The sequence below is a fragment of the Aulostomus chinensis genome, chromosome 4 (assembly GCF_037954235.1).
Source record: "Aulostomus chinensis isolate RoL2024-O1b breed Wild chromosome 4, RoL_Achi_v1.0, whole genome shotgun sequence".
Classification (NCBI taxonomy): domain Eukaryota; kingdom Metazoa; phylum Chordata; class Actinopteri; order Syngnathiformes; family Aulostomidae; genus Aulostomus; species Aulostomus chinensis.
The window spans coordinates 17,985,305-18,129,483 of NC_141323.1; the positions used below are offsets into that span (position 1 = coordinate 17,985,305).

The following is a 144,179-nucleotide window of genomic DNA, read 5'->3' on the forward strand; positions in this document are numbered from 1 at the left end:
CCCATGTTGCATTATTGTGTGGCCTGGATAGAAGCATGTATCATCCAGCGTAACAGGATTACCAACCAGTCGAAGGGTCAGAAGTGGGTACGCTGAAGCCCCCCCCCCCCCAGGAATATTGGAGTGTTGACAACCCAGGCTGAGAGGAAATTGAAATGATGATCTCAGACAGGCTAAGCTGTTGATAGCTCAGCGGAATGAACAATTATACAGACTCTTTGAGACTGCCGATCCTATCATCATGTTCATCTTGAACCTTTTTCCCCCCCCCCCCTTCAGAAAACAGCATCCAGTGAGAAAACTACACCGAGTGTGAATTTAGAAGCTGCTCTAAGAGGTATCTTGGTATCTTGTTGCAGTTCGCAGAGAGAAGACGTAGTTGCTTTGATAACTCACTTTACGTTTAGTCATGGCGAGCCAGTATCCAGAGAGAAAATTTGGAAAGTACACATGGGGTAAGATGTGAATCAGTTACTGACACATTTATAGTACATAAACATCCCAGCGCTTCAACAGGGCACAAATGTTACTCACTAGCTTCGACTCATTTCAAAACCAGGGTTCAATCAGGGTTATACCGATGTTGATTTAGTGTTTGAAAAGGCCAACCCACACTGTCTGACTTGGGTTCATTTAAATATGAATAGCACCACCAGGGCTTCCAGCAACTGGGGTGAGACAAATTAATCTCTGGTGCAATGTGGAAGCGCAGTCGTGGCGTAATTATCACAGGTTGCTGTTGCCCATAAAGAAAAGCTTTGCAATGCCGGCAGGAATCTTTCAAATAATCTGGTGGTGAATGATGACTGTATCATTATTGTAATCTGACAACATGTGCTGAAAATTGCTCGCAATAAATTGAGTTGGGCTAGTGGTAACACTGACATCAAGTGCTTTCATATATAAGCAAAAGGGTAGTTTGTAGGCACAGGGTGGTGCAGTGGTTAGCACTGTCGCCTCACAGCAAGAAGGTTCCGGTGTTTGAGCGTTCGAGTCCCGTCTTGGGCACGGGATCTTTCTGTGTGGAGTTTCCCCCCACAGTCCAAAGACATCAAGAGGGGACGAGGCTGATTGATACTCTAAATTGACCGTAGGTGTGACTGTGGGTGTGAATGGTTGTCTGTCTGTCTGTCTGTATGTGTTGGCCCTGCGATGGACTGGCGACCCGTCAAGGGTGAACCCCGCCTCTCCCCTGAAGGTTGCTGGGATAGGCTCCCACCCCCCACAACCCTTAACAGGATAAGCAGTAGAAAATGGACGAACGGATGGATGGATGGATGGTAGTTTATTCCTCAAATGTGATTCAAGTGGTGTTTATTTGAACTGTATTGTACAAAAACTACCTGTCCAGGGTGAACCCCGCCTCTCGCCCGTTGACGCTGGGATAGGCTCCAGCCCCCCCCGCGACCCTTAATATGTAGGAATAAGCGGAAGATGACGATGGATGGATGGATGTACAAAAACTGATTGTTAAATCAACATTATGATGCCTGTTTAATAGAAGCTTTGGTTTGCTAAGAATTCTCTCTCGGGAGCTTTGAAAGCCCTCCACTACGCAATGTAGCCACTCATCCATGAAACTCATGTTAGCTTGAAGGTACTAAAAGTTAGCAAAGAACAGAGCAAAACAAGATCCTTGCCGACTGCTAGTTACCCAGTTTAATGCTAGCAACTAGCATCTGCTGTGGTTTAAGATTGTCGGTCATATAAGCATGAAGGACGTTACATTAAAACTTTTTCAACTCGTGTTAATGCATGGATACGTTCCTCTCAACCGTGTGGTACGCCGCTAATCCTTTTGAGTGAGTCACAACACAGGTTTAATGACATAGCTAGTTTTTTTTTAAGAAATGTATGCCCGAATTCCAGTTATATAGTATAAAACCAAACCAAAACAAAACCATGATAGTACTTGCGGGTCAGTAGTAGGAATATATACAGAATATCCCATGCAGTATTTACATGAACAGTAGCAACATCTGGCATAATGATGTCAGCAGCGTGATAATTTCACATTGAGTGGTCCTTTATTGAAAATCCATACTGCTGTTCTAGCTTTGCGATGCACAACGTGGACTTGAGTGTACATTTTGCAGTTTCAGTGAGTATTTTATTTTTGGATTTGTGTATGTGTGTGCAGGAAGTATATGTTGCCTATTCATGAAATATGAGATATAACTCACTAGCCCATTTTGCGGACAGCTAATTATCGAGGACCGGTACTACGGAGTGACACAGGTCCTGTTTGAATTAACCTGTAATTAACCTGTGTATACCGACTTGACAAAAAAAATTGTTGACCATTGGTTAAATAGCCCAAGTCTGCCCCAGGTCATTGGCTCGTAGAAAATATTGGGACATGTAAGGATTCCGAGGCTTGTCATCCTATTTATAGGAGTGTTCATCCAAGTAAGAGCACTCAAATTGGCTCCTCTAACATACCTTAGAATTTCTTAGTTACTTGTCAAAAACAAGCTCCGTGATTCACAAAGACAGAACTTTAGACCCCGAGTTCATCAAAAATCATCTCATCCTAATTTTTGTTTTTTTTTCAGAATAATGGATGCATGATGCCGACATCGGTCTGCCATCAAAGGAGCATGTTGAATACCCCGCACATGTTGTGCGGAGCGCTACATGTCCTAACCTTAACCATGAGTTTCGACGCTCAATATGCACCCATTTTACAACAGACTTTAATATTTTCCCTTTCCTCATCAACACTCCTTTATTTTCACCGGTTACGCAAAGTTGCTGGAAACAGCCAAGACGTCTTCATCGCCTCATCACCCAACTGACTTAAATTTGAAAAGTAGGTCAAACACAATTATGGATACAGGAGAAACAGAACTCGTTTCACGAAAGTTCATTGATCTTTCCCGTACTTTAGTAGCATCTGAAAGTATTAGCTCATTTCTGTGTGAACATAAAAAGTCATCTGTACCAAGACAAAGTGCCAAGCGTCTCTTTTAATTAACGCAGCCTGTATGAAACATTCACCTCTCTCTCATCTCACTCGTTATGAACTTTATGACTCATCCCACCGCTCGTCCTGTACTCTGTTAAAAAAAAAAAAAAAAAAAAAAGGCCATTATTCTTATTAGGAACATTTTTATTTTGAGAAAAATTCAGGTATTAGCAGCCTTCAACTAACTTCCTTTTTAACCTATTTTTGTCTATATCACACAAACTCGCATCAAGGTAGATGACTGGTTGACGGTTAAGGTGGTTCAAAACACTTTCTGCAGAACATTGAGATTTTTTTTTTTTTTATGAATGATTAATGTTATAAGTAGCTAGAAATATAAGCAAAAGCTTGATTGCTATTTAAGTATCATTTACGCCAGGGAAACACAGCCTGAAATTTCATAATATTTCACTTAAATACATTTTTAATACTAAAATTCTGCATATATATATATATATATATACATATACAAAATTGAACTGGAGCACCTGACGACATGAACAATTTCACCCGCATGAGGGATTATAAATACGTAAGTCCTTCTATCCCGATAATGATCATGACTTACTGAGACAGTTCTAGAAATGAACAAATTCATGAACGTATCACACGTGTTGCTTTTTCCTGCTTTAAAAAAAACAAACAGCCGATTTGCTTCTTATGACGTCAGCGGTGCACTTTTCCCCGCCGTCAGTGTTAGTTAGGACTCTTGAGCATGAAAGTCGTGCCTGTCAACTCCGCCTGCGGTAGAACGCCACACTTCACGCAAGATTAGATTTGCTGTATTGAAATAAGGCCTCCAGTTATTATCGTGGAATAACGGCATTTCATCAAACGAGAGAAAGGGGGTTGCCATCACGAAAATAATTCCCTCCCTAGTTTTTTTTTTTTTTTTCCCTTTCTCAAAGGACAACACAGGAAATTTGATCTATAGAGCAGATATGTATGCTGCTGTGACCTTGACAGAAACAAAATGCAGCTAATTTCGCTCGGACTTTCATATTTAGCTTCTCTCTCATTTCTGCACACTGTTCTTTGACAATATGAGTCAAAATTAAAGAGGTTGAGTCAGTTTGTAAGTCAGAGCGGCAGTGGTCAGCACACTTCACTCATTTGTGATATTTCCTGCCTTGTGTTACACCTCATTTGAGGCAGTCAAACACCTGAAAATAGCTTCTTTCAAGCCAAGAAAATCCTTTAACCTCAAAGATATGTGTGTTCGCCCGCTTGCTGTGAATTTGCCATTTGATATACGCTGATTTTCTCAGAGATAAACACGGACAGGTTGTTGCCTCTTCTTTTGAAGGCTCCAACAACTGTATTTCCAGATTTATAAAGAGAAACGTTTTGAATCTATTCTTGGAGTGAAATAGAATTTGACTACATTTTTATCAAGGTACAGACTTACTGTCTTTAAAGTAAAATTGTGCAAACAATAGCTGGTATGAACACACTTTCTTTCTTTACACTGTCTCTCTGTCCAGTTGCATCGTATCAGTTATTGTCCCCCCCCCCCCCCCATGTCCCTATCCGCAAATAAACCTCCTGACCAAGTAAGACCTGAACAGTCATAGCTCTGCTCCCACTAGAGAAGCTGAGGAACAGCTACCCTGCTGCCTATTCTGTGTGTGTGTGTGTGTGTGTGTGTGTGTGTGTGTGAGGAGAATACATCAGAGCATGTGCACCGCGAGCCTTCAGTTTGTGTATGGCAAAAAAAAAAAAAAAAAGGTCTCTTTAGTTGGTGTGAGTCGGCGATTTTGTCTCCTCCTCCGCTTTTCTGTCGAACTTTTATCTGGCCTACGTTCTCTGCGAGATAGCCCCACTGTGATTAATGATATCTGGGTTAGATTGAGTATCAGACCGAAAACTTTGACGTCCTAATTTCCCTCCAAGACTGAACTCTCTTTTGCGGCACTATTTGTTACTCAATCTCTTACACTTCTCCTGTAAATCCGCCGTCAAATTTTCTTTTATTTTGAGGTTTTTCTGTCCAACGTTTTGGACCAGCGTTTTTTTTCTTTCTCATTATTTTGGACACGTGACATCGTAACTATCTTTGTTATCTCCCTGTCCTTCCTTCCCATCTTGTTCTCTCTCAACATCCACATTTGTCTTTTTCATCTTTATCTAGCGGCTGAGCATTTCTTCTCCTTCTGCCCATTTCTCCTCTCCTCCCTTTTCTAATTGACCAAACTGAAGAAAAATCCATTAAACCGTGAGAGACTTTGGGAAAGATGAACAGCTTTGAAAATGTCAAACTCAGTCTTCTATATAATTTTCATCACACCATCCTACATACCACTACAGGCTGACTCATGTTCAATTTCTTCAGCTGTTTAAAAGTAACTTAGCACCCATTAATGACCTTGAAAGAAGGAGTGTCGTTTACGACGGCGTGCTCTGCTCTCTTCTGCTGCTTTTGATTCAAAATAAGGTCTATTAAGTCTACATAAACTATATTAATATGCACGTTTTCTCCTTATTTTACCATTCCATGGTTTTGCATGAAGGTATTTTGATTTGCGGATAAGGGGGGGGGGGGGGAATCTCTCAATATGTTTAGGATTTATATTTAGTGAACCTCCTGTTAAGCTCAACACAGAATCTCTCAATCTGTTCGAGAAAAACATTCAGAGTAGCAAAGAGACAACATCCTGTGCTAAAGCAAACAACAGAAGATTTGAGAGGTTAAAAAAAAGGTGTTCTAGCGACAGCACTTTCTTTGATGCTCCCGCTCACATTAATCGTACGGACAAATATCATATGTGTGATTGTGGATGTGTGATTTTGTGGTGAAACTAAGAGTCATCCATGTCACGTCAGATTCTATATTCATAAATTTGATCAAGAATTTAGATTCAAGTAATGTGGGAGAGCAATATTACTGTCATCGTCAGAATTCAGTGTATTTATTGGTGTATATTTCAATATTCTTTAAGTTAATCAGTAGTACAGGAGATTTAAAAAAAAAAGGGGGAAGGGCACGGCAGGAAAAGTTTTTAAGCCCTTATCGGAGCATGAAATACTTTTCCAGCCACTGGAAGTAAATATTTCCAGATAATTTAGGTTGTTAGAGTCATTTTCTTGCATTTTTTTGGTGTTTTTTTGGGGGGGGGGGGGGGGGGGGACATGTTGGAAAACAATTGACATGAGATTTTTGGCGGGATTCAGTAGGGTTTACTGACAAATGCGTTGCAGTTTTAAGCATCTTCCATGTTACTTCCCTGGTTCCCTATTAAAACACGACAGTCTATTTCAGAGAGCACATTTGGTTGGGGTGGGGTGACCGGAATTTGCAACGAGGTATTTGATTCCAATTTAAGTCCCATTTACAACACTGCATTATAAAAATCATAACCCAGCTAAAATTTCTTTCGGTGCCGAAACCGAGCCAGATTTTACAGTAACACATCATGAAAAATAATTTTTGAACAGTGACAGTAAATAACGTTTAAATACAGTTATGTAAATTACAAAAAACACCAACCCCCCCCATCCATAGCCTTATGCCAAGCTTTGAGGTCCCATCTTTAGCATGGTCCAAGCTAGCACTTGGTCAAGTGCAAGCGTCATTGCTAGTTTCAAGCCAGCGCAAATCACGTTTTCAGACCAAGCGCCCTTGGAAATGAACTTGTACTCCATCTGTGCTGGCACGTGCTTAAGTATGTTAATGAGACTGGCTTGGCGCAACCACGATGCATTGCTACTTTGGGACAGCAGAAAATGTTTGCGCCATATGTGAATTGCTATTTAGAGGGTGCATCAATTAGACAAGCAGATGCACAGCATTGCAATGTGGTTTTATTAATGCCTGAAAATGAGGAAACACTGGCTGCCGCCTCCTCCCGGGCCTGCTTCACCTCTGATGGGTTCGGTGGATGCCTGCTGCTCCCTTACATAAAAATAAGATGTGCTCCCGCGCCTTCATCTGGCTCACTAGGAGGTCTGTTTTTCCAGATTGAGAAGCATTCACTTCTCATGAGTTGAAATGCATGCACCACCGGAATAACAACGTAGCAACTCCATGCGCAACTTGGGTTTTCAAGGGAATGACATAAGGTTCTCTGACTGATGTCCTGTTTGAAACATCCATCCATTTTCTTCTGCTTATCCTGTTAAGGGTGCGGGGGGCTGGAGCCTATCCCAGCGGCCTTCAGGTGAGAGGCGGGGTTCACCCTGGACAGGTCACCAGTCCATCACAGGACCAACACATAGAGACAGACAACCATTCACTCTCACAGTCACACCTACGGTCAATTTAGAGTATCAATCAGCCTCGTCCCCTCTTGATGTCTTTGGACTGTGGGAGGAAGCTGGAGTACCAGAGAGAACCCACACAGGAACAGGGAGAACATGGAGACTCACACAGAAAGATCCTGTACTCAAGCCGGGGCTCGAACCCGCAAACCTTCTTGCTGTGAGGTGACAGTGCTGACCACTGCAGCACTGTGCCGCCCTGTTTGAAACATATTTTTGAATAATTAGGTGTGTAATGACTGCTCGTTTGAGCCATGGTTTTGCGTTCTCTATAAACCAAAATGAAGCTTGAACTTGCACGGTGCAGACAGCCCCATCAGCCAAATGCCTGGTGCCATGGATGTCTTAAATAAGGCCCTTTCTGGCTAAACCACGACAAAAGAAGTCTAATTGAATGTCTATGAACATTTCCATGATCCTGGCTGGTAATTTTAACAGATGTCACGTCAACGCCACATAATGTGGTGTTTAGAGGTCATTTTCATGGTAATTTCTTATATTTCCATCGATATGGGGTCGTAATTAAAACAGACACTTAGGTAATGTATGTATGGAGAAGAACGGGCTACACACACACACACATTCAGAGTGTGTAATGTTCATAAACCTCATGCATGGAACCTTTGAATATTACCGGGCTATTTTGTGGCATCCGTTATTTTGAGCGGTTAATCTAGCGTGTGTCCTGCATGCCAGATCGCATCAATGAACCACCCACACTGCAGGCAGAGTGAGCTTGGAGTATGAGACCATGCTTCGCTTCCAACACATTTATAATTCAACACACTGTCACCGCTGCTCTCTTGCTCTGTCTCTCTCTCCCACTCCCATACTCCCCCCTTTTTCCCTCCTCACCCTCTCTCACCTGTATCTCCGTCTCCGCATCTTTTTCTTTTCCTTCAAAACCCTCCCCTCTTTCCAACAACCATACTTCTCACCCCTCACAGCAGCCGCTCTCATTCCCTTCCCTTTTTTTTCCCCATTCGCCCTGCCAGCCCTTTTCTTATCTCAACCTTTCTCTTATTTTCTTCTGCCCCCCTTCACCCACCCTTTTCTCTCGATAATATTATTTCCCGGAGCAAGGGATGGCATTAGCAGTCCATATGCTTCAGCACCAACATGCAATATGTTGGCACATGACAAGATTGTGTCCCCCTCTGCAGGCTGCAGAGTGTGAGAGGAGGCGAGCATCAATACCATTCACCAGCCAACCGTGACGTGCAGCCATCCAACACATAATAACACAGTAACTTTCTCCTGCTTTTTTAATCTTGATCCCCACCACCACCACCATCTGCAAATGCACAAACTGAACGTGCATGATTAGCTCTGTTCTCAAGGGATTATGTTTTCTCTATCCTTGTTTTTCAATAAATTGTCCTCCTCAGTCGAACTCTCGCTCGTACTCTCTCCTTTTTCAGCCTCGATGTATCATTTTCCTCCTCATTGTTCTTATTTTATTGTTTGATCTTCCTTCAATATTTTTGGTGTCATTCTGATTTTAATTTGCGTTCTTTTTTTTTTTTCTTTGTTGGCGGTTTGCGTTGCTGTTTCTCTTCCACGTCTTTGATCCTCCTCTGCAATATCCTATCACTTGTTCCGTCACCAGCTCACTTTTGGCTGTTGCATTTGATGTTCTCTCAGCCCTTTGGTGTCATTGTATATTTTCTATACTTTGGTTTGACCGGCAAAGAAGTTTCAATGCTGCTTAGGTATTGCAGAAATCCTAACATTCTGGAGAACTTTTTACATGAATATAAAAATGACAGAGGTCACAATCTGTGCATGTGTACTCAGGACATATACCAGGAAGTGCAAAACCCTGTATTTGTTACACCTGTGCCTGTGGAAATATCTAATCGGCCAATCACATGGGAGCGACTCAATGAACCCAGGCATGGAGACGTGGTCAAGACAATCTGCTCTTGAAACTGAGCATTAGAATATGGAAGAAGGTTATTTAAGTTGCTTTGAATGTGGCATGATTGGCATTTCATTAAGTGCTGATCTACTAGGATTTTCACTCTCAACCATCTCTGGGATTTACAGAAATGGTCCGAAAAGAAAAGAAAAAAAAATCCAGCAAGCCAAAAATGTCTTGTTGGCAACAAAGGTTGGAGGAAAATGGCTGGATTTGTTGGAGCTGACAGAAAGGCAACAGTAACTCTTAAAACGTGTTTATACCAAAGCGAGGAAAAAAAATTAACCATGATAATTGCATGAATATGAGGCTCGATTAATTCTTTACCTTTCTTTCTTTTCCTTTCTAGGTCTCGACGAGAGAGGGGCAAGGGTTGTCTTCTCAATACTGAGAGACGGTTGTTTCAGTCTGTTTTCAGTCCGCCATGGTTGTTACCTCAAATGCTGCCCTGTACCTGCTTACAAGATCCCGAGACACAGGAAGGCCAAACATCCAACATTCTGGGTGCACAACATCCTTACCCTGGCCATGGATGATAAGCATTTCCAGTGCTACCTGAGGCTGACCCGTTTGATGGCCTGCTGTCAAGGATCAATGCTTGGATTAGTAGAATGGAGACCAACTGCAGACATTCTGTCCCACCTGTGGAGGGCCCGTCTATCTGTCACCAGTAAGTACCGTCCTGTTCTCTCTGCATGTCTTTCTCTACACTGTTGTGAATCAAATTTATTGCTGAAGTTACAGCTGGCACGACTTGGAGGTCGAGCGGCCATCTAGCAGCCAAAGGCTCGCTGGTTCAATACTCACTTCCCCCAGGTGACCATGTTGAACTGTCCTTGAGCAAGATACTGAGCCCCATTGCTCCTGATGAGTAGGGTGGCACAGTGGTTAGCACTGTTGCCTCACAGCAAGAAGGTTCCGGATCTTTCTGTGTGGAGTTTATATGTTCTCCCTGTGCCTGTGTGGGTTCTCGACGGGTACTCCAGCTTCCTGGAAGCTGACCGTGTGATGGACTGGCAACCTGTCCAGGATGAACCCCGCCTGTTTCCTGAAAGCCACTGGGATAGGCTCCAGCCCCCCCCGCCCCCCCGCAACCCTTAACAGGATAAGCAGCAGAAAATGGATGGATGGATGGTGTAGCGTGGGACCATGCATGGCAGCCTCCAACATCAGTGTGAGTGTGTGTGTGTGTGTGTGTGTGTGTGTGTGTGTGTGTGTGCGTATGGGTAAATGAGATCACACTGTAAAGTGCTTTGAGTGCCGCTAAGGCAGAAAGGCCCGATATAAAAATGAGTCTAAGTTGAACAATTTGAACCTGCGCAAAGACTCAAAATTTTACATTATCCAATAGATTTTGTATGTAATATCTATTTTTTCAGGCCACAAAGAAATTGCTTGCGGTGTGGACAGTACTTAATAATCACCGATTACAACTGAGGGTTGATGAAGAGCGTCTCTGAACGCACACCACGCATGTGGAACCTTGAAGCAAATGGGCTGCAACAGCACATGACAACATCTGGTATCACTCCTGTCAGCTAAGAACAGGAAACTGAGGCTACAATTTGCAGAGTCTTGGATAATAGAAGATTGGGTCTTCATTAGTCCTGCGGCACTCAGATGGTAGGATCCAAATTGGGTGTAAACAAAATGAGAACATGGATCTGAAATGCCTTGTAACAACGGTTAAGGCTGCTGGTGCACAGACACTGTGTGATGCTATTGTACAGATACGCGCAAAACCTCCGAGGGGTGTTTCCAGTATGTGTTTTAATCCCTGCCATGAAAATTAAGGCAGTTCTGAGGGCAAAAAGAGGTGCAACCCAGTACCATCAAAGTGTACCTAATAAAGTGGCTGAGTGAGTGCATATGCAAAAAAGATGAAAATATTATAAATGTATTTCCCCAAGTTAAATATTCATGTTACAGAAAAGTGTAGAAACACAAGTGTGCTGACTAACACTTTGAGCAGTATAATCCAATTTAGAGCAGAGCCATAATAAAACAAATTGAATCACATATGTAGGAGTATGAATAGAAGTGCTCTTCAATGACGTTACTACCAGAGAACATCTTCCTGAGTATGTTGGAATTGACAGTAAATTCATTTTAATTTCGAAGTGTATGATATTAGGAGAAGGCACTTTAGATGTTGGAAACGTCTTGTGTATATGGATCTTGGAGCAATTTAAAATTTAGATCGTATACAAGCAGACTTTTACTCACCCTTTACTGGGTTTCCCTAATTTTTTCTTCTTTTTTTTTTTTTTTTTTTAAACACAAATGTGGCATAGTCTTGTGCTGGTGAATGGTTTGTGGTATTGATATTTAACAAAGATTGACGTGAAATGCTGAACCTGAAAGACGTCCTGTCTCGGTGCAGTTTGCCGCAAGTACAAACTTGCCTTTTGGTGATTATTCCAGTCAGCATTCTCCAACTCACCGGCTTTCTGTGCGCTGCCATTTTCAAAGTCCCTGTTCCTGTTTGACACAACAAAAGCTGCTGATTATGGAAAAAGTGTCTGAGCGTGACATTCACTTGCGAGTGTACCTGGGCTTAGCGACGCCCATAACGGTTATGACCGTCTTAGGGAAAAACCAAAAACACTGTGCATTTTTCTAAAATAGCTTTATCATAATGGTTTTAATGTTGCCTTCTTTGCTTGGAAAATGAAAGGATTCATTATTGAGTTTGTGAGTGTGTTCTTCCCACATTGCCACTCCAACAAACACGCACAGGCTTGGACACACCTGAGACTAAGGGCCCACCAGAATTAAAAAAAAAAAATATATATATATATATATATATATATATATATATATATATATATATAAATATCTACATATATTTTGATTCATTTTTTTCCTTGTGTGTTTTTTTGCTAGCAGTTTCAGCAGGGATGGTGGCCAAAATGCAGAGTCAATCCATCACAAAGGCAGCAAAAACTCATATTTTGGCCGTTTGTAGTTTAATTTTACTGGGTTTTTGTAATCTCCTTTATTCCTACACATCTGCATCCTCCCTCTCTTTCAGAAACTAAAGTGTATTTGGCATTTCAAAATATTTGCATGGAAACTAACACGTCATATCTGATGCTGCAGTGCTTTTGTTTCACATTGACAAACAGCTAATACTGCACGGGGACCATTTACAGGTTCATCCTTTTCTTCAGCCGAGACCTTTTTTTTTCCTGGACCTTTTGTCTAAGTGGGTGATGGGTATGATGATTTTTCCAAATCACTCCAGTATTGAGCAATGGCACGGCTACCTGCAGCCCTGGGGCATATTGTCATGCAATCCAGTTGGGCAACTGGCGACTATCAAATTATGCCGACGACAAGTCCTATATGTTTTTTAACTGAGAGGTCCAGATTGCTCTTATAACTTTTGAAAGGAGACATTAATGTCTAAATCAGGTTTCTCTCATCTTTGGAATGACATTTTGCTTGAGGGAAAAATGATTTGCTCTCGTCTTTGATGGGCAGTACTCAAACCGCAGATGTGAGGGGCGGCATGGCGCAGTGAAGTAGCATCCGTATGTAACGCAACTGCCCACAACATCAGTCTGTCTGCACCAACAACTCAACTCTAGGGAGATTTCAGACTTCCCTCTGAGTAGAGTTGCACAACAACAAACATGACAGCATCAAACTGAAGGTACAGGGAGACGTTCACGTCTCCTTTCCTGTATGTTCTCTGACAATTACAATGACAATACGAGCATGTCAGCGTGAAGAAATGCACTTTTAGTGGGTGTGCCTTGATGGTAACCAGTTGCCCCATTGGATTACCTGCTCTGGGGCTGAGGGGAGCTTTGTCATTTCTTTCTACCAGAGAAATATCAAAAATAGTTATGACTCCCTTCGATAAAATGTCAGAAAAATAATGTCCATGTTGAAAAAAGAAACCTGTAATTTTCCCTTTAAAGAAGACACTTGCTGTATAACTCCAAATTGAGTGTATTTGCCCTGCACAAAGGTGAAATATTGATATCCCTACCAGTATTTAATCATTCCATCATGAAGCCTGAAGTCAAGTATTATCCATGATCTCTCCTCTTCAGTGGAAAAAAAAAACTTCTAAAAGCTACTCTTTTCTGCTAATGTGAAGTTGGAATCTGTCTCAAGGTCATTTATCAGTGAGGATGAAGGGTCACTTGATGACGATGAGATATTCAATGAGCAAAACAATCACGGGCAACTACTGAAAACCGCTGTCACAGGCAGAGTTTCAGGAAGTCTCAATTGTGTATGTGACAGAGCAAGAGAGACATAGCTGGTGTTTCACACACACACACACACACACACACACACACGCACACACACACACACACACACACACACACACACACACGCGACGGAATTCGGAAAGGAAAAATAAATTCTTCTTTACAACCCTCAGAGCTCAGAAGCAAGAGGGACATGACTGACCTTTGCTCACAAACACACAGGCATCGAAAGCCATTGGCTACTGGAATCTACAGCCATTTCCTCTCCAAGCTTCAGAAGAGCAAGTACAGAGGGAGCACTACCGAGAGGGCAGGAGGGAGGGAGGGAGAGAGAGAGAACGGCCTGTTAACGGGGAGGAAAAGAAAGAAAGAGAAAGAGGAGAGTAAACTGACTAGAAGGGCACTCTGTAGAGCACGTGCCCTGCCAAGAATAAAGTAAAAACGAGAAGGAAAAAAAAAAATCACTGTGTCAAACAGAACTGCCAAAAAAATGGAATGGCTTCCTGCTTGGCCCATACGACACCCATTCACCAAGTTTTGCCAGAATAGGCGTGTTATTTTCACGTTACTCTACAACCAACATGAGAGTGGGTGGGGGGAAAATTTTAAGCTGATGAGAAAAGACCCAAGAACAGTAAGGGGAAGACGGACGAGGAAAGTAAAAACCCGTAATGAATAATGATCCAATTTGATGAGTGACTTGGAGTGAATTCAAATGTAAAAATGTAACGTAGAGCTCATTTACACACACGCCGGTGTGCCGCACCTGTCAACCTGTGTCCCTGATTGCACACTTACTGTATGTATCGAACACGTACAAAGTGTGCAAAGAGTGTTCACACTCAGAAGAAGGTGAAAACGCAGTGTACTACCGTTGTACTCCATTTAACGTTGAACCGTTATGGAAACTATCCACCCTGAACCAACGCCATATTGTTGATGTGGTGAAAGCTACATCACATTCCTTTCAGCTTTCGAAATGGCTAGTATATAGTAGCAACCTGGCTGAGCTGAACGTCTCTGGGTTGTACGGATGTATGTTATGTAAGATTCTGTTTCAAGCACCGCTATGTATGTTATGTATATGCTGTTCTCACACATCCATCGTCAGTAACGTTTGTTAGGTCTGTAAAATAATTGTAAGTATGAGCATGCCAGCTAATGTTAGCATCTGTTAGCTCGCCAGTGCGCTTGCTGCGGCGGAACATCTTAACTGAGCTGTCAAAGTCCGTGACAGTGACAGTTGCCTAGTGTCCGTTTGCAATTTGACACAGAAGTTTGACATTTGACAAAAAAATAGAAGAAGTAAAAAGGATAAGCGGTAGGAAATGGATGGATGGATGGATGGATGGATGTTTCCTACTGGGTCGCAAAGAGACACATTGAAAAAAATATAAAACTGGTATTATATGCCCAGTTTTGCTCAAGTCTCTTAGTCTTCGCTCATCTGTCGATGATACAAAATTTGTGGACTTTCCCAAATGTGTTTTGAAATCAAGACTATTTTTAACAGTTAAATTGTTTACCCCCCCCCCCCCCCCCAACTTGTATTTACACAGATATTTACATCAGTAAAATTTGGCTACTAGGGCGCACTGGGGTACCTTTGGTAGCGGTGCCGCATTGTGCTTTTGTCGCATTAAATAAATCTCTCGACTGCTCGGCTCCGTGGCTGTATATAAGAGTAATTGTGTTCAAACACAGCAACAGCAAGCAAGCAATAACAAATGCGCGTAATGTTGATAAAACAGTCTTTAATGTAATCTGTTGCATTCTCAGCATTTCTTTTCTTTCTTTTCTTTTTACCCACGAACATAATAACACAAATAGATTTAATTTGTAGACTAAACACACACTTAAGCACACATCAGTGCGCTGTGTTGCCATGGAGTCACTAAGGGAAATTCATTGTCCCTGACAGAAAGTGTGAACAGGCTTGGCCAGACAATGACAGATTTGATTAATTGAACTTTGCCTCCATTTTGCCTCTGTAACAGCAGAGACAATGGTGATTGTCAAAAATTAAACAAATCAGTAGTGGGAGGCCTGGCGTTTGTCACATTTGTCACGCTGATATTTAAAATTGATTAAACCAATATTTTTTACATCCTGTCATCTGAATTTATAGATAATATGTACCAGAGACAGTTGCGATTGACACATAAAATGACTTGTATAGCCGTGTATGCTGATGACTATAAAACAAGCTTAATGAGTGTTTTGTCTCCAGAGAGGCATATTTGGAGACTAAAATTGGAGAATATACAAAACCAAATCCATTAAAAAAACAATTAGTCAGAGCAATACAAAAAAGGGGCAGCCTCCCCTGATATCACATACAACAGTTTTAATATCTCTTGGAAAAGGTGCAGGGAGAAAGGACAGACAAAGTTAAGGAATAAGAGAGGGTGGCCTTGGGAGAAGGAAAATAAATTGCCCTCAGGTCACCCGGAGGTTGGAAACTGTCCTCTCTCGTGCACTTTCCATTTATCAGAGCATCAGTCTGACACACACACTGAGAGGCACATGCACGGGCGACGCTAAGCGCAGAAAGCACACTGTCCATTTCAGGCATCATTACTCGGCAGAATGTTCCAAATTTGTTGCAGATACAATTTGCCACGCTTCAGCCGGAGAAACAAGCCGAGCGGAAATAAACAAAACTTGCGTATGCAGCCACAAGATGTTGTGCATTTACAGCAGAAGGCAGTCTGAGGAAGGTTGTTAACTCTGATTACAACATGCTTCCTTGTGTTTTCAGCTCAACTCTGGTGGCTGAACTGCAGTGATTGTGAAGTAAAACGTCACAATTGTGCAAAAAAGGAACCTGATTAAAGATGACAAGACATCGTGTAGTTTAAATGCCTATTGCTTGTGTCTCTGGCATAACCAGAGTTATTAGCCATGTTTCTGACACATGCTTTTGCTGGAGAAAAGGAAAGGGGGGCAGAGCTCCAATGTCATTTGGGGTTTCTAGTGAATGTTTGTAGAATTGCTCCTGCAAATTAGCATCTGTTCTCCTTAAGTTATGTTTTCAACAGTACTGAAAGGTAGCTAGTGTTGTGTATGTACTCCAAGGTTGGGACCAGGGCCAGATGACCCCGGTGTAAGACTACTCAGTCTGTCACTGATTAATCTCGATTTAACCCCTGGGGACAAGGGCCAGTAATTTGGTATTTCCGGTGCAGCCGGCGGATATTTTGGTCCAAGACTTCCTCGTTCTGTCCACTGCTCATTATTTACGGTCCGTATAGCAACTTGAGACGTTTTCATGGAGTTGAAATACAACGAATATCAGCAGAGGGTGTCAAAAGAAGCCAGTTTAGGCACAGTTAACATTTTAGAACTTCTAAAATGCCTTTGTTAAATCACCAGACTACAGCCATTTTCCCAACCTTCCATTTCAGCCAATACGTTTCGTCTTTTTTGTTCTCCACCTCCGACTGTTTACGTGGATGCAACCAAGGCCTGCTCGAACATGATGATTCACTGAGTGACTCACCCAGGGGTTGTTGCAGCGATGTATAGTTCCAGACGTGGATCACATTGTGTTTGGATGGAATCCTCAGGAGTCCGATTTCTGGTGCCAGTGAAGCCGATAACCGCCTGTCAGCACACCTGAGGTGTGAGAAAAACGCAATCAGTTTCCGTGGGTTTACTACTGAGTTTGAAGGTTAGGGTTCAGAGCTAGGGGGCTGATAACCATCAGCACCGGCACTTTTACGTGTAACTTTTTCGCAAACCATGACTTTTTTTCTTGCCTAATGGCTCTTCTCACAAGCTGCCATAAACTTCATTACCCAGGAGGTGCCGATCACGACATCATGCAGCTTCAGCTACAACATTGACTTCGTATTAATTGCTACACTCTGCTGCTTACTGCTAAGTTGCTCCGTCCCCCCAACACGTACAGACGCATCCTCTGCTGTGTCTCTCTGTCGCTGGACGCACTGAGCTAATTGTAAAGGAAATCAATTAAGTTAGACCATTCACATTTCTGTGTTTTGCTGTTGATGCTGATGGATATCAACAGGCTTCTTCTCTTCTATTTCTTATTCTGTTCTATTCCAAATTGACAAGATTGGCGTTGCTTTATTGTAGCCCAGTGTTATCACTGGCCGTGTGCCACTGGATGCTGTTTACATGCTAGCATTTGATTACTTCTTTTGATTAATTTGTACATCATGGAGATAAAACTGAAAAGACATCTCTCTTTTTTTTTTTAATGGAGATTGATCATATCCGTATGAATAAAAAAAAAAATCCGTATGAAAAACTACTCCATCATATCTGTTTAAGTGTTGCTACCAGCTTACAATTTATAAAACAAAGAAGGAAGCTGTTGTTTTCTATGGTTTTAAACCAAGTTTGCTCTGTCATAGTAGTTTTAATGACTTATTCATAAACTGTTGGAGGTTCTATTAGAGCAGTATGACAGTTCTTGCATTTGGCCTCACTGAATTTTTCATAACAACAGATAAAACGAAGTGGAGAGCAAGTCAGGACTTCAGAACACAGAACGGGAGTGACAACACATGAAACTCGGCACACAAATACGGAGAAACCGCCTCGACTATCTGATAAAAAACAAGATGCAGAGCTTCACAAGGAGGCCCGATACGGAGTTTGCTGCGATCTGATGAGCCTGTGTCCTGCTTATTGTTTGGTATATTTGTTTTGGGGTTTTTTTTGCAACGTTTTCATCATGTAGAGTCACGAGACCAGCCTCTTGTCACGATTAATCATAGCTTTCTGTCCAGTTTGTGTCCGTCTGTCTTTGCTTCTTCGTCGGATTTTTATTCCATGCATAATTATTCAGAAAATAGGATGACTTTTATCAGTTTAGAAAACTTCCTTTACTTTTGCTTCTCATATCCCCCCCCCCCCCGTTTTTATTTCGTCTTTCTCTTTTTCCTTTTTCCCCCTCACCATCTGAGATCCTTCACTCGTACGCATCATCCCGGACCGAGTCATTTGATTTGACTTTGCTTCTCAGCCAATCTATTTGAATCCTTCCCGAAGCACCTCCATTTCCCGCAGACAAAATTGGAAAAGTGTCATTTCTGTCACGAGATGAACTTTAAGTCATTTATTGTTGACCCAAACAGGAAACAGCCAGACTTGTGTGTTTTTGTACATTGCATTGTTTGGCCTGTCAAGCTGCTCTTCTCTTTATTTCCTTTCTAGTTAGATGAGATTGATGCCACTTGTTCATGCTTGTGTGGTATGGGACACGTGGCGTTTGAGTCTAAATAGAACCGACTGATTCAGTCCAAAAACAAACCATGTTCTTTCAGGGGTTAGCCTGCATACTCATCTTATTTAACAGCAAATACGGGTAAATCTGTCAATCTGAAGAGATGTATATAACACACAGTATATGATGATTTTCCAACTTTATCAACTTCATTAAAAACTATTTTCTTTAAAATCACACTTCCCAGCTGTTACTTCCTTTCAACTTTTGCCAACTTCTTTATTAACAAGCAATTATTTTTTGAATAAAAAAAAGCAAGGCAATTATCTAGAGATGGCCTTGTCATTTACTATCAAATTTTAGTATCAAAGGAGTAAATCTCTAAATTGCAATGAATTTCTTTTTACGGTGTAAAACTGGTTAAAGTGAAAAATTTTGATCATGTTGAAACATAAAACTAAAGAAATGGAACAGAAAAACTAAGATAAACTCGGTTGAATTGGTTTCTACTTTCACATCATGAAACTGTTTCCAAAAATGCAAAGAAGTTTAGGACGAAAAAGCGGACATTTGTATGGTAGTGTGCTGTACATCTACAATTACTACATTTAAATATACATCTGGCATTAAAATGTGTGTATTTGTGTGTGTGTGTTTGGATTGCTATCAGATAGTACCTGACCACCACATACATTTACACCTTGTGTTAAAAATGCATTTCACGCATGAGATCCAGTTGCATTTTGTCCCACTCGACCAAAAGTCACGTCGTTCTCATTTTTGTGGTGAACGTCTGCAGGAGCATTTCCAGGCGCGGGCCATACCATGGCTTTGTTTGCGCGCGAGTAAAACAAAAAAACATTAAAAAAAAAAAAAAAGCGATTCGTTGGAGTTGTGCTGTTCCATTGACTTCTGCTCCTTTCTGGAAGTAGGAGAAGAAGCTGTTTTTAACAACTGGAATATCAGCGAAATCAGAGGGGGCGGCGGTGTTATGCAGCTGCTTTTTTTTTTTTTTTTTTTAAACACCCTTGATATTCGCTTTTATCGTAGCCATGCTTGGGTCACCGCTGTCCACGGGAAAATGTCTAGAGGGAGCGGCTGACCATAGGATTGTTACACATACATATGTACGGTTAATTTTTCTTTGTTTTCTTACTGTTAATGTTTGCTTCAAAAACACCACTCCTGCCACCTGTACTTTCGGTACGACCCGACTGAAGTCTGGTCAAAAACACCTGAAACGTTTTAATACTAAGTGTGACTGAAGATAAATCCAAAGGACTGAATATTTTTGAACGACAACTCTCTTCATCTTCATTTAGTTTTACTACAGGAGTCAAAGCAGATTATTTGTTGCATTTTTACATCTATCACTCAAGACACGCACATCGTCTTTTGTTGTATAAGCTGTAGCTACAGCAAAATACCTACACAATTTCATAGTTTTAGTCGTACCATGTAACTGCGTTACTGCTGTCTATCATGTGACAGGAAAATATATGGAATAAAGTTGGAATGGAAGGTCCAAACAATTTCATGAACTCACTAATAAAGCTACTACATGAAAAGTGATATTTGACTTGAGAACAAGGTGATGATCTCTCTGTTTAATGTAATATTAGTTAATATCCAGGTCCTGCAGACAGGATGCTTGACACCTACTGATCCAGTTGGGGAAATGCACTCTGCCAACGATCACACACACTGTATATTCAGCAAGATGAGAGGCACTTTACACCTGCAGAACACAATACAAAGAGCTGTCACCTCGCCCTACACTTAGTATGATCCTACCCACGTACGGTACTTGGGCGGAGGTTTTGGGAGTCATAACATCATGTAGGGTTTGTGTATGCAGACAAAGTTCTACAAGTACTACAACATGGCGAGGGAGTAGTTTGTTTGATGTCGTGACTGACCTGAAAGTGTTTTGTCTGCTGGAGTGCTTTTTATTTCTGCTTTTAAGGGACACCTGCCCCGCCATCCAACCGTGCTTGAGTCTTCTGCGGCTGTGTTTTGTATGCGGCATCAGCCACTCTCCTTAAAAAGGTCTTTTCCCTCCAGTAAAAGCAGGAGGAAAGCACAAGAAGGACGGACGGAGCAAACAAGTGAAAAGGAAAAGAAACATCGGCAAGAACAATAAAGCCAGAAAGACGAAGAGAGGAGGGAAAACGGGGTAAATAAAGCTGAGCGTAGCTCGGCAAAGCAGCTTCTATTAGCCCATAAGACAGAACGGCCCTTTTGCCCTACTTTAAAATGTCATTTGGCTGGGATTGCAGGGGAACTGTGGGACTGCATTATAGTGTACCCTTGCACTTCCACTAAAAGTGCCGGTTCAGTGTTGGTCATAAAATAAAAGTAATAATTACAGATTATTACGAGGAGTATCGAGGAACTGAACTTAACTATAGGTAGTTAGGATGCGTTAAATCAAGACATACTCATAAAACTTAATTTGGTGCATACTCTGCAAAAATGGAGGGACGCTTTATGTTCCAAACATGCGACAGTCAGACATACAACAGGATTATCGTCGTGTATTTTGGTGCGAAAAGAAAGGAAGACAATGTAACGTATGGAATAACTGAGTATCTCTCGATTACTACCTACACAATAGAATATGTAAAAAAAAAAAAAAACAGTTTTCAATTATTAATGGGAAAATGTGTTAGTCACCCTCCGTATCCTGCAGTCCAACAGAATACTTCTACTGATACCACTAATATCCTCTACAGGAAAACAATGCACTTGATGACTTTTCACGACTGTTCTCTGTGACTGCAACTCCACTTTCTTTTATAGATACAACAACATCATTGTATGGCTCACAAATAATTAGAATACTTCAAATGTGTCAGCTGATTGGCAGTTTGAAATGTACAGCTTGCAGCGATCATTTTCGAGCGTAGTTAAAAGAATCCTTGGGACTTGGAATTCAAGTAAAAATAGAATGGTGATATTTACCTCATTGAAAAACTAAAACGTTTTTCCCAGTTTAAAGTAGCAGTAGATAAACCATGCTGCTGGTGTAAGTAAATATAGAACGCTCTGTGTGTGTGTGTGTGTATATCTTTGTTTGGTCATCAGAAGAGAATGTGTGCTAATCCGACATGAATACATTAAATATAGAGGTGTTATGAGGAATCTTGCCTTAACTGAACAGCTCTAATCCTTTATAAAGGGTGTCAAAAGGAAAACAACCCCTGCACTTCCTTGTTTTTTTTTGTTTGTTTTTTTTAATCGGAAATGAATTTTGTTAATTCTGGGTTGGGTTTTTTTCCCAGCTTCCGCAGTGCAGCCAAACATGTGTGAAATCAGTTCAGACTCTAATATTTTGATTAATTTTAGATAAGCTCACCAACTAGCACGGTCTAGCTGGCTCTTGGAAAGTAAATGGGTTTTGGCCACCCACCAAGACAACTTGTTCCCTTTTACCACTCAAAAAAAACCCAGTCATACCGCTCATCCTGCAGAGGCTGAAAGAGTGAACAGAGTGACTTTTGCGTGTTTATGTGGAGGAATGTGTTTCTAAATTGCTCCAGTGTGATCTCATCACTTGACTTGAGAGAGATCTGTAAGGGCGTGCGTGTATTTTAAACTCATGGGTCGTCCGGGAAAACTGTATTTCTTTGATTTTATCAGAAATCGAAAGAAATCGTAAAATGTATTATATTTCATCTGCATACCTGTATTTTGGAGTAGCCTAGTATGCAAATGAGAAAACCTCACTACCCATATGGAGGTTTGACAGATACTATAAAGCGACATCGTAATAATCAGAAGAAAGAAGGAAATCTGATTGTGTTAAGAACTGGAAAATCCATAAAAAGGCAGGTTGGGGTGGTGGGTGGACTAAACGAATGCTGATCCGCGTTGCCAATTGCAAGTCAGTTTGACTGGTGTGTTTTTGACAGCAATACCAACAGGAGATCGCCGTCAGTTTCCAGTTTCCAACCATGAGACGGTGTTATAAGAATCCTGATTGTTCTCTCAACTTTACAGAAGTGCCTATTTGAACCCAAACCCATCATTATTTTTATTCATCTGTGCCAGCAACAGCTGTGGCCTCAGGCATTATGTTTTTTTTCGAATGCCCATCTGTCTCTTTCTACGGAGTATCTCAGGAACGCCTCAAGAGAATTTCCTCAACTTTGATCACTTGGAATGAAAGATGAGCATGTAAATTCCAGGTTGAATACTTGCACTGCCCTGAGCTGAAACAAGGGAACAAGATGAGTCTATTAATTTAAGTTACATGATTGTATGGGACATTTAGAGCACACAGATAAGCCACAGAATTATGGCCACCCACCTCAGGTTGAATCTGCCCCCTTTTGCCACCAGCACAGATTTGGTTTGTCGAAGCCTGAACTCCGCAAAACCGATGAAGACACTAAGTCAACAAACTGAACTTGCTGTTGCGTTCTTCAAATTATTCCTGAAGCGTTTTTGCAGTGTGGCTGGTAAAAAAAAAAAAAAAAAGGCAAAAGGCCACTCGGGAATGTCGTTTCCATGAAGGGGGGTACTTGGTCCGCAACAATGTTTAGGTATGAGATCAAAAGTATCACGCTGCCTTCCCCGCTTCCCATAGTTCATCCTGGTGCCATCAATTCCCAAAGTAAGCCACACCCACACACTCGCCCATCCAAATGATGCCAATACAAATTTTCATCTTCCCACTTTCGGGCCACACCCAACACAACATCTAACAAGGGCCGCAGGTTTGGAGGTGCCCCGGCTCGGTCAGTGCACTTGAGCCGTTGTAAAATTTGCTGGGATCCTTACACTCTCACATTTGTTTTCTTTTCAAACACGCTGACTTCAGGGATAAAATGATCACTTGCTGTAGGATGAATACCAGTAAGGTATTGGTTGCGGTTTGGGAAAGGTCCTGGTCTTGTGCGAGATCCTACTTACCCCTCCCCATTTCTACCAAGACACTGGATGACATGGAGCGTACCGTTACATATCAAGACTTCAGATAGGATTGCTTATAGATGTTCCTGAATATATCAATGTTCAGTATCTAGGTGGAACATGGACTCTGGGTTCTAGCAGTACATGATCCCATTTCTGGAACTGATATAGTCCAAACATGAAATCTATGTACTGTGTATTCAGAGATTATCCACCATAGATATCCTGGGTTGTATCTGAGAATGTCTAGGTAAGAATATCTGTGGTTTCTTGGGGGGAGGTGTTTGCGCAGTGGGGTTTGCATAAATAAACTGCAAAGTGTAAATATTGGTACATTGTAAAATATGGACATAAATCCAAAGAAGACTGTACTCTAAGTGCAGTCCCCTGATGTTAGAGATTTAGCATCGCTTCCCTGTGTGTCAGCTCGAGCTGTACAATGAACAACAAACCAGCAGCTGCCTGCAGTAACAAGTCATGTTTTTTTCTTTTACCCACATATTAAGTAGAAACATCCGCTCGCTTTATCAGCATTCAACAAATCACCTCCGCCACTTCCTATCAGCTGTCATGCTGCTATTTCACCACCACCCAGCCGTGCTCGAATTTCCGAGGAGGTAAACAGTCTACCTTGGATTAATTCTACTTCAAATCTGCTGCTTTTTTTTTTCTTTTGGGGGGGGGGGGGGGTAAAGCTCTATGCTCACACTTTTTAGTATGATGCAGAAGTTTTTAAGTACTAAGATTATTGTTAAGTAGACTACTCAAGATGAATCGCAATCATTCTAGAGGTCCCGGCTGAGCTCCCTTCTTCTACTCACCGAAGATGAAGTTCGAGATACAATTTTCAGAATCCTAAGAGATTAGAAGAGAAAAGACTGGGCGTTTACCAACCAACTTACTTCAGGAGGTTGTTTTTTTTGTTTTTTTTCCGCCTACAAAATCAGATACTTAACCACTGCACCGGTCTGGCTAAAGCTAACTGGCGTAAATTAAAAAAAAAAAAAAAAACTCCACGGAAACCATAGTGAGAATGAGAATTTGCGGTGTGGAGAAACATGGAAGGGGGAGAAGCACTGTTCCAAAAAAAGTAAGAAAAAAGGGGAAAAAGTGGATTTGGGACGGGGACGAAAGATGTCAACTTTTCTTCAAAAGTTGCCGTGTTCCTTTAACTGCCATGAGCAGCAGCCGACGATTCACAGATCTGTTGAACAGAAATCCCCTCTCAAATGCAATCACTGGTACATTTGTCCACGTTACTGATCAGTAGCTGTGTCTGAACTCAATTGCGTTGACGGTCAGAAAGCCAGTGTTCTTAACTTGACCTTCGTTTTTAATTTCGCTCAAATTCTCTGAACTAAAATCTTACTGTTGTTTTCACTGTGTTAAAAAAAAAAAAAAAAGGCTGAATATGGTCACGCAGATGAATCATTGAAGTGTTTTTCACTTTTCCAGCAACTTTCTTCCTGCTAGTTCTGCATATAAAGTTGCTTCAAATTAATCCCCCTTAGTGCTCTTAATTAAGCGAAAAATGTTAAGTCTGGATGGTGGGGGGTGGGGGGTGTTGTCACGACCCGAGAACATTATTCACACTCTGGTCACGGCTGGAATGTGATAAAGAAAGATGTGACTCAACTGTTAGTTGGGACACGAGCAACGAAGAATGCAGGACAAAATCCTATGGAGGCAGGGTGGTGATGTCAGGAGTGAGAAAGGAATGAAATAGGAGTTAAAGGGTAGAAATAAAAAAAAGTTCAAGAGAAGAGAATTAAGGGTTGTGGGGGGTGGGGGGGTGGAGCCTTTCCCAGCTGCTTTCAGGTGAGAGGCAGGGTTCACCCTGGACAGGTCACCAGTCCATCACAGGGCCAACACACAGAGACAGACAACCATTCACACTCACAGCCACACCTACGGTCAATTTAGAGTATCAATCAGCCTCGTCCCCTCTTGATGTCTTTGGACTGTGGGAGGAAGCTGGAGTACCAGAGAGAACCCACGCAGGAACAGGGAGAACATGGAGACTCCACACAGAAAGATCCTGTACTCAAGCCGGGGCTCAAACCCGGAACCTTCTTGCTGTGAGGCCACAGTGCTGACCACTGCACCACCGTGCTGCCCAAGTTCTAACATGACAATAGTAAATAAATACATATTCTTCTTCCTCTAGAGTTTGTAAATTTGAACACCTTGTTATTTTCTCTAAGTTCACAGTACAATCCAGTAAAATTTAGACTGAATTTTGTATTCAGTTGTAATTTCCCAAATCGAATCAGTAACTTTCTGATAAATTCAATTTCATATTTATCAGCTTAGAAGCGTGGGTTTGAAGAGGCAGGAAGGGAGGAGGAACGGAGGAGTGGAAGGCAGGTGAAGAGGAACGAGAGACGGCAAGATGTTGAGGAGAAGAGAAGGGAGGCCGAGGAGGACAGGAGAGCGGAGGGGACAGAAGCAGATGTGAGAGAATAAGAGATGCATCTCATCTGTTTTGCATCTTCAATTCATGATGAAAAAAAACTCGATCCTTAAACCGGGAATGAAAAAGATACTGGGATTGATCAGAAAGCACTTGGAACTGTTCCATACTTATCTTTCCCCTGAAGACGTCTCACTTCATTTGAATACATGTTCTTCTGTCAGAGCAGTTCTCAATATTAAAATATTGACTTGTTATTGTCTGGTTTATGTTCGAACAGCTTGGGGTGGATTTACAAAGTCCAACGAAGACAGAGTTTAGTATCGATACTGCTATTCATTCCATTTGTGATGCTCAGGTTAAACTGAATCGTCCTCATTTAATGCCTTTAAGTATAATTACACAACTGCATGCAGAAATGCACGAAAACTCGACAGGACGACTTTTCTCTTTTTCCCTGAATAAATCAACCCCACCTCGTGCAGATTTTTACACGCCGTATCACCTCTACTGGCTTCGCCGTAAATGAGGGCCAAATCTCGCCGATCTCCACTGAGCTTGGCTTGAATCCAGAATGATGGATGAACATATGTTAGATCATTCTGATCCGGAAGAAACCCCCGTAATGGTCTGTTAATTTCATCCTTTTAATATCTAACCGCCGGATGTAACGGCCATGGAGCTGGTGTTCTCTGTCCAAGGACAAATTTAACTGAATGTAAAATGAAGCGGTTGTGCCTACCGTGCAGATTATTGCACTTGTGGAGAGAAAACGGCGTCAGATTAGTGTTATTGGTATTTCGGGGTGCAGCTCAACAGTTGCTGTGTTGTTTCGGCTGGAATGCACCATCTACGCTCGCTTAATCAGGATCTGAAAAAAGGCAAGAGTCGCAAGAAATGCAGAGGGGAGGAAAAAAACGCTGCAGGAGGGGTTTCCTCTCGCAGGCTGTCCTCTTTAATGTTCTCTATGTTCAAGCTTATCCTGAGGAATTTAGTTCTCAAGTTTCCCTGCCGGAAACGGCACACGGAGAAGGAATAATAAATGCATGAGGACAGAGCTTGTAGAGGAATATTCTCCGGTCTCTACCTTTCAGCGACTTCCTTTATATAGGGTCCTCTGATCCAGAACAACTCCGCCATCTTTCTCGTCCAGTGTCACCCGTGTGTACAGACATGCACAGGCCTGAAGGAGATCTATGACCGAGACAGACAAACCACTATATTTGCCGGAGGATGACAGAGAAATGTGCGGTGATCTACGAGGCCAATTTCCTATTTTGAGAAGCGCATTAAACATGCTTTTAAAGAGCTGGTGGTAAAATGTGGGGCTGGGGGATTGGAGAGATGAATTCTACTCGACAGACCTTTGCTTGGCCTCTCTAGCTTTAATTTACCGGGGTTGGAGCAAAAAAGTTGATTCATTTCGCTGTAAAATAACGCAGATGTGATTTTTGGGGGGCAAAATAATAAAAAAAAAAAAACAAACTCACAAACTGGGAACAACTTGAAATAATCTGAATAAGCAAGCAATCGGGCAAAATGTGGAGAAAAAATATGAGGGATGAAAAGGAATTTGGGTTGTTTTAACACAAGTTGCTCACCTGCATTTAGGTTGCATCTTTTATGAATCATAAATGAAGAAACTGCCATAACGACACGTGAATTAATTTTCTCTCATGAGGGTACAAAACCCATTCATTTTTCATGAATTTATTTATTGCACTCTTGCTTGTTGTGTCACTCCAAGTAGACAACTAGTACATGTGTAGCATGTTTCAGGGAACTGTTGGGTTTGGGGTTTTGGTTTTTTTTTTCTTATTAAATTCATTGCAACGACTGTAAAAGTTCCAATTTAATCACACGAACGCGTTCAAACAGCTTTCCCATAACGAACGTGAATATTGCGCAAATAAACTGCGGCGTTTGTCCTGTTTCCCCGCCATACCCTTCCACCAAGTTCGGTTAAGTTTGACTTCAAACAATTTCAGAAATACATAAATAAAACTATTTATTTCATGCCGAACAGTGAGTCACCTGATTGCCTTTGCATTTGAAGTCGATGGAACCTAAGGAGACGAACTGACGTAATTTTACATGAAAAGTTGACTTGCTTTGAATCATGACAAAATTACAGCCACCTGTCCTCTCACGTTCCAACAAAACTGACTTCTTAAATTAAAAAGAAAGAGACAAACAATCTCAAAGGAAAACATACCACGTTCAATCTTAAAAATACCGAGATAATTGTCAAATCAACCGAATTTGTACATGAAATGAATCAAATTTTGTGCAAGATCAAGTATTGCCGCTTGTTACTTGACTTATAAATAGAAATTACACAAACATAAAAAAAAATCAAGTAGTTGTGACAAGGAAGGCCTTCCTTAAACTGCTTCAGATGCATTCTTGAGAATACGTATCGTTCAATTATATAACTTTGACTTTCAAAAAAAAGATTAATAGGACAACAACATGAACCGTCTCGAGTTCTGGACTTATTTTCTTTTCCGTATATTTACATTAATCCAAAAACTGTAGTATCAGCATGTCACTCTTATCCTTTCATTCAATTTCAACTATTGACCTTACTTTTCCTGATAGGTGTGTCTTAGAGAAGGTTCATTCCTGCTCGAGGTACCCAGAATGCATTGCAGGGAACTAAGTTACTCGGGAATGGTACAGAACAAATAAAAGATCATAATTTGTTGTGTGGGTGTATTTAAGGAGATTTACTGGGATTATGTAAATAAAACTTGTTAGGTGGGAAAAATGTCTTGTGTCTTCAACAAATTCACGTCAGCCTCAAAACTACATGGATTCATGTGAAGACAGAAACTTAATTTGTTCTTGTTAAAATGGCAGATTTAACTCGCCGTCATTTACATCCAAACGGATTTATTGTTATCAGTGAACACGGGGGGGGATCACAAACCATCTCTTGTATTTCTAATAACAATAGAAGTCTTGCTGTTCCTTTCGTGCTGTCCTTTTTTTTTTTTTCTTTTTCCCCCACTGCCCTTTTTGACTGCATTCATTACAGACAACCCCTCAGAGGGGGAAACAAAAGCTATGAATGGACACTGATTGGGGGGAGTAGAGTCCGCAGGAAAGTTTATGCCTCATTTGTCGGAATTTTCATTGCGTGTTTCCATCACGTTCTGGAGAAAGATCGATGACATTCACACTCAGATCAACTCAACAAAACACACCGCTCCGGCAGCACACTTTGTGTTGAAATAGGTGTGATTAGTGCCAGGGATCAAACGTCAGTCATTTCCATGTCAAATGTAATTGACAGAAGAATTCAACACCATTAGAGTATATTATTATAACGCGGGTGTATCTCAGTCAACCGAGCTTTTAAAATGGCCACAAAGGCCTGAATTGAGGGGCTGCATATGGTGCCAGCCTGGAGGGTGGCGGGAGTTAAAAGATCAGCCACACAGAGACAAAAGGCCATGTGTGCGCTGCTGCGAACATAAAGAGTGAATGGCAGAAAAGAGCACATACACGGGAACGCAAATATGTCTGGCGATTTGATATTTCTGACTCTCCATGCAGCCTATTGTCACTGCGGACTGTAATACTCGGAAAATATTTACATTCTTCTATATTCTCGCATGCACAGTTGCTTAAAATGACAATATATTGCCCAGAAAGAATTTGCCATCTATGAGCAGGGATATACAACATTTGAGCCTTTTTAACAAAACACTGAGAAATGTAGCCGTCGCCTCCTTTATGCAGGTCAACAACCCGAACGAGCACATCGCCTCAATGAGTACGCAGTACCAACTTAGTTTTGGTAAGCCATCGAAAGACGAATGCAATGTATTAAATGACAACATCCTGTATGGACAAAGGTAGCAAAAGTACACACATTCATTGCTCAAGTAGAAGTACAGACATTAAAAAAAGGAAGTACTGATTCAGCTTATTTACTCGAGTACAGACATATAGAAGAAGCACAGGCTCTTATGTACTCAAAAGTATAAAGCAAAATGTCTTTTTTTCTGCAAAGCCTGCAGTGTTTGCTGGTTCACTTTTTGTCATCGCTGATGTTGAAACTACTACGACTACTCCAACTCTCCTGACACAGCACAGACATCATGTTCTTCATTAAACTAGACAGGATTTCTCTGGGCTTTAGAGTCTTTAACTCGTCTTTCCGTTTTTAGAAGAAGTTATTCTTCGAACTTGTTAACTTTTGGTGGATGTCTTCTCCTCTGATGTGGCAACCGAAGGGCGTTATGGGTAATGTGGGCAGTGGTAGCCTCAAGGTTACATAAGCAAACCGGCAGTTAAATTCCAAGTACCAATAGCATACATCTAGGTGGGGTAGGTGAAGCAGCAGCCCTCATTACCTCCACTGAGGTACCCTTGAGCAAGATTGCGACTGCTCATTGGCCTGAAAATTAGACTATAGTTGTGTGAATGTGTCAGTGAGTAACCCCTGAATAAATAATGTGAACCAAAAAAGAGTGAGTCTACACTCTTCTTTTTTTCTGTCATGCATAAAAGATGTAGGACACATCCTGCATGGCTAGCCGTTGTGCTAAGACCGAGTTAGCACTCTCTACTTAGTGCCCTGACTGACTAAGAGGTCTCCAATCCCTCCACATGATCTTACATTCTTCCCTTAATGAGACATCTCTTGTTCTCCGCCTCTCCCAGGAGGCTGAACTACTCTGAGGACCTTCTGTACTATACGTAGTGGTGAAGAATCAACAGTGGGCTGTTGTTCTGCCCTACAAACTGACATTTTACCCACACACACACACACGTGCACACGTACAAACAGACACACAAAGAGATATACACTTAACCACCCACACACGCCAGCCTCTGACTCTATAAGGACTACAAAAGAAAGTGGTTCGCATGGCCGCTGCATTGTCAGCCTCCACAATAGGCCTGATGAGAGGGAAACCACACAAACAGCAACCCACACAATCAGACACCGCATACCATCGTAGACAAGAGACCTGATGAGTTATGAAAAATGCTAATTGACCCACAGGTAGAGTGAAGCTGCTCTGGCATCCATTAGTCCTTGACAGCGCTCTATTGTAACAAGTATCTACTGCAACCAGCAGGGAGGAGAGAAAGAGACCAAAGACAGGATGATGGAAAAGGAAAAGGGAGGACAAAAAAAAAGAGCTGAGAAATTGCTAGAAAAATAAGCGTAGGAGAGGAGATAGTGCAAAACAGAAAAGTCTTTTAAAAAGTAGACGTGGCGAGGATGACTAAAGATGTTTGCTAATAAGTGAAATTCTTAAATTAACAAAATCCAAGCCCTCCCACTACAAAGTAGAAGTTGAGCAGCTGGGGTTTTTCAGTTACTGTAGGCGAGCAGAGAACCTTAAACATTTAAGATAAAAATCTGTCCCAAATGAATCTGATACATTTGACATAAAACCTGTGAGTGATCCCACATTGATGTCAGCAACAAGACTTTTCAATCTGCGCCGTGAATGAAATTACACAAGCACCATACACATGTAACATAGAAAATATTCCCACGTTTTCATGTAAAAGTTTAAAAATTCGATTTGTTTCCAGCATCAGATTTAATATTGATAGGCATCTGTACCGTAAGTCAAATTTAAGACAAAATGGGCTTTTGGCTTGTCCTTGTATTTCATTTTATATTTTTTCTTGGTATTTTCTATAACATTTTTTAAAGAGCTGCCATTGGAAATTTATTGTGCCGTTGTTCGGCTGAGATGATAACCTCCGATTATAAATCGTACAAATGTCCACAAAAAAAAACCCAACAACAACAATAAAAGCTGGCTCAAGTTGGATTTATCGTGCCGTCCTGTGTATTTGAGAGGCGCTTCCTCAGAGTTGAAGTGAAACTGGAAATGAGCGCAGCACCCTGAAACATTCAGGCTACACCAAAACAACAGAGCGACAATGTGAGGGGGGAAAAAAAAGTAAAAGGTAGCAAGAGAAAGCGAGATGGAGACGAGGGAGCAGAAGAGGGTACAAGACAGCTTTTATTACACAACATGTGCTGTGGACAGATGGTGGTGAATTATGTATTAAGGCCTTTTACGCAGCTCCTGTACTTTTGCACTGAAGTAGAAAATGAGCCCGTATGTGGAGCAAAATGTTTAGCTAAGTTTTCACATTTGAACCTGGAGGGGTTTTTTTTTTCCTTCCTTTTTTTCTTTCCGTCAAACATTAATACAACAAGACGCACAATTGAAAAGCTGTGAAACCCGGGAGCTGAAGAAGACACATTTTCAAGAATGTTTTATTATAAAAGGTTGTTTAACATAGAGTTTGTTTGCATGATTTTATTTTATCAATGAGAAAATGGATTTTAGTAATAACATTGTTATTACACACACACACAAAACCTAACAATGTCAGTCGACTTAAATATTTGCTAACTTCCTGTCAGTGGCAGTTTTCTTTTTCTTTTTTTTTAAACTGGGTGTTACATAACTTTTTTGAACAGGAAGCAAATACTACATTTGCTGGGGGGTTATTTTTAGTCGACAATAAATACATGGTGCTGATACAAGTTCTGAATCAAAATAGGGACTGACGGGTGGCTACAAGAATATTTAATATCATTTAAGTAAAAGTTTTACGACAATCTGCTTAATTTTAGGCACAGGAAGTTTGAGAGATGTAGAAAAACATCAAGGTCAGTTTCAGAATCAAACAGCTGGATCCCACGGCAGCGACACCGTTACCTGTCCAAATATCACATCAAAACTACTTTCTCCACTTCGTAATGTCCAACGTGAGTCCCTGCCACTGCACTTGCCAATCCGTCCACGCTTCCTTCACTTTCATATTCCTATTTTTCTCCCCTTGTATTGAAGCCACCCAACTTCCTACTTTCCTGTGGTCATTACCCGCTGGATGGCATCAGTCACATTTACACTTATCTGTCTGTTCTTCTTCCACTGATTCACACACCTTCAGCCACAGAGGTGTGTTAATCAGTGGAATCACCTGTTAAAGTGTTTGGTTGGAAGGAAAACCTGCATACACACGGCCCTCCATGGCACATGGTTGCCCACCCCTGTTCTAGGGTGTATCGGCAGGATTTCATCACAACCTTACAAGACGGTTTAATGTAAAATACAAACACTCAAGAGTCATAAACTGCTGTCCTTCCTTCCGTACGCATCTCAATTCTTGCCAACCAGTGCCACATTGGATTTATTCTGGGCAAATCATCTTTCCAGAAAGGTTTGAAAGCGGATTGCTTAATTTTGCAGTTCCTCAAATGGCCACTGTGTGCTCTTAAATGTGAGTCAACCCCCTCTACCCCCCCCAAAAAAGCTTTCGTCACGGTTATTTTCCCCTTTTGTGACAACTATGACAGGGTTGACTTTATGTTCCCCATTCTTCTCCGGCTCCTCCATTTCATCCAAATATGGTTCCAAAATATTCCGAAACCAAGATGGCCACAGCTAAAAAAGCTGTGTTCAAGGCTCGTGAGGTCACAAACAAATCTATGATGTCACACCTCTTATACAGCCTATGGGTTTGACATAACAAGTTGTTTTTTTCTGGAGCTGAATCTAACTTCTAAGAACTCGGACAAAGTGTCAAAATACACTGCAAGCATTTGAAAGACACACAGATGGGAGGAAAAATAAAAAGAGCTAGAATGACATTTGCTTCACACCCAAGTGAATTTGCAGTCATATGGTTGATTCTATTTGCCCCACCTCCCAACAAGTGATGGAGCTGCCCACCCAGCCTGCTGCCAGTCACACTGGCACGGCAGTCCGTCAGAGGTCCTGCCAAGGCTGAGGACAGACTAGTCCTCGGGCCAAGGGGACACATGCTAGTGAGGGAATTTTGGCAGTACTGGATTGCAAGGAGAGACCGAGAAGAATGCAGAGTACTGAATGCAACAGAGGACAGAATGGGGATGAATGTAAAACAAAAAGAAGACCCAGAGAGACAGGATTTATAAAAAGGAACCCCCACAAAAATCCTGCCCTTTTAATTAAAATTAAATGATTGGTAGTCAGCCTCTGTCTCTTTCCAACTTCTGTGCATAGACAACGCTATTCATGAGACACACTCAGTGAGCAGGCAGCACGTGGACATGAACACAGTCCCTCTCGTAACTGAAGGATATACATGTGTGTGCACTTTGAGGGATGGCCAGTGTTTTTTTATCGCTCCAGTTCTGCTCAAGTCTTTTCATCTTTGCTGGTCATCTGTTAGATATGATGAACGGTGCTGTGGTTTCATATTCCGAATACTGATGAATAAAGAAGTTGACAAAAAAAAAAAGATATTTAACATTTAAAATGTTTAAATGTGGTTTTAAATATATAAATATCATAAATCAAATGAATAAAATGTGACTGTAGGTTATAGGACTGCATAAATATATAATATATATATATATATATATATGTCAGATGTGATCGTATATTTCCGTCAGATGTGTTTCAACTCTAAATAATATTAATTGTAACATAATTTACATCTCAGGCGTTTTTGAATAACATAAATCTCATATCATGCGGTTAGGCAGCCACCATGATTGGAATTACACAAGCAATTTGAAGTTCCTGCTGTTTTCAATCATGTAAAATGCTCATGTAGACTATTTCAGAAATTGCATCAATTACTTTGAACCCATTCAGTGATGAAGTCAGAAATGTCTTTAAGTAAATTTATGTTGAGAGAAATTTTCTAAGTGTTTTTTTTTTGGGGGGGGGGGGGGGGATGTCATGAGAAAGCTCTGACCAGACCTCGGCATCAAATCTGCAATTCAGCATCTATGTACTATAATATGACATCATAGTTGTCTTTTTTCCCTCCAATCAAGATTGAAATGACTTCTAGAGTTGAAGCTCACAATGCAAACGTATGGAAATGGTTCTTGTGAGTCAAGAGAAATCATTTACCCACTAAATAGAGTTTGTAAACTCAACCTGAGGCTCGCAACATGGCTGTGTGCTTTATTGCTGTCGATCACACACACGATCAAAGTGCCATATAGTAATCCACATTATTTAGTTTTTTTTTCTCTGATTCGGAAATGAGCATTAAAACTTTTTCCAACCCCTTTTGGGCCATTCCATCTCCAAAGTAAACAACAGTCTGTTTGTTCAGAGATTCAATGAAAGTTTGGACCAAATCCCAGCAGCTGGACTTTCACATCTACTTCTGGGATGAGAGGCAATCAATTATTGATCATTACTATTCATTTTTATTTAGTTTGTATTGGTATCAGATTGTGAAATGGCTGTTCAAAATTCAGCGGCCTTGAAAAGGCCATAAAATGTCTTACATGTAACCTGCAAGAATCCTGCACAGTTATGTGCCCTTCATTGAAGTAGCACGCTAGCTTGTGGCTATAACAAAGTACAGTGAATGAGACGGCGCTCTGGGATGCCGACTGGAGCTGTCAGCGCGCTTTTGTCCCCACCTACAGTTGTGGAAAGATGTGAAATTGACGAATTATTCTAACCTTTTTTCCAATTAACTAATTATTCATGAAGCACCGTCTCACAAACAGACACACGCTGCTCCATTAATAGTTTGCCTACCGACCCAAAATCATATGCCCTGCGAGGCTGCGGGCCAACCCTTCTATCGCGAGTAGACAGCAAGTTTAGCATGAACAATTAACCCCCAAGAACTAAAATCCTGCCAAAAATCCACTCAAATATGCACGAGTGGACCCAATTCCACCGCTGAGTGCTGGTTATTGAAACATTCTGTTGATGTCCTTTACATGTATACTGTATGAATAATGAATATTTCAGTATGGGGGTGTATTAACTTTCATACATGCCTGCAACAAAGCAGAATATGTTAATAGTTAGGTTTTGAGATATTCATGAAATGAGGAGCTCCATTCAGCTTCCTTGGAATCTTGTATGTGTGTTACACTGTTGTTGTTGTGCGTTTGCCCGGTGTGTGCTATTTTTTTGTTTTGTTTTTTTGGCCAGCCCGTTCTTAAAGCAACTCTGTAAAAAAGGATTGAAAAATGAAACGCATTTTTATTGGCTTCTCTTTTTGAGTTCAAGGTTAAACGTTTTGTGAGTTGTGCCAAATTTCCTCGGCGAGGTTTTGCTCTTTTTAAACGCACAACGGCTCGTGCCACCGTGCCACAACAGAAAAGGGAGGGGGAAGAGAGGCGTTTAATGCCTGATGGATGCCATCATCATATTCAACTTTGAAAACAAAGTAGGTATTAATTAATACTAAATGAAGCTTGTTTGATTATGCAGATCAGGAATGGTGGGCGGTCTAACACATGCAAACAACCTCACAATAATACTTAGATTCCCAGTTGTGTCTGTGTATATGTGCATAAATGTGGGTATATCTCTCATCAGCTAATTTGTTTGTGCTTGTTTTGTGTGTGTAAAGAGAATCACTGGTTGTGTCAACAAGTGGATAATTAGTCACTGACATTTGCATGCCTGCCTGTGTTTCTTTGGAGCCAAAGTTATTGTAATTCTGGTCTTAATGTGACTTTGAGAATGTTTAAGGGAGTCCAAACAAGGGAGAAGGTAAAATTAAAGCTGCAAGCAGCGTTGGTAGGGCCTGAGCCCCCGCGCGGTTGACGGCGGCCAGAATCCAACGGTGTATTGGTCAAGTTTGTAGGCCTTGTAGTTTAGGAGTTCGAAGCCTGAGTCTGATCAGAGAGTGAGAGCAGAGCTGAGAGCTGGCCCTTTAAGAACCCCTCCCCCACTGCTCTGTCTTTGATCTGTGCGAGAGTGAGAGCAGAGCTGAGAGCTGGCCCTTTAAGAACCCCTCCCCCACTGCTCTGTCTTTGATCTGTGCGAGAGTGAGAGCAGAGCTGAGAGCTGGCCCTTTAAGAACCCCTCCCCCACTGCTCTGTCTTTGATCTGTGCTAGAGTGGAGAGAGAGGAGGATCAACAGAATTGGAGTGTGGAAAAGTGAAATAAGTCGGCATGCGTTGGTGAAGAGTGACACATCATACCATATTTTTGTAGGGATTTTTGTCAGGAATGCAGTGGTGTGTTTGTAAAAGCTGTGGGATGTATGGTGTAGATGTGAGAAGCGTTTGTTTGACAGTATGTACCCTGAGAGGACACGGTCTCCCCATAGGCTTCCATTGTAAGCGTGAGACGTGTCTCCCCCACTGTGAGGGCTTGTAAAATCCAAACCGAGTGAGTCATATAAAAACTTTTAAAGATTTTTGAAGAGCAGAGTTGTTCAGATTTTGTTCAGGGAGTAAAAAAAAGTCCTCATTTTGACAGTTTTGTCCAAATTGTGGACATTCTGTTGTAGATAGGGGAGGGGTCAGAGTGTATGAATTTTACGTCTTCATGAGACGAGTCCAACGGCGTTGGTCCCATGTTTGTGGGACATTCGTGGGAGGAGTTATCGCGCTGCAAATTATCAAAAATTATCTTGTAGTTGTGTGGCTCCCTAGGTGGCGCTATTGACTTTTGTGGTGTTTTTTTTTTTTTATTAGTGAATGTTTAGCCAGACCGAACAAGTGTGCCGAATTTCATGCATGTTCAGGGGGTGAAATTAGATTATGCGTGTTGTGCGTGTTATGCGCATATTGTGTGCGCTCATTGACAGCAAGAACAGTCTAGTACCAGGTTTTGAATGGGTGTGTATGTGAACACCGGCTCCAGGTCGTCTGGCCAAGCTGCCTCATGAGTGTTGGGCAGGGGGCTGGGACACTGTTTAGTGTGTGTTTTTAGTGCTGCTAATGTGTTGCTCTGCCGAGCAAACATAATAGGGTCTTCGCCTGAAGTACCTTCCGGCTCAGGCCCTAATAAATTACTTTTAAAAAGCAGGACTCAGTTTAGAATGAGGTCTCCTGACAGCTGAGTTGGCTTTTTTTTTTCCCCCTGGTTGCCAAGAGTTGAAAAATGCTCCATTTTGAGTAAAACACTGTACTCGTCACTTTTTTTCCCACTTATCCAATAACAAAGAAGAAAGGCGGGACGAACAGAGGGTCAGACTGGACAAAATGCTTCCTCGGCCATAAAATCTCATGAACCCAAACAAAAAGGCGGGTTTGTCTTCTATCCTTGTGTGGTTCAGTCTTTATTTTATCGAAACAAAGACCAAAGGAATTACAGTACTCTCCTTTGTGCTGACCTTTTAACTTCTGCTAAAATCACAGCAAACAAAGTATCTCAGCTGAAAAACGCTGCACCTCAAAATTGCTGTCCAAGCTGGTCATTTAATGAAGAGCACCTGCAATTTTCAGACATAATAAAAAAGCCCTCTGGTGGAAACGGCCTCTTCTACGGTGACATACGACAGTTGTGTATGAAACTTTGAGGTACAGCTGTAAATGAGGCTTCGGCTTTTTTCATTCAAGGCATCGGAAAGTCTCTTTTGCAAGGCAATGTTCACCTCTCTTAAAACACTGCAAAAAAAACATAGACACAACTGCAAGAAGACTTTGGGACCAGGCGGCAGGTGTGAGCAATAACGTTGCGTTTTGATGAGTTTGAGGTCAGGGACGGGAAATTTCAAAATGGTGTCGTCAAAATAAAAGAGGAGACGGTTTTTTTCCCCTAACCGATCCTCATTTCACGAGTCCAAAAATCCCAAAAGGAGCTGCCATTGTTGAACAACTGTCTAGATAAATCAGTTTTGCTCTATTTAGGCCGCGCCGAATCACAAAAGTTATCGAATAATCCTCAACATTTTGAAATACAAGTCAGCCAACTTCCTTTTAACAGGCAGAAATGTCGAGCAGACCTGGGCTCTATTGGACGGCGGCCATCTGCCTTGATCAGTTTGGGTGAAAGAGATCAGGGAAGAGATCGATGGGGACAGGCAGATGAGGAAATAGAGGGAGGGGGCGAAAGAGGGAGAGGGACACAGAAAGGGAGAGAGATTACACCCTCGTTCAGACAGATTCTCAGCCGGTCTGTTATTCCTTCACGTCAATTACCTCAATTCTCAATCAACCCGTATATACTTACAATCTAGAAATTAAGTTGAGTCAAGGTAATACACACAAACTGAGGAACTACCTCTTGGAAACACACCTCTACATCTATATTCAATTTGAACTTGTTCCAGCAAAATTTGCAATTTAAATACCAACTATTTTAGAGAGCGCTGAGGCATCTGAATCTGGCCGTCCGATCATGTTTGATGAGGCTTTAAACACTCCTCCCAGGTTGATTATTAAAAAATCAGAAAGCCAACACCATAATTACATTTGATACCAGCAAAAAAAAAAAAAAAAAAAATGAGACACTGCGAAGTAAACTATCTGAGCAAGAATCCCATCATTGCATTCAGCAGTAATGACTCAGCCCTGCAACGGACTTGCAGACGCAGCGCATAATTAAATATATTCACAGTGCTTCGGACTGTAATAATGGCATGGGGTTAAAAATAAAGGTGCTTGAAGAATTCCATGAAGAGAAAGAAGAAAAAAGTTAATTCAGTTGATGTGCGTGAAAACAATGACCTCATCGTTGGGGAATGTAAGGTTATCGTTGCCATTGGATATTACATTTATAAGGTTTTTATGACTTTTAATTCATTTCTTACATCCATTCTTTATCTCGGTTTAATTCATTCAAAATTTCATTGGAAGGAAAATGAGGACACACCAGATGAAGATCAATGGGAGGAGAAATAGGTGCAAAAAAAAAAATTTAAAAAAGGGAAGCGAATCAAGTGAGTCGCTAAATTTGATAGCAAAGACGATACAAGAAAGAGGAGGGAGGAGAAAATGGAAGAAACGCTGTCTCCCCTTGTCTTTGCCAGATTGTGACACAGAAAGATGGAGTGACGCCAGTGCCCAAACACTGCCAGCAGGTAATGAGAGGAACATGGATGGAGAGATCCCTCTCTTCTCTTCCTCCATCTCCTCCTCCTATTGGTAAAAAAAAAGAAAACACTTTTATCTCCCAAGTCTTCACTCTGTCACCAATACCCTCCACTCCCTGCCCCCACAGCCAGCTTGAAGGAGAGAGAGAGGCATGTGCAAAAGAACAAAAACCAGTGTGATAGCAATACGCATGGATAGAGATGGCAATAAAGAGAGAGAGAGAATTTTGCAGTGTTTATTTGTGTGCAGGGGAGTAGATGCCTGCTTGTGTGTTTATACAATGCATGACAGGAATGGAATCCATTTAGAGAGAGAAAGAGAGAGAGAGAGAGAGAGCGAGAGGTTCTCGATCAGACTGACAACTCTTTCCACATAGTTAAGAATCACAACCAAACAGTCTGCGGGGGAAACTGCAGTTATAACTCTGCAATGCTGAATGGAGAACGAGGTAGCAGAGAGCTGACTGAATTTCACACACAATCACACAAACATCACCGTTTCAAACCTCTCATTCCCTCACGCTGAACACTGCCCTGCACAAGCTTATAGCGCTATTATATTGTACTTTGCAGCGATACATTTAAGCTTATGCACTCAATTTCACGTGTGATTTTATTTCATCGTTCACTTCGGGTGCCGCAGCTGCACTGTGCTGTCCGTAATATTTACGTAAATAATTTTTGAGCACGCGATTCCAAACACGTCCTCGTAGAGTGTTTACATGTTGTTCGAGGGATTTAGGAAACAAATCACAAGAATCATGTTCCAATTTTCGGCAATGAGAGGGAGGTCTCTTGACATCCCAGGGAACACAGAAAACATCCACTTGTATTTATGAATTAGTTACACAAGATGTACTTGAACATTTGGAGTGTTGAGACAGCAAATTACAATTCTGCACAAGAGAAAGTAGACCCTGAGGCACTCTGTCTTTAAGATTGTCCATTCTTCTCGACATTTGTCCCACTCCTGATAGAGTAATATCTTAGGAATATATTGGAATTTCTTCACATTTTAACAGTTTATAGTTTTTACGTATCTACATTTCGCATTTGGTGCTACATCTTAAGGAGATAGTTCATGAAAAAAATCTGTTTTTCAGTCATTCGCTGTTCGATGCATTGAATCTGTGATAAATCCAAGATACATCAAGTGCACTCATTAGGTGAGTGGCGCTGTTACGTCATTTAGTGCTTTAAAGATTAAGACGTCAGGAAGGATAACTCTGACAACACATGACAGTAAGTGAAAATATAATTTTCTATAGCTGAACCAATGTTACCAACTCCTTTCCACCAAATGTAACAAAAACTGATACATACCTTCCTTACAATATCTACAGTATTATGTCTTCACATCATATCTATTCAGTGTTTTCATTGACTTGCCATTTTAAGCATCTGTAAAAAAAAATCCTTTGACACACAGGACTAATCTTTGAGATCTTGCCTAAACACATTAAAAACGGCAGTGAGACTAAGTGCTTTTTCAGAAAATATTTTCAATGATCCGCCTGATCATAGTTCAGAGGCTGTTGAACCTCCCTGTAAAGCAAAGTAACGTCCAAAGCATGAGGAAATAATAGTTCCCTACCTCAAGATGTATTAATGTGCTGAATGTTGTTGCTGTAATGCTTTTGTATAAATATGAGGCAGACTGGTGAAAAAGCCACAAATCCTCAATTTTGTGTATAAAACTCCTGGAACCAATAGGAAAAAAATGCCTCTGTTCATTTGAAATGAATGGAAGCTATGTTCTCAAGGATAAGAACCCGGACTATCAGGTTGTTGACATCAAACTGACATGTAAAATAACAAATACTAAGAGGTAACGCACACTAAGAAGAGGAAAAACAGCTTTTTTATCGACTGACCAAGAAACAATGCCTCAAAACATGCTCAAAGGGACTGGCATAAGGCCCAGCTTAAGTAAATAGATCGCTACACATGTCATGCATTGCCTTCGAAGCCCATATTGGCTTCTCTCTGCAAATAAGAAAATAAAAACCTGCCCTTCCATTCCCTGTCCACTCCCTTCAACTTTACACTGCAGTATTTTGTGAGTACAGGGTGTCTATCACTGGGGAGTGTCAGCAAGTCTCTTCACTTGATATGCATTAGATTTTCTGACACTTTCTTGCAGTTATCTCATTCTGACTCTATACGCTACTGTGGGAAATTGAGATATGCGGCCAGGTGAGAGAGTTGGCTTTTTAAATTCATTCAATTATTCTGCTATTGTCTCAACAGAGTTCGTCTAGCAGCGTGAGGCCACAGGGGTGTGTTACAGCATTAAAGAAATACGGTAGGAAAGTTTAGCAAACAATGCTGACACTGCAAGTCTCTCTCTCTCATACATCCCTCAGTACAGAAATATATTGGAGATAGAGACGGCCCATCTTAATAATGGCTAGCAGGTTGCAAAAAATGTATTTACTATAAGGAGTTCTTTCTCCTTAGTGACACTAATCTTTTTGAGTGGCGTTCCCCAGGGTTGCACACTGGGTCCCATTACATTCCATCGGTAAATGGAGGCATTAGATTATCCATGAGCAACAGTTTCCATTGCTATGCAGATAATCCTAACCCTTCACCTGATGGTTTGAACCTGACAATCGATGGATGGATGACTCTTCATATTCAGTAATGCAGACAAAACAAAAATGTTGGTTACTGGACATTAAGACAAACTAGAGAACCCTCACATTCAAGTACCTTTTTCTTTTTACTTGCATCAGTAAGTCTAAGAATTTTAGCCAGTCTTCCATAACCGCTCTCACAGAAGCTGCTCAAAAATACTCATTTAGCAAACTGCGGTCAGGATCAACTACCAAAACTAGTTTGTCAAAGGATGGGTGGGTGTGGTTGTTGTTAAACTTTGTAAGCCTACACCTGGGGGGCAAGTTGATGGTGGTGGGTAACCAAATTTGTAATTCACTGTGGAAGTCAAGTGTTTGAGTCCCATTTACAGCTGTGTTTCACAAATTTAACCCAAATCATGACATGTTCCTAATTTTCACCAAATTTATTTTTTTTGGGGCCTAAATCTAATCTTAACTCTATTAATTAAAACATGTAAAACTAATTTTCAATCTTCCGAGGGCTACGTTGTTGACCCACGAACACAAAAACAAGATCCAAAAAGATGACTTTCTATTTGCATTGTTTTTGCAGTGCTTTAAAGGAATTTGTGTGTGGTCCTGGTCTTTTTTCTTTTTTTTTGTTGTTGTTGTTGCTGCTATGTAATGTATATCTATGAGATCAGGTTAGCATGAGTGGTAATTTTGTTTACTCCATCCATCAATCATCCCTTTCTTACACATGCTTTAATCGTATTAGTCACTTATACTCTTATGAGGCTAAAGCCAGCAGCAAAACAACATTGATGCTTGGTCCAAATGTAATGGAATCGACCTACAACCACCTCTGTATCGCACTAATTAACAGGTTGTACAATGCTTGTCTAATCCTTACAAAATCTGTTTGTGTTTAGATAACCGAGAGTGCAACTCTTAACAAAACAAGTCACCTTTTTTCTCAAAAGCTCAATTTATGTCTGTAACACGCTCCAGTGCATTTCAATCACAACACGTGGTGCATGCCAGATGATTGCTTCTGTGTTAAAATCAATTCAGACTTCTGTCCCAAAAGACCTCACCTGAGGTTTCATCATGCTACTTTGAGTTAGCGTCACTGTCCACAAAGAATACAAAACATGACAGCAATGCAACGTAAGGATATGCATCGCCGATACTTTATGATAACTCACCAGAATTAGCGTTGAAACATTGCATATCTTTTAGTGCACGGCCAATTTCCAGTCTGCAATGAAAAATGGTTTCAATCCGTATTTCGTGGCTGAAATATATCCCGCAGAACCGCGAGAACCTAATGTGACAGGTGATAAAATAGAGCTGTGCTAATCAACTGCTAGTGGAAAACTACTTTACACTTGCAATATCCTCTCTCTCTCTCTCCCTCTGCTTTATTTTTCCACTGTCTTGGCAGTCTGTCATTTTTATTTTTCAATCAGTATATATTGCTTAGGCAGGACAGCTTCTAAAGGAAGGCAATCTGAATACCAAAGGATGTTATTGAGAGTATCGCTCATTGTTTAGGCAGAGAATATTTCATGTGCACTCTATTTAACAAATCTCTAATGTCGCAAGATGTCCTTCTGAATTATTATACATTTCCCTTGCTTAGTAGTTTATAAAAACTCATTCCCGTGTCAGCAGCCCAGTAAGAGATGAGAAATGGCTTCAATCTATAAAAACAAGCAGCAACAGGAACATGGAGCTCAGAGAGTAAAGTGACAGGTGATCTAACAGAGCGCCAGTTAATCAAGACACTGACAAACCACTGGTGGACAACGACTGAGGACTGCTCATGGAAGGGATATCAACCTCTAGTGTCTCGCCACTTCTCTGTGATGTTTAATTCAAATTTGATTTTCGTGTTTTGTTCTAAATTGAGTTCCAAAGGCCTTTTTTATTCTCTTTTCCCAGTTGTTTGAATAATCACCAGGTGATTCCATACCACTCTTATGTTATTGTAGCGCCTGGGCTTTTCTTTCTCTCTTCTGCCATCATGTTCTCCCTCTCGGTCATTTTCATACTCTCTTTATCATTTCCCCCTATTGTCCCCAGTTCCATCTTTCTCTGTCTCTTCCCTTTTGAAGACCGGTAAGCTAGCAGATGTGTTGAGAATAGCCTCTGACAAGTGCTGCGTTCATCTCATCCGCCATCTTTACCAATGGGAGAACAACTGTATCTGTGCTTGAGGGAGGAAGAGATACACAATCCTAGACACAAAGATAGTGACAGAGACGATACAAACAAAGGAAACTATTACTTTGAAGGAAAGGCCTTTGTATACTGTGTTTCTCCTGTCATTAGGAATTACTCACTGATACAGCCTTTATTTATTTACTTCCTGAATGAATGGGTTGTGGAATGGGATTGAATATTGTTGTTTGGTTATCGCCTCTATTAAATGATGTTCTATTAATTTAAAGCAGTTTAAATGAGGAGTCGGCTGTTAAATTATCACCCGACTCTGCAGTTCATCTCGAATATTTTGAGCATCCAAAAGCACATAAAAATAGACAAAAGCAGATTTCTCCTCATTGGTATCATCAGTGCAGTTCCAATTATCATTTACATGCACAAAAAACACTGACGGGGTCCAACTGTCACAGGTGTCTCTCTCGTGATTGCGCACTGTTGATTCCAGTCCCAACCATTTCTTGGCCAAGCAAACACAATTTTCCTCCATGACGATTAAAGGCTGAACATATCTAAGTGAAAAAATGATTAAACAACGCATATTGTAAAGTCCTCAAGACTCATTCACTGCCAATCACTCTATTTCTCTTTGCAATTTATATCATTGTTAATATCTGAAGTTGCATGATAAGGCTGTTGTAAACCAGACAGCACTTGTTCTTGATGAAATAGCCAAAAATATATACCGCATTAAATTTTAATGAATTCCTGTCATTTATTGGCGTTGCATATGTTGCTAGGGAAGCTTCCCGGTCCAGCAAAAATTATACAACTGACAGCAAAAATTATACAACTGAATACGGATCAGTATATTGGTAATATAAAAGACATTGGCAGGTGTTATCCCATTATTGGTTGAGCTTAAAAGACATGGTTAGATTTTGGCCGACCTGTTTTGATTGCATCCTTTTTTATGACCACCATAGGAGAGAGTGACAGATGAGACAGTAAAAGAGCTACTGACGAGGTGAAGAGGAGAATAGCAAATAAACTTCCATATAGCTTTCACCTTTAAAAAGGAGCCCTATTCACACAATCCAAACAAGAGCAATGAGGTCAGAGTCAATCTTCAAAATTGAACATAGCACTAACAGCAGCTCACGTGACCAGTTCCTATATTTACGTCTGCTGAAGATAGGTTTTTGTGGTGTTTATCTTTCCCTCTATTGGTCTGTTAGCATAAATATGCTAAAATGATGATGCCCAATTTTACCGCCCTCCGTGGAAAGGGATGGCATAGGACAAAAAAAGGCCCATTAAATTGGAGGCAGATCTGTGGACAGCAAAAAGCTATCTTTTTGACATTGAGGTTAGCTTTTATTGTGAAGGTGTGAACTCTGAAAGTGCTCAGGCCCTGAGAAACCCCCGAATGGGGTTTCCGGCACAACTATCACCAACTTCAAAGGTAAATGAAGAAAGGAAGAAAACTTGAAGAGGAAAAAAGATCTAGCAGTACTGGTAGTCAAGCAAACAACTTTAGGAGGCCGACGCATTTGCGCTCGTGACCATCATCAGTGGTCATCACCCAATGACAGACGAAATACCTCCATTCATGAGATGTGACTTTAAGAATCCTAATTGCATGACGAAATATTAGGGCCACTTGAGGGAGAAAATTATCCATCTATCCATTTTCTTCTGTTTATTCCTGTTAAGGGTCACGGGGGGGCTGGAGCCTATCCCAGCGGCTACGGGCGAGAGGCAGGGTACACCCTGGAAGGGTCAGAGAATTTTTTTTTTTTAATTTGAAAATAAAGCCACTATATTCCGAGAAAAACCTTGTAATATTACAGCTTGACAGTCTGTTCTCCTGTTTCAGGCTGTTGCAGAGAGTGGGAGCCATCACTGAGAACGCATGAGGAAATAATAGCGCCAGCGGTTGAATGGTGAGCAGAGCCTTGGCTGAGGACCTTAGGTTACGACCTGGAGCATGTGGTGTTAAATATAACTTGGAACAAGTCCAGAGAGAGCCTTAAAGGTCTTGCACGATTTAATTTGTATAAGCTCTGCCGCTCTTTGTGTATACGAAGAGTTTCAATAATCCAACTAGGCATGAATGAAAAGCATGAATGACTGTCTCAAAGTTACTTTTCAAGATCTTGGAAAGACCACTGAGGTGTAGAAAAAAAAGACAATTGAGTTTTTTAAGCCAAGATGATTCCAAGATTTCTGCATCTTTTGGCACATTAGCACCACAATATCATCAGTATCAGGACTGGTAAATCATAAATTTACAAGAAAAGGATAATATCTACTCTACAATAAGAGTAAACACAACAGGCAAGAGCCTCCTTGGCATCCTGTCTACGATGCCATGCCACATCTATTCTTCGAGATGGATGCAGTTTCTTGCATATTCTATTTAAATCCTGATACTAATGATAATGTGATGCTGATGTGCCAAGAGAAAGTATTTCCTTATTTATGAAACCTGGAAACTGAAGAATAATTTCACAAAGTGCTCAATGAGCCTCATTTCAACGCTGGGGACTGCTCTTCTGATATCTCTCTTGCTAAATAATAGATCAACAATAGGACTCTAATTTCAAAATATCATGCCTTTATTCTCATTCAATTATGAATATGTTTCAATAAATTTTCAGATTTTATTCGCGAAATCTCCAATTTTTCTTCTAATGTGGCTCTGATATTCCATTGTATTTGATAGTATCCGAAAGGCAAAATGGATTTTTTTTGGTAAAGGTATTTCTTTAAGGTTTTCTTTGCCTGCATTACCTCCTCCTGAGCTCACTCTACCTAGTCTGTATCTGCAGGCATTCTGAATCAATTTGTAGCTCCTCTTCTATAAGGTGACAGAGATTATCAAGCTCTACCTCTTTCATCGTCTCCTCAACAACTGCAGTTGCCGCCAGTCAGAGCATGACATATACAGACAGGATGCGAAGCTCCAGACACTTTTACATTTGACTTTTTTTTTTTTTTGTCCCACACTAAACAAGTTAACCTGGCAGCAAGTAGCTTGCCTCTTTAACAGCTAACTTATATTCAAAGTCTAAAAAAAAAAAACAACTCCTCAGGCTGAGACAGCATGAAGTTTGTCACTTGGTCCAGAAATGCCTTGTTATTGCAATGTTTTGAGCCACTCAATTTGCGGCTCTTACGGGACATGCCGAGAATGCCAGGATGATGAAGGCATGGTCCCGTTTGAGTATTTTGATTTTCAACCAGTTTATCTAGGAATGCTCGACTGAGTTCGAGAAATTTGACTTGGTATGATTGAAGCCGGACATGTACCGTGGCATGAGAAAGCATGTGAAGGAGGAGCCAGTGAAAATGCCCTCCTCAAAATCAGTTAGGTGTCTCTATAACCCTTTTTAGACACAGAATGCACCAAATTTGCGGCCCGGTAGAGGCGGAAATTTGCCATCTTATCTCAATGGAGGCGTAATGTTCCTCTTTCCAAAAAAAACCCCCAAAAAACACTATGGTGGGCATAAACACGTGACATGCAGTGCGAAGCTGCGCGTGAACAGTGACGTACAACATATACGTCGGGAGAATATTCAGCCCCATAACAGTCTAGCAAACCTTGTAGTGTCCCCAGTCCAACCTCCCTCTGCCGCTGCTGCTGTTGTGGTCACAGACCTGGTGGTATTTTTATTGTATGTTTTTCAACTTGCTGTCGACGTTCTGTCATCCAGCGATAGCCGCGTCGACCAATTCCCTCCTCCCCTTTACGTACAACAAGCCATCCTTCACAGTCCCGTGAGGTGGTCATCCACGGTCCTGTCACCAGTGATGGTCAGCTGCTCCCTGATCTCAGTGACTCCTCAGGTGCTCATCTTGCTAAAGAGACGATGCGTCGGGAGAATATTTAGCTCCGTGACAGTCTGTAAGTTTCAAAACAGAAGTTCGCCACTCTGGCTGCCAGCAGCGTCTGTGTTGAGGCGTTTGATGCGGGAGAACCGGTGAGCGTTATGTTTGCGAATTTGTGTCATCATCGACACCTCCACCCACCTCACACCAAGGCGGAACATTAACGGCTTGGATTCACACAGCAGTGACACACAGCACAGCAATAAGTGTACCCTCGGAGGAGGAATATTGCCGGGCCAAAATTGACCCCCAATTTGCTGCACTCTGTCTGAAACCTCAGACCAATCTGCAAAACAGATGGCTAATTAGCGGCTCAGTGGCCAGTGTGAAAGCGTCTTGTGTGCCCCTCCTGTCTCTGACATCTGAAATGTCTAAACTGTTTGCTGAGTTGCTCTCAATCCAGCTCAAAGGACCAACTAGTCTTTAACAAAATGCACTCTGAATGCCTTTTTTTATTGATTTTATATCACCTTTATTTCACCAGGAAAGTCTTGATGAGATAAAGAATCTCTTCTTCAAGGTAGCTCTGCTCAAGTTACAGACAGAATACAAAATAAATCAAATTAAATGCACAGTAGAGATAAGCAGAAGATGTTACAAATTCAGAGCAACGTCAAGTCCCCTTCAGACTGGTTGTTTGTACTGTGGAAAATCCTTATTTGTTGGGTCACAGAACAAAAACACATTTTTCTAAAGTCATTCTTGAAGTTCGATAAGTGTGTTGAGGCTGAAAATCTACTAGTGTTTTAAGAGTTAGGGAGCAGAGGCAGAGGGTTTCCTCACAGACTGGCCAAATGTCATGGCCCAGGTGATAGCTTTACCCACATCCTTGAAGTCCCTCTTCTTGGCAAAGTATTCCTTCAATCAAAGTCTTAAATTCTTCACTTTTGGGGTCCAGCTTGCAACAGTAATATGAGTCAAAGTCTGCCTTCCACTCTTCATACAAGGTGAGGGGCACATCCATCCTGGCCTCTGAAGATCCAGTTTCCAAAAAACTGCTTTTGTTCAAGGTGACAGTGGCAAAGGCATTCGTTGAGTTCGTGCAGGAGCTTGAACATACCTAAGATAAGGTTGCAGTAAAGGTAAACCTGCTCTGGGTATTTGTACTGACTGTGTCAAATGAAACACCCCTCAGGATCAAAGTGCTTCCAGAAAATGGGAAGGACTACTTTTAGGATGTCCGTTATGAAGCACTTCCTCTTGAATTTGTCCGGGACAAATTTGCTCTTTGGCAAGTGTGCAAATGGATACTCTGGCTTGGTGACCAGAACAGCCTCAGTCACGCTTCTTCTTTCCCTCATCCAGTTTCGTTCCACTTCCTCAGTCTCCTCCTTCCTCTCCTCTCATAACATACAGGGTTTCAGGTGCTGGTTTAGCACTGCAAGGACCATCTTCACATCCTCCTTTGCTTGCTGAACTGTTTGATTCTCAGTGTGTTCTCCGCTGTACCTGTGCTGAAGCCTGGGGTGAGGAATCAAGAAGTGAGCAATAGCAACCTGTCCAATGATCCAGCTTTTGCCGCTTTTTCGAAAGCGGAACATGGGGTAGCAACTCCGGCGAGGTACAGTTTATGTCTAATCTATGGGTAAGCCTCAATTACCACCAGACATGGCTGCATCAAATTAAGGCTTTGGAGATTATTGTGCCCATCCTAAACAATGCTTGGGTTTCTGTGGTGTCAAATTTACGCCAAAAATCCACCACAAGCATGTATTACGCTCCACAAGCATGTATCACACTGCACGCGCGCATTGAACCTCCCATGCGTGCACAATTCAGTGACCATGAGCGCTACTCTTCACTGCAGCCACAAAAGTCAACAAATGCGCGCATGATTTGCAGCTGTGTGTGCTCTCAGTGTATCAATCTGCTCGCTCGTTGATCTACTCCTGCGCTCCTGTGAAACACTGGAAAAACCAAGTGTAGAAAACAAGCACAGAAACAATCATTCGTCTATGATTGGCTACTTTTCCGCTATCCCCGCCCGTGACCCCTTTTCCTGTGGCTTCCATCACTAAAACACGGATGTATGGAGCTAACGTGGAATGTTTCAAGATGAAAACCATAACAATCTTACTCACCAAATTCAGACTCAGCCACGTTAGCTCCATATGAAGTGACGGTGAACCCCGGTTGCTGTGGCCTCCATAACTAAAACATGGATGTATGGAGCTAACCTGGCAAACAGCAAGAGTAGCGCTCGTGGTCACTGAATTGTGCGCGCATGGGTGGTTCAGTGCTAGACAGGCAAAACATGACACGACTGAAACGCAGCTGGTGGAAAGCAATGCAGGGTATGGATGTAATCAGTAACCCTAAACAGCTGTGCTTGGTGGAAATTTGCTGAAATGACAGAAATTAATTCCTGACGCATTACTGAAAGCTAAAATTCCAAATTGGATTAATTTTGCATTAATCTGTGAACGGTACGTATGATGTCATAGGAGTGAAAGCTTCCAAAAAGCAGGGTTAAAATTTCTAGCTGATAGAAGAATGGAGCAGGGACCCGTTATCACATGAACTGTACTAAATTGTGCTGCACATTGAACTGGGTCTACAGTACAAAACTTATAGGGCATCCTACTGTGCCATATATTAATATATTTTGTGATTGTGCATGCGATACTAAGCTATAAAGATAATAATTATAGACAAATTCAAATATTTTTGTTTTAACATTTAAACATCATTGATTTATTTTACTGAATTTTAAGACAATTTGGAAATCAAAGTATTGTTAAAAATTTGTGGCACCTTGCAGTACCTCTGGGGAACTTTAGGGGTCACAGACTCATGTTGAAGACCCATGATTTAGGCGATTATATGCAGTTTTATCTATTTTGCATAGTGTGACCTACATCTATAATGATCAGTCTTTTCTCACTTATTGTAGTACTTATACTACTTCTTTGCTGGTTGGTGAAATCCTGAAGTGACTAATGGGACCTAAGGGACTTCTGGACCTCATTTTGTAGGACCTTTGTGGCAGTCTTGCTTCATGTCGTGAGAAAATAAAGGTCTAGGGAGTGAGGGTCCACTGATTCAGTTTGGCTCTCATTATTCTGTAAGGGCCAAAGGAAGACCTGCATCTGGTTTGTGCGGTAGAAGAGCGCCAACTCTTTTTGTTCCCATAGACTTGCATTCTGAAACCATTTGGACTCTTACTAAATTGCATCGCATTGCTCTGCAGAAGCATGCGAAGGTATTTTGCATGCAAAGAGACAAACACTTGTGTGCAACTTCTACAGGAACACATGGGGACTTGTGCTTACCCCCTGTAGTAAGAAGGTAGATTTGTTTGCATCCTTCATTTCCAGAATCCAATCTCCGAAGCTCAGCTAACACCTGTTCATCAGCTTTGACATGAATATAGATGCGGCGTCACTTCATCACAGTCCTGTACACATTACTGACAACGTGACCTGCCATCTCCTCCATCTAAAATTAAAAAACTGTGTCTTGTTTTCTAGCATCCCCTTTCACTTATTTACTCACATTTGACTACATTTGAATAGATTAAAAAAAAATGCTTTTCATATTCAAATTAACATCTCCTCATAGCCTGTTGGGCTGACACATGTCAAAATATAGAACTCGTGATAATGTTGTCATGCTGTGTTTGATGTGAAGAAAAATGAAGAAAAGACGTGTTGTTTTTTTTTTAATTAAACTTTATGTTCTATGTTCATATTCTGTATCCACTGAGCTTCCTCGTCTGGGGTGTGCGGCGTCTGACTCCTTTCACATGTCCAACTCATCACGTTTGATATGTCTTTTTTCACATATGAAATTCTTTTTTCTTCTTCTTTAGCTGAGCCTCTTAGCAGGCTTTAAATGTAATCCAATTAATTATACTCCAATATGGGGGTTATTAATTCATAATAACTGTAATATAATGTTTTTAATTAAAGTGTAGAAAACAAAACAAAAAAACAAAACAAAAAAATCCTACTCCCTGAAGCCTGATTCTTTGTTTTGTTAATTAACAGGAATACTAAATTCCTGTTCATTAGCAGAATAGAAAGAATAGCCTCCTGTGTGTGTGTGTGTGTGTGTGTGTGTGTGTGTGTGTGTGTGTGTGTGTGTAAGACACTACACAGGTGTCCACAATACGTCAATTCGTATGCACACACACAATTAATTGATTATTGTTGGTTAATGATTTTTTTCAAACATATATACATAATTACTTGAGGGAAACCCAGTTATGCTGCATGTCTATGCCTGTCTCTCCTCATGCAGCTCATGTCACCGAGCAATTCTTGAATCCATTAATAATTCCAGTCATTGTTAAAGTGACGCCGACGGTGAACAATTGAAATTCATGCATTCAGGAGAAAAGATCCCGGTGAAGGAGTTCTTTGGTGTTGTAAATGCCAAACAAATTAAATCGAACTCATTTTTTGTTTAATGCAAAAACAGTCACATCAAGCAGCACTTAATCCAACCAGCTGTGAGCACATCAACAGACAAATTGAACCCTCATTACTGATTAGACATTAATTATTAATGAATAGTTGACATGCAAAGTGGCATGTAGCTCAATAAACCTGGTCTTTGAGCGATTCATAGGAAGGTTTAACATCTTCAACGCTAAGTTGGCAGCTTACGTTCTCAGTGTGAGAGGCGCATTTGAATTGGCAGCCATTTCTCGCTACCATAAATGGTGTGAGTCAAGTTTCCATTTGATGGACACTTACAAAGAACTGCATTCGAAAAAGTTGATTGAACTTTGATAAAAGCTCATTTGTGGTAGTTATTGGTGTTTTGAAGAACTCTAAATGTGCATTATTTGAAGCTGTGATGTCGTGAATAATTATCTCACTGAGCTGTTTGCTTCGCCATCGTCTTCACAGGTCTCCCTAAACCACATCTTCGTCTCAGGGAGAGCATGAACTGACCTATCGCTGAAGCCCCGCCCACGAACCCATATGAGCCAATCACAGTTCAAAACTGCTACAAAGTACACACAGACATCCTGAACTCCGAATGCCATGAACAATCATTTGTAATTATAACAGTGACGAGCATCTGGTTTCACAATAAAAAAAAACTGAGAAGAAAGAATGCTACACGTGGAATAAAAGCAATTCTAACTTCAATCCAACTTCCAAAAACCACACATCAACAGAGATTCTGATTTGCTGACGTCATTCGCAGCCACTGGAATGGAAAAGGGAATCGTTTGCAAAATTGGCGAATGATTCCAAGGAACTGAAACACTGGACTCCCTTCCCTCGCCATGAATCACATCCCCTATACAGGCATCCTCTGGTGGTATAATGCAGCTTATTCTTTATTATGAATCACAGTTTAGGTGCACTTTTTTGTCTGCAATTTGCTTTGAATAAGCTGGGAACCCAGTTAGTTAGTGTGTGGGCGTATAGGAACTTTTAAATATGAATAAGTGCTGTGTGGGAGATGCCAATAATTACCTACCTCATCTTTCCTTACTTTAAATTACCTTATAAAACTGAAGATCGTACGAAGAACTTCAACCTCACAAACTTTATTTTCCCACCTGTTTTCCTCGCAACTCCCTTTTCTTCTTCCTGACTCAGGAGTTTTAGCACTGGGACCCATACAGAGCCACAAATAGATGACTACATTTTGTTAGAATGTGCTCCAGTCAGCCGCTTTGCAGCGCCGAGGAGTCTGGGAGGCACACCTCACACATTAGCCCGTCGTCCCCCCGCTATTTGTTACCACTGACAGGAAGCCATGTCAGTGAATTACAGCTACACCTGAGCGGTGCTCTCAATTAAATAGCAGCTGCTAAAGAGATTTTCAACCTATTAAACTCATTGAGGTTTTAAGTGTCTCTGCTTAAACTGTGTTGAACACCTGTGGCCGCTCTTATCAATGGCTTTCAGTTGGTTAAATGCAGGTGAAGTAAAACAATTAAGAGTTTGGAATTGAGAGTTTCTGGCGGGAACACATTGCAATGCGGTACACCTCACTGTTTGTAAGGATTGAGAAAGGAACAATAAATCTGAAGATTGAGTTACCAGTGAAGATGAGACTCTATATTAACGATCCCCTCATTAATAGTTAATAAATAATATCAGGAAGTTGATTAAAGACCAAGGACATATGCCTTTTTTGGCCTGATTTGTCCATCTCATGATCACTCAAGTGTTACTCAAAGTGTCTCAGTACTACCCTACCTATCAACAAGCGATAACAGAATTCACACACACACAAAAAAGTAATTTCTTATGTTCAGAGTGAAATTACATCAAAATTACAATCATTTACGTTTCACATTCCCGATGAAATATTAGACTCATTGAACACACGGGGACCAAATACAGAAGTAGTAATTCCACAACGAAAGGCTGAATTAAGGAATTTTACTTCACCAAGATTATACCCTAATATTATTTTACCAGGCTTGCCTATGAATGTAGCCACATGTTATCACAGCTGGGCTGGAACATTATACCTTAAAGTTATGAGTCACACACACACACACACACACACACACACACACACACACTCAAAAAGTAATTTTCTGACCCACGGTTTGGTGTCTTGAAATGTTTGCTTGATTTCCATGGCACGGGATCCATGAATCAGTCGTAACATTTTGTCTTTCTCAGTCACAGTGGCTGCAGGACCTTGTGGATTGCAAATTTGGCGCGTCAACTGGTTTGTCCACATGTTTTGGTCCAACTTCTGGTAAATGTGAGTAAATATATATATCAAGCTACCAACTAGTCAAAGAGCTTTCAACCATTTTCACACACATCCGTACACCGCCGGCACAGGCTTCTAGCCACACTTCCAACTTGCTAACGTTTACACACTGATTGCAAAGGCATCAGGACTTAAGGGTTCGGTGTCTTGCTTGAGGATGTTCAGATACGGCCTCCACAGGAGCTGGGGATCAAACCAGGCACCTTCCAATTACTAGACAACCCGTTCTACCTGCTGAGCCATCTCCAGACAGTTCAGGTTCCCAGAAGAGGAATCCTAATGACTTTGGTGATCTTTTGACTCTCCCTCTAGCACCAATATGAAGTTTAAAAATTTTAGGTTTCTGAGGGAAATATCTTAACTATTGAATCGAGCTTTTCATGCTACATCATAAAAAGGTCAAAATGTCAATTTGACCAATACTCCGGTTTATGACTGAGTAAAAGTGAATTTCCTCACCCCTCGGTTCAAATAGCTTTTAGTGTAAAATATAGCAACAACTGCAAGCTAACAATGAACTGTGACTGTGATAGCAATGCTATCCCTGAGTAAGCTGTCATCACCGTAGGCTTGCTGCGATTAGCATTTAGCTTGAACCACCTTTATGCTTCGCATCTTGCTCAAGGATACTTCTACATGGTCACTGGGGGAAGTGAGGATCAAACCAGCAACCCTTAGGCTGCTAGATGGCCACGCTACCTCTGAGCCACACCGCCCCTCTTTATGCCTACATACTGACTTAATTAGTGGGCATTTTAATATTCACCCTGCTACAGATGCTCAACAATCAAATATACATTCAATATTCAATTATTTCATCAAAAGACATATAGTGCCCCAAAAAATGTGTTTAAAAACTCTGAATTTGTCTTTGGTCAAAACAACATAACATACGCAATAGCCTGATCCCAGCCCACAACTGAGGAAATTAAAGAGGTTTTTTTGGGCCAACATGTGCACGTTCCATCACCATCATTAAATCAAAAATAGAGAAAAATCTCTTGGAAGAATGTGCCAAAATACACTAAAGCGCCTCTGGCAGCTTATGGTGGTCAAACACTTTACTTGAACACTTTGGATTCTTTATTTTTTGTTTTCCTTTTATTTTGATAGCAATCTGTATCCTTCCCTCTTTTAAAATGATAAAGGAAATGATAATAACGGCTCAAGCGAATACTGCACAACATGAATGAATCTAGCAGAACTGGCAAATCTATTGTAAGATCTCCAGTGAACATGATGCCTGACTGACCAGTTTCGTTGTGTTCTTGAAGGGAGTGGTGTGTAGTGCAGTCTGTCCATGTGTTTATCCCTCGGGAGAACTGAGAGAGAGAGAGAGCGAGAGAAAGAAGCGGGCACTGAAAAATCTGCCAGGGGTGGTGGCTACACGTGAAAGTGGAAGCTAAAAAGCAGAAGAGGGGAATAAGGAAGAAAAAGTCAGCATAAAACAGAATAAAATATATATTAAAAGAGAAAGAATCCTCCAAAGATCGAGCAATCCTTCCAGCCACATTCTCCCCGTGTGACGGTTGAACACATTAATAAAAGACAATGACGTTTACCTAGATTTACCTCATCAGTACCTCTAATATTCACTGTACATACAGTATGGCCCTGAGAGAAATTAAATACAAACAGTGTGACAGAGATGAAGAGAATCATTCTGTGGAGTGGAACGAATGAAATTATGTGACAGGTAGAGTTACACAGTGATAGAGGAGTCTTTCCCCGCAGGAAATTCCTCTTTCCCTTTCTCAGATGACGCCTTGTCACTCCAAACTTACCATCTGCCAGCAACCAACCACTGATCTCTAAATAGCACATTTATGCTTCATTTCTATCTGACTCATGCTTTTTAACATTTACCTCTGTACTGCCCCCTTAGCCTTGAATAGTTACACATGTTGCAGGGGGTTTTTAAAGCATAAAGACAAATTGCTTCCCTTCCTGCGCAAAAAAAAAAAAAAAAAAAAAAAAAAGTAAATAAGGGGAAAAAAAAGTTCTGCCGTTGTAATAGCCTAGATATTGTTGGATAAAAGCTTTGGCTTTTATTTTTTGGAGGTCTCTAAAAATCTTCTGTCAGAAAGTGCTTTGCCATCAGTTGTGACACAGAGGCTGCTGCAGGTAGTAGCAGTCAGATACGAGCGGTACGTCGACCCCTCAGGCGTTGCTCACTGATGAGGTCGCACCTCCATTCGGGTAGATTCATTGTACTTGTCTTTTGAAGCTATCACAGAAATCATTCACATATTCTTGGGTGTGGTTTAAAGGTCAGACATATTATAGCTCAACCATATGAAACATATTCTCACCAAATTGTTTCTTTTTTTTTAATGATTTCTTATCAAAAGCTATGTACGCTCTCTATAGTTGGGTGGTATGTAAGTTTTTGGTGCCCACCACTCTCACTGATTCTACCAGATACGCCTTGATGTTGTTGAGCAAACTGTTTTGTTTCATCAATACATGTGAGTATAACAGTGGCCAGCGGATGGCGCTGTATGGTGAGGAAACATCTCTCCCCGATACTTCAAGAGATGCTAGGAATTTAGCCCCTTCGCTTTTAAGAGATGCTAGGATTTTAGCCTCCTTGATCGTGCTTCCTCCTCCCACGCCAATGGTAACGGGTTCAAGTCCAGTGGCAGACAGTAGTGACAAAGCACAGGTTACAGTTGATGTAGAGTTGCCTTGGCAACGGGTTAGTTCATGTCTGGTTAGGTTCAGGCACAACACCACTTGGTTCGGGGTAGGGGATGAAAAACAAGGCCAAAGCTAAACAATGGTCAAAGGTGTCACGATCGTCTCCGGTTTTGAAGCCAGAAATGCGGCTGCAAATTTCCGCACATCTCACTCGTTATTCCTCCTGTCTCATTATTATGTGAGTTAGTGGCAAATTCTACTGCGGTTATTTTTTATTGAAAATAAATGCATTAATTACGAGAACAGCAGCCCAGGGTTTCATTCTGAATGTCTAAATTTGACTCTGACTGCAAAAAAAAAAAGTAGGACAGAAAAAAAAAAACCTCTTAAATGTTTGAAATGGAGCTTTTTTATTTATCAGCTTGTGTAAAGAGATGATAATCTCATTTGTCATTTACCTGTTGAAGTCCGGGAGAACTCCCATGCTTCTATTGCCTGATTACAGACCACTGATAGTCACGCCATCTTTTTATTCCATTTCTAGTATTTATTGCAACAAATTAGACTATGCTATTATAGTGCACGGCACAAGCGTGTGAATACAATTAATCTAACAGAGTCAACAGTCGAACGAAATCCTTTCTTTTTGTCTGAGGCAGCAATGCAGCCACCAGTGAATGGTTTCTTTCCTTGTCTCTCCTTCTCTTCTTGTTTCTCTATAGTCTATAACAGTTGCACAGCATGACTGGAAGAATGAGCAACTGGCAGAGAGCGAAAATTCCCCGGGGACCCAAGATGTCAACCAGATAGAACCAGGATGGAGTAAGCCTTTGTTCTTCACAAAAGGCTGCACTTCATCACATCCTGAGACTCTGATTGCCCTGTGGACCATTAGGCAGTGGAAAACAGGGTCAGGTAGGACAAAGAGGCCCCTCTTCTACCTTGACTAATTTCAACCTGCTTGAGTTTACAAGCTCTAATAAGCACGGCTCAATAAGATCAGTCAGTTTTTAGGTATGCATGTAACGTCTGTTCACACCGCTTAGTTACAACCGGACAGTTGTCGGGCAAACGGTCAGAACCTTCCATATGTACTGATGCAAGACAAAACTCCAAGAGGTCACATTTATTAATGAATATTTTATCACATGTTAGATGGCTTTAATTAAAATAAAGGGTCTTCATGATGGGTCACACTCCATTCTGTCTACAGTGTTTTAGCATTGGTGAGGACACTTCATCTCATCTCTCACTTTTGCAGTCGGACGACACGAGCGAGGTCATTATTTTACAGCTAAATAAAGCTGGAAAAATTAGTGAGAGATGTGCAGTCCACTTTAACAGCCTGTGTCTCAATGCACAGCCTGAAGAGCAATATAAGTATTCGGTAGAGTAACTGCTTTCAGAAGTAAAATTAATCTATTACTTTGGAGTCTGAGACAGGTGTTCGATGCCCATTTAGAACACAGCGCGCATCATGTTCTCTGACCCGTGATCGAGTGGTTTCTGTGCCTCAACCGTATCGGTAAAGAACCTTGTTAATTTCATTTGAAAAAGCTGCCTCGAAACTACAAAGCATGTATATAACATTTCATAGCTGAAGCGGGCAAAGATGAACTCAGACATTAACCAGCGATCTAATGGAAGTAACACGAGCTTCACAAATGATTGTCATTGGGTCTTTTTTCTATCGGCATCATTGCATTTTTCTTCACCGTTAACTCGCCTTCTTTGTCCTCCATACTTGCTGCCCATCAGTGACGTTACTCCTCTCACTCTTCACATGATTGGATTGGACATTAAACAGGATTGGATGATCCGAAAATAGAGCGGGTTGCCAAACCTATGTCGTAGGCAACTAGACTCCTCTCCCTCAGAGTTTTTAAAGCCTGAGACTCCCTACTAGAATTAAAGAAGCCTCTAGGAAGAGAAGTGAAACCTCTTCAGGGGCACAGAAACAAGTCCAGTTGCCGACGACACATTGTACACACGTTTTCTATACCGCTTATCTGTTAAGGATCGCAGGGGGGGCTGGACCCGATCCAAGCTGACTTCGGACAAGAGGCGGAGTTCACCATGGATGCAGGGCCAACAAAAACAGACAAACAACCATTCACAATCACACCTATGGTCAATTTAGAGTCGTCGATTAACCTAACTTGCACATTTTTGGACTGTGAAAGGAAGCCTTAGAAACCAGAGAGAACCCACACAGGCACAGGGAGAACATGCAAACACCACACAGAAAGACCCCGTGCCCAAGCCGAGGTTCAAACCCAGAACCTCCTTGCTGTGAGGCGACAGTGCTGACCACTGCACCGCCGTGCTGCCAGAGAAATATAATTTATGAGTTCATTTTTCTGGGTGAGCCTTACATAGAAGAATAATCCACAACAGTTATCATGATTATCGCCAACATAGTTGACCTAATGCTGATCAACTTTCACACCGTGTGACTTAGGATTGGCTTTTAAGATTTTGCTGATCACCTTTAAAGCCTGTCGGGGTCTGGCCCCTAACTACGCTGCCTTACTACACTGCCTCGCTACACTGCCTCACTACAGCCATAGATCTTTGGGCAGGTCACTTCAGGCTGTTTCAGAATTGAGGTTCAAAACAAGAGGTGACCATGCACTTCTCCATTAGGGCCCCTTGTCTCTGGAATGACCCGCCTGAGGAGACAAGGCTAGCTATTTTTTTCACTTTTTTTTTAAACTTCTTAAAACTCAGTTTTACAGATTTGCCTTTTTATCACGTCATTTTTTTTTCCAAACATGCTTTTGATTTTAATCTTGCACTTGAATTTAAACTTTCTCCTGATTTTGAACTTTTTTCTGATTTGGACTGGTTCTTGTTTTGAACTCGTTCAGCCTTACTATCGGCCTTGATCAGGTCCCCTACTCTGCAAAGCACTTCGTAAACCTTGTTTTTAAAAGTTATATGAGAACAATATGATTACCTCATTCTTATTATGTTGATCATAGTCGTCATTATTTTCATTATTATTGTTTGTCCTAATGCTCACCAGACACAAGCAAACAACTGCCATTATCAATAACTTCAAAATTAAATTATTCTCAACGAGTAAATAAGCTTTTGTTATTTATATTTTTACAATCGAATAGAAGTATAAATTAAAGCTGCAAGCAGCGTTGGTAGGGCCTGCGGCCGCGTTACTGACACCGGCCTGAATCCAGCGGTGTATAGGCCAAGTCTGTAGGCCTTGTAGTTTAGGAGTTAGAAGCCTGAGTCTGATCAGAGAGTGAGAGCAGAGCTGAGAGCTGGCCCTTTAAGAACCCCTCCCCCACTGCTCTGTCTTTGATCTGTGCTAGAGTGAGAGCAGAGCTGAGAGCTGGCCCTTTAAGAACCCCTCTCCCACTGCTCTGTCTTTGATCTGTGCTAGAGTGAGAGCAGAGCTGAGAGCTGGCCCTTTAAGAACCCCTCCCCCACTGCTCTGTCTTTGATCTGTGCTAGAGTGAGAGCAGAGCTGAGAGCTGGCCCTTTAAGAACCCCTCCCCCACTGCTCTGTCTTTGATCTGTGCTAGAGTGGAGAGAGAGGAGGATCAACAGAATTGTAGTGTGAAAAAGTGAAATAAGTCGGCATACGTTGGTCAAAAGTGACACATCAAACCATATTTTTGTAGGGATTTTTGTCAGGAATGCAGTGGTGTGTTTGGTAAAGCTGTGGGATGTATGGTGTAGATGTGAGAAGCGTTTGTTTGACAGTATGTACCCTGAGAGGACACGGTCTCCCCATAGGCTTCCATTGTAAGCGTGAAACGTGTCTCCCCCACTGTGAGGGCTTGTAAAATCCAAACCGAGTGAGTCATTAAAAAACCTGGACCAACTTTTAATCAGAACAGTTGGGAGAGCAATGTGTGAAAGTTTGGAAGCGATAGCATTAATGCCCTAGGAGGAGATAGATTTTGTTTGGGGAGTAAAAAAAAGTCATCATTTTGACAGTTTTGTCCAAATTGTGGACATTCTGTTGTTGATAGGGGAGGGGTCAGAGTGTAGGAATTTTGCGTCTTCATGAGACGAGTCCAACGGTGTCGGTCTCATGTTTGTGGGATATTCGTGGGAGGAGTTCTCGCGCTGCAAATTATCAAAAATTATCTTGTAGTTGTGTGGCTCCCTAGGTGGCGCTATTGACTTTTGTGGTGTTTTTTTTTATTATTAGCTAATGTTTAGCCAGACCAAACAAGCGTGCCGAATTTCAGCGAATTTCATGCATGTTCAGTGGGTGAAATTAGATTATGCGTGTTATGCGTGTTGTGCGTGTTATGCGTGTTGTGCGCATATTGCGCACAATGCACATATTGCACGCGCTCATTGACAGCAAGAACAGTCTCGTACCAGATTTTGAATGGGTGTGTATGTGAAAACCGGCTCCAGGTCGTCTGGCCGAGCTGCCTCATGAGTGTTGGGGGGGGCTGGGACACTGTTTAGTGTGTGTTTTTAGTGTTGCTAATGTGTTGCTCTGCCGAGCAAACATAAGAGGGTCTTCGCCTGAAGTACCTTCCGGCTCAGGCTCTAACAAGTGCCAAGTGTATATAACAGCTGAACTATCCGTTTCACATGTTAAAGTGACCTCTAATTCCACTAATCGAGTTAAAATCATGTGAGAGAAAAAAAAAAGAAAACTAAGACACATAAATCAGCACATCCCCAGGGAATATTACACGCTACTAGACAGGAAAACACTGAGATGCGATTGATTGATGTTTCTCAAGCAATTACAAACTGAGAACGACACGGATTAGTCTTTCATTGCATTCTTTTGTTGTTGACATTCAGAATATTAAATTTCCAGGTTACAGATTAGATGCAGTCCTTTCAAGTCACATAAAAAGAAATTTTATGATCAGAAGGGAGATTAATTGGTTGCTGCCGTCTTAAGAAAACCACATTCAGGGGGAGATAGGATTTGATGCAGCGGTGGTCCATTAAATTCATTTTTTAAAATGTCAATCACTGTGAAACTGTTTCATACTCCATTAATGGCATGCTATAGTATCATAGTTGAATAATATGCAAAACTGTTGTTCTAAGGATGAAAACTTGATCACTCGATAGTTTTCCACAACTTAATTAATGCGGTTAATGAGGACTTTAGTTTATTTTGACAGCAACAATAACTTGCTAATTATAATGCTAAAAGGATTTTATGTAAAAATAAATGAAAAAAAAACGGATTTACCATTTCAAGGGATGGGAGTGATAAAGGTGTACCGTCTACAGCTAAAATGAATCAAATCCGTGAAACCTTTTATTAAATAGGAATAAAGATATTTAGTTATAAAAAAAAGGTTGTAAAACATTTAAGCATAGATTAAACATTGGACTGCACTGTAACGTCTATAAAGGATTCATAAAAGCTTCTAATAGTGTTATAACTTGCATTTCCAACACTTCTTAAATCATGACGTAAAAGATGTAATTGACTTGTAACCTAATTTCCAACACATAAATGTGGATGGAATATTTGGAACGACAAAGGTATGCCACAGCACTTTCATCCATCCACATTCAATTAACCATCAAATGTTGTTATTTTGCTACTTAGAAATGCAGTAGTGTAAGATATAAACAACCGTAAATGAACAGTTTATTAACTGTTTACAATGCAATTAGTAACACACAGCCATTTATCAGTCTTTTGTTATGGGAGACTTCTTGTAAATTGGTACCGCAGTCATTAAAAAGTAAGTAACGGGCTTCCACTTATTGCGCCAATACTTGAGCAGTGCACTGACTTTTCTGTGTTAACTGAAAGAAGTCGATACTTCTTTTCAACTTTCATTTATAGCAGTTGTACATAACATCTGCAAAAACTTGAAGTTTAAATATTTGCTATTTTAGGGTATGGACTGAATAAATATTATGTGTTCCATCCATCCATCCATTTTCTTCCACTTATCCTGTTAAGGGTGGGGGTGGGGGGGGGGGGGGGGGTTGGAGCCTATCCCAGCAGCCTTCAGGTGAGAGGCGGGGTTCACCCTGGACAGGTCACCAGTCCATCACAGGACCAATACATAGAGACAGACAACCATTCACACTCACAGTCACACCTACGGTCAATTTAGAGTATCAATCAGCCTCGTCCTCTCTTGATGTCTTTGACTTGGAAGAGAGGGGGTCTGCATCCCGGACTGAAACTGGGAGACGGTTCCAAAGGAAGGGAGCCTGATAGCTGAAGTCTCTGGCTCCCAGTCTACTCTTTAGAGACTCTGGGAACCCCAAGTACCCCTGCATCCTGGGAGCGAAGGGTTCTACTTGGGTTAATCGTGTCTTCTCTTTTAGATCCAAGCACATTTCCAAAATGTCAGACAATTCATTTAAGAGAAGGATCTTCAACTTCTTACCAATGTGATGGCTTCTAAAAAGTTTTCCCTGATTTTGTTTTTGTTCCACATTCCTAATTGAGCACACTGATTTCATTTCTATATACCATCACTGTATTATTAACTGAATCAGCAACAACAATTCAGTAAATTATTCAATTGATATGCCGGAGGACAATTTTGTAGGCTCACCTTGATCCAATCCCCCTGTCTTCACTACAGGGCATTTAGTTCAGGGCAAACTTGAAATCCTGTTTTTCATTCCTGCATGTTTGTAATGAATTCAACATGAATTTATTTGACCTTGGTTCAAAGAGAAATAACTTTTTTCTCTCTTTGGAAATAAAGAAAAAGCAAAATGAGGTACAAAAGGAAAAAGAAATCCTTCCTTTCTTTCTTTTTTACAACTAACCTTCAGGCAATACTGAATGAATAATGCATTTTTAAGTTAATATATTCTGTAAAGAATTCTGTTGGTCTAAGACGCTTTAGATGAAAATGCATTCAATATTTGGTGACGTGGCATGACACTGCATAAAATTTGAGTTTTTGAGAACTTCACTTTGACATCCTTTGAAATAGTTTAAAGGATGTGGGAGAATGGAGGGGGGGGGGGGAATAAACTCATCTCGACTTTAGCAAATGTTGATCTTGTAATTTATCAAGCTATTAGATGTGTTGATGAACATCATTTCTGAAAAGCTAACTTTAATTATAGACATCAATTTACCACTATTAATGTCTGCTTCAAGTCGCCCAAGTGGGAACTAAAGGCCCACCTGTTTCGAGATCAAGATTGGAAAAAGGGGGTTTAAAATGGCACCGAGTGAAGATGGGAGGATTTTTCTTTTGGCATCAGCGAAACACAGAACAGACTGTGTTAATATTGAATGTCCAACCTCATTTAAATGGTCATTTATCAGCCTGACTTTCAAAATTGTGTAAGGGGGGGGGGGGAGACAAAAACCCTGAAAATATGATATGAACATACTTATTTTTTATTGAATACCACAACTTTTTTGTATGCATAAGTGTGTGAATGTGAAGAAAATCCAGTATATAACTGTGCTGTGTGCTTTCTCCAACTCTCTTATTGACTCAGAATCAAGCCAATCTAATCAGAGGCAGACAGAAGAGTAATGACTCGTGACAAACTGTGCGTGCGTGTGTGTGTGTGTGTGTGTGTGTGTGTGTGTGTGTGTGTGTGTGTGTGTTAAGGCTAGCAACAAGAGGCTGAGCTAGACAAATAGGATGGGGGATGAGTCACTGCTAAAAGGAAACTAATCAAAGAATCAGCAAGGGAAGGCATGCAAGTATTAACCCCTTGACATGAGATTTACCAACCACAATTTTTAGTTTACTTTTATGACGGTGCAGATTTGATGCGTTTCATGGTCATTTCCTTCAACATCAACGTAAGGAACAAATATACACACACACGCACGCACGCACACACACACACACACACACACACACACACACACAAACCTAATGAATGAAGCAAGTTCTCAGACCAGAGGTTTGGGCCTTGTTTGGACCCCATTTCACACTTCTGGTTCTGATGTGGGCCACATTTGGGCCAAACATTTATTATTATCTGGAATGGGTAATGGGTTTAAAAAAAAAAATTTTTAAATCAATGTACATATATTTGCAGATCAGGGCACGGGTAAAAAAAAAAAAAAAAAGCTAAATGTGGGCAGGCAGCAGATGAACACAATGTATGCGTTCCGTTTTATTGACGAACGTAAAAATGATCGCATGCGTGTTTTTGTTTTTTTTTTAAAACATCTTAAATCAGTGCACAACGAGCTGCTGGGAACTCTCTAAATGGATGACATAAAGGCAAAACTAGCAAGCGGTGAACACCAAATACCGACACTTTAACCAAGTCGCACGTTTGGTAGAGATTGGTGTGATCATAGACTGTGAGAGAAAATGATCAGGGGCTATGCTGCTGGTAAAAAAAACTGCCAAAACGTTTTAGCCTCTGACAGCCCCAACCGAAAAGGAAGTGATCATCCCAGGTCAGGTCACTGGGCTTCTATTCACAGGTCCTGATTTGACTTGGAGATAATTCCATGTAACAGATTTGCTCATTTAGAATTTTAAAACCAACAGAGACATCCATCACGGACATCGCTTAACTTTCAGTGTTTCCGATGTTAATCTTATGACGATTGCAATCACGGAGATAAAAATGACCCCTGTTTAAAATTCTGAAAACTCGTGTCAAGAAAGTTGAAGGGTTTTCGAGTGCCTGCAGAGCAGCTGGACGGAACAGGTTAACCCTCAGGTGACCCCGAGGATTAAGTCTAATACTACTTTGGGGGAAAAAAATCACATTGCTTAAATCGCCTACAGATGAATCCATTTTTTTGTGAATAAATTAAAACTTCTTTTTAACATCTGTCACTAACTGATGACCAAACAAAACAGCCACCATCAAGGCTTTAGAGACGCACAGCATAGTTTGTCAGTTGATGTCAAGGTTGCTAATTGTAATGTCACCCAGGCTGTCCGCTACATTGGTAATTTGTGCAAATCTATCAGAGTTAATCTGGTAAAAGAGCCTGTATATCAAGAGGAAGGAGGCACAAGAGGAGTCCCGGCGAACCAAAGGAAGTTCCCTGATGGATGATCGTCGTGAGAGGCCGAAACTGACCGGGTAGGCGCTCGAATCTACGCACTTAAAAACAATCAGCTGTCCTGCAAGTCATTTCTAATGAAGTTACCAGAAAAATGGCAGTGGTTGGTTTGCTATGGCTGAATAAATAAGGAATAAAAACGTGAAACAGTCAGTATGATCCGATTAAACCCAAACCACCTGAGTACATTAGAACCACCAAAAATGGCCTTTTGCTCTAAAAAAAAAAAAAGGCTTCTTGTTAAAGACCTTAACTGGTTTTTGCATACCTGCCTTGATGTAGTAGCTAAAGCAGCGGATGGGAGTTAGCCTGAGGGGGAAGTTTTCCTCCCTCTTCATTTTCCTCATGCCTGGTTAAACATGATGTATTCGCCCTGCTGTGTCTACCTGTCCCTGTGGAATCAATGGGCCATGGACTCGTAAATTACAGCAGTAGCCATGGCACAAGTCTGCTGCTCTGCATCTATCCCAGACAGGGCTGTCGCTAGAAATTACAGAGCTAATAAGAATAGAATATTGGGCCCCCGAAACGTAGAAAACCTCCAAACCGCTATGGTAGTCTAGTGTTAATTACACAATATTTAGCCTCCAGTCAATGAGCATCGGCATGTGGAAGAAGGCCATTTGTCATTAGTGTAATTTTCTAGCAACCACATGCAAAATACAGTTTCGTGGACAAATTTAAATGAATTAGTATCATAACTTTTAGTCAGTAATCCTCCACTAGCTCTAAACACACTTGAAACGTCGTCAGACACATACTGAATATTTTATTATATATAATAATACTTTTCACCACGAGGTGGGTTAAGAGGTTCGAAATCATAGATACATGTTAGAAAATAAGCACAAGTACCGCTGCTTAAAATATCCTCAGTAAACTTACAGTATTCCCCGGTTCATCCACCTGTCAGTGTAAATATATCATACTGTCCAGGAGTAACTTGAGGACATCACAAATGAGTAATACACACACGTACCTTAACATAATATCCAGATTAGAGAAGGGCAATTGTTTAACCTGTCAGTTAGATATTCCGATCTTAATGGGATGTCATTTTATCTAAGTAGATCTTTTTAAAGATCAATGAAGTTAAATTGTTTTTAGCTTCCTAACTTTTTCTTTCGACTGCTAATGACTCGATAGGATGAAAGCCAATCACCGGGGCCATGTTGCTCGCAAAATTAAACGCTTGACGTCCAATGATGAATCCAATTCAGTTTCGATTGACAGCATCACAAACTTGTTTTGAATTTCCTAAATCTGAATTGATCTGGGGGGGGGACAACAACAACTTTGTATAAGTTTCAGGTGGCTGAACGACCTCTGTCCTCTGGGAGTATAACTGAAATACTGCGGAGTTATATTTTAGAAAAAGCATTTTGGAAAAGGAAGAGGGAACAATAAGCCAATAGACAACTTTCCTGTCTTGGACCAGAATGTTTTGTCCCCAAATCTTGAAAAATCTTTTGAATGAATTTGTGTGGATCACAACTCACCTTTCTCTTTCATCTGGTAAAATTTCGAATCCTCTCGCTGCCACTGTTCCAAGACGAGAGCAGACGTGATTAGTGAACAAGGCAGTTCAACTATACATCCATTAATTACCTCCATGCTGGTCATTATTGGACGTCTGGCAGATAAATATAGTTTTCTTAAAGCTAAGTGACAGCGGCGTCTTTTTTCTTGGCTTTCCTGGCTCATTTGTCATTTCTTGATATCTCAGCTTTAATGAGAACTTGTCAAATTTTAAATGTTCAGCTTCTGACATGAATTGGACAGGGGATGTCATTGGCTGACACGCCAGCACGAGCACTAAGAGTATGCTACCGCGATAATGCAACACGAAATACAGCGCATTGATTGTTAGAATGTTAGCAGTCTTAGCCTACAGCAGCATATCCAAGGGCCAGCCTAACCCAGTCCTAACTATAAGCTTTATCAGAAAGGAAGGTCTTAAGTCTGATCTTAAAGGTAGAGAGGGGGTCTGCATCCCGGACCAAACCTGGGAGACGGTTCCACAGGAGGGGAACCTGATAGCTGAAGGTTCTGGCTCCCATTCTACTGTTAGAGACTCTAGGAACCCCAAGTAACCCTGAATCCTGAGAGCGAAGGGTTCTAGCTGGAGAGTAGAGGACTGAGCTCTGTCAGATATGAAGGTGCCTATGTGTTGAAGGCTTTCTTTGTTTAGGGAGCCAATGCAGGGAAGCCAGTGCAGGAGGGATATGGTCTCTTCCAAGAGTTCTTGTCAATAGTCTTTCAGAATTTATTGGTGCAGCCTGATAGGAGGGAATTGCAGTAATCCAGCCTTGAAGTGACAAAAGCATGGACAAGTTCTTCTGCATCTTTTTTTAGACAGGATGTGTCTGATCTTAGTGATGTTACATAAATGAAAGAAGGCGGTTGAAGAGATTTGCTTTACGTAGGAGTTTAAGGACAGATCCTGATCAAAGAGAACTCTCAGATTCCTTACCATAGTGCTGGATGCCAGGGTGATGCCATCCAGGGTACCATCTCATTAGATCAGGTGTTTCTGAGGTGTTTTGGGCCCAGCACAATAACTTCAGTTTTGTCAGAATTTTGTTATAGAAAATTGTGGGTCATCCATGGTTTTATGTCTTTTAGACAGGCCTCAAGTTTAGCAGGAGACCGCTGAGTATCCTTAAAATCTCCTGCCCGTAGTACAGAAGGAGCCACTGTAGCAGGTCAAGCAAAAACCAACTGACACGACATGTCACAGACGTGTCAGCTAGGCTTCGGCACACTTACTCTGCTGTGATTGGCTGTTACGCTGTCATCGTTTTGCTATTTTTTCACTGACAAATGATTAAATGAGATGACTAATAAACCCAACATATTCCTGCACTTCAGATAATCCCACTTATATTGAACCCTACATGAAATTTTTATAAACCTAAGAGTTGCACTGATATTTTTTTGTTCTTATATCGCAAAGTTATTGCACTGACAAAAGGTATAAACTGGAAACATTTCAGCCCACGAGATATGAACAGAAAATCAGCGATTTGGTGACAGGCGGTGTTTCTGCACACCATTTCAATCTCTCAGGAGAAAGCCTGAAGTTTCTCTATCACAAGTCCTCATCATGTCGCGTGTCTACACTGTCTAGGTTAGCATGTGCGAGTATGTACACATGCATGCGTGTGCATATTTTTAAAATTCAGGCTTGTGTGAGAGCATCAATATGATGGGACCTCTGGGGGTTTTATCCAACCCTATCTTTATCGCCTTTTCTCTCGCTCTGTCTCAGTATCTGAGATCACACACAGCCGGTGTTTTGTCTTGCAGATAACAGCTAATGACGAATCACAGTGACAGTCCCCCTCTCCAGCCCCCTCACAATGGATTCAGTGAGTTGCAATTTCAACAAAAAGTAACAAGTGCAGGTGTGTTGGATGCAAAAGCTCCCCTTGTTTTGCCAGTTTTTGTTGGACATGTGCAGCTTGATAAAATTGACTCCCACATGGATTAAAGTGTGTGCGTGACTGTGTGCAAATAAGCAATTTGGATCTTCTCTCTCTATAATTATCATCTCTGTATAAACCTTTTCTTTCACTAGGCTTAAACCTAATAACAACAGGTCCAGTTATGACTGGAGGAGGAATTAATTGCAACTCAAATCATGACAGAACACCACTGACAATCTTTATTTTCCTCTTAATCTCTCCCTGAAACAGGTTATCATTTGTAGCTGCCAGTAATGAACACCTGGGCACTTCATAAGCAGTGGTGATTGAGGACCATTTGCTATAAGGATTCAATTAAACATTATCAGTTGTTTGCAGGCCAATGTTAGCTTTTGCAGAGCTGAAATGTAAGGTGGTGTGAGCTGAAGTTTGTGTGGAGAGGGAATATGTTACCTTGATTGATTATTGTCGAGTCGCATGTTTGCTTTGTGATATATCTTGACGTGTTGGAGAGTAATACAAGATAGCGACAGCATCTGTGAAAAGTTACGACCTAAAATCTTTCCGGATACACGGTTTGCTGTAGCTCCCTGACTCTGAGTGATATCTGAGGCGTTGGAAATGGAGCGTGCAGTGAACACAGCCAGACTCCCACAGGTTTGGCAGATTGGACCAAGCTGAAGGATCAGATAGCCATATGGTAGACCTGATGCTATACTGCTCTTTTTCCTCCTCTCCAGCACACAACAAACCCGCCTGACGATGAGTCGGGCTTCTCTGTGCGGTCAGTCGTCTCTCTCACAGGAGGGACATCAAAGGAAGGGAATATTCTCTATATGCAAACACCCATCTGACTCAAACAAAACAGGTTAACCCGGCTTGCATTTCAAAGGTATTTGCAATTCAAATGACTGTCTGAAGTGGTTATTCAATGGAGAAAAGCTCATGTTTGTTTAGGAAATTACTTGAAAACTGTAGAGCTGGAAAGGGTTATGGTTGAGCTAACCAAAACCATACTATGTATGTATTAATGGTTTAGTTTACGAATGGCAGATGAAAGGTATCCTGTTAAGGGTCGTGGTGTGTGTGTGTGTGTGTGTGTGTGTGTGTGTGTGTGTGTGTGTGTGTGTGTGTGTGGAGCCTATACCAGCAACCTTCAGGCATGAGGCAGGGTTCACCCTGGACGAGTCACCAGTCCATCGCAGGGCCAACACATAGAGACAGACAACCATTCACACTCACAGTCACACCTACGGTCAATTTGGAGTATCAATCAGCCTCGTCCCCTCTTGATGTCTTTGGACTGTGGGAGGAAGCCGGAGTACCAGAGAGAACCCACACAGGAACAGGGAGAACATGCAGACTCCACACAGAAAGATCCCGTGCTCGAGCGTGGAACCTTCTTGCTCTGAGACAACAGTGCTAACCACTGCACCAACGTGCCGCCTGATTACTGAAAAATGTCTGTGCATATTCTGATTTGTCCAGGTCATAGATAGCTCAAGGAACTGGATATTGTCTCTATGTCTATGTTTTTGCCCCTTATCCAAGTGGCTTCCTCGGTTTATGTCGTTCCCATCGACTAGCCTAGACTAGACAGACTTGGCGGCTAGTCTATGGGAACAGCATGAATAAGGTGCGAAACGTCTTCCAGACATATAACTGTATAACAGTATATAATATCTCAATAACTTGAGATGATTGCTGAAACATTTCATTTCTAAACTGCCAACCAGAGTGGAAAGGCTCAATCTGTGCAGGAAGTGCACAATGAACAAGCTCGATATACATGGTCATGTTGGTAAAAATGGATATTAATGTTGGGTGAAATTGAAAAATGAATCATTTTGAACTTAATGTAATGTCCCGTACCAAGTAAGCTTGTTGAACATACCAACTTTCCCCTTTGGTTCCTCTGGAGGGGCTTTTCATTGAATTCGACTAGAGTTGATCAAATGACTCATTCACTTGAACTCGGGTATTTCTGTAGCAATCGCTGTCCAGAGGCTGTTACATGCTTGAACTAAAATAAAAAGACTGCACAATTTTTAAAATCTTCATCTGAATGGAATGAATTTGCAAAAATATGCATTGTATTTGTGTCAGTTTCATGAATTTGAGTAAAATAAGAGAAACTGTACACTCCATCTCCAAATAAATGCAGTGGTAATGGGGAGGATATTGCAGTTGTAGCCCTTTTCCCAGTCATAAGAAACGCTGATTACAATGATATTGTGTCCTTTTTTCGCCCTAGACTGTCACATGGGCAATAGGCCACAATAGGCTTAGACTACAACATGAACCTTCAACCATAGATAACAACATGCCACAGGCTACCACATGGACCATAGACCCCAGATGGCAACAGATATATGGGTAATCACCATCCCTTCATTCCACCTGGCAGTGAGGCGTTTCACCAAGGGAGTGTCACGGACATGGCACCAAACTTTGGTGGGAAGAACAATGTGCTTTTGGCCCTTACGAGAAGTCCTATTTGTTCCGTTTTAATGGGAATACATTACTCTCTCCTAGGGCGTCTTCTAAGGACGATTTATTTCTACATTTGGTTTACATAAAACAGTTTACATAAAAATTCAAGGTCCTGTTATTTGCCTCTGCTGGAACTTTCACCTGTCTAGAGCAGAGACTAAAATCGCTTGAGGACAGTTTGAACACGAACAATTTGGTTGCTGAGGAACAAGCAAGCTGACATTGACTTAAGATGAAATGTTTTTCAACTTCTGTTACTTAAACCATAAGAAATGTGCACATCGATCACAATTTGCAGACTTGCTTGTGTTTCTTGTCCTATTTGGATATCATCAAGGTCTCATTATTACAATGTCCCTGTCATTGACAGACATTATGACCAAAACTGTTGAAATAATTTGCAGTAAACTGGAATTCTCCTTTAACTCCACCTTTTTTTTTTCTCCCCCTGAAACCATGGTGCCACAGCAGGTTTCTTTATTGCCAGTGACAAAAAAACACCATGGGGAATCACCATAACCGATTCTATGAGAGTAAATGACAAATGAAAAGATGGGGATGGTGTTGGAAACCCTGAATGTGCCCAGATGGCCCTCTCGTATTTGTGGGCTATTTCAGCGACTACAACTATAAACAATTTTACAACATCTGTTTAGTGATGGTTTGGAGCCCATCTGTGTAATCGAGCATCCCTAGAAGCATGTTACAAGTTGGATGAAGGATGAGAAATAATCACTCAGTTCATCCATATGTAAATGGAAACATCGACTGTGGATTTAGTCTAGTATCTCGGCAAGAGTCCGCACACTCTCCTTCACGTGGATCACTCCATTCAGCTGTTTTAGGTCACGTTGTGCTCATTTATTATTTACACGCTGCAGAGGAGGGAACATTCCCCTATTGTTAAGTGCTACACAGCGGTGTGGATTTCATGTCAACTATTTTACCATCATATGGTGACCAGGGGAATGTTGTAAAGGTTGATTGCAGGTGCAAACAAACTCCATTTCAACACACAAACACACACACACACACACACACGCACGCACACACACTGTCTGTCCAGTATTTCACAGTCAAATCCTCCACGTCAGCAGAGAGCAAAACTGATGCTTTATTTGAGAGTGTTCTTGGATTTCTGCTTGACTTGTCTTACAGGAGAATTGCACCAATTTTATACAGGATTAGCTGCTAATCACGGGGAGTAACACTGAGACTGTGAAATCAATTTCAGAAAGTCTTCTGTGGTTCTGGTGCAGCTTCAAGTCAGAAAAAATAACAAGACAGAGCATGTCATCAAGGTAATCTCTGCCCCAGTGTGAATAACTTCTTAATGCAAACGCATGCGTTCAAGTTTGGTGCAGGAGGGCACGCGGATGTTAATTAGGAAAAGAAATCGAGATCATGATGGAAATGAAATGATCAAGCTTTTTTTGGAACAGACCGATACAAGAGACTAAATGTTATTGATGCATGTTTAATTTGAAAGCAGCCTATTCCTTCTAACACAATAGTACATAAAATAATCACAAGTTAAGAAGAATAATTTGTTGTTGCATTTCCCTTAGATTCTCATTTTATAATTCTGGATAATATCCTTTGGTTTGTCAAGTAAATCTTGATAATCGAAAGAGGGCTCCTCTCCATTAACAACACTATCACGCACCTTTGCATGCACACACACACACGCACACACACACACACACGCACACACACACACACACACACACACACACACACACACACACACAGGTGTGATGGACGATGTCAAACCAGCCATTTCAAACACAGACACACTCTCTCTCATGTTACTGGCTAACAAGACAGTTTTGACATGTGCGAGCAGGTCTTGCTGACCGGTTGGGGTCTCCATCTGACGTTAGGTGAAATCCCACAGTCTTTTAACTCTTTGCCTGGCTCTTTTCACCCCAGCTCTCTGTGGACTGCTTCACACAAGCGGGCCCGTCAGATGGGAGACAGAAAGAACGAGCAAGTAAAATACGTCTGAGCAAATCCCCAGGCTTGTTTGGATGTATTTTTGTACATTTACTTCATTTGTACTGCGATTTTGTGTTGAGGGAGGAGGTGTGCGCGCGCGCGTGTGTGTGTGTGTGGTTACCAATAAAGGACTGTACACGATATCAACCTATTCTGTAGCTGAAGATGTCTGTTCAATCTCAGTCTCCTCTCTCTGTTGGCCCACTCTCCCCTGAGCCAATTATGCGGTTGCTTAGGACCTCACAACCACTAGGGGGCTTTAAAACTCATGATGCATCATTTGCCGCATAGACTTACTGTTCGAACTCACCAGTCTGTAACTTGTCCTGTCATTGCATCAGACATCTATAGTCCCAATCCCAATCTTCCCCCTCACAGATTCAGAGGAGTGTACTCGTGAGGTCTGTGAGGGTTCCAATGACAAATCTCGAAGCGAGTGAGGGTTCTACCGGCAACATTTTGAGCTTTTACTGCCCATTTTCCGCGTGTCCAAATTTCTGCAGACTCTGCTTGAGGGAATTACCACTGTTTATAGCGTTGTGGATTACTAGTTACTATGGTTACCAGAAGGTTTCCAGGAAGTGTGGACTATCAATTTTCAGTCTGATTCCCACCATACAGTTGGAGTTAACCTGGATTCGATCACATTGTTGGGTTGTTTATGTCAGTCAGTCTGATTCCGTAATACTCTGAAACAGCTGGTTTTGATATTTCAGCAATAAATTCATTCAATGGTGTGATCTAATCAAGAATATAGTAAACAGCTATGGGAACTATTTCGACATGAATCAACAAGTTTTAGCCGACTTCCTGATTCTTTTGACACATTTCTTGGAACACCCTTCGTTGCCTTTTGTTTCTCTGTGTTTATTCACTTTCCAAAAGGACGAACCACCATCTGGGAAACCACCATCAGCTAAATACTCTGGTTTATGGATTATGAAAAGAATACGAAAAGGATAAATCTGAAGCTGGTACACAGAGAAAATACAATAATCTGTAGCAGCCAGTTTTACTCAAGAGCAATGTGCTAGTAATATACAATTATTTTCAAAAGTAGTCACAATGCCTGTGCATTTCTTTTGGTGGCGTTCAGCTGGAGTTGGAGGGCAATGTGCTAATGAGGATGCATTGCACAGCATTTGTTGAACAGAAGAAGAAAAAAGCCAAGTGGATCACAGTTGTATGTCTGCTGGCATCATACATGTACGTGTGTGTGTGTGAGTGAGTGAGTGAGTGAGGGAGAGAGAGAGAGAGTGAGAGAGAGAGAGAGAGAGAGAGAGAGATTGATGACAGAAAGCTCACAGAGAGGTTGACAACTCATGGAGAGAAGAGCCAAGCTCAGTTATGTGACAAGTCTAATTGACACACTGCCAGGAAATCTGTCACCGTGACAACTAAGTTGCTCAGTGAAAAGCGGGAAGTAAAGGATGAGATTGGCTATATTTCTTTCTGGGGTGTTTAAGGCATTATGGAAGTAGAAAGCAGAAATAAGGACAGACAATGGAGGTAAGCCAGCAGAAACAGAGACGGGTGAAAAACAGAACTGATTTAACAGAAGAGACACACAAAAAAAGGGAGTCTGGACAAAGATATGTCAAGACAGAAAAATTAAATTATTTAATAAACTGCGGTGAAAAAGAGAGCTCAAGTTAAGGTGTGAAAATGAGACTTCTTTTAAATTGATTTTGAACACCATGGAGTGAGGACACATTAGTTTAAGAACTAGACTTTGATACGCTCGTCTTCCTGTTGCTCCAAAGATCGGTGATGCATCAGACACATATCTGCCACTGTCAGATAGAAACACACCTGAATTTGTTTTGGCGTAAAGTTGTTTGTGTGCATTTTATTTTTTGTTTTTAAAAAGGGAAATTAATGCAGCTGTAAAGGAAGAGGGAGACAAAACAGGAAGGGAGTTTTTTTTTCCCCACAGTTTTTTCTTTTTACATTTTAAGTTAATGGAAGGCGAGAGAAGTTGAGCTTTGTTCGCTCCTTTTACATCAACAACAAATAATCGATGGCTTGTTCGACAGGAAATCAATTACCAATTGCTTTATGTCGCGTTTTAGTCATTTTTTTTATTTCAAAAAGCAACGATTGAACTATTTGCTGGTTTTAGCCTCTTAATTGTTCTTTTTGTTTTGGCGGATTTTGGAATGTTGGACGGACAAAAAGAAGCAATTCAAACATGTCACTTTGCATTCTGGGAAACTGTGATGGGAATTTCTTGACATTTTATACACTCGTCAATTAATTATGAAATAATCAGCATATCATTCGGTGGTGGTAGCTCAATAACCTCTTACTGCATAGGAAAAAGCCAAAGATACATAAAATAAACATATTTTCAGAAAGGTAATTTTCTTGCTATTCAACAGTCACGTAACGACGCTTAATTGGCTTCTCTGTGAGCAGTTATGAGTGCAGGGCCAGTACACTCATTCTACAGAGATACAAATAAATACACACTGCCTCTTCCATTCAGATAAAGAGCAGCAAGCAGCCGACTCATAAACACCAAATGACTTTCAGGTAAACAAAAACTTCAAACGCTCGCAGGCCATTGGACTTGATGCTGAGAAGGCCTCGGGGCATAAGACATATTTTGGAAGCAAGAAAAGAGGAAGAAATAAAAATCCCCAGGGCTGTGTTGTCTAAATAAATTGTGTCAGGGCTGCAGGACACTGATAAACATTCACAATGCGGTACCTTCTACGAGAAGACAACAAATCATTTGACGATTACAGATTTTTGCAAGCTCGGGCTGCTGTCATAAACAACAGTATTGTTATCGGAGGTTTTTACAAGGAGTGAGGAGTAATTGAAAATGAGACAATTGTAAAGAGCGCGAAGTCTTCACCGGGTTCGGTAGAGCGATAGAAGATGGTAGAAATAAACCACGACACGGTCTCTGGGGGGGAGCCAGGGATCAAAACCTCAGATTACTAGACCTTCTGAGCCATGCTGCCCCCATTTTGAGTGAGTGACCTGATATTGTTTAATTTATGATTTTATAAAAAAAAAAAAGGAAGACAGAGAGGAGGAGGCAGGAATTAAATGTAAGATCAAGTTAAAAAAAACAAAACCTCAAATTCTCTCCTGATAAAAGCAATTGACATATCTGTTAGCATAATTAAAACCAGACCACCGTTGGCGCTTTAAAACAGCTGTTGGGTAACAAAAATAAAACCGAAAGTTTCGAAAGAATTGATGACTTAGACCAATGTCTCCCTGGTGAGGATCCTTTGGAGGGTTACATAACATGAAGTCAGCAAATAATGATGTTATTTGTCTTCGGTGAGTTAGAAGTCAAACAACAGGGGCCAGGATTCCAAACTCTCACTAAATTAAGGAAGTGGTGCCAACCATTACACCATTATACTGCACGATACATAAGTGTGTGTGTGTGTGTGTCTGTGTGTGTGCGTGTGTGTGGGGGGGGGGGGCACTCACTGACCTGATATTCAGTAGCTCAAACACAAAGGATGCTGGAAATTCTCCCTGGGGTTGTATGAATTCACAAAGAGCTGCCAGAGAGCAAAAAAAAAAAAAGAAAAAGGTATGCATGGATGTATGGATATAGGACACACACACACACACACACACACACACACCATCTTTCTCAATTTTACTTATTTTCAACTTCTGCGGACTGCGGAAACAGCCGTCGTGCGAGTTCAATGAGAACTCAGAACTTTTTGGGCGAATGCGTTTCCATCTCCCATTTTTTGTGTTATCGCTTCTTTTTTTTCTGCACGCGTCAAAAAAACCCCACCTCAAACGAGTGAAAGCCTGACATGGTGACTCTGACCTTCGACCACCAAAATCTTTTCAGTTCAAACTCGATCCAAGTGGATGTTGATTTGAAATTAGCGGGAAAAAATGACTTAAAAAACAAAACAAAACTAACCATAACCTCATTCTTACCCCGACCCTAAAATCAAGTCTTGACATTCAAACAGCCCTTTGACGCTGCGAGGACCGGCTAAAACGTCCTCATTCTGTTGGTTAAAAAAGTATGCCAGTCCTTACTATGTCGCATGTACAAGAACATATAAACACACACACACACACACACACACACACACACACACACACACACACACACACACACACACACACACACACACACCAGCCCAATCAATTGTCGACTTTTAAAAACCTTCCTAACTTGCACTATTTGTTTCTTGACTCAGCATTTTTGACTCACACTTTTACCAACTGAGAAACAGAGACAAAACACAACAAAAGCCTGCTATTGATCCATTTCCTGAATCAAATGAATGCAGCCGGCACAGAAAACCAATTTACAGGACAAATAATGATTTTACAGTTGAGAAAAAAAAGATTAAACCATATTTCTTTTTGGAAAAAAAATAGATATAGGATGGGCTTATTTTGTTAGATAAATGTGGATGCGGTAGTCACATTTGTCTCAGCATGATCACTTCTGACTAAACTCCAAAATTATTATTATTATTATTATTATTATTATTATTATTATTATTGTTGTTATTTTGCCACCAATATCCAGACATGGCTGCACCATCATAGGATCTTAATATTTTACCTTAAATAATGGAGAAGTAAGGAATTGCTCAACCTAAAAGTGTTAATCATTTCAAGTGCGATCATTACCTTCAGATACTACTGTGCATTCAGGTCAAGTACATGGTGAAATATCCAGCACTTTATCATGAATTGTGAGTGTAGCTGACAGTTATTAAAAGCTAACATAATTCAGTTCCGATTTATAAGTGAAGTGGGAATTATCTCGGCACATATAACAACCTTTGAGCTCAAAGATTAGCAGACACACACACACACACACACACTGCAGCCCATCTAAGAGACAGACAAACAGTCAAGGCAGCATGCTAAATAGTCCAGGAGTTGGTTGGCCAAATGTTCATTCACTCAGTAAACTAGACGATGCGCCAGTCAGTCGCTAAACCAGCATTGCTGCCTGATGAGAGCGAACCACTCTATCAGCCGATGTTATTTTGGTGGTCAGCCAGAAACCCAGTCAACAACTCAACAAAAAGTCCAAGTCAGCCAGTTGGAGGAGTCGCCCAAACACATGCACTCTCTCATCCAGTGTCTCTCTCTCTCGCTCAGCCAACCGAATCACATTTTCTGCCAATATTGCTGATAGAGTCCAAAGAAAGAGAGCTAGACACAAGTTTACCAAAAGAAGAGTGTGAGGTGTGTGTAGGATATTTGGTGCAAATTATAATTCTAAATTTTTATGAATATTCAAAAAAAAAATACAAGTTCTATAAATCTATGTCTCTCTCTCTCTATAATAATTTTCTTTAAGATTAATCTAGACTAGATACCCTTGAAGAACCTCCTCCTTAGAAGAACAATTCAGATTTCATGATTCTCAATAACTTGCTGTTAAACTCTTGGGAAAAAAAAATTTGTTAAAGGAATGCATCAACTGTTTCAGAAGTACATTCTTCATCTCTTTAGAGCCGGACAATTAATCGATACCCTTCCCTCCCCTCTGTGGGGTGTACAGAGTTCCCGACCCCCATAATAGAATGGCTGACTGCTAGTTAGCTTAGCTTAGCAGTGGGGCACAAGAATACACGTGTCAAAAAATTAAATATACTTTTAACCAGAACGGTCTGTGGCAGAAAACAGAAATTCGCGAAGCATGCAGACATCATGTAAACGTCACTCGCATTTATAAAACAACATGAATGCGTTTGAACGCATCATGGGTTGTTTCGAGCTTGATTTCTTTTTGAACGCAACAGCCCTACTCTGTGTGTTAAAGTTTAAACAGATCAGAGTCTTGGTTTTTCTAGAAGTAACCCTCCTCAGCCTCTCTTACAAAGTCAGCCCTGATTTGTAGCAGCAGTCTTTCTTTATTCGTACCTTAATTTTGCTGACCAAATTATGATGGGTCTTTTGAGCTGCCGCGTCAAACCACTGCACCCATTCAGGAGGGAGATTGCATTTATGTTCCTGTGTCTAAAATAACAACATCTTGTAACTTTCAACAGTTTCATCACAGTAAGTTTGGAAGACAACGTGAGCTCTATTCATGCGGCTAAAGACTCTTTTGCAGAAAAGTGGATTTAATTACTTTTGAGACAGCTTGCTCCACTGCCTCAGTGCTAGTGTTCATTGCAGCTAAGCTAACTAGCATTCAGCCGTCTGGAAGGGGGTCTACAATTTGTTAATGCATGCAAATACACAGCTGCTGTTGAGCTTGACTCACTGAGCTGATCTGCCAGTTTTGATTACTTCATCTTGGATCTCTGTAGCTTGTTTATTCAATGCTGCTGGCCTGCACCGATCCAAAATCTGAGTGTTGAATTTTGCTGATTAGCGCTCAAACCTCAGTACCCAGTTGTTTAAAACTACCTTGAGTTTCAAAACGAGTTTGTCCCTCAAGCATAATGCTCTTATTATTCCCATTACGTGTTTCATTACTGTGGTTACACTTTTTTTCACATCATCCTCATAACACATTCTTAACTTCAGTGAATATAAAAGGATATGGAAGCCAACGTGGACAGAGGATGAGATTGATGTTCTCAGGATTCAGGTACACTTTTAAAGTGTGACTTCACCAAAAAAGTATTTGCAATTAAAACACTCACAGTTAGTTCACTTGAACTTCTAGAGACATGTCCTTTCCCTAAACCTGCATGACTTCTGAGTGACTTCACACGTCAGAAATAATAGCCTCATATGTTTTTAGCTTAAAGCTTAAAAGAGACAGACTACTAACAAGATTGAAATGCCCATTAGCTTCAAACCAACGATATAGGAATACAATTTTCTGACTTTGGGAGTCACCAAGTGGCACGGTGGTACAGTGGTTAGCACTGTTGCCTCACAGCAAGATGCTCTGGCTCAAGTACTGAGTATTTCTGTGTGAGTCTCCATGTTCTCCCTGTTCCTGTGTGGGTTCTCTCTGGTACTCCAGCTTCCTCCCACAGTCCAAAGACATCAAGAGGGGACGAGGCTGATTGATACTCTAAATTGACCGTAGGTGTGACTGTGAGTGTGAATGGTTGTCTGTCTCTATGTGTTGGCCCTGTGATGGACTGGTGACCAGTCCAGGATGAACCCCGCCTCTCACCTGAAAGCTGGTGGGATAGAAAAAAAATTGTTTTCTGTTCGCTAATGTTTAATATAACGGGTCCTTATGAGGTTAGAGAACACATCCCTACAATATAGAGATGCTTGAGGGAAAAAAAGAAAAAGAATTCCAGTTAAGCTTTCATGTCAGATTTCATGTAAATGCCATGGCAAACAAGATTGAGGGTGTCAATAGGTATGGCAGCAAGCCAAAGTCATGTGGGAGTTAGTGTGTGCAAGAGAGAGAGCGAGCCAGTGAGAGCTCATGAAAGGAATATAGATAATGTTATTACGGTTCTCTTTTATTCATCCTCGTGTTATATTATTCTTACAGCGTTAATGGCTTCACAGGGTCCAAGGCCTCTGGTGTCCACTTTTCCCACAGGGCTGATTTTAAAAGGCCTTTTTTATGCAACAATAACGCCATATTCTTATCTCAGAGGCACAGACGCTCGCAAGAACGTTAGACACACAATTACACTCACACACACACGTATAAACATACACATTTGGTCGTATCCCAGTATGTGTGGATGTACACATTCTCTCTTTTTCACAAAAATGTGAACAGCTATTAAAAAAAATAAAAAATAATAATTAAAAAAAAAACTAGAAATCCATAACCAAACTTGACATGGTCATGATGGGACGGTGACATAGAGAATCCAAAGAGCGGAAAGGGATGCTGTAGTCAGCGCTAATTTAACATTGACCAACCCGAGTTACATGGTCATTCACAGCAACATTGACAATGTTGTTAGTCATGTGACCACTGGAAGCGTGCAGTTGTACAGGTGAGGTACTGTCGCACGATCCCGGTGCACAGAAGTTGTGTTTATTCTGTTTCTAGTATCATAGGCTAAAATGACTCTGGTTGTTGTTGTCTGAGGGAGCATCGGCGGGTATCAGCAAGTCCGTTATTGGATCACATATTTTGTTTAAAAGAGATCATAAAATAAACATGACATGTTGTACATCACATATTTTATGCCTTCTCTGCTTCTTCCTCTGGTGGGCAATCGTGATAGGAGTATATGCACATTAGTTTTTCAAATCAGCTTCAGAAGAGACCTGATGATCTTTGCAGTTTGGTACGGGGAAAAAAAAAACAAGTGGACGGATCTTTAACTGCCAAATAAGTTGCAATACAGCAGCAAATCAGCAAAAAAATCCAGTAGAAGCATCCCTTGGTTACAAACTCTCAGGGAAAAAAAACAAAAACAGTTCAGCTCAATAGCTCCACAAACTGCAGAACCTCAAAATGGCCATTAATATAAATTCCTCTCTTGAACGTTAATCTAAGACGATTCAAAGTCATCCCACCAAAAGGTCATCACAAGAGGGCGCAAACTTAAACTACGGCCCATGAAATATTTCCTGACAAATTCATTAAAAATATAAACCTGATCCAAAATTAAATCTATCTTCCTCAGGTGCTTTTACTTTGTGAACATTGAGCACATAAGACAATTAAAAATGCATTGGTTAAGTACTTTAAATGTTGAGCAGAAGCCAGTCGAGTCCCAATCTGAACAAAAGTATAGAACTTGACCTTAGGGTTGAGCATGCACACGCTCGCTTGACTAAGCGAGAATCATTACTGGAAATAGACAATGAGAAAAGGAGGCAAGCAAATACAAGAGTCACAGTATGGGAAGTTCAGCACGATGTAGAACTGTGTGAGTGTGTGCGTTTGTGTTGTGTGTAATCTGTTCCTTCCATGCTGATTTCAGCTCCTCTCCAGTGGTCTCCTCTCAGGGGTGGACGAAACCCACAAGCACAGAGCTGTCAATCATAAAGAGTCTCACACGCACACAGAAGCAAACATGGCTGGACAGGAACACATCCACAGCAGAGACAGTCAGGGTCGCACACACATGGACTTGACAACATGTGAAGGCGCACACACAGACGAATGGAACATGAATCACGGGAGAAAACACTTTTATGCGTTGACAATCGAAAGCATCTGTTGCCTGCTCAACGTGTTTCCACATTTGAATTTTTAAATTTCCGGCAGCACGGTGGTACAGTGGTTAGTACTGTCGCCTCACAGCAAGAACGTTCCGGGCTCGCACCCCAGCTCTTTCTGTGTGAGTCTCCATGTTCTCCCTGTTCCTGCGTGGGTTCTCTCTGGTACTCCAGCTTCCTCCCACAGTCCAAAGACATCAAGAGAGGACGAGGCTGATTGATACTCTAAATTGACTGTAGGTGTGACTGTGAGTGTGAATGGTTGTCTGTCTCTATGTGTTGGCCCTGTGATGGACTGGCAACCCGTCCAGGGTGAACCCCACCTCTCACCCAAAAGCTGCCGGGATAGGCTCCAGCCCCCCGTGACCCTTAATAGGATAAGCGGAAGAAAATGGATGGATGGATGGAATTTTTTTTGAAAATCAGAACAGTTCATTATTTTGGTGACATGTCATTTTCATTACTAATTGGGTCGATAACTTGCAAATATTTGTATTTGCATTTAAACTTTTGAACTTTGAAAAGACAATGAGCCATCAAATGCAGAGCCAATGTTTTACTGCAAAATTCATTAAATCTCTCAAAATGTTGTGTATACAAATATTTGAATGAAAAGAAAAAGAAGGGGAAGGGAGGAGGGGATGACTTTTCAATCCTTTGCTGCTTTACTGTAGTTCAGTCCCACACGGCATCACCTAAGCATGTTGGACGTGTAGCCTCACACATACAGTCTTGATAATAATACTTATGTACTCAAAGATGATTGGAACAAAGCGGATTAAAAAGTAAACTGACCGATACATTTGGCTTCAATCAGTAATATTACAACATTTAATTGCATTTAATTTGTGTTTTTCGAAAAAAACAAAACTAAAAAAACCAGTGTGTTGCTGACTTCAAGTAAGGAATGAGGTCCTGCATCCCAGTGAAGCAGTTCGAGTGTCTCAAGGTCTTGTTCTGAAGTGAGGGGACAATGGAGCGTGCGATAAGCCGGACAATCACAGCGATGAGATTGGTTTTGCGCTGGCTTTACCGTTGTAATGAAAAGAGCTGTGCCAGAAGGCAAAGAGCTAATCTTAGCTGTAGTTGCCGAATATGGGTCATGTCGGAAAGAACCAGATCGTAGGTACAACAAGCCAAATTACATGAGGGACTTGGAGTAGAGCCGCTTCTCTTTCACATAAAAAAGGAGCAAGTTGAGGTGGTTCAGGTATCTAGATTGAATTCCACCCGTCGGCTTCCCAAGGGAGGTGTTCCAAGCCAGGCCAGTTAGGTGGAGGCTGTTCGGCAAAACAAGGACCAGGTAGAGGGACTGGGAACACCTCGGGATCCCAGAGACAGAGCGGATCGATGTGGCCAGGGAAAGGACAGTTTGTGGCTCTTCTTTCTTTCAAAACAAGTCATGATCTTGGAACCATTAGACAGGTCTCACTTGTCGATCCCAGGCAGCGATCAGGCTCATTGGGCGTTAAAAGATCTCACTTATAGACAGAAGCCAGACTATTTAAGGATTTAAAAACAAGCAATAAATTCTTATAGGAACTGTTGCCAACATGATGGGTGTGTCAAGATATGCTGCTGAGGGAGGGAGCATCCATGGCTGGATGGATGGAGTTTCAAAAAGAAGCACTTTGTCCTGCCGTTTCTAAGTCCATTGAATGTACGCTCCATATTTGCAGATAGCGGCAAAGAACAATTAACATGTTGATTGTTTTTTGCAGCAGCTTTCTTTGTTGGCTTTGGCGTTCATATTTGCAAATATACATGGAACGTCTGATGCTGGAAATGGAACTACTCAAGTTGCTCTCATTCTCTGACTTGCTCTTAGTCCACTCAATCCCCCTGCTGTGCATGAAAGGTACTTTAATCAACAGGAACGTGTTGCATGATTTTCCTCTACAATACTTAACCTTCATTCTAATCAGTGTTATAATGAGCTCCATCTCATGTAGAGAACCAATTCCCGCAATGGACAACTTCATGTTTATTCATAACATTTATATTCTTTACATTCCTTTTGGATTTCTAATCCCTTTCGAGAATTCTGCTGCCCTCACGAGCTGCCCTTCATCATCAGTCCGAGACAATACATCCTCTATTTTTAAGAGTATACAGCTATAGCATGGAGAGAACAAGTCGACCCGATAAGATTCTCCCAAGCCTCCAGAATTCCGCTGATGAAGCAGTGTCCCTCGTAATTGCCTCAGCTATCAGAAAGATATGGGAGGTATTCATGAATTACACCAATGTTCTTGGTGTTTTTATGTTCAGAACTTAATTGAATTAAATTCTGGAAGGAGAGAAAAGAGCCGAGCTGCTTCAGAAGAGCAGCAAAAGACGTTTTTTTTTTCTGCAGATTGTATTATACTCACTTAACACCTGCACACGGTCTCATAAAACACAATCTCAAACTACGTCCCCCCCCCTTTTTTTTTTTGTAATTTGGTGTGAAATTTGATTCATATTCTGAATAAAATGCAAATAAAAAGGTTTATATTAAAGTGTTAAAACTCGCATAACTTTAAGTTTCCAGGCAGTGAAAACATGAAAAAAAAATCAGTACACGTTATACTCCTGGAGAATACTTGTTTTTATGTATTTGGCCATGGCAGTTTTGTTTGGGGTTTTTTTTGTTGTTTTTTGCATATTTAACCTTCCCTCTATCGTATCATATCAAATCACTGCAGAGAACAGCAAACAAGTCAGAACTCAATTTACTTAATGAGCAATGTTGGTAGCCCACTTCCATATTAATAAAACCATATGCTAATTATTTCCTGAGCAAGATAATTAAAAATAAGTGTTTATTTACGGTGCTCCGCTGAGTCGAAGAGACGCAAGAGGCTCAGAACACACACACAGGTCACGCGTGTACCCTCCTCATTAGACAGAGGTCCGTCAACCTTTACACTGGTCATCATCAAATGATATGCAGGGTGAAGCCGATTTGCATTTTGGGCAAAAAGCCGAAAATCAGTTTGCTTGTGTCCTTATTAGAGGATAAGCAAAATAATGAATGTGTGTGTGTGTGTTTATCTTTAATATCTTCTCAGTGGATCTGTGTCTTTCATTCTCAAAGGAAGTATTGGTGTTGAAGTTTGTGAATACTGCGAATATTTCACTTTTGAGCCACTCTAATGAGGCGTAATTACATTTATTTGAATTTGAGTTTTACGCAAATGCTTCATCTTTCCCTGTATGAACATGTGACATATTTTTTAGCTTTATTCAAAACTAATTTTTTTTTTTTTTTTTTGGTGACTTAAGGAAGTAATACCAGAAAGCAAAAGCGTCTGAGAAGCTGGGACAGACCGTGAGACTTACTCCTACAGGGACATCTGTCTGGGACACTCAGGCTACCTAATAACAGATGTGAGAGACTATTGGACTCAGTGGCCTTGGGAACCTCCTCTTCTGACTGTTATGGAGACACCTACAGTAACATATGAATAGGGATGTTGTTACTTTATCGTTTTTCATCCGTTTAATTCTTTCTCTCCTCCTCTTTTCCTCAAATGTTGGCAGACAGTTAAAAAAAACATTGGCAGAATCAGGCATGAACGGACTGCAAATGTATGGACTCGCCCTATTGTGTTTTTATTGTGTTACAGGGCTAAACGATATCAAATTGTCATCTTCCATATTGATTGTGGTATTTCACCATTTAAATGTGATTTTTTATTATTATATATTATTACGTGCCACGTTTCTTTAAAAAGCTGTGGCTATACAAGTAACTTTGAGGTTTTTTTTTTGTTTCGCACGATTCATTCTTTCAGGAGGAATATTTTGCTTGTACTGTATGTATTTATTTTATTCTTGGAGTGACATCAGCAGGCGATATGTCCGTATAAGGAAGGACTGAACAGGCGTTTTCAGTCGACTGATAACGAGAAAGATTCATCATGGATGGAAACGCCTGATCTGTTCAAATAAATGTTTTCTGCTTGGTTTGCAGTCACTGTTGCTGAAATTCATTCTTTCCAGTAACGGTACTCAAACCTTAACAAAAGACATCCCTTTAAAATCCATTTTGAAAAGACAATAAAACAAAAGAAGTGCAATCATTTGTGTTGAATCTCATGAGATAAACTTGCATTCAAAGCCGTACTTGTAGGCCTGCGTGAGAAGAAATGAGTATTTCTACCTAACCCTACAGATCCCCCTGGAGAACAGAGAACTTTTATTGACGTTTTCAAACAGGTATGAACCTTAATAACTTTAATGGATCAACAATGTCACGGTGGTAGTTGACGCTTCATCTCCTGTCCTGAAAAATGTTCTGAATGTAAACAGAGGGAGAAAAAAAAAGAAAAGAAAAGAAAAAACTGAAGAAAAATTACGTGAAGCCAGATGGTTTAACCATGCAAATCTTAAAATGAAGTCATGGTTAGGTCCGGACAAAGGAAATGGTTGCAAAAGGTTGGGGTATAGATACTGTAGTATTGACTGCCTGTACAGTACTTTTACTCTCAGTGTACTGAGCATGCAAACTATTGGCATTGAACTCCGGCCGGTTTCTTCCACTGAAGTCTGCATTGTCACAAAATAAATTAAAATACCTTTGAAATGTATTGTATTTACTGCACACTGATGTGAATTCCAGACATCTGAAAGCTGAATTTCTCTCAATAAAGACTGGTGGTTTAGAAAGCGATTCAACACAAAATGCATGATCGTGAACTATTGAGGCCACGCAGTGTCTTTTCAAATGCGATTATGTTAATCACAATTGTTACCTTTAATTGCTGCGCGAAGGCCAGAGTATACGGAATTAGTAACGTGTTATTATAATTGTGTTTATGAGAAAAAACAGAGAATTAAAATCAAGCCCAGACTGTTTGCTGTGTGCTTTGATCCACCTGGTAAAATATGGAGCTGTAACAGTCATAGGTAGACAGCATAGTGTGTGAATTTTGTGTATTGTGTAGACACTAGGAAGTTTCTATTCAGTGCATGTATATATTGTTTATATATATATACACACACACAAACACACACACACTGGTTGCAGGCGTGCATTAAATATGCATGTACATGTGCTTTGTGTACAGGTAGGTGATACAGCTAACAGCAGTAATAATGGCTGTACTGAGTCCCCACAAAAAGCAAAGCCCACATAGCGAAAAATACAAGCCTTTAGAGAAGAATCTTTATGAATCCAGCGATGAAAACACCAGTGTGTGCCAATCCTCGGCTCATCCCTCTGCATTATTCATTCGCTGACAGCAAAACAAATATCAACATATCAAATATTAACATAAATTCCCACCAGGCATTTATACCGCTCCAGACCTAAAAAGGTCAATTTAACGCTACATTTGGAACTCAGGTTAAAGTACGTATGTAATGTATTTGTGTCAGCGGAGGAGAGTTGCAGGAGGATTATTAAATGTCCCATTGGTTTTTAATTCTACCAAAAGAGGCCTAATTTGACTCAAATGCATTCCTTTGACTTAAGTTGTTTCGAGACTTCATTCCAAAAGCCACATGAAAAGGCAGGATTCTTGACTTTTCCCGATGAATGAATCAGATGTTGATCAGAACTTTGAAGTAATCATGATTAATCAACAGAGCATTATTCTTTCATAATTCTCAGATAAAACACGTTTTATTCAGTTCTACATGAACCATCAGTTGTTGTGTTACAGTCCCCTAAGGAAACTAGTAAAGGGGCAATAAAAAACTGTGTGTGTGATGTGTAGACTTCAGTTGTTTGCGCTGGTACTCGCAACACAGCAGTACGATCACGTACTTCCTGTCAACGCACTACACCGACTCTCCAGAGGATGATCTGACTATTACCTCCGCCAGCAGAGGCACTGACTGAACATCAGACATAACCCCACATCTAAATAGCTGCACTATCCCTTTAAGAAGACTTCGCAGGGGCCTTATTAAGCGTGTGCACTGAAATTCTTCTGATGGGACGAAAAAGCAAACGGAGAGGTGACTACTTGGTATGAAGGGATGGAAGAGGAAGTGTCAACTTTGGTTTGGAAACAAAACTCACGACTTCTTAATACATACTCATCTCCCAGGTGTTACTATATTCCAGTTAATTATCTTTTTGGTATGTGATGTGTTTTATAATAAAGCCAGGTGTCGAATCCTGTTGAATCCGTTAATCTGCCTCCTGTTCTAACTTCTCAGTTGTCTTCACCTTTTTTTCTTTTTTTTTTTTTAATTTAGTCTGCCTACTTATGTCTATCACCTAGTTTTTCTCCGTCTCATGCCTTCCTATCTGGCTCACTCGCTACGTCGGCTACAGGGATCGAATCCTCAGGTTTAATTGTCTCCTGCCCTTTCGGACTTATCCAAGCTCCCAAAACCGACGGGGTGTCTCTGGGATTTTAGAGAGCTTTTACCCTTTTAAAACATTCATTCACAGAGGCAACATTTAAGTCAGTCAGTGACATCCCTTGGACATCCGCAATATAGCTCAGCTTAATACATTATTTAATCCCTCCATTATGATAAGGATAACACGGAGAAGACGGACACAGACGAGCAGAGAAGTGGATGGGGAGGAAATAGGGGGGGGAGGGGGACTAAAGAGCATGCAAGATAGAGGGGGCTTGACTTGACTTGACACGTCTGCCTCTCTTTGATAGTGTTGGTGTAATGTTTGACCCCAGAGGGAGAAAGAAAAAGGTCAGTGTGACAGTTTGGGAACGTGATTTTGACTCCTTCATGGGAGTACTTTGCTAAAGCCTTTTGTTACACAGACAGATGAATGGAGGGAGATAGAAGTGGCAAGAAAAAAGGGGGGAGGTGAAAGACGGTTTGACAGAAATCTAAATATGACTGACAAAGAGGAAGCAATGAAAAGGGGTATTTGCAGATTATATGCCTTTATTTCTTCTCTTTTAAATAGGTTTATGAATTCTACTGGGCAGTTCAGACAGATACTGAGCCAATATTGGCAGTCAACACAGGAAAGAGTTCACCGATTAAAGGAGGAGGGGAATAAAAAAATAGGAAAAAGCTAAAACTGAATCTAAAAATGAATGCTAAAAGGAGATATTGCAGTACTTGCACTCATACCACTGGGTATACACTGTGAGATGATGAGAATTCCAACTCACAGCCAGCCATAGCTCACGATACATGTGCTCACACTAAAGGTCTGGGAATCAGCTCATGGCTTTACTTAAAGGTGAGAGTTTGCAGCAATTTCCTGAAAAAAAAAAAAAAAATGAAGAAAATGAATCTGGCTCAATCATCACTTATTGGTCTCTCGGGTTTTGGTAGTTATTGAACTGCAGAGCCGCTGCCCCCTTTGAATGTTTTTGTTTTGACAAGACATTTCTGGGTGGCTTTAACTTGTCCGAGCCAGTGTTTAGCTTTTGCAAACTAGCGTTTAGCCTGTCCTCACCAGTGTTTAGCTCATCCAAGCAGGCATTTAGCTTGTTCAAGCTGGCATTTCGTTTGTTATAGCTGGTGTTTATCATGTCCTCGTCCACATTTAGCTTGTTCAAGCTGGCATTTAGCATGTGCCAGCTGGCGTTTAGCCTGCCCTCGTCGGCGTTTAGCTTTTTATGTCTAGCTTGTGTTAACCGGCATTAAGCCTGTCCTCGCTAGCGTTTAACTTGTGCGAACTGGTGTTAAGCCTGTCCTAGTCAGCATTTAGCTCGTTCTCGCCAGCATTTAGCTTGTGCTAGCTGGGGTTTAGTCTATCCCATCCAGTATTTAAATTGGGTTAGCAAACATCCTAATCTACATTTAAATGCTTTTAAACCTGAATTGACATCCGGAGCAAGAGCTGGTAAGCACGACATCAAAGTTGGGTCTTGAACATGTTGAGCCAGCATGCTTAATTCATTACAGGATGAGATTAGATTACATTAGATTGTCTTTCTTATCCACATGAAAAATTTAATTTGCTTAGATCCGTATCATTCCATACAAGAGACAGAACAATAATTAAAATGATTAAAAAATGGGTCCAAAAAAGGATTTTTATAAAAAAGGTGTGTGCGTGCGCTTTTGCAGGGAAATCATGTCAGCAAAGGTTAAGTTTAAAAAGGACGAATCCAAATATGTTATTTTTCTGATTGACTTGCACTTAAAAGCTTTAATCATTCTCTCGCACTGTGTCACCAAGAAAATGCTTTTGATTCATTATTAACGACAGCTCAATAGGTGGTAAACATATTTTTAGAGCCTGAGCCTGAAGGTACTTCAGCGATTTGTGTCCCCAAAAAATGAAGATTCTGGTCAATACTGAGATTTACACACTTGTAATGAAGACAGAGAAATCTATTAAACCGTTTTCGACGACAAAAAATCTTAGCGCTGATGTTGCTATCTGTTACCGTGGTAACCCTTGGGAAGAGCTTGGAATCTCACCTGGCATGGACGTTGCTGTGTGTACGGTATGCATGCATACACAGCATCCAAGGCCGATCAATGGGAAATTGACAATAGCGCCTTAGTGCATGGGGGAAGGAAACACTGACATTTGTAAAGAATGAAATAGAAAAGTAAAGGAATTGTGAAATGAAAGGATTAAAGGAGGTAGGAGATAAGCTATCCTCTACAAGAAAGCAAAGTAACCACTGAGAGTCAAACAGAGGGAGTAAATACAGAGATAATAGCATAGAAATAGTCCTGCAATCCAAAGCAACCTTAAAGGCAAGTATGCAGTATATTTACTATGTACATTTACTCAGCTCTAGGTTATAAAATAGATATATGTCAACAGCGATTTAGGATACACGCCAGGTTTAAATTCTTGCCTCTCTGGAAACAATGTTACATCTTAAATGTACTCCTCCAAACGTCCATTTTGAGTTGGACCATCAACACATTGACGGTCCACTTTGGGAGTGAATGCGACAACATGATAACTTCAAAACAAATTTAAAAAAAAAAAGAAAAGCATAATGGCGTAATTAGACAGATGAATAGTGGAGACGTTCAAAACCCGAAGAATTTTACAATGCTCAGTTGGGTCATTTTCTCCTGAGCAGGTAAGCTTTTAGTGTTAATTAAGGCTTTAACAGGCCTACATCCATTCATCTGACATTCATTCATCATGCATGAAACACATGGAGCTTTTTGTGCATGAAAAAGAGAAGAAAAAGTTACAGGATAACAGGCGACCTGAAGGAAAAAAGATAAAGAAGACAAGCTGTGAATCAGTGAAAAGGGAAGAAAGAAGTTATAAAGGCTTTCTGAAACATGGTAGTAATAATTTGTGTCCCGTTAGAATAGAAGTAATTGCGCCCTTGGGTGGTTAATGGAATTGTTGGTCAGTTTAAGCAAACTCATTTATGCCATCAGGACAAAACTGCCAGTATCAATTTGAAGCTGTGTTTAACTATTTCTTTTCCATTTCTTTATTCCTCGCATGACCACTTTTGAAATAAATTTCGAAAAACAATGTGAATTTATCCCATGAATGAACCCCACTCATCAGTTTATTAAACTAATCCTAATTTCAGGTAGAAATGTGAGCATTACCAGCCCTTTAATCAAACCATGATAATAATTTAAAATGTATAATTACTATGTGCAGAACTTCTTAAGATGCTTATGCAAATTTTTAAGCACCACCTGCTTGTGTATTGGTCTTGTTTCCGGAAAGAAGACAATTCAAAGGTTTTGAACTGTATTTAATTGTGCACTGACATTTTGAACACTACTGCAGACTCGCTGTATTTGAAAACAAGCGCTACATCCATCTATCAATCCATCCTCTTCCGCTTACTCCTGATGTCTTTGGACTGTAGGAGGAAGCTGGAGTACCAGAGAGAACCCACACAGGAACAGGGAGAACATGGAGACTCCACACAGAAAGATCCCGTACCCGAGCTGGGACTCGAACCTGTAACCTTCTCGCTGTGAGGCGACAGTGCTAACCACTGCACCACCGTGTCGCCCACTGCACCACCGTGCCGCCCAGCGCTACATCCACTCAAGTAAGTTTTGATGATACTTTATTGGATTTTAAATAGTTTTATTTAACTTTACACGCAAAACCAATGATTAAGATTTGGATTCAGATGAGTAGTTTTTGCCTGGAGAGGTGAATTGATTTTTGAAAGGCCAGTATATTTCATCCAAACGTAAAAGGGTCACTATGAGATGTGTGTGTGTGTGTGTGTGTGTGTGTGTGGGGGGGGGGGGGGGGGGGAACCGTACAGGTAGGAAACAAAGAGACCGAACAGGGTAAGAATGAAGGAATGGGACCGAAAAATTGAAGACAATACGCAAGGTGGCGAGAAGACCGACACTGATGGAGGGAGAGGAAGCGAGGAACACAATGGCGGAGGGATGACAAGCGAGCAAGCATGGCGGAGGAGTGTTGAGCGGAGGAGACGTCGGCGTGTGCATATTCCTCCTCCGCTATGTTCTGAAAAGAGAGAAACAAGGGATGCACGGCAGAGATAAGAGGAAGTTGATTAAAGAGGCACCGGCAAAGAAAAGAAACCCTGTATTTAGCATTCTCCTGGCACTGTGGAGGCTTATTTTCATGCCCTAGTTTGTCAAAATGAGAGAAAGCCAGAGGGTAACGGCAGAGGAAACACAGGCAACAAGCACACACACACACACGCGCACAAACACACAGATAGTCATGTTACGTGATTGAGATGGCAAGAGAGAACAAATGCAAAGCAGACTGAGCCAGGGATAGAGTACTTCATCTAATTATCAAACCCTGAACATGGTTTCTCTGCCACACGCCACACTTCAAGGGACAAAGTGTAAAATCGCATTGTTACACGCAGACGTTGACAATTACACAAGAAAAGAGCCGACAATAAGAGATATGCCATTTTTGTGACTCTGTGGCATCTCATTTGTGAACGCTTTATGGAACAGCATCCATATCTTTGCAGGGAGGTTCGACAATGTGTGCGGTCGTCACCACGGGTTTTATTAGACTTTCAGGCAGAGAGCAGCGTTTTAGCCTGGGGTTCACATTAATCATATTATACTTCCCCACTCTCCAGACTGCCGCTTTTCTCTTTTTTTGGGGGGGGGGGGGGGGGGCTGTTTTGCTTCTCAATTTTGTTTATTTCTCAAAATTTACTCTTCCATTCCACTCTTCTTATCACCAATTTTTGCCTGAGCTTAACTAAACCCGGTCCTCAAGTAAAGCTTTTCAAATGATATTTGTAAAGATTTAAAATGCAGCTGCCAAAAATGGAGCCAGTTGACCTGATACGTGCAAAAATAAATATGGAAATAAATACTAATAACAGGCCCAGTAATACAAAACTTTTTTTTTTAAATACTTCAAAAATACTGTTACTTGTTTAGTTTAGTTTATTTATATTTACATAGCACTTTTCATACAGAAATTGCAACACAAAGAGCTTCACAGAAATAAAAGAAAAACAGGCAACATTAAATACAATATAAAGCAATACAATAAATGTTTAGAACCCGGCCTTCCCAACCCACATGACCACATACATGCATGCACTTCCCCTCCCACACACACACTCATCCACACACGCATGCACACAACCACACTGCCTGTAAGTAGAAACATGGCAGGGCACTGAAAATCCTAGTGAGGAAAGACCACCTATGGGAGCCATCCACACCGGAAGGTGCCACAGCCCACAACCACAGGGAGCGCCGCCACCAAGACCCCCCGACCCGGACAGACCGGGTACACTCCACATATAATGCAGAGCCCCCCAGCTGTGCGGGTCTGGACGATCCCAAGGACGACGCCCCCGCGGGCGGACCAGACACACCTCCCAGTGTGGAGGGCCCCCATGAGGAAACACTGGAGCCAAAAACTAAAAGACTAAAAACTAAAAGAAGGTTGAATAGGATAGAACAGAAATTACAATAATATTCAAGTATCAGAATGACATTAAATATATATATATATATATAATATAAAATATAAAAGTTTAAGAGCTAATGAAAAAGTAGAATAAAATAATTAAAAAGATAAAAGTAACAATAAAATATAGTGATCAAATTAAAGGATAAAAGCGACTAAAGCAGTTAAATCAGTTCAAAGCTCAGCTAAAAAGGTGAGTCTTGAGCCTCCTTTTAAAAACATCAACAGTCTCTGCGGTCCTCATGTTCTCTGGCAGGCTGTTCCATAACTCTGGGCCATAATGGCTGCAAGCAGCCTCCCCGTGGGTTTTAGTTCTGACTCTTGGAACGACTAAAAGGCCGGTGCCAGAGGACCTCAGGGTCCGCGAAGGTTGATAAGATAAAAGCAGTTCAGATAAATAAGATGGGCCAAGACCATTAAGACACTTAAAAACTACTAAAAGAACCTTAAAATCGATCCTGAAGCACACGGGGAGCCAATGCAGCGATTTTAAAACAGGTGTAATGTGCTCCCTTGTGTGATTTTTTTTCCTGCTTTCATTGTTGTGTTATTGTTTTCTAAGAATAAAAGCCGTAACAAACAAGCCCCCGAGAGCATAATCTCTCCCGCCCTTACTGAATCAATTGGTTATTTATTTATTCATTTATTTTTTGGTTGTTATAAACATGCATCGTGTGCGCAAATGAATACATAATTTCTTGTTTTTAGTGATGGAAAATGCTATTTAGATATGGAGAATCCCTTTTTTTTTATTATTATTATTATTTTTTCATACATTTATTATCCGAATGATACCTGACCTGTAATGTCATGGAAGCTCTTGACAAAAACAAGCTTTACCGTCACTGAAACACGTAGGTGTTGTTTTTCAACTGAATAAAGGCTTAAACAATATTCGATTAAGGGAGTCTGGGATTAAGTTTTGACCTTTTATTACAGGCAAACACTTGGCCAGCTCTGGCTTACAAGACTGACAGACGAATGTTGTCCTTCTGTTGGGCCTGTCATGCCTGTGGCATTCTTCAGGGCAGTTACTATCTCTTTATTTTTTTTATATCTTTTTTTTTGACATTTAAAAATTGTTCCTTGCATATTTTTTTTTTCCGTAGGCTCGAACTAATCGGGATTAGTTAGTGGAATTGTAAGTTGGATGCACAGACAGGTCACATTGACGTGTTTGATATTTGGCCAAAGCCACAATGTTTCCAGCTTAGCTACGCGTTTCTGGCAGCCTAAATTTAACCGCTGAATGATGAATGACGCAAACCCTAATCTCCGGTGTCAAAATATGATGACTTGAATGCCTACTCATCCCACCTGACTTCCTCCTTTTAAGATTTTAAGTCCATTTTAAGGATTTCATCTAAAAAAGGGGGTGGGTTGGGGGGTGGGGGGGCCGTCAAATGAAAATATTGAACATTGAGTGAATAAACCAAAGCCCACCAGGCCATTGTGAGTAAACAGCATTGCTCAGAACATGTGTCACACACTGTCATTTAAATTTGAGCACAACTCACTTATAAACACAACTCCCTCTGTCTTTCCTAAGAAATTATAAAGTTTGGATCACTCCGTTTTTTTGAATGGGTGAACTTTAGCGTCTCAGTCATGAGTGGCCTCCTGTTCGTATTCAGGGATACTGACCCCCGTGACGTCACTGTAGGCTATTTTGCCTTAAAACACCAAAAAAAGCAACTTTTCTTTTTTTCCCCAAACTTCTCGTGTACAAAGACGCAACTCGACGTGCAATGTGATCTCGAGTATATGAAGAACATCTGCGGACTCAGTGTACATGAATGCATGAACAACGTGGCAATTTCATGGATATTTCGGATGCGGTGTCTATGTATTCTTTTTTTTTTTCTCCCAGTTGTTGTTTAATGCCCCATAGACTCCCGTTGTTAAGTGATAATATTTTTGTGCCTGCATATCAACGTCAGCGCTGACTTGCTGTTGTGACATTGATAAACCTCTTAACCAGGAGCACACATAATCGCAGTCACAGAATCACTAATAGCCAATCAAAATGCTTCAAACCAATCAGGCATCATGTTCGGTGCAGTAGGCAACGTCGTCAGTGAGTTGTCCCCTGCACCCCTGTTTGATTAAACAGATTTTCAAAGACGCCATCAAGAAGAACATCTGTGCAGACTTTCAACACGGAGGAGACGCTGTTGATTTCAATAAGCAAGAATATGTTGAAAGACTTTGACTAATCCAACCTCCTGTGAGGAACAAATACACCCTCATGTTCCTGAGAGCTACCGTTGATACTTTTTTATTTTCCGGGATCCATTTTGACATTCTGACGCGGCTGGACTGATTTCGATGCGTACTTTTCACACAGCCCAATAGTTCGGTGTGGATAGTCACAGTTTCTGGATCTTTGATCTGTCAATTGGGATGTCAACTAGCAGCTTGGCATCCAGTATCAAGGCATTTATTGATGAATGGGGCGTCAACTTTAGCCAAATTGGGGGGGGGGGGGGGGGGGCAGCTTATTAATCCAGAAAGCAAAGTTGACGGGAGAGAAAGGACGAGTAGAGGGACCAGGGTACCCAATGTAACAGTAGAGGTGTCACATCATGTTTGTAAAAAGAAAAAACAAGGGGGGGGGGGGGCGGGAATGATAGCTTGAGTTCTATTGCAAGCTTGTTATTATTAAGACACCTTACAGATTAGCTCGTCCTCCAGTCAGAATTTTAACGTCCCTTTCTCAGCTGAGCTCTCTAGTCCACTTTAAACAAAGCTTGGTTCGTTTTGGTGGATAATCCCGCATGTTTGAGCTGCTGTGAAAGCTTATCCGAACTCTGATGAGGATTAAAGAAGTAGCCCGCCCGAAAAGAGACGTCTCCTTTCACGTCCAAGTGAAACCAGGTGCGGTTCGTTTGTGGCACAAAAGGAAACAGGTCAAATATCAAAAGTCGATCCAAAAAAAACAAACAAACACACATACATAAAATTAAGAACAAAAATAAGAATTTAATAGACTCGTGGTGTGAGACGGGGAGAAGGGAAGAAGTGCAGCAGTGGGGGCAAGTACTTTAACTCGCACTGCAAGAAGGAAACTGGCTTAAAAAGGGGACTAAATGCTATGTTGTAATGAGACAGTTTCACATGACACAAAATACTACTTTACATATTTCACAGAAATGCAGCAAAAAAGTTAAAAAACTTCCAACTGTGTTGCAGACAACACAGAAAATGGCTCCAATGTTTGATTGTACTGTCGAGATCTAAAACCTTATATTGTTAATTATCGCACTGCCCTTTTGCTGGAGAATCAGCGAGCGCTGGTGTTCCCTCTCAAATTGTATGAATAAAGCAAATTGGTGTGTAAATACTGTGTCTGCTGTTTTCTGTCCCGAGTGCGCTCCCGTGTCTTTCCCTCTTTCCTCACCCCCTCCGCCAGACCTCCTCTGGCTCTTCTCATCTCATCTCATCTCCCACGTCCCCTCTCTTCCCTCCCTCGTCATCGCCTCCCGTCCAAGCCCCCTGCGCTGTAGCTCTCCTCTCCTCATCTCCTCCCCTCTCTGCAGCCTGTAGGTGGCATGGAGGCATGTAAATTGGCGCAGAGTGATCTGACTACCTATTGCTGCTCTGCAGCCATCATGAAAGAATCTGCTGTCATATCCCCGCTGTTCCACCACGCTCCTCTTGGCTTTCACTCTCTTTTTTACCATCCATCAGCCTCACTCATCCTGTCCTCTCTTCACTCCAATTACCTCTTTTCACTCATTTCTCTCATGCCTCTCTCTCCTCTCACGACTCTCCCACATATTTTTTCCCCTGTTGATCCCCTTCTCATCTTACATTCACTCTACTCTTTTTTTCCTTGTTCCTCTTTTTGTTATTGTGCTGTGTCCGTCTACTCCTCTGTCTGGCCGGCTCCTCGTCTTCGTGACAGTTGTTTGATTATTCCATTGCCTTCCGGGCTGTGTGTGTGTCAACAGTGTCATTTGTATATATGGACAGAAAAAGGGGAAGAAAGGAAATTTAATCTCACAATTAATGGATTTCTAGAATTTTATCGTTGTTTTTAGTGATGTGCGGTAGATTATGTAATGAATCTCAAAGCAGGCAGTTTTTACAAGTCATGACTCCGTGTTTAATATTCTACAGGATGGCTCAGTGTGTTGCTGGAACAGCTGGCCACGTCACTCAAACAGGAGAAAAGAATCCATCGGTGGAGGACTACATCATCATGATGTGGCTCATTTACATTTATGGGTTAGTAAAAAAATAGCTATGTATCGTTTATAAGTTAATACCACGGATGAAATGAATAGATATTTCATGATAGGCCACAGTAAAGTAGAATTTTTGTTCAACTATTTTTCAGCTTCAACCAAACCGGACCCGGGCTTGCAGGTACAGAAGCAGGTGTCCATTAGGGGTGGGCAACATGGCGCAAGATGGACACCACGACATTTATTTATGTTATTATCTATTTATGTTAGAATTTATCTTCCCATATTTTGACGATGTGACTTTATTGAGTATATCAGTTTAAAGTTGGTTGAATTAATTTGAAGAAGATTCCAGCTCAACAGGCCAGCGTGAATGTTTGCCTTCAACAGTTCCTCTGAAAACAAACATCTATCTTATTCCTGTAGCTGGTAAACATTAATTCAGATTGAGATTCAGATTCTGCCACGCTGAGCCAATTTTTTTTTTTTTATTTGCATTATAAATTGGCGCTCCGATAATTTTGTCTCTCTCCATAATGAATGATATGTTTATTCTTCAGGTGCTTGAATAACTTGATGTATTTATATCTTTGGAGGTCGGCGGTTGGTGCCAAGTCTTGCACGTATGACTGTGGTTTGAGCCAGATCTGCTTTTCTAAAACCCAAATATTTCAACGCAACGAAATGGTGGTCGTTTTTTTTTTTTCCTTTCTTTTTCAAGCCCCTGCTGTGTCTGTTTGGTCCTGCTGCACAGTTTACCGACACAGCGTTGACTCATAACATTTCAACCATCTGGCATGATTGTGAACTGTACGAAACGGTACATCCAAGTCATCCATTGAACAAGTCGGGTTAGCACGTTTTTAATTCCGTCTGAAGAAATTTTTAACAAGGAGATGTTTTTCTATGACTTTTACATCATTACATGCCTTCCTTCTTGCCGTCACCACATCACTTACCAGATGCTTTTGCTCAAAATGACTCAATCCAGGACATTTCATCATCAGTACTGAGTCATCAGTATTGAGTCATCAGTTTACTCCTCGTGAATATACTAACTAATGGTAGTCTCCGTTTTTTGGTGTATCATTTAATACTTTGTGTCATGTAGTATCAATTAGGGCTGGGTTTAAAAAAATCGATTTAATCCATTTGAATCAATTTTCCTTTTAATGGTTTGATATTGATTCTTAAAAATCCACAGATTGATTTCTAACTCGCAGAGAACAGCCTGTTTATCAAATCTGGCAGTCTCGCGTGACCAGCGGTTGGCGCCAGTTTTAATGGAATGTGATCTCGCGAGAATTCACTACCTGTCAAGCAAACATGGCGGAAAGAAGCACAACCCTGAAGGCACCCCCGGCGAGATTAAAGGCCGATGTTTGGGTGCACTTTGGTTTTAAGGACGGAGAAAACGACGACTTGAGGGGGGAAAAAGCAATATGCAAACGATGCAACGGGATGGTAAAGTACTGTGGGAATACGACAAATCTCACAATTTACAGGCCACAAAGATCTAACCCTAACCCAAATGTCACAGCATACCTTCAGAGGTCATGTGGCGCCCATGTCCTCAAAGGTCAAAGCTGCTTTAGTGGCAAAAAAAGAGGGACTTACACAATAGGTGGTTTAAATCTAACGGCTGATGAGTTGAGAGAAAGCCCACGCTTGTATGTTTTAGTTTGGTTTTTTTGTTGTTGTTTTTTTCCAGGAAGGATGCCAGAACACTCACCCAGGCAGAGAAGGCAGGTTCAAACCCAGAACCATCTTGCCGCGAGGTGCCAAGTACTGAGGTGGTTCTTTAAGAGTCCAGGTGTATCCTGAAGGTCTTCATTGAGCTCATGATGTGACAAGCAGAAACCCTCCTGGTGTGTGTTTTAATGACATCATACACAGAGGAAAACCTGATTGAAGATGTTCACTCACTGCCAAAGGGGCTTCCTTGAATCTTATTAGTCTATCATCCCAAATTTTTATTTGTAGTTTTCAACAGAACTTGGCTTATTATTATAATCTTGATATAATTCGTCTCTGGATAACAATGGAAGTCTGTGGCATAGATTGGTTATGTACAGGAGAAGTAGTTACTTGTTGGTCTTGTTGGTACAATTTGTTCACAATAACAAAAAGGAATATCCTGAATAAAACTATGAAATTTGTTTTTTTCAAATTACCTGTTGAATTGGAATTTGACATCGCTTTATCATATTAATGTTACTCCATCAGAGCAATCATGAATATTTCATGGACAACTGGGTCGGATTGTTAAAGGCAGACAAGTTATTCGGTGAGTTTTTTTGAAAGGATTGGCAATTCATGTCGGGAGAGATAGGACTGTGTGTGTGTGTGGGGGGGCACCAGGGATAAGAGGCCGGTCAAATCTTTTAACCCCTGGGTGTCACTGCGGCAGAGCAGAGTCGTGTTTTAACTTGATGAAGAAAGTTGAACAGGTTACACCACCAGACATGGTTCTGCATCCGCTTTTTTATCTCCCGCTCCCCGCGCTCTCCTCTCCCCGTCATCAGCCTCCCTCCTGGCTCCCACAGTTCTCCTCTCCTCTCTTCTATCACTGCTTTCCCCTATTGTTTCATCTTTCATCTGTCCATTCCTACCTTCATCCATATTCTGTTTTTTTTCCTGTTTTGTTGCTCCTGTCCGTATGCCTGCCTGTTCATTCCTTCCCTCTCCCGCCACTGGTGTTGCTATGGTAACATAAGACGAACATGCTTGCATTCCAGTATGAGGAAGAGGAATAAAGAGTCTCCCTCTTTCACGCTGCTCCCAAATGGTCGATAGTCAGTTTTAACAGTAAAAACATTGAAATGTCCACAAAGCCAACTTTGATAAATTTGATGTTAAACAGTAGATGACAATACACCTTGGATGGAAAGCATACATAAATTAATACATCCATAAAATTTACATATAAATTATACTCACATGTACCATGGTCACACCCTCACTGCGAGTTGGATTTATATGATAATTATTATTACACAGCTGTTTCTCTGAGCTCATTTCAAACAAGAAATCTGCACACATTCACGTCACTTCTGCACTTTTGCCCTCGGAGCACAGATCGTCTATTTGCATTCCATTTGTTTATTTCTTTGCCGTTACTTTGCATACGTTTTAAAGTGGCTGTCACAGCGTTTCCTTTTACTTGAATTTGGCATGTACTTCAATATCTATTTAGAATTGAGACCAATTCAACATTCCTTCTGCAACTGTATCAGTTTACAGGCCAAAAAAAAAAAAAAAAAAGGACAATATTTCTTCTTTCATATAAACACGTACCAAAATATTAAATAAGGTCATAAAAACTAATTGCGTCTTTCATGCTGTCTGGGTCTTTCAATTTAAGTTCTCTTGAACTTTTTAGACGTTGGGTCTTCTTCAACTCATTTGGTCAGTTTAATTCAGTTAGTCTTGTTGCAAATGTTGGTGTGAACTGACACCAAAAGTGGTTGAATAAGTTTTTAGAAGTCATTAAAACTCCCCATAGCCTCTCTTTTTTTTTGGGGGGGGGGGGGGATGTTTCCTTCAGGTTCCTTGTGATAATCTGGCCTCAGTTTTGTATAATCTATCATCTGGATAAGGTAGTGACTGCCCCCCACCCCCCACCCCATCATGTGTCATGAGTGGAGTTTCACTACTGGAAACCAAAAAAGCCACACACACAAAAATTACCAGGAAATCTATGTAAAAAGTTTTTCAGGCAGGCGCTCATTGTGAAGTCACAGTTTGGTTCACTATCAGTTTTCCTCCAAACCTTAAATTTGCCACTACTGTCGGAGCAGTCGAGAACTGTTCAAGTTTCTCCTGAACTTCTAGAGATCCTGGCAAAATGAAAGCAAAGATGACAGTGATTAAACTATTCACTTCAAGCCAGGAGAGCTAAAAAAAAAATGTGTGTGTATTACAGGGAGATGCCATGGCAGGGATGGCCCCATTTTCATTTCCAGTATTTTGCCAGATTTGTTTAGAGTTAAGTTGATGGTTTGCAAGAGTTTCCCTGAAGCTCACGGCAGACTGCAAAGGTACAGAAACAGAGTATGGCAATATGATATGATCGAATCCCAATAAATTTTAAACTCGTATCGTTTATTATCTAACAGAATTTCTTCAAAATCCATCTACAACTTTTTGAGTATCTCACCAGCAGAAAAACCAAGAGACCAACACCAGTGATCCCGTCACATCCATCGCATTACTGTTGAACAGACTATTTTCTATTTCTGCTCATATTTTTGGACAAACACTTATTTTCTATTGCAAGGCTCTTTTATACTTTAGCATGTAGAGTAAATACCCTTTTATACAAGCAAAGAATAAAATATATACATATACTGTATATATAATCGATAAATACACATATGTATATATATATATATATATATATATATATATATATATATATATATATATATGTGTGTGTGTGTACAGATACACACATATACATATTGCACACACACTATATATACACACACCCACACATATTCAAATATATGTGTGTGTGTGTGTGTTTGAAAATCCAGCTCAGTAATTCAAGCTGTTTTGTTGTATAATCATTCTTACGTGCCTATCAGTCAAATAATGTTGAGTTATCAAGTCATCTGAAAATTACAGATGCCTAATATACAAGCGATTCCTCATGCAAATTATCTACATGGTGGCACTATGGTTGGCAGCCATGTTGAACTGATGCACTTGTTGATAATTTAGAGGGAAAATAATTTGATGGATTCATTCACAGAAGGCCAATTTAAGACTTCACCAGGGAAACATTACTCAGTTCACGTTCCTGCTCCATTTGAAAGGGTTTGTTGTTTCCTTTGCTGTGAAACAAGAAGCCTTTCTTTTGTCATAATTTTTGGACTGTACCACTAAGATATTTTCCACCACCTCTCCGTCTGACACTTCTGCAACATGCTGGGGGAATGTTACGTCTCCCTGAGGCTCTCACACCACAAAATGGGAAATCGACCCTCTACCAATCATATTTTTTGGCTCTGGGAACTGTAGACACTCCTTCGAGTCAAGCAATCCAGAAAACAAAGGGCAGTAATGAAATAATGTTCGCCATCTAACTGTAGATATAATTGATATTGTTGAACATAGCGCAATCTAGATTTATCCAATCTTTAATTACGCATTTGCAACACCAGTACGAATATATTTTCTTCATTCAGTCCTTTTCTGCATTACACAGTGATAAAAAAGAAGGAAAAAAAAGGATAAGCGCCTGTTTCAGACGTTACCAGCCCATTAAAAGCCCGGATCCACTTCCATTACATGGATCCGTGTGATCTGAAGTGCTCTCATTTTCAAAGTGCTTCCATCTAGTGTTTATTGTTGCTGGGTTACAAAACCAATCTTCAAGCATTCCGTCTTGGTGAACGTCACATCAAACTGATGTGTCTAAGACCAAAAAAAAAAAAAAAAAAAAAAAAAATCACCTGACATACTGAGAGATATGGCAAAAGTTCCTCCACATTATTCATTTCTAATATTGATTGTGGTTGCCAATCGATATCAGATACTGGCTGTCAGTGATGGCCAGCATCATGGTTAGAGAGAGAAGAATATCACTGGTGAGCCAGGCAGCGGTCCGAAAGTTGAAGTGTTGAAGTGAGAGCCCATTGGGGCCACAGAGGCCATAAAGGGCCGTCCCAATATCAACATTGCTTTTTACTTATCATGATCAGTTATTAACTGTAAATAACCCAGGTTATTTCTGCTGGACGCAGTACCCTATGCATATTGCCAGTGTAATCAATAAAGTCTTTGAAAATTGGGTCATTTTCTGATTTCTGGCACAAACAAAAGGTTTGAGTTAGCTTTGTAAACAGAATTTACAAATACATAAAGAATCTGTGGGCAAAGGACAAAAAAAAAAAAAAAAAATCCAGACAGGGAAGCTTGAGTTTTCCGTTTGAGTAGCTTTGACCAATCACGTTTGAGCTGGCCTCAGTCGCGTCCACTTCAACAGTCCATTTCGAGTGCGATGGAAAGCACTGGCCGAAAGGCAAGATTTGGAAAATGGCTGACATAATAAAGATGTTGGAGTGGTTTTAAATTGTTGACAGAGTGTAAACTTTTACTTCTACTTTTGAAACAATCTGCTTGTATTTGTCATCTTTCAACTCCATGCAAATGTCTCGACTTCCTGTTCTCACTGAAAAACAATGAGCTGCGGACAGAACAAGGAAGTCTCCGACCGGATATCCGCTGGCGAAGCTGGAACCACAAAGTACTAGCCCTTTTCCCGGAAGCTAAGACATCCAAAATTGCCGTTGGGTTCTGAAATCGAGTTAAGCAAGTTTTGTTTTTTTTTTAATAATTAAAAATGGACGTCCTTGTTTTGAACCAATTGATACTTTTGTTGCAAGCAAACGTTGAAGCAGTTTTTGGCCATAAGGGGGTGCAAAAACTATGACTCAAATGCATCTAGAAAAGCTCTATGAATCCAGTTATAACATATTTTTGTTGTTGTTGTTCTATGGTGGAATATTAAAACTGGTCACCTCAGCATGGTAACAGAGTTTAGTGAAAACTCCTCAGTCACTCATCAAGAAGTTGTTCAGGCATTTCTAACTATATTTGATATTGATCTGGTCAACCTACGGGGAGGAGTGTATCAATCATGCAGCCACCAGGTGGCACTATGACTAATGTGCCCCAAAACTTGGTGGTTTCTTTCTCGTTCCATTCATCGTCCCTCCCCCACCAAGTTTGATAATAATAATCTTCATATTTTCTGTGTTATCCTGCTGACAGGTAAACAAATGCCACCACTCCATGACCAAGGTAATAAAGATGAGGTGATAGGGCAAACAGGAAGAAGACAATGAAGATGAAGAAGATGCTCAGGAACTGAGAGACACAATCAAAACAATTCCATACCACAATGTATGAAGGAAATAATTGTACAGAGGTTCCACAGTGTCCAAGGATGCGTTCAAATTATCATGCATTGGTATGCGAATGAAGAGTTCAAAGAAAACCCTGTAAATCACTGCAGATATAAATTCCATTATCACAGCTCGTGTGCGTTCCTCGTCCAATTTAAGATAACAGAGGTTTGTGGTGATTGATTTTTCAATGACTTCCCCGAAAAAAGATGTGTATTTGTGAGTCAGGCTTTTCTCAGCGTTAAATTTATTGTGTTCACAAACGGAATGTTTGTTATTTTACAAAAATAGACTTCTAAGTCACTATAACTCACTAACTATTACATAACTATTGACAGACTCACAGTAAAGTTAACTAAATTCCAGCCACCCACACACTCAAACACACACCGGTACTCTTTGTGTTCTCAGCAGTCACATTCCTCCACAAAGTCCTCCACATAGTACAAGACCTGACTGACACATCAGCTAAAAAAAAAAACAGAAAATATGCTTAAACACCCCCCCCCCCTTCTCACACTATCTCTCTGGAACATACACACCTTTACACACAGCAGTAGTAGACAGATCAGAGGGCAGTTTGTAATTCCATTAGCCAAAAGGTCAGTTTCTCTCTATTAGCTTTGCACCATCTGTCTGGACACATAAACTCCCATGTTAACCTTAACTTTATAAACAATCCATTAATACATGAGTATACCTGCCAACACACACGCACAGAATAGCAATGAGGCCGAAAATCGATTCAACACAAAACATTTAGTGCACAATATGAGTTTAGGGGTGGGTGATCGTGAGAGCTTTTGCTCTGAAAGCGCGCTTGTGTGTGTGTGTGTGTTATTTATAATGCATGTATTATCTGTCACATCCAGTGATGTAATGAAATGAAGCCATCCACTTATTCCTACCCGTCTCTCAGTCACCAGCTAGGTGACATTTAATGGATGTACATCAATAGAAGGCTAACGGTGCCCTGTAGTCCCCGAAAGGGACGGTGAGAGAGAGAGAGCGAGAGAAAGAGAGAGCAAGAGAGAGAAAACAGTGGCCGAGCCTGAATAGTTTTGACAAATAGGCTGAACAAAGAGGAAACCACAGGATGAGCTTCCTAATGCAACCTTTGAGGGAGGGAACTAATGGATGTAAGAGTCAGGGGCTCATAGAGTACAGCAGGTATTTTTAGACCGCTGACCCAGAAGTTAGCATCTCCATTGATTGACCAAACGCTATTACAATCACTGCAGGAAATAAGCTCAGTGAACTATGAAAAAAAAAAAGTGAACGACGCAATAAACAAATTACAGCATGGGCCTAGCTCGTAGCTCCCAAGCTAACCATGAGGCTAAAAAAATGGCGTCAGCCAACTTTTCAAGACAACTTGGAATTGTCAAGACTTCAGGACAAGGGTTACTTCAAGCAGTATGGAGGGATTTTATGATTTATTGTGTGTTTCTTTATGTTTGACATTTGGTGTCCATTCACGTCAATTGTTAGAGATTACTGGACCTGTTTTTCCCTGTCAAACTCAAGATGTGTTTTGTGGGGTTAAAAGAGAAAAAAAAAACATCACCTGACCGATCGCCATAAGGGTTAGTAAATCAGGGATGAACCTTCATTAGCAGTTGAACTGTCCCTTCAATGCCACTGTCATCTTGTTTCGTCACTTGTTAGCAGCCACCGTTTTCAAGTCGCAAGCATTTGAAAACTCACGAATGCACCACTGTATTAAAAGATGTCACGCTGTATAAATGTATTTCATTCCCCATTTACACTTTTCTGACAACTTCCTCAACGTTGTTTCTGTGTCAAAACCAGTCAGATTTAAACAAGATACTGTTCAGAAGCAGTTGAGAAATCTAAATCTACTAAAATAAATGCTCACTGAGAAAAAGAGCAAACCGAAAGTTGTCGTCTTTCCTGCTGTAACACCGGTACATCAGTGTTGAACCTCCATCCAGCTTCCCCTCTCTTCACTTTTTTGCAGTTTTTAACCACAAAATACTTTCTCTCATCATCAGACAACAGCGCGAGTGTGAAATTGTGGGGTTTTTTTTTTATCACGGCCCATTAATTTGTTGCGACTGCGGCGTTCATTCCAAACCTGCTGCACGGCGGTGATGAAATCATTACGAACACAGCGACGTCTGAGAGACAAATCAAGATGAATTCAGGTGAATGACAGTAGCGCTTCTGCGTATTTCATTTCGATGCGTGACTGAAATATCACCTGATGGACTGTCAAAATAAACCGGGGGCATTGGAAGAGACTAAAAAATTCAGGGTAAGCTTAAAACATTCTGGTAATGCTCTTCTTCCCCTACCTGTTAAATATTATTATGCGTTGTGTGTGTGTGTGTGTGTGTGTGTGTGTGTGTGTGTGTGTGTGTGTGTGTGTGTGTGTGTGTGTGTGTGTGTGTGTGTGTGTTCATCTGTTCAGGAAACTCAACTTGCAGCTGCATGGTCTCGCTGAAGTGAACGTGCTTGCTCAGGATATATAGAAAGAAAAAGCATCAAGCTCCAGGCCCTGATGCTCCCACATGGTCTCCAGTATCTAAAATATATTCTAAAGCACAGTTAGATTCTAATTATTTTCTATATATATTATTTAAACTGCTTGAACAGTTTAACATGAAAAGAAAGTAAAACTATTATAGTTTTCCAATAGGATTTCGATGGAATTTTACAAAGTCTGACATTTAATAGACGCCATCTTGAGCAAAATGAATTATCTAGATAATATTGAACCTCGTTACTTATTTAACATAATATTTGATGTGTTTTAGGGCCTCAGTCACTTATGGGCACATAGATCAGGATCATAACATCCCTTTAGTGTTGGTGTAAGGATTAATCGAGGTGGAAGCAATCTATGAAAAGTGGGTGAAAATGATACACAATTTAGGACATGAGGTGTGAATTTTGCTTTCTAGCTAGCTGTGCAGACTGGTTAGCACAAACACAAACACACACACACAAACAAACATCAAAACAACTCTCTTAGCACACATAAACACCCAGATTTGCAGTAAATGATCATTATGCGCACACACACACACACACGCACATAAGCAGGTACAGGGACATCACTTGCATGGTTACACAGGTAATGATGGATAGCATCATGCATCCCATATCTCTGCAAAACAGTCCCAAACAAAGCAGTATCAAAAATAACCACATACATTACACATATCACATGTAATGTATCATTTCTTCACGGTCAACAGAACCATGCCATCAGAAGTGTTTCGCGTTTTCATCAAGATGTTCTCAATTCCTTCCAGGTAAAACCCATTTTATCATGTACCACTTGTTTTGGTAGTACTTTCTCCATACATGTATTAATACATTTGTGGAATTCTTGTAGGAAACAGCTTCACGTTTTTCCAATTCCTCGTCACTTTGTTCCTCTAACAGCTATTTCACTTATAACGGGCCCGAGCTGAATGAATTAAAACATATGAATTGATGCATTTTATTCATCCTAATCCAGTAATATTTTTAAAATTTACAGATAAAATTCAACAATACTATTCACCGTAATGCGGGCAGGAGCCCTGGAAATAAAAAAATATAATAAATGCAACCAGGTTTGATGAGCTGGTTGAGTGAACTAAAAACTAATTACTTTCATATTTGTTTGAACGTTGTGGTTTTAACACATATTTTATATTATATTTAGATCAATTAAAAGAACACAGCGCAAGAAGATAATGGGGAGGGAAGTAAGCAATGTAGGACACACATGGGAGTGAATATAGAAATAAAACAGGGTTTAACTCAACCAGACTTAGCAAAAAATAATATCTGGATCTGGCTTCTATGGTGCAAAACAAGTACTTACAGATGATGATGATTTCGGAGGCATAAACAAAAGGAAGGATTGCAGCAGACATGCTGTGAGCCTGTTCAGCAAAAACTATGGCTGCAGAGTAAAATCCAATATGGCCGAATCCTGTTCCGGGTCAAAGTGTACGTCTTAATAAACTCAAAAAGTAGACCACAAGGGGGCACTACCTCAAACCTAGAAGCGATACAATCATCTTTACTATGAGAGTGACAAGTACAGTACCCGCGTGGTTTAACTAGGGTGGCCATTTCCACATTGCCAAAAAGGGGGACACTCTGTGGCATTTAGTGAGGAATCATTTTTAATCAGCCTTACACCATTGGACGATATGCTGTGTTGCGTTCAAGTGCAACTCCAAAAAGGAGGACAAATAAGCGTCCTGCTTGAGGTTGCAGGACACCCGACAAGGCATTTAAATTCCGGACTGTCCTGCCTAATCCGGACGTATGGCCACCCTAGGTTTCACACATAAATGTTTTTGCTGTATCTGTAATGATTAAGTCAGTTGGTGTAGAGGGAGAAATGGTTTTTCCATGAACAACTAAACACACACACACACATCTGTCATTTGTTAACCAATGCGAAAACATATTTTCATAATCCTTAAGCTAAAGTCAGCAAAGTTGTGATAGCGCTGTATGCTAACTTGCCCGTAGCTGCTTGACTGCTGCAAAGGAGAAAAACCTTTCACATTGGTACTGTGTGTGCTGTACATGCAGCCCTGTAAGTGTTTGGGTGGGCTTCCATGTCCTTTTGCATGAATTCATGTGAACGAGATTTGGTTTCACATGAATTCATGCTGTGTGTTACAACATGGCCATAGCGTGTGTGTGTGTGTGTGTGTGTGTGTGTGTGTGTGTGTGTGTGTGTGTGTGTGTGTGTGTGTGTGTGAGTGAGCGTTGCAGACTGGAAGACAGGGTCTTGATAATGGGGAGACAGAGGGCTTCGGTCTATTGATATTCTGGCTCTCTGCCTGGCAGACAGAGAGAGACTCTGATTGTGTGGCACAGGATGAGCAGGAGGAAGAGGAATGGAGAGAAACCAGAGAGGAGCAGTTTCACTTGAGAGAGAAGTGAGGTGGGGGGTAAAGAGAGGGACATTGTTAATTGAGAACCAAAGGCGGAGAGAGGGAACAGACAGAACCAAACATCTCTGCAGGGAACCCTTGCAGACAACTGGCAGTAACATTTGATCTGACTCCACCTCACTCATCAGTGCTAGCCCTGGTCTCTCACCATTGATGCTGAGGCCTAGAAAAAGAAATGACTGAGATGAAAAAAAATAAGAATGAAGGAGAGAAAACAGCTTTTAGGGATCATTTATTGAACACACACAGAGATGTACTAAAATGGAAGGATGCTTTTGTCAGTCCTGGATGTGGAGCATATGCTGTGTTGGGGGTTGGAACTGGGAGTGACTGGGCTCCAGTAGAAGAGGAGGAAAACATGAAAGAAACACATCTCAGCCATTGACGATTCCAGCTGATGTCATGTGACACAATGACTAAAGATGAAATACTATCAAATCATTCTGACTATTGATGCATGGAGCACCCACTCAGGTACCACAGAGATTACAAACAAGAGGTTTAAATTAGGATTCAATTTCAACTGGAACTCGGAAATTCTGGCTTCTGACTTCGGGTAGAAAGCGCCATTGTCGCGCATTCCAAAATGACATCTTGTTATGGAACGATAAGACATGCCCCCGTAACAGGGTCAGTTGTCGCTGAAGTGCCCTCTGCCCTAATCTGCCAAAACACACAATGGGAAAATACAATGGGAATCATCTCGTCCCGCGGCACAAGTCAGACGCTCAGTGGCCCTGCCCGCCTCTTTAAAGACCCAGATTGATCCAGAGGTTCATAACTGTTAACTAGCAATCAAATAATCAAAATCAGAAAACCCCATTAACAAGCAAAACAGCTGTTTGAGGACAAACAGCTTTTAAAGCTTTTTTTTTTTTACTTTTTTTTTTTTAATGAATGAAACTTTAGATACCTATAATGCTTCAATAGGCTAAATATACACGTTTTCCCCTCAGTACCAGTACGGCTCCAGTTCTCTTCTTTTCCATCCATATCTTCTTCCCACTATCCTCAAATGAACCGACGGTTCGATTAAAAGGGCAGAGACAGAGATAGAAGCGGTGGGGGGATGGGGTGAGAAGACAGTGAGCCAGAGCAGAGAGTCAGGAGAGAGAGGAAAGACACGATCACTCTTAGGAGTGCAAGGCTCACTTAAGAGAAGCTCTCAAGAAACAGGAGGAGAGCACCGGTCAGTGGCAGGCTTCATATTCAGAGAGGATTACTAGGTGGTCTTATCAGATCCCCGGTGTCACAGATCCAACCCTGAAGGTTAGAGGAGGACATTCTTTACACTTACAATTACAAGGTAATATAAAACAGGAGTAAATTGTTGGATAGTTCCTGATAGAAGGACGCAAAAGCAGAGATATCAATGAAACCTGACACTGTTAAAACCAATGAAAGGTTTTCATTCTCTCATCACTCTGATATGATATGATAAAAATGATCATAATTAAATTAAATGAATTATTTTTCTCACAGCTCAAATTCAACAGACAAATAAAATTGGAAAGATATTTGAAAACTGAACATAGCCTGGAATAATTACAACCTTTAAAGTGACAGTGTGTAGGAGTTGGGAGGGGTGGGGTTTTTTATTTTCTTCTTCTTTTTTGCAAAAAAAAAAAAAGATAATAATATTGAGAAAAATGGATTATAATCACCTGGAAATATGAATAGTTCTGTTTTTGTTGGCTTAGAATGAGCGGTTTATACAGACACAGAGTTTACATCTTTACTAAGGAGTCTGCGTTCTTGGATTTATCATACAGTAGCCCAGGATGGACAAACAAGCATCTTTCAGTTTTACTTCGTTCTTGTCTATTTCTGTTGCCATACTTTTTTCTACAATTTCGTTATTCGTAACCTATTGGAGGTGCGTTCTCTATAAAGCAGTGAAGAAGCAGTGCCGCAGCTGAAAAGTAAAAATACTACTTTTTTTTTTTAAACTTTGGTCACAATGGTGGTATTTGGAGTGCTTCATTTCTTCTGAGGTGGTACTTGGCTAAAAAAAAAAAATCGGATGGTCATTGGTTTCATCTCTGCAGAGTTCATGAGGAGAGGAAAGAGTCGCTATTTGGAGTCAAACATGGTTTAAGCGCATTTTATTGGTGTCTGAGAACATATTTGTGCATTGAAAAGAAGTTTGCACCTCAAAACACCCTGAGTCTTCATGAGTGTTAGCATGTGGGAGCACGAGTGTGTGCTTTCGCATGTGTGTGCGTGAGTGGATCCTTGCGCGTGTGTGTGTGTGTGTGAGTGTTTGTGCGCGCACGCAAGATGGCGAACTCCAAATCTTGTACACAGTATGCACATTTCACTGCAGCGTCCTGGCCTGAGGCACAGTTCTCTTAAAGGGCACTCGAAGTGATCTGCATCACAATTCCAACGGAGACACGCTCTGACACTCACTCACGCATTTTCAAAGATGCATTATGTATGCAAGAACACACACAACATTGTGCAGCAGTGCTTATGTCTAGTCAGTATAATCCCTGAAATGCCCTTAGTCACCTACGCACGACCAATTATGCAGTTGTTATTACAGCTAGAGAGAACATCTTTCAGTACACACACAGATAAAGATACATGCTTGAAAAATAAGCTGCCTCAAATCTGCCATTGGGCTTTTCAGAACGACCTGTTCTGTAAAAGTACACATCAAGAGTTGTCAGGAAGGTAACTTCGGCCATCAGCTACTGCGTGGAGGAGTGATGAGGCAGTTGTTTGGAGCTGAGAAAGTGAGCAGGCTTTGGATTCCTCTCACACAAACCATATTCCCTTCCACAGCATCTGCTATTAGTGTTAATGATGTTGATATCACAAGCTAACTCTTAACTATGCGGTTGATTACTCTGAACCAAAGTTATGCAAATGCGAAAGGATCTGAGGCAGAAGACATTTAATACGGCTCAATTCCAGCCCACCCTTTCAGCTGCTATCTTTTGGCCTACAATATGCACAAGCATAAATAAAGCCTATTGTACCAGGTTGTGTTGAGCCTGGTACATAAACGGTAACATAAAACACCACCTTACTGCCAGTTATGTGGAAATCTACAGCCCCACAACGGCATTTTTTTTTTTTTTTTTTGGGGTGTGTGTCTTTTTTTATTTTTTTTAAACTTGTGTCTACGTCATGCATGTTGTGGCCACGGCGTAATCACGCATGATGAGCTCTTGATTTTGTAGCCACAACTTAAGGAAGGGTACCCATGAATTACATACAATAAAGAGGTACAAGGACGCAACAAGAAACTCCGCCGAGCTGCTCTACATCTGCAACAAATCAGTAGTTTTGTCTCCTCAAGGTTAGCAAAGTCATAGCGAAGAAGCCCATTAGCTTTCAGAATATGTTGAGGATGCCTCTCAATTATAATGAATCCATGTCTGGATGCGAGTGAACTAATGATATCTTTGAATGTCAGTCCAAGATTAAAATCAAACGCAATTGCAGAATCATTTCTGTTCCTGGATTGATGTGGGTATCTAAATGCCTTCAGATTGGCAGCATGTAAACTTTAATTATATTTTCAAGGCTTGAACAAACGAATCTTGTTCCTGTACTTTGCTAGCTATTTAGTGCAAATAAATCAAATCCACCAGTGCGTTGATTTGAGTAAATCGACCCTTTATTTTTTATTCTCGGTACTGTATTTCTTTGAAAAACTGTACTTGGCAGCTGGAATGATGAGTCGAAATGCTTGAGAGCTCACAAAGTCACTGATAATGCATTGAAGGGCATCAAAAATGCATTCGGCTCAGTGGGAGACACCAACCAGATCTCGGTGTCACTAAAGAAGTCTCTCAGTTTCTCTCTCTGAAGACCCCTGTTAATATGTTATCTTTGAACAGCAATAAATGAGAGACATATCCCAAATCACACGGCTCTCATAGGCCTGCGTGTTATTTAGCCGTTCATGCCTCATGGAGAAATGGCCCTCCATTCCTTCTGAGCAGCACTTATTAGTGTCACATATGGAAGATTTCTCCCCTCCGGTTGTCATGCCAATGTGGAAGTGGAGTATGAGTTTTTAAATATGTTTGACTGGAAGGGAAACTGAGCAGAGTGTGTCTGCAAGTGAAGGCCTGAGCATGAGAATGTGTGTGTTCATGTGAAGTATATTGGTCTGTGCCTACTTTGGCTTATTACATTATTATCCGGATCACGCCTCTGTGACTTACTGATGCTGTTGTGAGAAACGATGTGTGCCCACAATACGTGTGGCTTCATACAATACACGCACGGCGAGCTTGATGCAAGGCTATGTGTTAAAAGTACACACTGTCCACAAGCCCTCTGTGCAACTTGCGAGGAATCTGTGCATAAGCGAGAGTGAGAACTGCGGGGTTAGTAGGAGAGGACGCCTAGACATGAAAGCCTGCCGTAATGGAGATAATAGGCTGTAGATCGACGAGTGGAAGCCAGTAAATTAATGGGCCCTCCTTGACACAAAGTCCATTTGTTAGTTTTGAAGCGTTGTGACAGTTAATTACTGAGGGTTGGCTTCAGTGGACCACTCCACTTAGGCGGCCTCTGAGAAGAAAAACATTTCTTGGTGTATTGGGAGACAGAGGAGACAGCCTCAGATGCTGTGGTTTAAATGTGTTAGTACTGGTGTTGGTTGGGATATATGACAGTGTTTTGGTTGCATGCTTTTACGCCTGGGTGTCCAATCTGTAGGTATATCTGGGTAACGCTACCTCTGTTTTCCAACTATCAATTATCCTTGTCAGACACAGTTTGGAGCAATTTACTGCATGAGTAACAGTTCAGTGACATCCTGCTGATATTGATCATGTATCACCGGAGGGAAATATCACAATATTGTTCTCAATATTCTGTCCCATTTGTAGTACTTAGGCTTAAATATCAAGCATGGTCCTACATGAAAAATGGAAGGTATCGAGATAGTTATTTACCCTGATCTTTGAGGACAACTTCTTCCATAATCTTGCATAACAATGTCAGGCTTGAGTTAAGTTTGTAAAAGTTCATCAGGCAGCGCTAATTGTCTTTTCTACAGTTTAATCACAATGCTACTGTGTTGTCTAATGACGCAGCAACACGAAGGATGAGCTACTTAGCTAATATGTAGCCCGTCTATTTTAATAACTCATTTCTGTGTACGGATCTCTTGTTTGAAAGGTGATGCAAATGTTTGCTCATTTTTGCCTGTTTTTCTAAACTTACACGTGGAAGACGTTCACGGGGAAAAAAAGAGAGTTAGCTGCATGGGTAGCTAAAGCTTGTTATTTAGCTGACTTGTAGCCCGTTAGCTTGATTTTGCCAGCACACTGTCCACAGCAGTCTGAACTTTGTGGCAAAAATTCCGTTTTTGGAGCATACCCATGGCAAATACTGGACCGAACATAATATAAGGGGGAACCGGATGTTTCCATATGAGAGAGGAAGACTTTGAATGTATTCCTAGATTTATGGGCCCCATATACCTGGAAACAAGGCCTTAGACCCATATGAATTGTATATTGTTTTATTATTCTCCCACTCTGTTGTCCCCTAAACAAACTGAACCACGAGAATGTTTCTAAAGCTTGTTTTTCTTTTTCTTTTTTGATAATTGCAAATGAAAAAGACAATGTGTGGGAGCTCTTAGCTCTACTTTTCTGCTCTTTGAATCCTGATCATTTATCCGAGAGTAGCTGCCACATTTTTTTTTTTATTTTAACAAATGGACGACTTTTTCAATACAGTAAAAACTCACCAAATATCAAAGTAAAATTAAAAGACTTTTTGTCCAAATAGTGATATTGAAAAACAACCTCCTGTTCTGTTTTTGACAAATTCAAAATGACTCTCTATTTGGATGAAAATATGAATCAGCCGTGCCAGGGGGGGCGGCGGCAAGTCAACCTTGTACCCTTTCCCAGCAGATATTTTGACCTGTCAAAACAAAAAGAGCAGGTGTAAAAAAAATAACACGAGCAATGACTCTGTTCCATTAATTTTCACAGCAGTACCCAATATCAGAGCCCTGGAATTGGCTCTTCTAAAAGGAATCCAACCGTCATTAATGTTATTATTTTTACCTGTGCTTGTCCTGCTTTGACAAATCAAAATGAAAAAGCGTGTAGTTTCCACATTACTGTAGGGAACGCTCCAAATGGAGTCCCATCATAAATTTGTGCGCATGAATAAGTCGGTGCCTTATTAGTCATGCTGACATTTTTTTTACCTCGCAAATACTGAGTACAAGTATTTCACCTGACAAATTGAAGCACTCTCTTTATTTCATTCTCTCACAGCATTGGCAAAGAGGCTCAGAGAGAAATCAAATGACGATAATTCATGATATATGTGATAAATATGAAGAAGAAGAATTTTATAGGAGCTTATTGTTTAACTTTTTTTTTTTTTTTACCAACACGTGAAAAAAAATAAGATAAAGTTCACCTATGTTTGAACTGTAAGTTTGCGGTTCATGTTGTTTATTGCCACCTTTTTCACCTTGAAATATTAATTTAATAAGAAAAAAAAAATACAAATGCAGATATTTATTTCATCACTTATCCAGTTACCAGGAACAAAAACAAGTAATAAATTTCTATACTTTGTTCTGGAAACAACAAATCTGAAATAGCCCCGGAGAAAATGAGAAAATTTACACAAACGATGCCACTGTAAAGAGTAAACGCCTGTACACAAGCTCAGAGGAACTGATTTTTTTCATCTTTTATTTGATTTTTATCTTATATTTATTGTCAGGAGAAAGAGGCAATTGCCTGTTTTTTGCCTGAGGCGATATATGTGTGTGACTTTGCAAGAGTCTGAGAAAATCTGAGAAGAGAGAGAGTGCTAGAGAGAGAAAGAAGGGAAAGATTTGAGAGCAACTTCAGTCATTATTCATCAGGCCCTTCAGATCCCTGTCAGACCTCCTCTGTGTCAAAAGAGGAAGAGGACAAATGAAATTTTGGGATTTGGATCATCGTTGAATTCATCAGAAGAATACAGTATTGGCGTCCTTGAGGGTAATTGAACTTTTTCCTCTGTGCATTTTGTTTATTGGCATTATTAGTTGTATATATTATTCATGATGCTTTATTCTGCTGTGAAAAAGTGTAGCATGACTGTTCAGTTTGTTTTCACTGACACTGAAGCGAGTTGACATTTAATTCAAAGATCGACAGCGCGATTGGTGACAGCACAGTTCTGAATCCTACCTCCGACCTCAAAGCATACGTATGCTTTTTTTTAATGCCTTCTGTTTGATGTGTTTTACTCTTTTTAACGTTTCTGTTGAGGTTTTTATATTCCGTCTTGTGATATCCGCTTTCGGCTTTTATTCTTCTTCTTAATAGTCACTTTGAACATGTTTTTAATGTTCTGCAATGTTAGTATGAAAGGTGAAAGGCAACGACTAATCACTCTTCTTTTCATTGTCGTAATTATTATGAATATTCATATTTTTGTCTGTCTCAAGGGGATCAAGAACTGACAGACGCAAAAGACTTCCCTGTGCTGAGTCATGCTAAAGGGAAGGCGTTTGCTGCTTTTTTCAAACGATAAGCATCTCTAAGGAGTGAGCATCCCAGCATCCCTCCATCTCTCTCTCTCTCTCTCTCTCTCTCCCCCCCGTCATCCACCACAACATGAAAAAAAACACCACATTTTCATTTCCATGCCTGTTGTGCTATTTATCCATCCAGATCATTTCATCTTCCCTGGCATTTACCTTGTGGTTCAAATCACGCCCCGCTCACTCATGGGTGAAGTTTGATCAAAGGAAATAGTTCCAAGTGTACACGGGATACTGACGACAAGGCCTCCTTCAGTAACGAGGAGAGAGGAAATGTTGCTGGATGATTGAAAAGAGGAGATATTCATTCTCATTATCCTTGTTCAAGATAAGGGGAAAACTACGAGTGAAAACATTTCTGAAATTGAGGAACCTTACACGCCAGTGATTTAATTAGGTGGACTAAACAGAACTATGAAGACAACAGGAAAAAAATAGTTGTTTTTTTTATACAGGGGTTCGTTGTTGATGATAATTTTGATTTTTATGTTTAAGTCCATCAAAGTTTAGAGGAATCATTAAAAGGAGTTTCATGTTCAAAAGGGAGTGAGAAGAGATGAAAACTTTTTTTCAGTCCAACCCGTTTTCTATTTATCTTTTAGCAATAAATATATATACATATATATACACATATATATACATACATACATATATATACATACATATATATATAGACATACATATATATACACATATATATACACATACATATATATGTATGTGTATATATATATATATACATACATACATATATACACATACATACATATACACATATATACACATCCACATATATATGTATACACACACATATACACATATATACACATCCACATATATATGTATACACACACATATACACACACATATACACATATATACGTATACACATACATATATATACACACAAAAATATATATACATACATATATACATACATACACATACATATATACACACACATATACATACATATATACACACACATATACATACATATATACACACACATATACATACATATATACACACACACACACATATATATATATACACATATATATATATACACACATATATATATATATATACACATATATATATATACACATATATATATACACACACATATATATACACACACATATATATATATATATATATATATATATATATATATATATATATATATATATATATATATATATGTATATGTGTGTATGTATATATATACACTTTTTTTTGTGTGTGTGTATTTTTGTAGAAAATCTAGCTCACCTACCCTCAGTGCTTAATTTGTAAATCATAAGGTACCGGAACGCTAAGTACATATGACGGCTCAGGGGTGAGAGAGGGGCACAGGTCCCGGATCGTATACAGAAAACAACATACAAATGCCCACTTGCCATGATGTGGGACTTACAAGCCTCCATTTCAAATAATATCCATGGTATCAATGTTATGACGATAATTCAGTTATTTCGCCTCCTCTGCGCAGCACAGGTGAATGCCCACATCACCACAGGTGGGACTTGGAGTCTACAGTCAGCAATTGATTCTCAACAGGTCTAACTTGTAAAACAAAAAAGAGCTCACAATAAATCACACAAATCATCCATTATTATTATTACGGTACTTAAAGATTGGCACGGCGGCCTATTATTAGACGGTATGCTCACCATTTAGTTGTCCTGGACACCCCACATCACGTTAGACCCGGCTTGGCTAGCTGGAGGTGAGCCTGGCTAGCTGGAGGTGAGCCAGGCTAGCTGGAGGTGAGCCAGGCTAGCTGTGGCGGCGCTAGCCTCCTGCTGCAGCCGCTTTTGATCGTCAACATGACCGCTGCAGCTGCCCTCGTCGCCGCTTGTGGAGGCTTTTCTGACTCGTTTTAAGCGTCATACGACTCTTCCTTCTTTTTGAAAAAACAGCTAATTTAACTGTCTTTTTGACATGTTGGCGTTGAAATAGCAGCTGTTTATTTCCTCTCTGCTTGCTCCTCACAGGCGGCGAATTTCGAAAGGTGATTTGTTTGTGTCAGGGGCGTGGTTTGTTGGCGTCAGTGCATCGACGGATCTCCGACTCTTTCAAATGACGTTGAATCTTAATAAACAACATGAAATTCTAAGGATTTGGTCTGTAAATTTATCTATGCACATTATTGTTGTATTTTAAACATTTTTAAAACGTTTTCATATTTTCTTTTAATACAAGAGGTACCGGATCTGCCCAAATAAGTGCCGGGTACCGGATCTGCCCAAATAAGTACCGGAAAACAGGGAGGCCAAATTTCAGAGGTGCCGGATCTTGTTCCGGCAGGATCCGGCTCAAATTAACCCCTGCCTATCCTCCTTTAATGATATTAGCTATTCAAACAAACCATCCAGTGAAAAGAATAACAAACCGCAATACAAAACCAAGAAGTCGGTTCAAAACAAACATCCTGGCTTCATCTCATACTCGTTCAATATCATGGCTATAATTTGACAATTGTGTCCCATGTTTTCATTTCCCCACTGCAGCTGTTCCATAAATGACCTCCTTCAGTTATGTTCGTGTTATATTCAGCATTTGTTCCTAAAAGCTCTCTTAAGAAGTTTCTCTTGAGCCATATTTACTGTCCCCATATCTGGAACAAACAGATACTGATTGGTCACTCTTGGCAATGAGCGGATTTTTTTGTGCTGTTTAAGGGCGTGTTTCCACTGGCTCACTTCGGTACGGGTGCATTTCCACTAGCACTGGGTACCACGTCAGCATGGGTAGACTCACCGGCCGAGAGTTTTTTAATTTGTGTGCAACACAACAACAACAATGGACGACATGGGGGCAGTGTTATGCCTGTTGCTCGGTCAGTGGTTTTTCCATCCATCCATCCATTTTCTTCCACTTATTCCTGTTAAGGGTTGCGGGGGGGCTGGAGCCTATCCCAGCAGCTACGGCCAAGAGGCGGGGTTCACCTTGGACAGGTCGCCAGTCCATCACAGGACCAACACATAGAGACAGACAACCATTCACACTCACAGTCACACCTACGGTCAATTTAGAGTATCAATCAGCCTCGTCCCCTCTTGATGTCTTTGGACTGTGGGAGGAAGCTGGAGTACCAGAGAGAACCCACACAGGAACAGGGAGAACATGCACACTCCACACAGAAAGACCCCGTGCTGGAGCCGGGGCTTGAACCCGGAACCTTCTTGCTGTGAGGCCACAGTGCTGACCACTGCACCACCGTGCTGCCGTCAGTGGTTTTTGCTTGAACTAAAAGTGAGGGACAACAGTCAGCCACGGCTTCAAGCGGCGAAACAGAACACCCAAGAAAAGAATAAAAGACTTTACCAAGCGATTGACCAGTATTCCGCCGAGGCCAAGATGATACAAAGTAGACGACGTAAGTGGGTAAATTACCCAATCAACACCCTGCTATGTGTTTACGTCACATTTTAGTCCCTGCTTGGCTCACTTGGAACCCCAGCAGAGCAGGGACCAAAATGGTAACAGTCAGTACCATGTTGGGGCCAGTGGCAATGGGACCAAACCGAGCCGAGCCGAGCCGAAGCGAGCCAGTGGAAACGTGCCCTCAGGGTTTTAATTTACAATTCTTACAGGTCTTATCTTAAGAGTTAAGTTAAGGTTAACTGCCCGAGCATCACTCTGCCTGAAATACCCTGGGCCCATGGAACAAGGCTACTGCTGCTCCCTAACTATAGACGTGAACTTCGGTTTATAAGTGATAAGAGTATAGAAAAATTACACATCGTACTGTGGAGCAGGATGATGTTAAGAGGACGAAATGTAGCAAAGATATGTATTCTTTCAAAAGTTTCGATTCAGCGTTCGAGGTTTACGTTGGTTGAACTGCAGCGTGATGAAAACATATTAAGCCTTATGGTAGTGTATATATTTTCAGTCTATTCATGCGCATAATTACATTTACAGCAAATGACTTCGATCCCCGAGGCACTTGAGTGAGATAGAAACATGTCATGTGTCCACTTGAGCAACTTCCAAAGCTTCTCTACTGCACACGTCGACCCATCTGCCTCCATATTTACAGTATTTACCCTCCATACATCCACATAAAGCTACATAACTTCAAGTTTTAGAGGCTAACAGTTTGAATTCTAGATATCTTATAGAAAAGAAGAAAAACAACTAAAGTATTGGCAAAGATTATTTGAAGCTTGTGAACTGCTTGGGTTTCTTGACCCCACTCATTCAGATATGGTTTCGATGATGTCACCTTCCAGAGACTGATACTGTACATGGAGGACATTTGCATCGAGCAGAGACGGAGCGAGACAGAACTTCACATTTTAATTCTTTTATGTATTTGGAAGTCATCCACAGAATAAAAAAAAGGAAAGTTGAACCGTGACTGACACATAAAAAACAAAAAAACGCTTTTACTTTTGAAGAATTTAGCTGTCATATCTCAGAATAAGAATTCATACATGTTGTCCTTTACAGACCTGTTTTGTTTTGTTTTTTTCTTCGCCAAAGCTTTAATTTCCTTAACGGTGCGAGGAGGCTTAGGTGCAATAATGGCCTGAACCACTGCTGCTGTGAAATAAATCCATTATTCAGTTTTGAAATTAATGTTGTTGTTAGTCCTTCAGAGTTGAGTGCATTGTTGAATCAATGAATTTGATTAAAGCAAACACAAGAACAATTTACTGCAGTTAGTGACCTGTCTGAGGTGGTTTTGTTTGATATCATGGCCCCAAACCCTTTGAGACATTAAGGTAAGGAATTGTTCATGTCGAGACCAAACGTAGCAATAGCGCCACCTACAAGAATGAAGTAGAAACACTTCATCACACTTCCACGTCACATGCCTGCCAATGCGACCTGGACCAAGTCCTTTTCAAGTCATCCTTGAGACCCACTTGGTGTTTGTACTGTATTTGAAGAAATTCCTTGGATGTGTTCCTTCCACACAACCTTCATGCAAGGAGACATGAACCTGGTTTCCATTTCAATGTGAAGAGATTCTTTTGAAAGCTTGAAAAAAAAAAAGGATAGAAAAATAAAAGCGAATTAGAATTGTGTCATTAAAAAAAAATAAAATAAAGGATGGCACTTTTTTCAGAGGATGGCGGTACAGGCAACGTGTCCTAAGAATGGCTGGAATGAAATGTAGAAAAAAGTCGAGGTTGGAGGAACTGGAAACAAAACATAGTCGCCGTGGCAACGCCCACATTATTCTTTTTTTATTTCATGGATGAGAGACAGGAATATTTTGGTTTCTTCATCGGCGCACAGGCATCTGTTGCTGAGCATTATGGGGAAACTGTGGCGTGAGCTCAGCGTTCGCTACGTCTTCACTCAATTTGCACATTCACTCTTTTCCTGTGAGCCAAAAACCACCTCAAATGAGTGCAAATTTTTTTTCAAATAAGAGGATTTTTTTTTCCTTTCATGAATTTCAAAATCCTGTTTTATCCGATGCGCTATTTCAAACTGCGAATAACAACAAGGTGATGGAAACCCAGCTAGCGGCCTTGTCCTTTGATCCCATTTAAGTTCATCCTTGAGTCGATGAAAGACTGGAGAGTTACAGCTGTTATTGCCGTTATAAGGTACAGAAACCGCCAAGGGAGGAGGATGAAAAAAAAAATCCAACTTCCCTCAGGTATGTGGGCCAAATAAGCGGCACGCAATTTACTTGTGACGTAAAAAAAGAACACCTGTCATGATGAGGTGATGAACAGTCTGTTCACTGGTGTTAATTCAGTCAAGGAGTCCTCCTGGAGTCCTTTGGATCTGCCAGTGACCTTTAGAGAGTTCAAAAACATTTTGGAGGTCAGCATTAAAAAGAGACAATTAATTATTCCAACAAAGGAACATGTTCACGCTGAATGTACCACAAATTAGGCCCACATCTTTTTATTCTTTTCTTGCGCATAGATTTTCCAGTAACTTCTTTTCCTCTCCACAGTTATTTCCTTCTTAATGTAAAATCAAATTTCTGAACATGTCAAGTAGGGTATCTGTGTGTCGTAAATCATAGAATTAATAATATAGAAAGCATGTTTATTAAATAACAAATAATCACGATCTTATTTTGATCCAAGTCATTAAAAAAACAATACTTCAACTGTAAAAGTTTTTTAAGGCTGAAAACTTTTACTTTCCTTGTACTGCATGACTCACCACAGCTCAACTAGTGTAAACATTCAAAACCCTAAAGCATAATCCATTATCTCTCCATACTTTGTCATGCTGATACTTTAAAATTGTACAATGTAAAACAGATCTATCACACACCGGTCCCAGACCCACCAAATAATGTCAAAATGAGTCATTTTGTTTTGACAGGTACGGCAGGAAAAGGAAACAGCCTTTTTTCTTTTTTTTTTTACTCTTCCATCCCGCCTTGCAAAGCAAATATGCATTAATATGAACACACACACAGACACACACACACACACACACACACACACACACACACACACACACACACACACACACAGGGTGGTTTGTTAAAGTGATTCATGAATGACAGTATTGGGAATTGATGACTCGTAACAGCCCTGGTGTCATCCAAGGATCCTCCCTTTCCTTATGCACAATTACACACACACACACACACACACACACACACACGCTCACACATTCATATCTACCTGCATGTTATCCATTTTCATTTGCACATTACCTGCCCTGCACCATTAGCTCTTGGTCTCAGGCTTTAAATCCATATGTTAGTTTATACAACCCAGCGATGCCTGTTATTTATTTATTCTTCATTTGATTGATGGTTTTCTGTTTTGTTTTCTTTGATACAGTGTGACATGATTCCCTCTGGATGAGTGGGCTTACTGGTTATACCATAAATCCTCACTATGATTGACAGGGGGATCATGACTATGCTCCATACTGTCTTCACGCTGATAGAAATATCACCATCTGCTCAACAGATGCAAAATAAACACAAAGCCAACATAAAAAAATTGAATAATTTAGCTAGAATGTAAGATCAAACTATATATTTTAGTTAACAAAAAATATGTGGATTTTAACTTAATGGAAAAATTTGAGAATGTGCTTGCTGACTTTTAGGTCAAACCAAAGGAAAGGGCAACCTTGGCTCTCACCAAACTGAGAGAAAAATACACTTAAAGTACCTCTGATACCTCTGACATGGTGTATTTTGTTTGCTCAGGTTCAAGTTGTGAAGGATGGAATGTAGGGAACGTTTTTGAGGCCAAATGGGAGGATAAGCTGCTAAATTAATCTAGGTGGCACTGGGGAATAATGTAATGACTTCTACTAATTCAGGAATTTGTCGAGTCCGAGTGAGGTGATGCTTGGACTCTACGGCGAACAGATTTGTGAGGAGGGACCTGAGTATCTTTAATAGATCCCAAATAACCATCATCAAATAACCATCGCTCATCAATTCTGGGTACTGGACTAAGATTTTGATGTCAGAATTATTTCTTTGACCGCAGGAGGGATGGATCCACTAATGACAGCTCTACGAGGGCGAAGCCGATAAGAAATAGAAGCCATAAAAGCTGACAATGATACAATTTTTCATTGTGTCAAGAGCAACATCTTGTTAAGCACCGCCATAATTCCTACAGGCGCCAGCGGTATAATATCCTCAAACTAAACTTCCATTTTATGACTGAGAGATGCGGGGTCAAGAAAGGACAACGTGGCTGTTGACTGAGGGGAAAAAGACTTAAAGATGGTAGAAGTTCTCGTCTGAAAGGTTAAAACTCAAGCTGTGAGACGTAAACTTTGCCGCTTTAAACTATACTTGTAGTACAATTAGAAATAACACATTGCAGTTTTAACGGTGGTGCAGTGGTTAGCACTGTCGCCTCACAGCAAGAAGGTTACGGGTTCGAGTCCTGACTTGGGCACGGGATCTTTCTGTGTGAGTCTCCATGTTCTCCCTGTTCCTGTGTGGGTTCTCTCTGGTACTCCAGCTTCCTCCCACAGTGCAAAGACATCAAGAGGGGACGAGGCTGATTGATACTCTAAATTGACTGTAGGTGTGACTGTGAGTGTGAATGGTTGTCTGTCTCTATGTGTTGGCCCTGAGATGGACTGGTGACCTGTCCAGGGTGAACCCCGCCTCTCACCCATTGACGCTGAGATAGGCTCCAGCCCCCCGCGACCCTTAATGTAGGAACAAGCGGAAGACGATGGATGGATGGACATCGCAGTTTTATGTAATCTTGTCGTAGTAACCTTGACCTTTTTAGCTCATCCAAGCTCATGTATGTGCCAAGGTTCCCTCAAGGTTTCTTCTGAGGAATGTGGATCATCTGAGCAGACAGTAGTCTTGTCCTTTGACCACCAAAATCTATTCAGTTCATCCTGGAGTCCCGATGGATGCCTGTGGCAAATTCCAATGAAGTCCCTCATGGCGTTTCTGAGTTTAATGAGATTGGGACAGATATCACCTCCAGTGACCTTGAAAACCAACACTTTATTTAATTACATTGTGGGCGGCATGGCTCAGGGGTAGGGTGGCCGTCCAGCAACCAAAGGGTTGCTGGTTTGATCCTCGACCCCGGTGACCATGTCGAAGTGTCCTTGAGCGAGATACTGAACCCATAATTGCTCCTGATGAGTAGGTTGGCGCCTTGCATGGCAGCCTCCACCATCAGTGTGTGTGGGTGTGTGTGTGAATGGGTGAATGAGATGACACTGTAAAGCGCTTTGAGTGCCGCTAAGGTAGAAAAGCGCTATATAAAATTGAGTCCATTTACCAATTAATCTTCTAGTCCATCCAGTGACGTCCAGGATTCTGCTGGATGTTTTTGTGATCATTGCAGGCGGACATGCTTGATTTTTGCAGTGCTAAAAAAAAACAAAAAAAACAGCGATGAAGAGGCACCAATCTCACACAACCTGGGGTCTTGCATTTGCGACGAGGATAACAAATTTATTCACAGTGTAATCGTGTTTGTACTTTCCAATGCCACACACATACACAGAAAAAAAAATGTCACTGGTAATGGTCTTTTTCAACTGCTTTGAGTGTGACATTTAAAAATATTTGGAGAGGCGAGGCCAGTTTGCCCTCGGGTAGGGCAGAGAACAGTGAAACCAGCTGCTCTATTATTTGCAATTGTTAATTCCTGACTTGATAGCGAGGGACAAGATTAGACTTGGGTTTTCATATTTTCAAAGGAAAGAATCCAGCTCTGCCGATCATTGTTGGTGGTTTTAAACCGCATTGACTGTGGCTCAACACTCAATGACTCTGCAAAACACAAGGCATCCTGGGAAGGAAGGAAAGACGGCTGCTCTCCAGATTGGAGCTTTCATTTGAACGTCCATCTGTTTCTTTCAGCGTGAACTAAAATGAGGGCGAAAGGACAAAAGAGAGTCTAAGAAAGGATTGAAGTGAAAATGAGAGCAAAAACACAATCCAAGTACAATTCTCACCAGTGACTTAACTGCTACACTTTCATAAGGATTCCTCAAAGTTTTCCGGCCGATTTTCGTCATCAAGGCTTTTGTCTGTCACCCTGTGAGTCAGCACAGCCAAGCACCAGCCGCAAACATCCCAGCCCTTGGCAACACAATACCTCAGGATAGAATTTAAGCCAACTTTTGGTGGTCAAATGTCAACGTCACCCTCGCGTGAACGCGATATCCGAAGAAACCCTCGAGACCTTTGACATCCAAAACCTTTTCATCTCATCCTTGAGTCCAAGTGGAGTTACGTGCCAAATCTGACGAAATTCCCTCAAGAGGTTCCTGAGAATCCGCTTTTATATCAGGCCCTCGATTAAAAACGCGATTCTGCAGTCACTCAAATCAGTGGAAACTCAAGTGGAAACTTTGGGGGCTTGCATGTTTTAAAAATTCCTAAATTTTCTTTGCAGAAGTCAACATTTTCAAAAGGTTGGAAAATGTTGAACTTTCTTGTTGATGCAGGCGTAGCCATTTTGTGGAAGTCAATTTGTCATTTCCGCAAAACTACGTGACACGTCATCACTTCGTGCGCGCATACATGAGAAAACAGTGACTGCGTGACACAAAAATACTTCTTTGCTCTTGTTTCAGAGAAGACGTTCGATAGCAGCACCAGTGCTTCGTCCCTCAGGGGCCGCCATTATTGTTTTGAAGGAACAGGCACTTCTCGCTGTCACTGCACCTAAACCCCACCTCCTCAGTCCAGCTTAGCTGAGAGTCCGTGCCAAAGCTTGAGGGCCCTTCGCTTTGATCAGCAGGTGGCAAGCGAGACAGTGGAACTTGGCTGAGGTCTCGAGAAGCATTTATTTACCGAAAACACATCGACTGTACACCCACTGCTGCTACATTCACACTTACAGCACCACTGCTAAATGTCTGTGAGGCTTCCAGGCACTGAAAGAAAAAACTCCGATATTATGAACACAGAAAAGGAATGAGAGTAAAGGTAAATATACAAGAATTAAGGATTTTTTTTTCATGCGGGACGGAGGGGGATGAAAGAATGATAAAGTCAGTCGGTTGAACTTGTATTGTAGGAGCCTGAAACCACAAAATTCATTATGAGCGAGGATTAAGAAACCATCCGATGTAAATCCTGACCATACAGTCAGGCCTGTGGTACATGAAATGACTCGGAAATTATTATCGAGTCGTGAACGCAGATGCAGAGCGGACACGGCGACGGCACTCTCTGGAATCTCGACAGACAAAAGAGCCAGAGGAACTGTAGAGAGACCTTGAATGCAGATAGACAATCAAGCTAGGAAGAAAAAAAGAGATGTAACAGAGGAACACAAATAAATTACGTCACCCATCCAGTGCTGATGTAAACACGACTCCAGTAAGTCCTCTGCCATTGATTTTTGCAGCCAGAGAGAATATTTGTTCGATAACCATATTATACAACACGGCCAGTCACTGTGACCATCTCACCTAAATCAATTGGAGTTTTAAATCAAATCTCGTGTATTTTTTTCCCCGAACAAACCCCCCCCCCCCCCAAAAGAGAATGTGTGTCAAAGTAAGTTAAAGGTTGGAAAGATGAAAGAAAGAAATCAGTAAAAGATGTATGTGTGTGTGTGGCGGGGGGGGGGTGGTTATCAACAAACAAACTCACGCCTGAGATTACGCTGCGTTACGTGACCTGATTTATTAGCAGCGAAGATGAGGGAGAATCCTCATCCACTTTGCACAATTTACAGGATCCATGCACCTGAAAGCTGGGTGTTGAAACTAAATTGACAGAAACATCGTTTGTTCATTTAAAATGAGTAACGACTGGGGGGACAAAAATGCATTGAGAATATTCTTTCTTTCCTTTTTTTTAATTACTCATTAACAATGAACTTGACATTCACTGCACCGTCAAGTCACCCTGCAACAGAAACTGCACAAAAGACATTTACAGTGTGCCTTTGGCATTTAGCTCAGTATTCTTGAGAGACGTCGGCTGTGTGAACACCACGTACAGACTCTCCCCATATGCTCGCTATTTATGGCTGATCTTTGGATTATGGAGTGGATTACCAACCACTGGTTATTCTTCTTGGATTAATAGAATGCGGTTTGTAGTCTTCTGTGTACACACAGTATGCCAGCCAGGATCATTGCATATGCTCCCGGGGTGTTTTTAGTCTGAGGTTTGTCAAACAGCGATACCTCAGCTCAGTGATAGGCTGGACAAATAACATGATTATGATTTTTAAGACATCCAGACGCTTTCATCCTGATCTGTTTCTATCATTTATTTTCTCTCAATTCTTTTCTGTTTCACACTGTTTGAGGACATCTGCGGGAAGTGCCTTCCCCCTTTGTCCGCGGTTTCCGTGCTTTTATCTCTTCTCATTCTACTTTTCCTCCTTCTGGCCGCTTCTTCTCTTCCTCGGTTGTTGTTTCTGACACATGTTGATGTCTCCTTAGGAAAATCCTATCCTCGGTACCTTCCTGTTACTCTGAAAACTCATGGCAACTCTTGAGATATCAAGCCTTCAATAGCTAAAGGAGTACGGCAAAAAGTATGCACACCTAAGAAGTGCATCTTTTTGTCCATTGACCAAATATAGTTGCCCACACGATTGTTTCCCATTCATTAATGCCCAGTCTTTTCATCTGGCAATGAGGGAAACTTGAACTCTATTAACACAGGTATTTGGTATCATAGCAACAATGTCAGTACTTGACAGAGCAGTTGTTAGCCTCTCTTTGTGTATTTCTGTGGTGTCAGGCAGGCACTGGATGTGTGTTCAGGTGAAACTGAACATGTCACAACCAACAATGCCTCTTATTTCTATTAAAATTACAAGGTTTTTTTTCGCATAAAGAGCGAATAAGCTTAACCAATCTTTGCCTCCTCTGCACTGTTTTGTTTTCCTCTACAGTATCCTGCTTGGTTAAAAGGATACTGTTTCCATAGAAACGGAGTCACTACCCGATGACTTGTGGTCAGCTGAAGACTGGATATAAGCAAATGCAAAGGCCGATTTAAGTATTTTCAGTGTGCCAGGTCTGCAACGTCCTGGAACCTGCCAGTTTACACCACAGCAAGTGGCGAGACAGTGTTCACATTCATGTTCATAACAACGACTCCCTCCACCTCTGCCGCATGAATGAGGACAACGTTTGTGAGTTTCTTTGTAGTTGCAGTTCTACAGATGATGAAACGGCAGAAACATTAAAAAAGTGAGGGTCAGGGTTGGGAGCTTCAGCGTAATACTCAGGGGGCTTTGAGATCTCCCCTCTTTTGTCATTTTTGCCCATTTATTTCTGGAGTTTAGATGAGACACACCAACTATCCATTCAGCATTTCACCAGAGGGAAAAAAAGAACTGAGCATCAATGCTAGGTGAGCTTGAGAAGGACCGGTTAACACAGCTGCAACCTTCGCTGTAACCTTTTGTCATGAATGTTGTGAATCAGGAGACTAAACTGGCTTATAGAAGACATGTCAATTTAATTTTTTTTTTTTTTGTGTGAATTACGGTCATCCTGCCCAGAGCCAGACAAGAAGATAGATACCCCTCTCCCCTATTTGTGTGCCGGGAGCTGAGACCCACAGAGGTCAACTAATCGCTAGCTAGCTCAGTACAATGAATGATAGTGGCTGGGAAGTGTTAGCATACCTCTGTCCTACAAAAAGTCTTTTCTTGGATGAATGTACCTAGGATTGTGCATCAGAGACCAAATCAGAAGTTCTTTCCTTACTGGGCGCAGTGATACGATACAGCAAATCTAAACTTCTGCAAACCAATAAAAAATAAATAAATAAAGTTGACAATTTCACGAGGGAGTGCTTACGACGGCCAACTTTGTGAGAGAGAATGAGGAGGATAACTTTGGTACTGAAACTTAGAAATTTGAACTGCAATACACAGAGGAAGAGGAACTAGGTTTTATATGATGACTAAGCAAGGTGAAGTTATGCTAAGAACTCATCCGCTACCATTCATTGTGCTAAGCTAATGAGCAGTCAGGTTTTCTCAGCTCCCTAGGAGGGAAGAGCAACTATCCCCATCTGGCTTTGTGGAGGATGCCGAGAAAAAAAAGCGTATTCCCCAAAAAGTTGAAAGAAGAAGGAGGAAAGGAATTCCAGTGCAAAGTGAAAAATGCATGGAGTTTTCTTATCCAAGGGCCCGTGCAAAGGATGACAAATGTGTTTCTTGTACAGTAAAATAAGCCTGGAAATAATAAATGTTAAACTGAAGAACAAGAACTGCAAATCTGTACTAATGACCCGAGTACCAAAAATTGCAGCTACAGTAATAAATCACAGAAACTGAAGAGTGCCTCTTATTACGCAAAGTTCATTATTCAGTCATATTTTGGCATCATGGCAAGAGTGGAATTGTCTCGAGGTATGAGTGAGGCAGCTTTTGTACTCTTCCAAGCGAATATGCATTTCAATTTCATCCATTTGTGTTTTTGTCTCCCCTTTCGACCTCCCTCCATGAAGAACTGAATGGCCCAGGTCTGCATTATGTATGTGCCTCAGTGACCTGCAGTTACCCTTTGCACAACACATTTATGTAAGCATCAGGAATGTGGTATTGGGCTAGATGCAGTCAATGACAGTTATCATAAAGCAAAAATGAACCAGACCCTGACAAAATATGATGAATGACCAAAGACAATGACAAGTAGCGAATTTAAAATGGATAATATCACAAAAACTAGATCTTCCCCAAATGCATCTTCATTTAAATTCTATTTTACAGGCCTCCAGCTTCCAGTTGCTGACTCACACACACACATACACCCGCGCACACACAGCTGAACAGCCAGCCACAGACTTGGTTAAATGTCTCACACCACTTCTGTGGGTAAAATGGCTTCACCTGCTGTGGAACCCATTTGACATCTCCCTTAAATCGATCAGCTTACACTACTGTTGCGTCAGTGCTCTGGGTCACTGCGGCTTCACACCTGCATGGCGGGGTCGCCAAGAGAGCACATGTGTGAATGCGTAAGGGGAGTGATGCTTTACTTACCCCTGGAAGAGAACATAAATGTTGGCACGCATACCCTCACACATCTGACACACACAGACACACACACACACACACACATGCACAAACTGTAGATGTTGGTGCACACAGAGAGCCTGACACAGGGGTCGTCATAGAAGCTTGCCAGCTCAAAAATGAAGGCATGAGATGAGGACAGTCCTGTACTTATAGAGACACTTTTGAAGACCCTCATTTGTTACCTGAAAAGTTAAATATTGGTCTTTGAAAGACCGCACGTGCATATTTTGAGTAGAAAAATGGCCACAAAGGGATTTTAAGGGTACATAAAGTATACTCTCACAAGGAAAAGCATTTAAACCCTTTTAGGTGCACACTGGTACCTCTACTTTTGAGTCAAGTCAAGTCAGTTTTATTTGTATAGAGCCAAATCACAACAAAAGTTATCTCATGACACTTCACAAGATGAATTGGTCTAGCACCACACTCCTCAATCAATTGACACCCAACGATTCTCCGTGAGAAAGCACATCCTGCAACAGCGGCGAGGGAAACCTTCTGTTTAACAGGCAGGAATGTGGGGCAGATCCAGGCTCAATGAGAACGGAGGTCTGTGGGGGAAAAGAGAACAGGAGAGCAGGGCAGAGACAAAGACAGATAATGGAGAAAGACGGATAAACAGAAGGAAAGAGAGGGGCAGAGGTACAGAGGGTGCAGAAGGGGAAGAGAATGGTGGACAGACAGGGACGTGAGCTGGTGGTGCTAAGGGTTGCAGCTTGAGCCTCTTCAGGTCTGCAGCCTCCTCCAGCAGCAGCAGTCACGGATCTGGGAGGTAGGGAAGCACAAAGGTTCTGGAGAGGAGGACAAGTGAGTAACACATATGAATATAAGAGGACACAGAGGAGAGCAGAGAAGCCCAGTGCATTGTGGGAGATCTCCCAGCAGTCGAAGCCCATAGCAGCATATGTAAGGACTAGCCTAAGCCAGACCTAACTAAAAACTTTATCAAAAAGGAAGGTCTTAAGTCTGCTCTTAAACAGAGAGGGGGTCTCCATCCCTCACTGAAAGTAGGAGACGGTTCCACAGGAGGGGAGCTTGATAGCTGAAGGCTCTGGCTCCATTTCTACTTTAAGAGACTCTTGGAACCACAAGTAACCCTGCATCCTGGGAGAGAGAGGTTCCAGCTGGACAGTAGGGGACTGAGCTCTGTCAGGTATGAAGGCCTGATTGCTGAGGAAACTAGAAACAGTTTGAGTGTGTGACGCATTGCTTTCATCAATGTATCATGATGCTGCGGTTGATTGAAAGTCAGAAGTTGGTAGTTCTGAGTTTCAGGCTTTCAAACATAAGTGCATTCTAGTGCGTGTGTTCAAGATAACATGGAGGCCTGCAGTAAAATTTCTATGGCACACATTTGAGTACAATAAACATGAAATGAGGAACTACTTACAGTAAATTACCACAGTGCCAGTCCTGGAAAGAAAGAAAGAGAGAAAGAAAGAAAGAAAGAAAGAAAGAAAGAAAGAAAGAAAGAAAGAAAGAAAGAAAGAGGTCATATTAATCCCGAGTTCCAGGTACAGTGGAACGAAATATTACATATCAGACCTGGTAAGGTCTTTCCCAAGCCTTTTCTGACATGTGAACGATACATTGCCACAGCGCCACCTACAGCACCGGAGTCGGTTTAACATCATGACTTAAATTTCAAAGTGATGCCAAGGATGAGGTTTAGACACTAAAATTACTCCTGTGAAAGGTTTGTCGTTTTTGATTTCATGAAGGTTCAAAAATATTTCATATAACACTACTTTCTGAAGGTTAATGGGGAAAAAAATTGCTTTTATCGAGACATCAAATGATGTCTGATTAATGAATGGCTTTTATCACGTGCATTATTGAAAGCATTTTAAAGTGATATTGATTCATTTCGATGCATTTTGATCATTATGTGTGTGTGTGTGTGTGTGTGTGTGTGTGTGAGTGGGAGGGGGTGGCGCACGACATAAAATATAAAGACGTTTCCCACCATGATCCCCAAGCTTAAACCCTGACACACTAATTTAACACTACATTTATGGTGTCGTACGCGGTGATGACAGAAACAATGAATGTCAGGGCGAACGCAGGACGATACAACAAAGACCTGTCTTACCTGAATGTGAGCTGATGAATCCCAAACATAAAACAAAAAAGGGAAAATAATAAAAACCTACCTCTCTAAAATATAATCACACACGAGAAAAATCAGCAAATCGAGAAGGGAGTATGCATGTCTTCATATATTTACAACAACAGAAGATATCTGCTCTGAATTCACTTGCTGGGAGTTGGGGACAGGACTGAGGTGCAGATCGGTGGACAGAAATGAGTTGCAGAATATATGCATGGGATATATGTCAGCTAAATATTAAAAAAAAAATCAATGTGTGTGTGTGGGGGGTAAGAACAGCTAGAGATAATGTAACATTCATTGCAACTGTACACACATTACGTCCTCATTTTCTTATTATTGTAATAATTCGATACAGACCTTCTTCAAATTATTTACTCATATTTTTTTTATTGAGTCTTGTTTTTGTTTTAGTATAAATCCCTTGCAGAAATGTTTATTATAATAAACATCTCAATAAGCGATTTCAAGGAAGGCATTAAACGTATAACTGTGAATGTCAATAATCAAAAAGAATTCAGTATGCGAGAGTTAGGAAGTTTATTTGGAATGTGGAATAATAAATCGATAATCGTCTCATAACTGGGGCTGCACGGTGGTGCAGTGGTCAGCACTGTCGCCTCACAGCAAGAAGGTTCCGGGTTCGAGTCCCGGCTCGGGTGCGGGGTCTTTCTGTGTGAGTCTCCATGTTCTCCCTGTGCCTGCGTGGGTTCTCTCTGGTACTCCAGCTTCCTCCCACAGTCCAAAGACATCAAGAGGGGACGAGGCTGATTGATACTCTAAATTGACTGTAGGTGTGAATGTGAGTGTGAATGGTTGTCTGTCTCTATGTGTTGGCCCTGTGATGGACTGGTGACCTGTCCAGGGTGAACCCCGCCTCTCGCCCGTAGATGCTGGGATAGGCTCCACCCCCCCGCGACCCTTACTAGTAAAGAATAAGCGGAAGATGACGATGACGTGACGTCTCCTAACTTTCACTCCCAGGTTCCCAAGTTCTACAACAATGAATGAACCCATGTAAAAAAAAAAAAAAGATGTTTACAAGCAGCCAATCAGCCGCTGCCACATCTGAAGTCAGGCCATTAAGTCCAGCCAATCAGGAAGCAGCACCTGTCAACACGCATTAAACAATGGTGAAACAACAAAAACAACAGTGATAATATTTTGTACTTTTTCATCACCTCCAGGATTTCTCTGGAGGTTTTTATTTTAAACCAGTGTTAAAGTAGAGATATTCAGAACACGTTACATTGACAGCGCATGTTTGCGCAGACTATTTTATCAAAATAGATCAGAATGTGAAGCATCCTGTGCCATTGACAGTCATTCAGCGAATTCAGCGTCATCATCGCATTGATTTATTGAAAGCGACTGACACTTTGCATATGTCTCCTTTGCAGATGAAGTAATTTCATTTGTAGGTCTCAATATAACTAAATGAACTCTGAATTACTTCCCGACTAAACTGCTTCAGTATTTTTATTATTGTTGCAGGGGAGAACTACACAGTGATTGAGAATGAGTGGAATTGTGAAGTTAAAAAGGAACGCCTGCACCATCAGTGAAAAAGGGCAGGTTGTTGTTGTTTTTTTCAGCTGATGATTGGACATTTTTTGGATACACCTTTTTATATGATGTAATTTCTTTTTCAAGTATAACATTTTGCGCTCAGATTAAATGTAATATTTGTTGCTGCCACGTTAGTTCTACTCCAGTTCACGTGTACGATGGAGAGCAAAACACTTCTTATACTTGCACGCAGCACCACGGTACAGTACAAATCAATAAATCTACGTCAAATAAAAATAGCTCCCACGTTGACTTTACTTGTTCACACGATAGGTGAATGAAGAATGAGCGACTTCTGTGTCAGTTTAGTCAGAGTCAAATCATCATTATAAAATAAATATCATAATTGTAAATTTAGAGCTTTCTTCTAACGTGGACATCATTTAGGACTGTGTATTTTTCTACATTGCAGTTTGTGTTACATTACAAAGTTGTTCCATCCATCCATCCATCCATTTTCTACTGCTTATCCTGGTAAGGGTTGCGGGGGGCTGGAGCCTATCCCAGCAGCTACAGGCGAGAGGCGGGGTTCACCCTGGACAGGTCGCCAGTCCATCACAGGGCCAACACATAGAGACAGACAACCATTCACACTCACAGTCACACCTACAGTCAATTTAGAGTATCAATCAGCCTCGTCCCCTCTTGATGTCTTTGGACTGTGGGAGGAAGCTGGAGTACCAGAGAGAACCCACACAGGAACAGGGAGAACATGGAGACTCCACACAGAAAGATCCTGTGCCATAGCTTGAACCCGGAACCTTCTTGCTGTGAGGTGACAGTGCTGACCACTGCACCACCGTGCCGCTGCAAAATTACCTCTTTTTTATTCCCCTTAAAAGCTTCCTTATCGGCAAACAGTGAGCACCCACCTTCTGAATGGCTCAGATTCCCGAGGCAAATTTCCAATTCAATTCCTCTGTCGATGTTTGAGCACATTCTGTTACAGCAGAAAGCAAGACGAGCAACAAGCGATGCAAATCATGACCTTAAAACATTTGACTCTGTGCAAAAAGATCCCCAGAAAATGGAGGGAAGAGGCAAAAGATCAAGACTGTGTAGATTATTATCTTGCATTTCAACGGTAACAGACTGCTCCACCAATGAGATGTAACCGATACACTGCAGGATTGTGGGAAGTGTAGTAATTTATCCATGCGATCCCGAATAAAATTGGATTTTATTTTTAAAATAAAACAAGGCTGACATCATGCAAACTTGAAGCTTTTTTTCAACCTGGGATCGTTATAAAATTATGGCCGCTAATCAGTTCCTCTGTGGAAAATATGAATGAGATTTGCACTCCTTGAACTTCACTGTTAATTTCTATTGATTTTTTTTTGGGGGGGGGGGGGTTCTTTTGCTTGGTTCAACATGCGATGTCAAATATCTCTAACAGCATGAAGCAATAACTGGTCTGTATAGCTTTTTTTTCAAAATTGTACACTCTTGAAATTACAATTACTGCCTAAAAGTGATCATTTCCATCGTAGCATAGAAGGTGGGACTCTTTCATCGGTGTTCTTCCGATGTGCGTTCCCGAAATGCCAGGAAGGAGTCTCGCCAATAGGCTCTAAAATTCCCAGACTCAGAAGTGTCCTTGACATTTAGAGATACTCAAAAAAGACGCTTGGAGAAGTTAAAGCAGGATAAATCAAGAGTCAATCTGGTGAAGATGACATCAGTACAGGGGACAAAAAAAAAAACTGCTAATGTTTGCTCCAGAATCAACAAGAAGAAGAAAAAGGCAACGAAAATCCAGCGTAAGGCTGGAGAGACGGACAAAAGTAGAAAGAAGGCGGGATATGGGATGGTGAGCGAAAGCCAGTAAAGGGCTTTTCAAGAGACGAGAAGATGCAGATGACCTCTGGAGATTCCATCGAGAGAGAGAGAGAGAGAAAGAGATGAAACCTGGTAAGAAATTGAAGGAAAGTGGGAAAAAGCAAGAAAACAGGAAGCTTGGACAACTTCCAGGGCCATTATTCAACACTGTGACAAACTTTGAATGAAGGCTCAATCTGTCACAGCTTCACTCATGATTATAACTCATCATAGTGCCCACAGCCCGAATGTGTGTACGGGAGTGTGTGTTTGTTGGCCTCTCGGTCATTGCTCATTCCTGGGGGTACAAACTGTCTGTTGACTTGGCACTCACTTCTCTAAACATTGTGAGATTTAGGTGTACAAGCGCGTGATCGTAGCTCACTGAGGGGAACCGGAGTTTCTCCGAAAAAAAATAAAAATAAAAATAAAATTAAATTTAACAAAAAACATTCTCCACAACATAAATCACAAGCTGCTCAGGAGTCTGACTAGCAGCCAAAGACATTTCTTGGTGGGGGAAAAAGAGGTAAATCCCATTGGCAGAGGTATGGAGAAATGTCAGCTGGAAATGATATCCGACACAGTAGTAGGACGAGATGGGTTCCATAGCTGGAGGTTCTGGTGATGGCAGCCAGTTTTCCAGAGCAGAACGGAACAATCGCTATCCCCAAACAAACGGTATCAAGACCACGTATTTACCCCTACAAACCTGGTCAGCACATGAGCGAGGAAGTTGGCACTTTCTACCTCTTGGCGGATTTAAAAAAAAAATTTTTTAATCAAACCGGCTGGAGGGATCCAGGATTTAACCGTAGACCAACCAGTCAAATGTTGAGACACATTAGTTGTGGTACCACCCTGTGGTAACAGGAAATTACATATTGTTTTTATGCTTTGATGTACACTTCCAAGTGGGTGACGTCCATCTCATCATTGGTCATGAGGACCTGGAAAACGTGTCTGTGGGTTACTGGGAAGAGAGCGAGTTTATGTTGTTGTTATGTTATGTTGCCATGGCTGGGTGTCCAATTGGGATATTTAACTGATTGATTAGAGTCCCATCCGTAAGACGTCTACAAACTGAATCCAAGTCACAGTGCCACCTAGTGGTTAGAGGAAGTAAATCTGATTTAACGAACATCGTTTGACTAACGTTAAAAACACATCGGCCCTAACTGATACACTGGACATATGGCAGGAAATTGTATGATCGATCCCTTGCAAGTCTCCGCATTTATCGATGAGAACGCGAGTGGAAGCGACGATCAAATCTCATGATGCTCAGGTCTGAGATGGCGCCCGCACCCGGAGAAACCTGCTGGAGTTGGACGATTGTTATGGGACAATTCGAATGGTCACTTAAGGCGTCCATTTAAAACTAGAGCTCAGGCTGACAGTCGAGGCACGGCCACAGAAGGATGCCCCTTTACGGCGGGCATCGTCTCCTTGCTGAGTAACTACACTGATTTATATTTTATCATCTATAAATATGATAAACTAAATCACAGCGGATGGCGCGGCGCTACTTGTGGCTGTCTTGGATCAGTGAGGGAACTGATCTGACTTGTCCGTGGGGTTCTGCACATTATTGCACCGAACAGGGTGTTATTAGATATTCTGCTGCGCGTGGAGATGCTTCTGTTTGTCCTCTGCAACATGCTGACATCATACCCCTCCAACTTTCTAATCATCATCAGTGGCAATCCCGATTAATCAATTAAATATGAAAACATCTGTTGGTGCTTGATTCCTACAGCAACCCTCTCACCACACAGGCCATATCCGGTGATTTCAATCCAAAGCGCTTGTTCTGATTTTCCCTCAGTTTCACTTTTCAGGCTGTCAAATCAAACTAGATACTTCAGTTGCTCAGGCAACATGAATGTTTCAACCTCCAGGTCAGAGGAACTCCTCTTCTTGGTGTTGTGTCATAACCTTGGGGGCTAAGGCTTCCAAAACTAGAATATATTAGGATGTGAGACTGAAACGATGATCAGCCGCTGCATTCATCAACGACAGATCTTTTGTCGGCTGTGATCGGCAAGGGGTAACCAGTTCCGTGGCTCAGACGTGAGTCTCATTGCACCATGATTCCTACGCTCCGTGACATTTCTGCATTTATGTGCATCAAAGTAGAAACTGCTAGTTTTTGCACCTGGTAGCTTAAATTGTTCTTCTATACATCTGACAAGATGATGAAAAGGATCCCTGCAGAGACCGTCTGGTGCCTGACTGGAGTCCCGGTGAAGAAGTCTCACTGGGGGCGACAGGAGACTAACTTGGGGACAAGTTTGATTCTGACTGGCTGTGCATGACTTGCTTGCAGCTACTGAGAATATTTGCAAGCATGGATGGTGATGTGCTGGTGAGTAAGGTTACTGGCAGCAGAGTATGAAATGAATGAATTCATGGTGATGTCATCACAATGTGTGTGTGTGTGTGTGTGTGTGTGTGTGTGTGTGTGCAATAGAGACAGGTTGTTTTTATTTCTCAGAGCAGACGTGATTTTTTTTTGCCAACAGCTAAAACAAATATCACAGCCTAGTTTTAATTTGTGTGTCAGCAATTAAAGGATTTGGTCCAAGACAGTACTGGAATAGTTAAACATCTGACACAGATACATGAATAACTCTTCCAGCTACACACACACACACACACACACACACACACACAAAATTCTGATAAATCTATACTTGTCCTTCATGCATATGGTGGTTCCAACCTGCTTTTTGTCTGATGCAAGGATGAGATGAAAGAGAAACTAGGCTACATGCAGCAAATGAAAAAGTGGAACTGCCAGTACCGAGTGAGGGAGAGACGGAGGGACGGGCGAGACAAGAGGTGACGTCTGCCAAACCATAAACACCATGGCGTGAGCTCCTGGCTAGCAGGGACACCGGAGATGAGCAGCACCAGGCAAACATTCGTGCTCTCAACGACTACATGCGGAGTAAACTCATAATCCCTAATCTGACTGATATGTGAAACCCTCACCTGCAGAGACGCGACTGACGGATCAGAGTGCGTCAGTTAAGCCCTGCTCAGACGACACGCCCTTCTGTTCACACCAGCCGAAGCTCAATCAGGTTGCTGTTCACACTACAGGATTTGGCGGCAGACGGGAGTGTTCAGACCACTGTTTTTCCCCGTCAGTAGGCGTGGCCGACTGCCCAGCTGGCCAGGAAACTCTTGAACGCAGAGCACGCCCCTTTCATTGTAAATATGGACGCAGAGCAGAACGCAGCCCTCCAGGTCGTGTGTGCGCTAGTATGTCATGAAACATCCTGTGTCCACGGATATCGCAAACCCTTTGTAGAATCCATGCCTCTCGTCGTTTTTGTTGTTGTTGGCTAAGCGTGGCCCGCCTGCTGCCGGAGCTCTTTTCATCTGGATACGCGTACCTCCCATGTCTGCTTTCATCGGCTGCAGCTCCGTTTACGTCACAGCGACAAGTCCTGGATATCTAGCAGTGCCAGATGTCCACCTTTTGTCGCCGACGTAGCATGCGACCTCCCAGTCCATTGTCTTCGAGCTGTTCACGCCTCATTATGGTCGATAGTGCCTCATCCCGATTTGGGGGAGGGAAGTCGCCGACGCCTAAAATCATGTAGTGTGAACTGGGCTTTAGTGTGTGACTGTCGGATTCCACATCTATGGTCAGTTTCAACACTGCGACTGTTTGTGTCTACGAAACTATTTGAACTGTGTCACTGGGTCACAATTGTCCCAAGCTTAAAACACTCCCTTTAGACGTTCATATTAGTGAATTCATGTAAGGTGACGGTGACCTTTGACCACCAAAACTGATCCTAGAGGTGCAATGGACGTTTGAGGACATTCAGTGAAGGCTTAAACATATTAATGAGACTCAGCGGTGGGGACAGACAACCTGAAAATATACATGCGCACGACTTGACACTTCTCCACAACATTTGACAGGAAGTAACGCACCTTTTTTAGTCTACTAGATTCCTTTGTCAACTTTGACACTGAAATATTTAGGCTCATAAAATGTGACACAAGTACAAAACCCAACAGCAAAGGAAGAACTGAACACCAAACTCAAGATTTTTCATTCGTACATCAGTAACAAGTCACTTTTGGATATTTCAGTTCATGCAAATACTCAAAACCTTGTATGGAGTCATGTATATATTTCAATAATTCAACTTACACAGCTCGAAAATCTTTCAAAATAAAAGTCAATTCAGTCAAAGGTTAAAATTAAAAAGAAAAAAAGTTTTTATTTTGTTGCAGTCAATTTTCAAATTTTCAATTTCTCATAATGCTGCACTATTAGCGTTAAAGTAAAAACTTAATTTGACGACACAGCAGAATTTTTTCCCCCACTCCACACTCACAACTCAAATGCCTGCTAGTTTGGTGGCTCTTTTCATTTTTTTTTTTTTTTAAATATTGCCTGTGTTTTAAACCACATTAATCCACATATAAGACAGTTTTATTGTTTTTTTTTTAGGAAATGCATTTGAAAAAACAGTGTCATTCATATTCCGAACAATACGGTATTTGATAGAGAAATTACTTGAGACGTATTCTTCCGTATAAACACCAGTTTATGGCTTGCCCCTGCCCCCTCTGATACTGGAATGATGCTCCTCCATAATTACTATTCCAGTCCAGACCCCCACAACCTTTCATGAGGATTCTGGTGCTAATGGTGGATTTCACAATGTCTGCATGAGAAATGGCATTTCAGACATGTGCTGGGTAGAGATGGTTCATTTACATTGGAAATTGGCTGTTTGGGTCACATTAGGGTCACAGTAGTAAAGTTGACACAAAGACATGTGTGTGTGTGTGTGTGTGTGTGTGTGTGTGTGCGGGGCCATACTCTCGCTGAATCTTGGTCAACCGTTGTTTGAACTCACCGCTTTCATGTTGCATTCATTTATGTATATCATGTATCATTTTTCTATCTTTTGTATTTGCACATCCAATGTTTTCCGTTCACCCTTGAACACACCAACATCCACAATATGATGGTTGTTTTGAATTATTTTTTTTTTCACCGCCTGACTGTCTATTTTGCGGATTTATAAAATATCCACTCATCCTGTGCTTTTCTTTTACAAGCCCATAAACACAAACAACCCTCAGTAAAGCCGCCACAGCTCCTCTGACAACCAAAAACCAAATCACATTTATAAGCATTTGTGGTACG

At 41.1% G+C, this 144,179-nt stretch overlaps 1 long non-coding RNA gene across 1 annotated transcript; it reads right to left on the minus strand.

Annotated features, from left to right (window-relative positions):
• Positions 1–16,915: 16,915 nt before the first annotated feature.
• On the minus strand, positions 16,916–110,466 carry LOC147262913 (uncharacterized). Its single transcript, XR_015112594.1, has 3 exons — positions 110,400–110,466; positions 78,028–78,097; positions 16,916–16,993 (listed from the first exon to the last, which is right to left on the minus strand). It is a non-coding gene; the product is annotated as an uncharacterized LOC147262913 (long non-coding RNA).
• Positions 110,467–144,179: the final 33,713 nt, after the last annotated feature.